This window comes from Corylus avellana, chromosome 5 (genome assembly GCF_965113065.1).
Source record: "Corylus avellana chromosome 5, dhCorAvel1.hap1.2, whole genome shotgun sequence".
Taxonomy (NCBI): Eukaryota; Viridiplantae; Streptophyta; class Magnoliopsida; order Fagales; family Betulaceae; genus Corylus; species Corylus avellana.
In genome coordinates, this window is record NC_142494.1 from 31162079 (window position 1) to 31292552 (window position 130474).

Consider the following 130474-nt stretch of genomic DNA (forward strand, 5'->3'; position numbering starts at 1 on the left):
AAACATGGATAATCCTGTCATTTTCTGAATACATTCCCACATGATTTGTCGATTAAATTGATGAGTGGCCTATATTCGAGCACTACCTTATAAGTTTTATGTTTGTTCTTGTAGTGGAATTATGATGGCCAGGAGATTACCAATTTAACGCCCTCATCAATTGAGTGATGTAAATCACACACACATAGGTGCCTACCTCAGCAATAATTATTCACCTCTTGTTAGGGTTAGGCACTTACATGTATATATATTATCATTTGATCCTTGGAACATTTTAAGGCATTGAAAATGGGTTTTCCTCTTTAAGATAATGGGTATCTTTTTCATAGGAGAAATTTGAGGGACTTTTTGTCACTTTCTTGAGCTGTAATTGGTACCATTAAACTAAGGAGTTACTTTACTTTGATAACTGTATTTTAATCTCTATCTCTCTCTACATGATTAACACATAAGTTTCTTTATTCAAAAACATATATGCTTTAGGTTAAAGTTATCCTCCAATCTAATTTATTAAATTGAAATATGTAGTTAGCTAAATTATGTGATAATTAAAGACAGATGTCAATTTAATAGACTAAATTGGAAGAAAAAAGTATCCTATACTTAATTCAATTTCAAACTTTACAAAGACCTTCAAAACTTAAAAAAAAAAAAAAAAAAAAGTAAAAAAGTAAAAAAAAGTTTGATACAACACTTTTATATTTCATATCTTTTGCGCTCACAACCTATCTAATCTTAAACCTCATTCTTAATGATAGATGAAATATTATGGATTTGAATTCATGTTCAATACATAAATCATTAGGAAGATGAGAATAACCCTAACTATATGAGGCATGATTCGTTAAAGTTAATGCCAAATACCACATCCGATCAAAGCACTATTCAACAATAGGAAGACACTTGGCATGACCTATAAAGAGGAAATATAGCCTATGACGTAAAAGCTACTATAAGAGGTATTAGATGATTCCATTCATTCGATCATCGTACACAATAATCTTCGAAGTTTTACCATATTTCTTTCTAGATAAATTATTGACTTAAACATCGAAATATTCTTACATCGCCAGGTGTGACGAGGTCATTGGTGTCTATTGCTTCCCATTGCAGGTTTCATTGACTTAAGGTACGGTGTCCCATGATCAATTGATTCTTGAAAGTAATTAATTTATAGGACAAAAGTTATTTTCTAGTTTGTGTAGCTGAAGGTAGCAAAAAAGCATGGGCTAATCATACGATCCTATACAATAGATACAAAAACACTTAACATTGAAAGTGGGATTCAGTAGATGGCCCATAAACTGTCCTAAAATCTAGTATTCAGGCATCGGGGGCCCCATATCTTGTGATTGCTGATCCCATTATTACTTTTCTTTCTTTAATTTTGTGTTTGTGTTTTTTAATATATCTGAAGGATGGGGCAAGAGTGGGATAGAAGCAACTCTCACTACCCACTCATGGGTTGCCATGTGTCGACAGGCCAATAGTCTACGTGGACACTTGAGTCCCTTGCAAGAGATGGCATCATACATTGTTGTTGCAATAATAGCATGCAAGAGAGAGAGAGAGAGTCCATGGAATGTGGGAATTGGTATACATGAGTGTTTCTGAGGAGGTGAAATTGGCAGTTAAAGTTGCTTTCATCTCAAACTAGTCAAAACCCACGACAGTGAAAAAGGAAATGTGGTGAGACAGAGAGAGAGACAGCGTGAGAGAGAGAGAGAGAGAGAGTAAAACAACTAATGAACTAAACGCAAGCGTTAAATATTGACAATTGGGAGGACATTGGGATTTTAATATTTTATGGGTTTTGTCTTCTCATTCCTTGCCAAAAACAGTGAAAACTCATGAAAGTGTAGGACTTTTCAGGTCACCTTCTTCAATCAAAGAGGACCCCTTTTTCTTTTTTATTTTTATTTTTTGCTTTTTATTTTTTTTCTTTTCTTATTTTGCCCTGTTCATGGATCCCAAGGGCTCAACAACAAAGCAGCCCCAAGAAGTACCCAACTTCTTGAGCCTCCCACAGCCACATCAACAACAACAACCGAACATGGGTGAGAACAAGCCTGCTGAAATCAAAGATTTTCAGATTGTGATTGCTGACAAAGAAGATGGAAAGAAGCAGTTGGCCCCCAAGAGAAGCTCAAACAAGGACAGACACACCAAAGTTGAAGGCAGGGGAAGGAGGATAAGGATGCCTGCCCTCTGTGCAGCAAGGATTTTCCAATTGACCAGAGAATTGGGCCACAAATCTGATGGGGAAACCATACAGTGGCTTTTACAGCAGGCTGAGCCGTCGATAATAGCCGCCACCGGCACGGGGACCATACCGGCTTCAGCTTTAGCCGCGGCAGGGGGCTCTGTTTCACAGCAGGGGGCCTCTCTTTCAGCTGGATTGCACCAAAAGATTGATGATTTAGGGGGGTCCAGTATTGGGTCAGGGAGTAGGACCAGCTGGGCAATGGTAGGTGGGAACTTAGGCAGACCCACCCATGTGGCCACAGGGCTATGGCCCCCGGTCAGTGGGTTTGGGTTCCAGTCATCATCTGGTCCATCAACAACAAATTTGGGCAGTGAGAGTTCAAATTACCTGCAAAAAATTGGCTTTCCCGGGTTTGACTTGCCAGCTTCCAATATGGGTCCTATGAGTTTCACCTCTATATTGGGTGGGAGTAACCAGCAGTTGCCTGGATTGGAGCTTGGCTTGTCTCAGGATGGTCATATTGGGGTTTTGAACCCACAAGCCTTGAGCCAGATTTATCAGCAGATGGGTCAGGCTAGAGTGCACCAGCAACAGCAACAGCACCAGCACCAGCACCAACCGCCTGCTAAGGATGATTCTCAAGGGTCAGGACAGTAGGTTTGGGCATTGGGGACAATTAAAGTCTACAAATTTGGAGAGGACTATGAAAGAAGTAGCATTGTTCAGAGGCTGAGTTCTTTGGTAATGGTTTTTATATTGTATAATTTGGAAAAAGACAAAAAGAGTGAGAAAAGAGATACTGAGAGAATTCAAATAGGGACTGGATTTGGTTTGCCCCTTCTTTTTGTCCTCTGCACCACCCCAAGTCTCCAAAAACAGGTGCTTCTGGGTTTTAATGGTTTGTTTGATGAATATTTTCTGTATATACCATAGAGGTGTTAATTGTTGTAAGTGTTGATTTTGGTGTAAAATTTGCAGGTGGAATTGTGCACAACCAAATTGCTTGGGTTTGGGATTAACTTCTTGTTTAATTCGGAGGTGTGTCGTTTATAGTGTAAGGCATCTTTGATTATTTTCTTCTTCTTTAGGTCTGGATGGAGTGGTGATCAGTTTGTTTGTTACATTAGAAGTTTTATAGTCATACTTGTCCAATTTCTTCTTAGATCTAGTAAGGGATTTTAATTATCTAATAGATTCTTATGGTTTGCACAGAAAGGGCCAATTACATTCATTTTACTTGCTACCTTGTGTTGTGTGTTATTGTTTCCTATTCAGAAATATACAGCTTTGGACCAATCTCACTTTCTTTATAAAGATATTTTGGTTGCTTCTTTTCTCTGGAAAATTTCCTCTCGAGATCCTTTTTCATCTCTTCTTTATTCAAAATTTCATGTTTTGGAATATGTCAAGGATTGATATTAAATATTGCTGTATCCTTTTCTTCTCTCTTTGTTGTTCCCTACACTCTAAATTCTAGTTTTGATTTAGGTATGTCTTGAGGCAAGATAGTTCTTTTAATTACTTCAGTTAAGTCTTAAGATAAAAACCGTTAACATTGAATGATGGTGTCCTCTTACGTCATTGCAACTGAGATGTTCTCCATTACTTTAATACTATAATCAACCTCAAATTTTGTTGATGGGCCTTGATCTTGACTCTTGCCTTATTAGTGTTTGTGATAGCCAATGTTGCCGCAGTTTTGCCTCATTAAGTGTCCAAGCACCTTTTGGTCCTCGGAGATGAACTGCTAGATACCCTAATACTCTCTTGCAATACCTGATATTGCAAGCGCATCTCATCAAATACAAATGTTTGTTAATATCATACCCCTATTCTCCATTCATGTTGCCTTGGCACATGTCACAAGATCCAATGCTCAAGTTTATATTGGAGTTTAGCATTTTGAATTCTAAAAGTCCAAGGTTGATGAATAAGCTCATATTAGATTATATTTAAAGGCGTATAATGGGCACTTAGTAGAAAGATCATTTATCTTGTATCTGACACCCACACTTGTAGGATCAAGTGGAAGCAATTTCTTTGTAGTAACTTGGACTATCTTCATCATGTTATATGGAGTCTCTGGCAAGTGTTTTTTTAAGTATCATTAGAAGGAATGATCAAATTGTTTCTAGTTTAGATATTTCTTCTAAGTTTAGAATTTTGAATTGAAATCTGTTTGATTTTCTTAAATTTCATCACTTTATGTGTGCTTCATCATTATGCCTTTCTCTTTTTCTTATTTCTAATAAGAAAAGCTCTCTTCCTTCATTATATTTGTCTCCCCTTCTGGTATCACAATGTCCTATCAACAAGGTAAATGTCGATATAAGCACTTCCCTAGGTTAAATATATTCTCCGTCTTATTGAGATTCTCCGCTCTTTATAGCTGATAAATATCTTTTTCTCTTCAGCTGTGCTCTTTGCCACCTTAGGTTCTTAGTTTTTCTAACCGGTCTGAAGATTCATTGACATATATGAAAACAGTTTTAATGTATAAATCATCTTTTTCTAGAAATCATTAATACTATCTGGGTGGAAATCATTCTCACTAGAAAATTTCTGCAAGTTTTGCTTCAAAGAGATTGGACAAGGGGGAAATTTGTAACAACAATTGAGAATTTGGAGAAAATTATTGTAGGAAAGCAGCCAAAAAAGAAAAAAGAAAAAAAGAAAGCCACATTGCCAGATTATAGTTAGAGAGAAAAAGAGAGAGAATTGGCAGGTGTTTTCTGAACAAAATGTTTTCACAAAAGTGTTATTATGAAGTTCACGTGTGAAGTAAAACAGGTAATTTGATGTTGTAGAGTTGACATGCAAGCTTCAATTCTACTCTTTGTTGATTCTGTCCTCTCAGCCAATGCTGTAGTCAGCAATGATGTCTCTGTTCTCATAGTTTTTCTCAGTGGAGTCTCTTTCTGCTTCTTTTTCTCCTCCATTCAGCGACCTTTGCTATAATTGTGTTAGCACCTATAGTTGAATATTATGATACGGACATCTGCTTTACCAAGAGAGATTACCCTTGGTGTCACTCTCACTTTGACTTTATAGCTCCACTACTATTATCAAAGGGTCCAAAACCCTCTGCTTAATGAAAGGTGCAAATGTACTTCTGTCCAATTCGAACCCACATAAATTCCATGAGAAAAAGCAGATATTTTTCCCTAAACATTTACATATTCAAAAAACCTTTCATGCTTTACAGCCTTTCTTCTTTTTCATATTCCATAACATTCCCAACCCAACACCCAAACAATGATTTAGGACAAAATTTCAGTTTCATATCTGATTGCTTGGAAAACAAACTTACATGTGGAGGATGTCCACATGGCAGTAGATAGTTAATCAAGAGTTTTGGCTTACCTCCGGTGAAAAAATCACTAGAAATCCTCCGGTAAGAAAATAGACGATCAAGATTGCCTCCAGTGAAAAATAACCCTAGTTCTCTCTCAATCTTGCAATCTTGACCGTTTATTTTTTCGCTGAAAGTAGACCAAACTTGATAATCAAAACTAACACATTTCTTACCTTGAAAGCTCCATTGCAGTAGAAATCATTTGGTCATGGTTGAGCTAAATTTGAATGTTTCTCTTATAAAAGACATGGACCGCACGGTTTCTCTCTCCTCTCACATATAACCTTGAGGAAGCCATCACTTTCAGTTTAGTTTTCTTCTCAATCAAACACAATGGTCTGCTTTGAACCCCCACTTTGTGTTGGCTTAACTGGTAGAAATTTCAAAGCCCCATCGCTTCTCATGACACCTACAGCTTATTCAACATTATTAGGTCCGGCAATGAAATTATTATTCAACATTATCAGCATCACCATTAGCTATGTATCTGTTTCATTTTCACCTGTAATTATTTCACTTTCAGTTTAGGGCTTGTTTGGTTGAATCTTTTTTCTTCTTCTTCTTTTTTTCGGTCTTGCCTGATTGGGTTATGCGGGACCCAACTCGTGCTTGGTTTAAATGTGCATTTGCTCCTATGTATAATGATGTCTCCAAGCCAGACATGGTCCTCTCTTTTTAGGTGAACACCATAAATGTACAAAGGACCTACTGTTGAAATACAGGAAACATCTGAGATGATGGCCCGTGGGTTGGTATAGCAGGTAATTGTGAGATATATTCCATATGAAATCTACTTGTTCGGGTAAGTGGTTTGGAAAGTTCAAAATTTATTTGGACGGCCAGATCTTATATGAATTTTCTAATACTTACTGTGGTAAATAATTGTTGGAGGCCTTCTATAGGGTAGGTGGGGCCCCCATCTGCAATTCGGGCAGCAGAGAGATTTTTGGGGATTCCAATTTTCTATCCATGTTTTCACACATTTGTAATTGCTATGAAAAATATAAGTGACACGTGGCAGCATATGTTTGGACAATGGGACACCAATAATCAAGATCATGTAATAATATTCTTGGCTGTTGATCCCTGTGATACTTCCAAATGGGAAAGAACATACCATGGAATATCACAAGGCACCCTTTTTCCATTAAATTACAATGTGGCATCCAATACTTGAAAGGGCGGGCATATTCGTGCATGTGGAAAGGACAATGAGTGGGTCATTGTCCCTTGCCCTTCTGGCGCGGACATTAATTTCAACGGAGCACATAGAGTGGAAGTAAGCATTTTCAATCAAGGCCACACACACACGACACGCTTGGAATATGGGAGGAGAGAGAGAGAGAGAGAGAGAGGGGGACGGTCTTTGGGTGAGCCTACAATCTAGCCTCAGCGTTCATGGCATTATAAAACCAACATCAACTTGTAATGATAAATGGCACACGCTAAAAAAGTGAGAAGAAAAAGTAATATCATCAACAAATTTAGTGACCTCAATAAATGCCTATATGCAATTATCCCACATGGAATAATTCAGGCCAGGTGTGAGAGTCACGTAACATCGAGCGTGATTTTTTTTTTGGCCAAAATGCATGTTAATAGACACATGATACTTTTAGAGATTAAGTTTGAGAAAATTTATGTTAATCTTTTTACACTCATTCTGTGTAAGTTAAGATACCTCCAGTTCGTTTTAATTAGATAATATGTAGTTAGTCATATTGGAAGGGTGTTTTTGTCCTATCAAAAAGAGAAAAGACAAAAATACTCTTCTAATATAATTAATTGAATATTATTTAGGAGAGAATCCTATTCCCATTCGTGTATACTCGATATTATGAAAGTACTTGATTCGCTTATCTCATAATGCTTCCATTAATGTCACACAAGTCATTTCAACAATCACCAATTACAATGACTATCTTCCAAAACATGCTGGTTTTTATTCATGAGGTAATCAATAACCAATTTTGAATCTCCTGCTACACAAATAAAAACTCATCTTTATAAAAAAAAAATAATAATAAATAATAAATAAATAAAAGACTTGTAATATCTATCATCTTTACATAAATGAAAATCGGTTTTCTTTTGTAGAAAACACACATGCTCCATAACCACACAAAGAAGCTATTATAGGGAGAACAAACACAGGGAATGAGAGTTGGAAAGCACTAATTTTGCTCATCTTATTTTCCAAGGCCCATCTCAAGCCTGCAGGCATCGAACCTGCAGCGCTGTTGAATCTTAATTTGTGCCCATGCTTGTTCTAATGCCGCCTGATGAGCCTTTCAAGCCCAATGATTTGGGCCAATTGTTAGTACTTTAGGCAGTTGCCCGATCACCCACTCGGACAAGTAAATCATATATGGACTATCTTACATATGTTGCCCAAATTACTAGAGATCTCAATCCGAATAATATACTTTTAACTTCAATACCTAACCTCATGGTCAGGATTTTCCTTAGTTGACATAAATTATTTTCTTGTTATCTTACACTCCCTCTCACTTTGAATAGGATTCTTTCGGTTTAAAATAAAATAGATAATATCTATAAGTTTTTAAAATTTTAAAATTAATATATCTAAATGTATATATAAAGTTTCATATATAATGGCCACTTTCTATAAGATTTATCTCATTTATTAGTTTTTACTTTTTAGGGTGTGGTCTCTTAATTTGCCAGCCCAGCCCATTTGCTTATTTATTCGCTCGCAAGCTTGTTTACAAGCCCAGTTGATAAAGCCTAAACAAGTTGAGTCTAACGTGAGCTGGCCTCAAGCAAATTAGCCCAACACAAGAAGATCCTTATAAGATGGCAACCCAATTTCTTAAACTATATATAAACCGTAGGTTTGTTTCATTTCTCAATATATAAATTGTTTGGGCTATTTGATTTTTTTTTTTCCTTTAATTTTCATATATAACCAAATAAAACATGTTAATTTCCATTTTTTACGAAATAAAATAGTTCACCACTTTTATATACATATTTTTAAAATGGTCACAATCAAACATAAAAGGCAGTATATATATATATAATAAAACAATTTAAATCCACACTAGTGTGAATTTCTTTCCATTTTGACAGGAGCAAACAAAGCCCAGTGGGATTTGAGCCCAAGACCCAAGTAACTAATAACCCTAGAACCAGCGACATCTAGGGTTTCATTATAAAAGGCATCATCTTGCCTTCCCTTGGGGCTTTACATCGCGGGGGCGAAAGTGCGAGAGACAGAGCGAGAAAATGGTGAAATTCCTGAAGCCAAATAAGGTGGTGATCCTCCTGCAGGGCCGCTATGCGGGGCGCAAGGCGGTGATCGTGAGGGCCTTTGACGAGGGCACGAGGGACCGTCCCTACGGCCACTGTTTGGTGGCGGGGATAAGCAAGTACCCGAGCAAGGTCATACGCAAGGATTCGGCCAAGAAGACGGCCAAGAAGTCCCGCGTGAAAACCTTTGTGAAGCTCGTAAACTACCAGCACCTTATGCCCACACGTTACACCCTCGATGTCGACCTCAAGGATGTCGTCTCCCTCGAGTGCCTCCAGTCCAGGGACAAGAAGGTCACCGCCGCCAAGGATACCAAGAAGAGGTTGGAGGATCGCTTCAAGTCTGGGAAGAACAGGTGGTTCTTTACCAAGCTGAGGTTCTGAGAAGGATCTCTGCCGTTTTAAGATTGTTCTATTTCTGTTTGTTTCGTCTTTTCTTGTATTTCTCTTCGTCTTCTTAACAAGACAGTTGTTATTTTATCAAGTATCCTAGTACTTTCCGTTAGTGGCAATTTTGGGTTTAGTATGAAGTTTTATGAACTGGTGTGAACCCGTTTGGATGAGATACATGATGGATTTATTTTGCTATGTTGAGATTATACTATTTTTATGGGTTTTGTTTGATTTGTTCGCTGTCTAGGTTTGTTTTTTATGCTTTGTTTGAGGGTGTTCTTAATTAGTTGTGCTTTCTTATGTGTTAAGCCTGGCCCGATGATCTGGGTAAAATCGCTGGGACATTTAGCATTTGGGTTTTCTTCTTTTGTTATATTTTGCTTATTATGTTCTGTGTCTCTTCTTTGATTTGGTCATTTAGGAGCTTAATTTAAAGCTCGGTTAATGTCACAAATGATTTTCTGGGTTGTATTATGGTTCTATGAATTTAGGTCTTTGATTGTTTGATGGGGATTGTGTATGGATTGCTCATTTGCGTAGTATGTTTTGAGAGTGGATCTGCTTTTGATAATGTGTTGCGATTGCGGATTTAGTTGATTTTGTGTAAGAAGTGTGCTTATTTATTAACTGAATATTATGGCTGTAAATTGGATTTCTTCTATTAAAATTAGTTTGGGTTTAAATATTTCTTTACATATTTTAGAGTAATTAAAATGGTCCACTTGCATAATGATATCGGTCAGAATTAAACTTTTACAGAAGGTGTTATTATTATAGAAGTGATAGGTTTGGTTGTGTTTCATCAAGATTCGGTGTCCCTAATCTGCTCTATCTAAATAGGCTGACTGTCTGGATCTTAAATCTTAGGTTTGTAGATGGTTCTTTATATATGGCAACGAGAAAGTTATTTTGGTTTTTGAGCTGTTGGGATATTTTATGTTTGCACTTGTGCATTGCTTGCCGCTTTCAACAGTGCCAAGATGTTCTACTCCTGACCCCCATTTCTCTGTTTCCACATCCAACATTGAGTCTGGAATTTTTTCATTAGATGATTCTTTGATGTAGCCATTTGACACTTGACTTTTTTACTGTAGTCGATTATGTATGTGTTTGATTAATTTTGAAAGGTCTCAAGAGGTGAAAACATGGCCTAGGTGATCCAACCTTATCTTGAAATTAGTTGCCATCCTTACCAGTCTGCTCACGCGACCTTGTTTGAACTCTTTCAGATGGTGTTATACGGCACTATGTAACTTGATGGAATCAGAACACTTACAGATATGATAACTTCTGCATGGTAGATAATTTACCTTAAAGAAAAATTCCTACTTTGATCATCTGCCCCCAGTTGTGTATCTTGAGATAGCTTCTTTTTTCTTTTTTGTTCTTTGTACGTTTTGGTTGGCAATGAGATTTTTCACTCACCCTTTACTTCATTACTCTACTTTCTCGATCATAGTAGTAAAGGCCTACCCTTAGAATCAGGGTATACATCATATTGTCGTGTTAACCCTTGTGAAACGTAGAGGGCATCTGTTGATTATGTTCCAGTTGATGGTCAGGCTACTTGCTGCTTATTTATTGCTTTTGCTATTTGATGATCAACCTACGTAGATATTGCTATGGCTATGTTTCAGTTGATGATGTAGGTGTTCAAGGCCCCTTTATATGCTTCAATATCTCATTTTTTTTTGTGGGTTCTATTTATTTGTTGATAAGTCAATTTTCCTTTGAGTAAGTAGGATGAGGTGCTGTTGATTCTCCTATTCCAGAGCTTTAGTTATGACCTTTTCCTGTCGTCTTTTAGTTAATGAAACTTTTGCCGTAGAATGCCTCATGTACTCTTAAATATTAACCGGTGGTGTATGATGATGTTTTTATTAACGCTTAATGTGTAAGCGTTGAGTGATGGATGATGACCTTGTGAGTGTTGTATGATTAGGGTGTTGATGGCCTAAATTGAGCAGGAGTTTGCAATTCGTAGTTGACTCATAATGAAACCATGACATCACAATGAGAGGACAAAAAAGCACACCGTCAATGCAGGATGCGATTGACTACCCCAAAATATGTTGGGGGTGGTCAGACCAGTGACCACCCACTCAAGTCAAAACAGGTTGGAAGTGGTCAGAGCACCCCTCTAGAACAAGCTTTTGGATGAGTCCAGCCACCCTCAGGGTTGGGGGTGGCTAACCATTCCAAAACATGCTTTTGGTGACAGTTCAGCCACCTCCAAGGAATGATTGAACTATCTGTAATCTGTGTGGTCTAGTGGCCAAACCCCTAATATATTTTGGGCCTCATCGACCACACCTAGGGGTGGTGATACTGCCCCTAAAACCATGATTTGGGATGGCCAGTCACTCTAAAAACAATTGGGATTGAGGTCTCAATTGACTGTTTCTTATGTTGCTAATTTTTCAGCATCCGTTTCATAGAGATTTAGACAAGCCCATGGTTGCTTTCAAGCCCAAGTTTGTTCTCCTCCAAGGTCCTTCTGAGGGATCAAATTTTAAATTTCTCTATTCTTTATAAAAAGAGAGTGGAAGAAAGCCTAAGATGCAGTAATGGGTAACCCTTCCCTTTTGGTTGTACTCACTAGGGAAAAAAAAAGAAGAAAAAAAGGCTTGAGACAGTTGTTAATCTAGGAATCCAAAGTCCACAAAGAAAAAAGTTACTGATGCTCTAAAGACTAAGCCAAAGGGCATAGGCATGAACTCAGTAAACGCATAAAGATACATGTGATTTATATTTCAACAGCTAGAAAGTTCTAATTCAATCCGGCCACTAAAGACACTGTGAAGTCTCTATTTACTCTCCATAAATTCTTAGGCATCGGAGATGGAAACGGCCGCCACACCTCCCACTTCATAGCCTTTCATGACTAATCTCTCCTTTTTTCTTAGCAAGACTTTGATTGAACGCTGGTTACTACCTAGAGTGATATGGTCATACTATATTTGGGTTAAGTCAAGTTCTAATTGAAATTGGATCCATAGTAATACTTCACTCTTCCATACTAAAAATTCAATACTTTATATCACATTAATAATTTTTTATTACATTAGGCAAAACTTTTTTTTTATTTTTTGAGAAAATTAGGCAAAATCATTTGACAAACAAGGCCAGAGACACTGAGATATATTTCAAAGAATCCAAACCTAACGAATTCTGTTCCAATTCAAAAAGAAACAAGACACAAAAACTCCCGTGCCTAACCTTATAGTTAGGATCTTTACCTTTTTTTTTTCTTTTTTCTTTTAAAAAAGAAAAAAGAAAAAAAAAAAAGAAAGCAATACAGAAAAGGGAAATGGAAGAGCCAACTATAGTATGGATCTTCTACAGTAGACATAAATTATTGCCTTGTTATCTAACACTCCCTCCCGCTCCCGCTCCTTCGTACCATGTCTGACCATTTCCACTTTGATTGGATGGAAATTATTAGCTTTTCGGGTGTGGTCTCTTCATTTGCCAGCTCATTTTAGGTTGGCTGCTCTTTTTAAAGCAACATTATTAATTTCCAAGTACGTTGACTAAAATCTGCAATTGCAGTCCGAACAATGCCGCTCCTATTAGCTAGGTTTGCCAAGAGAAGGGTCCAGCACCGTAGTTAGAACGACATTGTTTCATCTACAATATCAGCAGCTTATTGCATTCTTCAAGTCAAAACTTGAACCCTCGACCAAAACTTCCTTCTTTTGCCATGCTCCCCACGAAAGCATTTATATTGATGCTTCTAGAAGGGACGATGCGTTTCCCTCACAACTTCAAGCTTTGGATTTTGACATGTTGTTTTGAAGAAATTACAGTGCTAAAATGAGTTAAACGCTACCGTCCAAACGCCGAGCAATCTTCTCCTTTCCGAGAGGATTTGCGTACTCAAAACAGACAGATAAGCTCAAGGTTAATGTAATTTGGTCAATTTCGATCTTAAACTGTGTTTGCGAATTTAATCATTGGATATATTTATATAATAAAAATAAAAGATAATTTGGAATCTTTCAAGCGTTTTGGTATCTTATCCAAGTAATTAATTGACTAACAACAATGAGAAGGAACACTGACCCACCGTTTTGAGAAAATACAAAAGAATCACGCTCCATTTGGATTTGATTTGATAGAATTTTCTGTTCCACAAAACCCACATTATCCAGTAACAATATTAAATTCAGCAAGTTCCTACCCATCCCACAAGGCTTTGATAATCCACACACATGACAGAGTATAGTAATTGGACCCATTTATTGGTTAGTCTCCAAAAGTCCAATTGCCTAACTCAATGCTTGGAATCTTTTGGATTCTCCTTGTTTTAACCTTTTTATTATTAATTTTATTTATTCTAAAACACAAACAAATCAAAGTAACAGTACTAAACGTAAAACCTTTTTTTTTTTTTTTTTTCTCATAATATTGATATACCATACGTCTGTTCAGTCAACCTAGGTCAATAATGTGCACTCAGGGGCTCACAATTTGGCCCGAATTGACCTAACACAAATCGTGCATCCAATTATAAGACCATGAGAGCTAAAATGCCAATGCAACAGTTGCTAATAGAACGCTATGAATCTTAGTCCACGTGTTAGGATATTTTCTCTCTTTTTCTTTTATACAATATCAAGAAGAATTTCAAGAGGAGGAGAGATTTAGATTTAGATCTTCCCTCTTTCCCTTTCACGGTAGCAGTGCTTGGTGTTTTCTATGTAGGCTCTACCAGTCTCCGTTTCTGGTGGATTTCTTTAAATCTAATTTGTAGATCTGATTGTCTTCTTCGGTCAAGGCGTGTCTTTCAAAGGGATGTTTACTATACCGTGCTCCTCCGCTACTACTTGTGGCGTTTTTGTTTTTTGTTTTTTATTTTGTTTGCCCTGGCCTTCGGGTTGAGGATAGATTTGTTGTCCTGACTTCGGGTTGAGGATGGAGTAGATCGATATAGGTGCTCAACTCTCACGGCCGGTTTTTTAGTTTCTAGTGGTTTTTTTTATTTTTGTTTTGTATTTAGGTTACATATGTCCTAGATCTAATCTGCACAAAACAAATATGTTCCTTAAATATAATTGTATATGAGTTAGCAGAAGCTTGAAGTCATTTTTATGACTCTGTAACCTTCGTAACTTTTGGTTATGATTTTCAGAGTTGTATGCTCTGTGATGTAAAAATTTTATGCTCATAAAATTTTATCAATGGAAGTTCCATATTTTTTTTTTTAAAAAAAAAAAAAATTAGAACGCTATGAGTATGACATAAAAAATAATTACCGATGATTTCATCCTAACTCCCACTGAGCATGGAATACGGCATAGTATCACATTACAATCATAACATGCTAGAGTCATAATTTGGTGCAACGCCTACTTAAGCTTGTACCATATCAATGGATAATACCTTACCAAGTTAATATCTTATATTCCATTGGTGGATGCTCCACATAAGAAGATGACGCGCATCCAATCATTTCATGAATCATTACAGACCACCATTATTTTTTTTTTAAAAAAAAATGAGGCGCTTGCTCATTTTCTAAAGAGCAACTCACCCTTCATCAGCAAACCCCGACGAGTCTCCAACTATGGTTAGTTGAGTCCCATCATACAATCAATATGATATCATATAATTGAACGTTCTCTGTGTATTTGGCTACGACTAAAACAACAATACGATAGATTGTAACGTTATACATTTTATTTTCAGTATATAGTATGAAATGATAACATCACAAAGTGAACTTTTTCCTTTCCTAGTAGTTATCATTAATTAATTTTTGGGAAAATTATCAAATCGATTCTTGGGGCTTAAGCTTATATCAAATTATCTTCAAGCTTCTTGTAATCTTGTGATAAGACTTTAACTTAAATAATAATAATAATAAACTGCCATAATTCAGAAGTGCCCCACCATTATTGGGTTGGGTGACAACACCCAACTCTAACTTTTGAAAAAAGAAAAAGAAAAAAAAAAGGTAGATGAGAGGGACATAATTGTATTTTACATTGTTTATGTTATCTATTTGAACAAAAATATTTACAAAAATCTCGATTTAAAAATATTCAAAACATGGATTTTAATTTTATCAAGAGGAAAATTGAGTCTTAATTAATTATAAAAAGCACAAAAACAAAAGGAAAAAAAAAAAAAAGACGAGTGATTCGTGACATAATTTCCAAAACAAAAAATCCCCAATAACGTACACATCTCTTAGAACTCTTTATTAGTAATAAAAAGAATAATTTCATATTATGTTACACGAAAACTAATCAATAATTCTATTTATATAGAGAGTTATATATTAAGAATTAATCAATAGTTCAATATACTAATTAAAAGGACAGCCAATAATGCAGGCACTTCAGAGACGACTTCCAATAATACAACTAGTCAACAAAAAAATATTATATAATTCCACTTTAAAAGTCACTGATAGATTCGATGGGGGAGAAGCAGAAGCAAATTAAGATATCTACACTGTATATATAATATATAATATATATAAAAATAATTTAATAAAACATTCCCCAACTTGTCCCACAGATTGCATGTAATCAAACCTTTTTCATGACTTGTCATATTAGAGCATTTGACACAAACTATAGTACCGCGATTCATTTGATTTTGGGGCCCCTTCAATTTAATTTATTGAAGTCCCTTTTCCATCATATATTCGGATAACTGTTAGGAAAGTCTCTATCTCTCCCTTTCTCTCTTGATTTCGTCGAATACTGAAGTTTATTCACAATCAAAAAAAAAAAAAAAAAATTTAGAAATATAATCTTTTAAAAACGCATGATTTTAAAGACTACAGTATTAAAATATAAATGGAACAGTTGGAAAACCAAGAAGAGAGAGCTTGTGTGTGGTATTCACAAATCTTTTCTTTTATGTTATTGAAAGCTTTTCCACAAACTATGAAAAACAAAACATTGTTGTCACTTAGTGCAGCACACTCAAATTGTTGAATCATTACTTGCTATTTAGTGGAGTAATGCTCAAAACTTTACTCCACTGTGTTCACTTGGGCAGCCATTGATGGGCACCCAGTTGTAGTAACTGGGTTTTCATTTTGTTAAAGAAAAAAGACACTAAATATAAAGAGAATAATCACGGGAAAATATTAGAGTCTTATTCCATATATCGAATCAGAAAGTATTTGCAAATTGACTAATATTAAATTATTAATAGAACCAGGCCATATATATCAGGTTTCCAGGAAGTCTTCCTTCCTTGAGCTACTTGAGCATAAAAATGATAAAATATCTGGGAAAAGTGCATAGTCCCCATCACAGAGAATGAAAGAAGCACATTTCATACGACTTTTTCAACTTGGACCTGTATCTTATTCCAACATTAAGGTTGTAGGACCCATGTCCATCTTTAGGCCGCCATACCAAGTGTGATCCATCTATCTAACCCCTAATGGACGGCTCAGCTTGCTCTAATATCCCATCCTTCACCCTCCAATGAGTATCCCAAAGGCCAAAAGTCCTCCCTTTTATACATTCCCACCGCCAAATTCCCCTCAGCACTTCTTCAAGATAATTCACGATTCCACCCGACACGAATAACAGCTGGATGATGCTCCTTCTCGATGGCAGCCACGTGGCAAACTTATTATTCATGGGATCTGGATAACGTACGTACGAGGGTTGTAGGTTCTGACTGTTTTGAAAATATGCCACAAATGAAAAAAAAATAATAATAATAATACCTTCATCTTCAAGGGGATAAATATTAATTCCTTGCAGTTATTTGTTTTTTTTCAAACAAAAAAAATTTGTACGCAATTGGGAAAGGGTTTTAATGAAGTTCAATTGTTTCCATAAATCAAAAACTTTTTACAATAGTTGTTAGTGATTTGAAGACTTGTTTAGACAAATAATTTTCATCAAACACGATTTTTAAGAGATAGTTCAATTGGTTGTGAATCACACTTAATGAAGCGAAGGTCATTAGTTCAAACCTCTCTTCCCCTTTCTCTTGCATGAACATGTCAAAAAAAATTTTGTCAAACACTTCTCGCAATCACAATAAACAGAATATTCTCGCCAATCCCAATTCTTAAGACTATAAGTCTATATCGCATTTAGGAGAAAATTCACATCATAATCATAAAAATAAATAAATAAAAAGGAATACTGCAACCAATCCCGATTCTTGAGACTACGTCACATTTAGGAGAGAATCCACGTCAGCGAAAAATACATTGACTTTGTGTTATGGTTCTGCGTAGAATTCTTTAAACCTAACCGTCAGCTACCCAACTACTAAAAATGTTTTTTCTATTATCTTTTTTTCTTCTTAAATGTATATATAATTTGAATGACCGATAGTGATATGCTTTCTATCTAGCTAATAATCCATATATCCATCCCTTTCTGACCCATAGAAAAATGTAAATAATATGTTTTATAAGACCACTTTCGTCTTTCTGTGGTAGCTAGAAATTTCAGGGGCAAAAGTTGGTTAATTAAAGATGAGTTTTGCGTCTATCCCAGGTTTTTGTTGTTTGAAAACCTCCACGTATAAAGCTTCTACGTCACTCTTGTAGTTCTCAGCATCCCCCTCCCAATAAAGATAAGGTATATATATGATAATTAAGTAAAGAGGTAATGGGTCATATCACAATCTCAACCCTAGTGGCGTATAGGTTGTCAGCACGCTTAAGCTACATGATTCTCTCTAGAAGGGAAGTCATATTCCTAACAAAAGAGGGTTGGGAGGAACTTTTTTTATTCTTTTTTAGTATCTTAATTCTCTCCACCACCCGAGTGTAATCACACCAACTAATCTTTTAAGATTTTCAAAAAATGTCAAAAGATTACTCCGTTCAAAAGCTCCATAGATATTTTATAATTGTTCTGAAAAAATTCATTGCAAAGAGGATTAACAAGATTTTGACATTCTATCTCGGGATGTCATTATGAATTTATGATAGTAACAGAAGAAAAGCATATGGTTATGCAAAGCATACAAGGTTGCAAGTATTATCTTAAGTCGAGCAATAACTTAACTCAATACACTCTTTAGAGACAAAATAGTTATCGAAAAAGTACAATTTTTTACTTTACTTACTCTTTTTTCATGCAGTCCAACAAATTCTTTATTCTATTATCTATTTTCTTTAAATATTATTTTGTGTGAAAAAGAGTGAAAAAAAAGGAGGAGAGAGAGTAAAAGGAAGAAAGTGAGACAAAAATAATAATAAACAAAATTTATAGTGTGAATAGTAAATAGGTTAATCAGTTTATTTACTATTTATACTATAAAAAAAAATTACAAAATAACTATTCCGAAAAAGAAAAAAGGCTAATAATAGTTAAGTTTGACTATTATAAATGATTTGTCTATTCTTTTGGAGCTGCTCTTACTAATCATACTAGAAAGAAAAACTACAAAATGACAATTCTTCCTAAAAAAAAAAAAAAAAATTAATAATAATTAAATCTGACTAGTATAAAAGATTTGCATATTCCCTTTAAGATGCTCTTATGAGTCTTTTGCCTGAGATATTTGATCAGGCAACAACTCATACTTTGACTTTTCGAGTTTTCGGTAAAATGACTAAGATGATGATGGGTGTTTGTCCCCATATAGATGGGATGATAAAAGCTTTGAAAATTCAAAAGAAAGTAACGGTAAGACGAGTCATTTATGCCGTTAAAGCATATGACAAATTAATAGACTTAAACCCTGTTACTACATGACTCTATCAATGATGAAAAGCTGAGCCATCATTATAGTTTATAAGTAAATTCGTTTGATTTTTTAACCGAAAAAATTCAACGTTGAAATAAGTTTGTACCACATAAACCGGCAGAATGAATTTTAAGGTTAAATATCTTATCCACTTATGTAGTTTAACTTATTTATTTTTTAACCATTAGGATTTATTTTTTATTATAAGAGGTCCATTTGATTTGCCTAAAAATAGAGATGATTATTTCGTCAAAATTTCGTCCACAATTTGACGAAACGCCATGTTAGCACCAATCACGGTTTGACAAGTGTTCATATAATTAATTAATTTTTTTTTTTCAAATTAAAACATTAAAAAATTATATTTAATTAATTTTTTAAAATAAAAATTTGAGAGTGTCAAACCATGATTGATGCTGACGTGGCGTTCTGTCAAATTTTGGATGAAATTTTGATAGAAAGACTATCTCTATTTTTAGGCAAACTAGATGAACCTCTTATTAAATTCTAAAGGTCAAAAAAATAAAAAAGTTAAATAAAAATAAAAAGTGAATAAAGTATTTAACCCTAAATTTTATAAGAGAGTGAGTAAGAGTTCAATTTTAACCATAAAATAAATAAATGATAGAAGTGGTATTTTGGGTAATTGCGAAGAGCAGTTAGCCATATACTTGACGTGAGCAGAAAACGAGTCTCTCACGCTGGACTTGCCGCCAAAATTACAGGCAAAGCCTCCGACCAATAACTGCACCGGACACGTGCATTGCAACGTCACCACCAAACCGTCACGTGCGCTTGAAAACGCTGCGCACCGTACGGACATCCACCGAATGCGGAATACGTTGTATCTTAAAAACAAGTCAAAACGACGCGCGCAGTAGTCTCTCTCTCTCACACACGCACACACACAAGTAACTGTTTCGTCAAAGCCAATAGTAGACCGACACGCCAACAGTAACACCTTTACGTCAACATTTTTGGTAGTGGGCAAAAACTAACGGGCTTAAATTACACATTGAAAGTGAGTTGTATGTCACAGTGTTCGAGGCCCTACTAGTTCTGTACCTTTTTATTTGCCTCTTCCTAATTCTCTCTCTATCTCTCTCTCTCTCTCTGGTTTTTCCTTGGTTGTTGGAGGAGGCATATTCTCATGTGGTTTGTCAACTTTAGTTTGTGTGTGTGATTCATGAAATCTTTCTGCTTTGAAGGTCTTTGTGTTGGTTTGTGGGAATTGAGAAATTTGGAAGAGAAATGGATGATGAATATGCTAAGCTTTTCAGGAGGATGAACCCTCCCAGGTATGTTGGAAAACCTTCTGCTTCTTGTTTTTTTATGAAATTAATTCTCTTTTGGGTGTCTGGGTTAGAGGTGGATGTTGGGTTTTTAAGGTGGTTGTGGCTATGGTTGAAAATTTTGATTAACATGGGAAAAGGGTCTATGAATTCTTTCCCTGGTTTCAAGTTTTAGTGACATAAGGAAGAATTTTACTTTTGAGTTGTGCTAAAGTTATCCTTCTTTGGACTTTGGTTGTGTGATTTTTTGTCTTCTAAAGTTTCGATTTTTTTTTTTTTTTGGAAACAAAAGAAAAAGGTAATTGAAACCTTACATGTTCAAATAAACGTATAAATTGATTTAATTATGTATCTTTCAATCATTTGGAGATAGTTTTTTTTTTTTTTTTTTTTCACCAATCGGACAGTGCCTCTGATTCTTTTCCTGCTTTACTAAGTGAGCTTTATGTGTTTTCATTAAGAATTTAAGCCATTTTGGTTTAATTTTTCTTTTGGTACGGTAATGGTTTTTTGGCTCTTCTTTCATTGCTAATTCTAGAGAGATTTCAAGTGTTTGATTTGTAATGATTATGAATCACTACTAAAAATACAAATTTTGGCTAATCCATATGATTCTCCTGTTCTTTGAGGTGTGTGTGTGAGAGATTGAGAGGGGAGGAAGTGGCTACTGCTTCATCTGATTTGCCTCTTCTTCTTGCAGAGTTGTGATCGATAACAATGCTTGTGAGGATGCCACTGTTATCCAGGTAAGGCTTGTCCTCTTTCTTTTTAGGCTTCCAAAATTTGGTTGAACTAGAGAAATTCCTCTGATTTTTCTAATATTGTGAAGCAAATGATATGTTAAGAAATTACGTCTGGGCTTAAAAAGTGGGTGTTAACTAATCCTGTAATTTCTCTGGTCCTGCCAAGTACACTGGACTAAGAATTGAAATTTCTTTTTCAGGTTGACAGTGTAAACAGACATGGGATTCTCCTAGAAGTTGTCCAAGTTCTTACGGATGTGAACCTTGTAATAACAAAAGCATACATCTCATCTGATGCTGGATGGTTCATGGATGGTATTGGATTCTAGGTCAACTTTCAAAATTTAATAGAATTTAGAGCTTCTCGCTGTTTCTCATCTTTGCCTGTTTTTCAATGATTTTTCAGTGTTTAACGTGATCGACCACGATGGGAACAAAATCAGAGATAAGGAAGTCATTGATTATATTCAAAGGGTAGGAACTACCATACTAGCACTGCTCATCTTGGATGTTCTTTTCAATTATCTATTTGGTTAAGATTAGAATAGAAAACATTTTCGTTTTATGTTTTCTATCATTTATGTTTTTTAACTCAATATGTAAATGCTGTAAACTAAATTATTGAAAAAGATCTTCATCTCTCATGTTCAATTTGCAGAGAATTGAAAGTAATGCCAGTTTCGCTCCATCATTGAGAGGGTCTGTCGGGGTAATGCCCTCTGAAGAGCATACTTCAATAGAACTCAGTGGTACTGACCGGCCTGGCTTATTGTCTGAAGTTTGTGCGGTTCTCGCAGACCTTCACTGTACTGTGGTGAATGCTGAGATATGGACACACAATGCAAGGGCTGCAGCTGTAGTTCATGTTCAAGATGATTCCACTGGGTGTGCAATCAAAGATCCAAAACGTCTCTTAACAATTAAGGAATTGCTTTGCAATGTCCTTAAAGGAAGCGATGACTTGAAAACAGCAAATATGACACTTTCACCCCCTGGAGTTACTAATAGGGGGAGAAGATTACATCAGATTATGTTTGCCGACAGGGACTATGAAAGAGTTGGAGGAGCTGGACTACGGGGAGTAGGAGACAAGAGCTCAAGACCTCATGTAACAGTGGTCGATTGCATCCAGAAAGATTACACTGTAATTACTATGAGGTCAAAAGATCGGCCAAACCTGTTATTTGACATCATTTGCACTTTAACTGACATGCAGTATGTAGTCTTTCATGGAGTGGTCCACACGGGGAAGATGGAAGCTTATCAGGTAAGATAAGTTCCACTAAAAGCTGATATTATGGAATATAGTTGACCCTGGTGGTTGTTTGGTCCGTTATGTATTGGTCAACAAAGAGATTGACTAGTGAAGTCTTTCTGATTTGCAAAGTCATTAAAGCTTAGTTAGATTTTATGAACTTTAATTTATGTGAACCGTGTGTCCTCTCTCACATGGAGTAGAATGCACAGATTGTGTTGGACACTATTTAATTTGCTCAAGTCTTGCATTTAGGGTTAGGGATACGGTTTCTTGATATTATCTTTGTGTTTCAATCTAAATAGAATATTCCTGTTTCTGTAGGAGTTTTATATTCGACATGTTGATGGGCTCCCTATAAGTTCGGAAGCAGAGCGAGAACGCGTTATACAGTGTCTTGAAGCAGCCATCGAAAGGCGGGCATCGGAGGTTTAGTAGACTTCTAATATACAAGAAAATTCAATGGATTCTGGCATTCTTATAATAATATGCTAAGATGTGTTGCTTGGTCATGCAGGGATTGGAGCTTGAATTGTGCACAGAAGACCGGGTTGGACTCCTCTCAGATATCACCAGGATATTCCGGGAGAACAGTTTGTGCATTAAAAGAGCAGAAATTTCGACCAAAGGTGGAAAGGCCAAAGACAATTTCTATGTCACAGATGTCACAGGTAACCCTGTTGATCCCAAGATTATCGATTCAATTCGGGGGCAGATAGGCCACACAATACTGAAGGTGAAACATAATTCAAGTACTTCACCCACGGCTCCTCAAGAATCCACAATGGGATTCCTCTTTGGGAATTTGTTTAAAGCTCGAACTTTCCAAAATTTCAAATTGGTCAGATCCTGCTCTTAGTATCTTCCTGTATATTCTCAGAGGTAGAAACTGTACAGACATCAGAATGTTGCAACTCCCATGAAATGTATAGGGGATATACAACAATGTATGTAGGAACCCTCCCCTCTTGGAGGGCTGTGATATATGCTGATACCCTACAAAAGAAACCCCTAAACCGCATTATACTGTCAATAGTATTGTTGGGGTTTGTATGATCGTATGTCCAGTAGGTCTTGTACAGTTGATATTACATGGGTTGTACAAAGTGCTATATAGATCACTGAGCTCAATGGAAAAGTTGTGTAAATATTTGTATATAGTGTGCTTGTTGGTAGTATTGTGTTGTGTTGAATGGATCCTGTGGTAGTGTCAAGTGTAAGGTTGGATAATGCAAAATCTGTCAAATGGGGAACTTCGTATGATTGGTGCTAACGTGAAATTTAACAATTTCTGTAAAAAAAAAATTATACAACAGAGCTAATTGCAAATTGGTGCAATTATATGGCCTAATTATCCATTTATCCCTTAATATTATGCACTACAGATCTTCCAAACACTCTTAATCCATTTGGGGCAAAGCCTATGAAAAGAGTTGACTTGTAACTTGAAGTGTAAATGTAAAATATTTGTTTTTTCTCACAATTTCATACTGTATGGGACAAATGTATGCATTTTGATTAGGGATGTATTTGTGATTACAATTCTATCATATAATGTCTTTTTTATTCCATTGAAAATCAATATTTATACAAAATAGATGCCTATGGCCTCCCCTTTATGTCCTGCCCTAATGCTATCGATAGATCAAATTATTCATGGATTAAATTTCACTTGACTTTCACTACTTCATTACATATGTTCAGGATATAAAGGACCATGTATCAAAAAAAAAAAAAAATCTGATTTGTGTATTCAAGTGATAATCTCTAAATAATCAATTTAAATCGTAGTTGGGGAAGTTTAATAAAATTGTGTTGTGTTTTGTATTTTGAAAGGATTTTGTGTTTTATTTTTTTAAAATTATTTTGGTGTTTTATTTTTTTGATCAATATGTTTTGAGAAAAGTGCGTTTGTGCATGGAAGAGTTTCTGAAAAGTATTAACACGTATGGGGCATTTGAGGCTCGTCGGTTTCTCTCTGTCATGAAATCTAGTGCAACAGAGTTAGCATCTCGAATAAGCCGAGCTCTGATCTCCGCCTCGAACCACACGAAGCCAACTCGGGCATGGACTCCTTCACTCGAGCAGACTCTCCACGGACTCGGTTGCCGCGACTCGCTCACCCCACCACTCGTCGCCCAAGTCATCGACCCGTTCCTCCTCACCCACCACTCACTCGCTCTCGGATTCTTCAACTGGGCCTCTCAGCAACCCGGGTTCTCCCATACCTCTCTCACCTACCAATCAGTCCTCAAGTCTCTCTCACTTTATCGCCAGTTCAGTGCCATTGACAACCTCCTGAAGCAAGTAAGAGCCCAGAAGATTAGTCTAAGTTCTTCGGTTTATCGTTGCCTGATTGCTTCAGCGATCATAGGAAAGAAAACCCACAACGCATTTTTGGTATTTAGTGAAGTTAGCTCAGTGATTCAAGAAATTGGGCCTGAAGTATGTAACTCTCTTTTGGCTGCTCTTGCTTCTGATGGCTATTTAGAATATGCTGAACAGGTGTTTGAGAAAATGGTTCTTAGAGGTGTTTCTTTGAGCACTCTTGGGTTTGGTGTGTTTATATGGAGGTTTAGTAGAAATGGTGAGGTGGATAGAGTTTTAAGCCTGTTGGGTGAGGTCAGGAGAGGTAAGTCAGAGATTAATGGGTCGATTATAGTGGTTTTGATTGTTCATGGGCTTTGTCAGGCGTCAAGGGTTTCGGAGGCTTACTATGTATTGGATGAGCTGAGGAGTAGGGGCTGCAAACCTGATTTCATGGCGTATAGGATTGTCACGGAAGGGTTTCGAGCAATGGGGAGTGCGGTTGATATAGAGAAGGTTTTGAAGAAGAAGAGAAAGCTTGGTGTAGCTCCCAGGACTAGTGATTACAGAGAGTTCATATTTGCTCTGGTTTCGGAGAGACGGATATGGGAAGCAAAAGAATTGGGTGAAGTGATAGTTGGTGGGAATTTCCCAATTGAGGATGATGTGCTTAATGTGTTGACAGGATCAGTTTCAGCCATTGATCCTGGTTCCGCAATCATGTTTTTTAAGTTCATGGTTGGAAGAGAGAGATTTCCTACACTTTTGACTTTGAGCAATTTGAGTAGGAATCTGTGTAAGCATGGGAAGACTGAGGAACTGTTGGAAGTTTTCCGCGTTCTGTCTTTTCATGACTACTTTAAAGATTTAGAGAGCTACAATATGATGATCTCATTCCTGTGCAAGGCTGGGAGAGTTAAAGAAGCCTATGGGGTTCTTCAGGAGATGAAGAAGAATGGATTGGGACCAGATGTCTCTTCTTATAACTCTCTCATGGAAGGGTGCTGCAGGGAAGATCTGCTGCGTCCTGCTAAAAGACTCTGGGATGAGATGTTTGCAAATGGGTGTGGCGGGAATTTAAAAACGTACAACATTCTCATTCAGAAGTTCTCAGAAATAGGTCAAGTTGAGGAGGCTCAGAGGCTCTTTTACCACATGTTGGAGAAAGGAGTGTTACCCGATGGTTCAACTTACACGTCCCTCTTAGGAGGGCTCAGTCAAGAAAAAAAATTAGAAGCTGCCTTTGAAGTCTTCAACAAGTCTGTTAAACAGGACGTGGTTCTTGCACAAACCATATTGAGCACATTCATTCTATTCTTATGCAGAGGGGGTAAATTCTTTATCATAAAAACATGTATTGGACAAAATCAGATGGTAAAGCTGTTTTTTTTATTAAAAAAAAAAAATCATAGTCATCCATGTTAGGAAGGGAGTATTAAAGTATTGACTAAATAATTAAATTTACATTTTTTTTATCAGATTAATCGATTGAAATAAGTGATGATTTAACAACCCAAAAAAAGCTGCTTTTTTTTTTTCATCAACAATTTTTTTTTTTAGTTAGTATGCAAGTTTGTATTTTTCTGGCCAAAAAAAAAAAAAAAAACAGAAACTTAGATTGTTGGTTCTATGCAATGTCATATATATTTGAAATTCATTAGCTGTGTTTGTGTTCCATGCAGGTCAGTTTGTAGCTGCTTCTAAGTTGCTCTGTGATCTCACCTGTGATATAGGTCATTCAAACTCCCATGTAATTTTGCTAAAATGTCTAGCTGATGCTAGAGAGTATCCAGCTGCTATTGAGCACATAAAACAGGTTGGAAAAGCCTCACCTTCAATGTTGCAAGATATATTTAGTGAACTTTTGGTGTCCCTTTCTTCTTCTTCAAAACCAGAGCCAATTTCGCAGCTGCTTCAAGCAATGCAGGAAATGTCTGGTTTCCAGAAATGATGATACTAGCTTGGAAGAGTATGGGCAACAGATTACTCTCCTAATGTTATGCTAGCAGATTTGTGCCACACTATAGAATTCGGAATGCGTGGAGAGTGTCTAAGAAGTATAAATGTGAACAGACGTACCTTGTAAAATACGAAAATCCCATTTATAGATGGACACTACGCATTTGTCCTCTGCATCTGCATATCTTCTGCATCTGCATATCTTCTGCATCATCCTCTCAATCTGATTCTCATTGCCGTCATTTAGTACATTTGTTTGTTGTTGTGCCACCTTTCCATCCATCACCACCTCCTCAACTTACATGACCCCATGGTTTCCTGTTGTCAGGAATGGAGCTAGAAATTATTATAGACAGGGGCCAGGGGCTAAAAAATTTTGCTCCGAGGAGCCAGTATATAATTATTATTTTTTTTTTAACCTTAAAATTTTATTTTTTTTAGGAATTGAGGGGGGCCATGGCCTATGCCCGTCCCCCTCCCCCCGTCTTTCTCACCACCTTGTTGCCAAACATCTTCTCATGGCTCCTGATAAAATTTTCCTTTCTCAAGGAATCGAATTATTGTCAAGTTGGTCTTTCGGTCTGCTTGTGGGGATGAGAAGGGGGTTCTCCTGGATTCAAGGCAGCCAGGAGGTTAGTGGAGGTTGGGGAAGTTTGTTGAAATGTTTCTAAACACATAGTGAGAAGAAGTTCATTTAGCAATTTGTTGTGCTCTAAAATTGGCGCATCTAAAAATTTTAGAGGTTGTTGTGTCGTATAGAAGCTCATTGAAGCCACAGTTTTAGAGGTTCTTTAGGGTCCTAACGACCTAAGCCCACGTGATTGGCGTGGGGTTTGATTGTGTTTTTTTTTTTTTTTTTTTTTTGTTGTCTTTTATTTTGTTCTTTCGGTTTTTTTGGAATTTTTTTTTAAAAAAAGAAAAAAAAGAAAAAGAAAAGTGTTCTTATGAATTGAAGAAAATGTCACATACAAACAAAAGATGTAGAAATAGCTAGGGACGTTCCTAAAATTTCATCCAAGAAAGGTTGAAAATAATAGCCTCGGAACATTCTATCACAAGGTCTATTGCAAATTTGCAATTAGTTTTCCTTCAATCGGCCACGTGTTTTTTTATCCTATACAACATGGAAGGGGGATATCCAAGCTGAAATCTAAAAAGCAAGCAATCCTCAAAGGACAATTCTATAACACTTCTTTGACCTTATGAACTTCGGGCTAATTGTCGGATGGTTGAAGTTTTATTGATATATCAAAACTGAATTGAAAAATGATACAAAACACACTTGAATGTTCGCCAAACAAAATACTTCAAAAAAAAAAAAAAATGAACATTTTTATATCTAATGGGGTAGGTGTTTTGTCATAAAAATTAGATGCAACAGCAGGCAATGAAATAACTCTTCATTTCAAGTGAAATGATAAGAATCCTTGTCATTGAACTACTACGCTTGGCTAAAACATAACACGGCAAGATTATTAGAAAATGGTAATATGATCCCAAAACAATACTAACTTATAATTATATGCTAATGCTTTTCTAATAAGAGTTCCACTCAAATGGCTTCTCTCCTCCAAAAGAACAAAATGGAGGGTGAGACCCATTCACACCACAATAAGCGTCTTCACCTCCAATCCACCTACCTAACAAGAGACTTAAAATATAGGATAAGTTTTTCATAGGATGCTTCTTATACCAAAACGAAAGCGGCATGCATTAATGTCTAACCCAAAAGCTATTACAGCACGGCAGCTTAAGTTCAAACACCAACATTAGCTGTTCCTCAATTTATATTAAAGCTGCCTCTAAAGATGCAAAACCTCTGCAGTTGATGAGAATAAACTTGAACCAACAAAAATGTCAAAAAATACGAGGCTCGTACAATCATATCTAAGTAACAAGAAACGGAGAATCATGGCCTCCTAAGACATTCTCTGAGCAGCTTCCTTGGCAAGAACTCTCTCCTTGGCCTTAGTTTTAGCCTGGGACTTGGACCCCATGATTCCACCACCCCACTTTTTCCTGTACTCGTCGTATTTGTCATTGAAGTTGGCCTGGAATAGCAAAAAGGGAAAAGTTAAATTAAACCATCCAAAAACAGCTTCAATATTCACACAAAATATACAAGACATGTAGTTCTGCATCACCTTGATAGCCTCTAAGATCTTGCTAAACTCCAACTTATCTTCGTTCTTGACAGTGGTCAAGCACAACACTGACGCAGTTTTCTTGTGGACAACCTGTCAAAAAGCATACCAACTTAGTACTCAGCTCACAAATCTAATTTTACGGGAAAATTATTTAGAGAACACAAGATAACAAGCTCAATTACCGCCCCCAAGCGAGCTTTCCCTTTCACAATGCAGTATGGGATTTCCATCTTCCTGCACAATGCCGGAAGCCACACAACCAACTCTATTGGGTCCACATCATGTGCAATGACCACCAGCTGAGCTTTGTTCTGCAAGGAAAATGCATTTCAAAAAATTGTTATAAGAATACCGTCCACTAGCAGAAAGGAGTGTTGATAAAAGAATGCTTCGGCATGAAAAAGTAGAAGACCTGCTCAATGAGGTAAGTGACATGGTTGAGACCATATTTTACAACAATGGGCTTCTTTGCTTCAACAGGTTTTCCCTCAGACTCAGCCTGAGCTCTTTTCAGGAGACGCTCTTTCTTTGCAGCCCTGTCCTCGGGCCTGTACTTGAGAAGCATCTTGAACAAGTTTGTTGCTGTAAAGGAGTTTCAAAGGTCACTACGAAGTTAAATATATTCATACAACCCAAAGACAACAAATAAAATCCGTTGCATTTCTATTAAATTAAGCAAAATCCAAGGTTATTATTTCATATACCACAGCAAGAGATACAAACATAAAAAGACATGTCCAATTTAAAATCCATATGCATAGCAATCTAACACATGCCAGTAAAACAAAAACAAGCATTGGCAATGGGTCAGGTCAAGGAGCTATCAGAATTCATATACTCCTATTAGGCCAACTAACGAGAGGTCTTGAGCCTTCTATCTTGATCAAGACACCACAGAACCCCAAAATGCAAAACTTAAGACATCCACACTACACAGCCTATAATCGACGGAAAGTCAACCACGAGTATCAGCACTAAATGATAAAGAAACAAATGCCTTGATTAATAATGCTATGCATTGCTTAAACCTAATGTCACTTTAAGAAACACAAACTTTCCGGGCAGAAAAACAAAATGGAAGATTATGTCCAGGTGTTCAATATGCTACACATTGGTTCTCCATGCTCACGCAACAAGAGGAAATCAAATAGTAACACAAGTATACATTTGTGTGTGTATACATACACATATCACCGGAAGCAAGCCGACAACATTAGGATACAGAAAATCTCGCATAATTACGTGTATTAAACAAATCATAATAAAAAATTGAAAAGCAATAATACAAATAGGCATCGCTTAGAATAGAATAACCGCTTCGCAGACAAAGAAAATAGCATCTAAATATCTAAATCTCAAAGGTAAATGCAAATAGTTGAGTTACCGAGATTCTTGTCAAGTGTCTTGGTAAACTGATTGAGAGCGGGTGGGACCTTGAGCCGCTGCCTGAGGATCCTCTTCTTCCTCTGGATCTGAACGGTCTTGGGCCACTTCACGAACCGGGTCAGATCCCTCTTCGGCGGCAACGCACCTCCGATCCCGAACTGCTTCGGGCGCTTCTCGAACAACGGGTTCGTCACCTTCTCCTATAACAAGCAAACTCAAAAATTAAAACCTAAAACACAGAAAATAATAGATGAATCTGAAAATGATAGTTTATATACCGGCTTCTTCTTCGCTGCTACTACTGGTGCCTTTCCACCTTTCTTTGGACCCTTGAGGTTTACAAAATGAAAATGGAATCAGAATTACATTGAAGAAAATGAGAGAGAGAGAGAGAGAGAGAGAGAGAGAGGCTGACCATTTTGAGAGGACGTGATGGAGAGCTCCTCTGGTTCAACTCTGGAGTCTGCGAACGGCACAGCAAAACCCTAGAGAAGTTGGGTTTTATATATGTGTTGAATAGGGAGGTATCTCAAAACGAGTCGTCTAGGGTTTTCAGCATAAAGCTTTTCCGCCAGTTTGGGCTGTGGGCTTGTGTTGAACCCGAACCCAATATGGTAAACTTTTTTGGTTTTTTTTTTTTTTTTTCGGGGGCTTTGGGCATTTGTTTTTGTTAAAAAGCATATATATTCCATTCAAACTTTCAGAGTAATATCTCATCGTGAATATCTCTCAAAATTACCAAAAAAATTATTAATTTATCTCCAATAACAAAAATATCTTTAATATAAATTTTAAACAAACCCTTAACCAAATAAAGGTAGCTCAAGAGTAATATGATGTCATAGTATTGTCACATCAACTATTAAACTTTGTCACGTCAGCATACATTATTTTTGTACAGAAACATGCAAGATTTAATTAGATTTAATTTAGAAGTGAGGGATAGGTTTTTTTTTTCTTATTCTATAATTGACACATAGGACATGATTGTTATTTTTAGATAAACGAGTTATATAGTTTTATATAAACCAAATATTATATGATTCTTAGATTTTGTAAATGACTCCTAATTTTCAAATCAGCTTGTAAGATTTACTTTTGGTGAGCAACACTTGGGATTTATTGGCTTGGGGGAAGGCAAAATATTGACTAGTTATTGAAAAAAGGGGCAATTCTTGTGTGGGACGAGTAATGCTATAAGTCTCTCTTGTATTCTTAATTTTTTATTGTGTTTTCTTAAAAGATTAGGTGGCTTTTAAAATCATAATTTAATCAAAATTAAATAGTGATCAATTACAAACCCAAATACCAAATGATAATTTAAAAAGCTATGTTATTTATTGAGTTATATAATATGAATACAAGAGAAATTTATAGCATTACTCGTATGAAACTAATTTTGATAAATGATATAAACATGAGTTTAAAATTTTCTTTACTACTAACTTTATAATAGATAATTCTAGTCACTAGTGCTACCTTTAGTATTTTTCTCATTGTGGAGAAGGTAATGACTTAATACATAGCAAACTCCATAATGTGACAAGCAATGTGTACAAGGCTCGGGAACAAATTTACCGTAGTATGGTTGACCTATGATTAATAGCAATTTTGGCTTCATGTAAGCAAGTTGTAGTCTACAATTCGAATTGAGGACAAGTTTTTGGGAATAACTCGTCCTTGTGAGATCGCGGCCCTTTGTACCAATTATTATAGCACATGTGTTGGCAAGGGTATATGAGGCACGATAACTTGATATCATCCTCACCTTCTTCTAAAGGCTTAAGGTTCAAAACTCAATGGTTGCAACTACCAGGGACATAATCAAAACTTAATTTATAGTTTTATACCAAAACGTAGTATAAAAAAGAGCTCAAATGAATAACCAAACACAAAATTATAACTTAGAAACTTTGACATATTTACTCGGTACTTAAAAAATAAAAAATAAAAAAAGAATATAGGAAAAATGACAAATAACTCTCTCAAACTATCTCTATTCCGATAATTTTAAGATTGTTTTTTTAAAAAAAATCATGAATTGTAGTTTTGTCATTAATTCATGCAAAATAAAAAAAAAAAAAGTTGAAATCACAAAAAGATAAAAATAAAAAGTTGTACAAAATAAATAAAAAATGAAAAACCGTTTATTGAGTCTGCCGGCAAAACTCGAGTAAAAGTCAATGTGGCGGTTCTGGTCGCCACAACAACTTAACAAGTCGCCGTAACAAGAGCTTGCCTAACGTCTATTTGATCTGTCCTCATGAGTTTTTTATATCTTTCGATTTAATAATCCGAATAGTTGGTGCTGCAAATGGTTTTATAGACTTCTCTGCAACGGAAAACAGACTCAACACTGTTTCTTCTCTGCATTTGCACGCAACTCTGGTTGAAGAAATGAGGTGTTAGACGAGGAAAGCAGCTCCGACTCTCCAATATGGACAACAGAAACGTCGTCGTCTGCGACAATGGCACAGGGGTACCTCTCTCTCTCTCTCTCTCTCTCAATTTTTTCGTTTCTTAATTAGCGTCTTAAGCCTAATCCTTCATTTTTTTTCTCGATCCACCGAATTATACACATTGCTGCACGTGCGTCGAGCACTTGAAATAATTTGGATTGTAATTGATAGAGGAGAATTTGAAATCAGTACGCGATTAGCTCAGGACTAATGAGTATTTCCAGTATGAGTTTGTACTGGAATTCTGTGTGTTGTTAGGGTTAGGATCTTCTAGATTAACTCCATGGTGGAGTTCTGAAAATTCTATCCGCTTTCTTGTTCAATTAAATTGTTCAGATTTTACCGTCTCAGCATTTACCATTCTGGAGAATCCAGAGTATGTTCGATAATAGTCTTAAAAAGTGTTTTTCGATCTTTGTTTGAAAAAGTGTTTTGATGTAATATAAAGGTGAAAAGTGTTTTTTTGGTGAGATTCACATTTGAAAAATGTTTTGTGCTTTGAATTGTTTCGAGAAAAGTGTGTTTTTGGTTTTGAAATGAGGCACATTGACAGTTTTTTTTTTTGATAAGTAGAGACTTTAATTAAGTTATATACTTAGATGGCTAATTTTGAACTATTTAATTTAACTGATGGCTTGGATTTTAATAACTCAATTACGGAGTTATTAAAAATGTATAGGATCTTGATCCGTTTTGCTATATCTTGTCATTATGACTCTCATTTATTTTTGAATGGCCTGCTTCTCAATGATGTGTGTGTGTACAATTTTGTGGAACTCGAGGAAAATTCCATTCCCGTGCAATGATATAACACAATGACAAAGTTATAAATTGATTTGGCTACCATTTGTTAGTTCTTTTTTTGTGAAACTAGTTACTTGATGCAGTATGTCAAGTGTGGCTTTGCTGGCGAGAATTTCCCTACCTCCGTATTCCCCTGTGTGGTGGGGCGGCCTATGCTTCGGTATGAAGAATCACTCGTGGAACAAGAGATAACGGTAACTTTGTTTCTTACTTAGGAAAAGAATTGCATTTCTGTTTTTAGAGAGCACGGAGGATTTGTTATGCAAACATTTTTTCTGAAGCTATTATTTATGAAAATCTACAAATCTTCTTCTCATCTGCTTGTTTCTTGTTGTTATAAATGGTTTGCTTAGCTATATATGTCCACAAACGTACATTTCATTCTAATGTTTACTACTACTATCAAATAGTTAAACGAAAATGTTTCTACATCTCTCGTTGCTATTTGTTTACTGTTTTTGACATGGATGCAAATCTATGTCTTGTGTTAAGGGGTTAGTATTCTCATTTATGATTGTGTTATATTCATGTTCTCTGCACATGCTCTGTTGTTGTTAAGTACATGGCATTTTTAATTTATGGGTTATGCTTAATTCTTAGTTATGAGAGGCTGTTCTTTTTTTCATTTAGGATATTGTTGTTGGAGGTGCTTGCGCAGACTTGCGGCATCAACTGGATATATCTTATCCTGTCAATAACGGTATTGTGCAAAACTGGGAAGATATGGGTCATGTTTGGGACCACACATTTTTCAGTGAATTGAAAGTAAGTTTCAAGAGGTTCTGATTGCTGTGGCAATCTATGGTGTATGGGTGATTTGTTCTTTTATGATACACTCTCACCAGATCATTACTGAGTTTGTTCCAATATCTATCAACAGATTGATCCAACAGAATGTAAGATTTTACTTACAGACCCACCGCTAAATCCTTCAAAGAACCGTGAAAAAATGGTTTGTGAATCTTTTATTTTCAAAAATTATTTTCTTTGGTAAACTTATCTCTATCATGGTTAATATTCTGAATCAAAATATTGGCATTTCATTATTGGCGCTTGACTTGATTTGCAGGTTGAGACCATGTTTGAGAAATACAACTTTGCTGGTGTCTTCATCCAAATCCAAGCTGTTTTAACATTGTATGCTCAAGGTGCTTATAAAGATGATTGAAGGTTAAAAGTATCTATATTTGTTAATTTCCCCTTCTTCTTAACGTCCTTGGAGAAAATAAACAGCAAATCCCACCATGATGACTTTGTCATGTTTTTGCTAGAAACACTCCGTGTTAATGCTACTATTACCACTCATTTTATACGTACTCTTCCCACCATTTTTTAGCCATGTGCTTCAGCATTTCCTTGACTTCCTCTCAGGTTTGCTGACAGGATTAGTTATTGACTCTGGTGATGGTGTCACACATGTGGTAAATTCAAGAACCTCTTTTACATTAAATCATGGCCAACTTTTTATGCGTACTCCTCCATCACTTTATACTCTTTAAGTAGCTGTTTTCACTAAAGACTCAGTATATGGTCCTGTGAGGGGCTAGATATATATTACTAACTATATTTTGCGTTATTTTAAATATTGGATCAGTAGTTGGCACTAAAAATCCAGGACTTGGTTTAAAGAAGACAGTAGTTATGCATACTCTTCCCAGTATATTACTATATACCATATCTTTGAAGGTTTATTTTGTAGTATTTCACCTGATTTCTGTCCAGGTTCCGGTTGTTGATGGTTACTCTTTCCCTCATCTTACAAAGCGAATGAATGTAGCTGGCCGACATATAACAGCATATCTGGTTGATTTGCTGTCACGTAGAGGGTGAGGACCAATTCTTTATTGGCTTTATTAGTAAGGTCAATATAATTAACACTGATTTTTGTTCCTCAATTCAAACTTTCATTTTAATAGGAAAATACAACTTTCTTTGCTGAAGGTATGCAATGAATAGGACAGCGGATTTTGAGACTGTTAGGCAAATTAAAGAGAAGCTCTGCTATATAAGGTGAAGAAACAAACTCGTGCTATATTCTGATTTGGTCAAACATGATGCATTGCCATGTAAAGTTATATCTGTTTTTCTTACAGTTACGATTACAAGAGAGAATATCAACTGGGGCTTGAAACCACCATCCTTGTTAAGAATTATACTGTGAGTTCATTTTCTTAGTTTCTACTAGATCTCCATATGGTCATTTCTATATAAATGTTCAAAGATGCAATTCCTCTTGGCATGACTTGACTGAAGAAGCATAATTAGGGGTATCCCCAAGCTGCACATCCTTCATCTCCTTATTTATATATATCATTATATGTGTTTCTCTCTGAATATGATACCAGCTACTTTTCTATTTATATATTCAATGTGAAATTAACTTATGACGTTATATTCATCAGCTGCCAGATGGAAGGGTCATTAAAGTTGGTACTGAACGTTTCCAGGCTCCTGAGGCTCTTTTCACTCCAGTAAGCCTGTACTTTCTTTTGACTTTTGTTTTCCATGTCTCCAAGTTTTTCTGTGCCATAAATATCTAATCTAAGAACTGGTGGTTTATAACATGAAAATTGTCAGATGTTATGCAGCTGATTGGTAGGTCCTGATTATGTACTTTGTAAATTGTTGTCAACTGAATTGTAATGTGATATTTGATCTACTTTGAATGTTAATAATCTCTTTTAGAGCAGTTCTCATTTTGTCAGTACGTTTAGCTCCTACTGTACTGGTTTTTCAGCTTTTCCTGGTATTACATGGTAGGACTATGAGGCAATGCAGTTGTAGCAATTTTTTAATCGGTCAAAGTTCACAGGTGCTTCCTTCTTGCAGGAACTGATCGATGTCGAAGGTGATGGGATGGCGGATATGGTATTTCGCTGCATTCAGGAAATGGATATTGACAATCGAATGATGGTACTAATATTATTTCTGAGACAATCTTTTTACATGTTTCTAACTTAAAAGCATTGATCATATCTTTGATTGGTATGATGAGGATTAAAAGTTATGTGTTCTAAGTGAAACTTCTATGCTGTAAGGTTGATATAAGATATTTGTATTTGAAGGAAGCTCGCTCTTCTCACATCAAACTTGTACTTACTGGGTTTGCTATTTTTTGTTCTTCCTTATTATTTTTTATTTTTTATTTTTTATTTTAAATAAATTATTTATAAGTTTCCAAAAGTTTTCATTTCTTTCTGGCTTTCTTCTAATAAGTTTGCACATGTGGGTGATATCATACCTGGAGCAGCCACCAATTGGTGCATTTGGCCACATACTATGGCTTAGACATATTCATGCATTTTAATTTGGTTCCTTTCACCAATTGGTTGCCTTTGAAATAGATATATATCACTCTCCCACCTTTTCTTGGAGGCGACAATTCCCACTTTAAATACCATTCCATCTCCTGTACGTGCTTTGGCATTGCTTGTGTTTTCTGATCCAGAAACCACAATTTAGATTCTCTATAGCTGCATATAAATATGTTAGCCAAGATATTGATCACCTAATGGTTAGGATATTCGCCTGAGCTTTTTCTAAGATAGAAATTGAAGAATTCAGATTGATGATTGAATCTACTGCAGCTTCAGGGGCTGGTTGTGGTAAACTTAGGGGCATACCATTGCCATATATACTCTTTATTTTGCTTTGAATGTGAACTCCCTGTCATGTGGTTCTGAATTGTCGTCAAATTATCTTTTGCAGCTTTACCAGCACATAGTCTTAAGCGGAGGGAGCACCATGTATCCAGGATTACCTAGCCGGTAATACCGTAAACCCCTTTTGAATTGAATCAGATTATGGACCTACTTTCTTCTTCTATAGTGTTTTTTCCTTGCCCATTATGTTCCGCATGGGTATCTTAGTTTCTGTTATATTAAGATTTCATGTTAGATTCCTGTCTTACACTCCAGAAGATATTTTCATTTCTGTTGGACCATGGTTAAGATTGGTCCCGTTGCTTATATATTGACGATGTATTGACGTACATACTTGTTGAAGTTTTGTAAGGACCAATTGCCTATCATTCAATCTTAAAATATCAGAGAAGTCAATTTTCTGCAACATGTGATTCAAAGATGCCTGAAAAATTCAGTTGGTGACTTCCAATTTGATGATACTAATACATAGTATGTTGTATGAATATCAATCTACCATCACTGTTACATATAGAACAATGTGTTCCTGGTTTTTCTCGAAGTCTGAGTATGGGAATTCATGAAGATTTCGTAATCTGGGGCTTAGTATGTCCTTTCTTATCCCATGAACACATCATTTGGCATGACTGTGCTTTTGTTGTAGTTTCTTCTTAGAAGTAAATATTGTTGAAGTTCTGATTTTAATTTTCTTTCAGTTTGGAGAAAGAAATACTGGATCGTTATCTCGATGTCGTTCTAAAGGGGAACAAAGATGGGTTGAAGGTAAATTCTGAGTTGTGTGTGTCGTAGATTACAAGGAGAAACAAACATATACTCCTTTTATTCTTTTTGGTTAGATAACAATTGAATTTTCTTCCTATGGCTGGCTATTAGAGGGGGCTTATATACGGAGGATAGGTTGCTAAGTTGGGGTATGGTGGGGGATATGAAGTGCTTATTTTGTCACTATACTATTGAAAGTAGGGAACATTTATTTTTTGAGTGTGATTGGAGTAAAAGGTTATGGAGAGAAGTGATGCTTAAAAGTTTGGTTAGTCCTATTTGGCTGGATTGGGATGAGGTGGTGAGGGAAGGCATGAAGGCATGGAAGGGGAAAAATTTGCAATGCACTGTGTGTAAATTGGCTCTTGGGGCAACTGTGTATCACATATGGAAGCACCAGAATAGTATTAAATTTTGCAATAGGGTGAATTCTGAGGAGCAAATATTACATCTTATTTGTTGGGAGATTAGTACAAGAATCATGGGGAAGAGCAAAGGAAAGTTCGAGAATACTATTGAAAATATCAAGATTTGTGAGAATTGGAGCATTCCTTTGAGTCTCTTTGTTCAAAATGAGTAATGAAGCTCTTTTTTTTCTTTGATGGGTGGTGGTTTGTTTTAGCTTGTGAATTTTTTTTTTCTTTTGTAGGAGACCATTTGTAATTGTTTGATTGGGGTGGGGTGTTTCATTGTTTGGTATAAAGAACTGAGTTTCAGCTTTCTTGTTGGTGTGCATGGAGTTTGTGTTTTAAATGAAATTTTTATTCATCCAATTTTTTATTTTTTATTTATTATATAAGTAATCGCCTGATATATAGTCATCTATCGGGAAATACATTTCCCTCATACTCAACGGTGGAACTAGTGATCAAACTTAGGGGAGCCAGTAATAGTGTAAGGGGGTGTTTTACTTACATGAATTTCTTGCTCATCGAGTGCTCGCAGTTATGTGTCATATTTCTGTAGACCTTCTTCACTTGGTTCTTCAAATTTTAAAAGCTTTCATGTTATCCTTCCCTATACAAAAATCAGGTGGCTTATAGGAGAACGCAATGATTAGAAAGAATACCACCAAGTGTGGTTTACTGCAATGATGGATCAAGTTTAATCTTTTTATATTCTTGAACTTCACTTTATCTGTTCTAAATATTGTTACGGTGAACAGAAACTGCGATTGCGGATTGAGGATCCACCACGAAGAAAGCATATGGTGTATTTAGGAGGTGCAGTCCTTGCAGGAATTATGAAGGTACACGCCATCTCTCTCTCTCTCTCTCTCTCTCTACCTTTATCATCATCATGTCAGACACGCAATTTGTATGATCTCTTATATCTCACTTTGCTGGCTGGTAAAGTGAACTCATCTGAGAAAAGTTGAATGTGGTGGTTACACATGCAGGATGCACCCGAGTTTTGGATTAGCAGGGAAGATTATCAAGAAGAAGGAGTTGCTTGTTTAAGCAAGTGTGGCCAGGCATGATTTTGTGAGGTCACTTTGCCACCCCCTTTGCTATTTTAGTAGTCGGGAGAGTGTCATATTACAGGCATGAGCATGAGAGCTGGGACATGGTTTTTTTTTTTGGTAATTGGGCTTGATCAAACTATAAGTGCGATACAATTTTTCTATGTATCCCGAGTAATGCTATTTCTCACCCTCCTATCCTCCTCTTATCCTTTCAATCTCATGTCGCGTGGTCTCCCCAATATTTGGTATATATTGTGGGGTTACGCCACGTTGAATTATTGAACCTTGACTATACAACTCAGCTATATTTCAGTAAAATATTCTAGGTGTTGAGACTTGCTTAACGAGGGGGAAAAGAAATCATTCTATTTTTATAAATTTTACTTTCCATCCACTATTTCGAACAAGTGTGTGTCAGGTTTTAGCTTACTTATTAGAGTCTCGTGTGCGTGTCAGAATTATTTGGCCATAGTAACACAGAATTTCACCTACCAACTTGACTTGGTTAAACTGTAATTTTAAAGACCGAACTTCAATTTTATCAAATACATAACTGTGTTTTTAAAATTCTTTTTTTTTTTTTTTTTTCTTCGATCAGTACATCTTGAAACTACTAAAAACCAAACACACTTTTAACTGTTCTCTACCCATTACTTTTCCGAGCACAAATGCGGCCCAAACTTATATGAGCTTAGTATAAGTTTCATATTATCCATCGTTTTCTTTTTATTTGAGCCATATTATCCATATTATGGTAATTGGAAGTTGCTTTTAGCATAATAATATCCGTCCAAAAAATAAAGTTAAAAATAAAGGTAATCGTTCATTATATTTATATCGTGAAGATCTTTATCTACAGTGAACATAAGTCGTTCATTTGCTACAGTGAACATAAGTCGTTCATTTATGCCTAAAAAATATATATATAGAGAGAGAGAGAGAGAGAGAGATTAGGCTATACAAGTTTCGGATTGGTTTAATATTTAAAAATAATAAATAAAGTTCACCCACTCAAGTTTGGATTTGTTGATCTAAAAGTAGTTTAATGAGGAGAGCGGAAATGAATTTGGTCCACGAAAACTTGTCTTCTTTGCTCAAGTTGCTTACCTGACCTTTTGTTTTGAAATTTAAAAAAAAAAAAAAAAAAAGAGAGAATACAAAACGTAAGCCTGTAACTAACCCTATAGAGGCAGCATATATTATTTTATTTTGCAATTTTTTTTTTTCTTAAAAAAAAAGGGTATATACTTATTGTCTTTTAAGAGCTTGTTTGAGATTGTGTTTGAGGGGCCTAAAAGTACTTTTAACACTCAAAAAGTTTGTTTGAAAAAAAAAAGTACTCGTTTGGTAAAATTAATTAAATGTGCTTTTAAGGGTGCAAAAAACCTAAAAATAATCAAAACGCATTTTTGGCAAAAGTTTAAAAATGAAGCTTTTGTTCAAAAGCTCTTTTTGACTTAAAAGCTCGATCTCTCAAACGTAATCCCAAATAAGCTCCAAGTCTGAAGTCTCTTCTTGTTTTTTTTTTTTTTTTTTTTTTTTTCTTGAATTAAACCATAACGAAGAAGCTGATATAATAACAGCTATCATGGATCTCCCATTTAACATAGTATTTGATTTCCATTGAAAGTTGAAACCATGTCCAGTTTCTCTCTTCTTCTCCTTCTTGTTTGGTGTGAAATCATGTTTTAATTGTAGTGAAGCTCAGAACAGATAGTGGAGGTTTCAGCTTTCCCATGAGTTTAGTTTTCTTTATTGTGCTTTGACTTTGTTTGGAATCTTCTAACTTCTAAGCAACCTCGCAAGTTATTGCTGTTGGAAACTCGGTATTGACTCAGTAAAAAAGCAACCTAAACACGTAACATGACACAGATGATGATTCATTCATTCGGTTACTAACCTAAACCATACAACGATGTTAATTAAAACTATAATCAATAATTAAATTTATCATTGTTTTATAAGTTTAAGCTTTTAGAATAAAGATTCACTTTTTAAGTAAAAATTTAAACTCAAGCGTGAGAAAGTGTTATAAGATAAATTAAATGATTAAATTATTCTATTCTTTTCAGTTTTATTTTTTAAAGTAAGTAATGATTTAATATAATATTAGAAAAAAATTCCTAATTCAAACTCAAGCTTATGAGTTAATAAACGGTCACCGAGAAAGACCAAACATAATAAATATAGGAATCAAGTAAGCAGATTTGGGATGCCAACCCCCACCAAATAAGCCCCCACTCCTCTGTCTCTCTGATCTCTGACTACAGATTTCCTTCGTCTGGTATGTTAGGTCCAATTGCTAGTGGCCTACCCCACCCACATCACAAAAACTTAGACTGCAGATAGAAGACCACGTCTACGAAATAAAGATTTGTGTAATTCAATAACGTCTGCCAAAGCGTTGCTGGCATGCACCAATACTGCGCAACCACCCGTCCCTTTCACCCATCTTGTTTAATTTCTTAACGAAATGACACAATTATTGAACTGGGTCGATCACTTTCCATATATATCTTCTGATCCCAGTGGCCAATGAAAGAAAGAAAGAAAGAAAGAAACTCAGCTTATAAATTGTGTTCCTGAATTATCATTTTTTGGTAACTGGGTTTTCTTTTACTGAGTTGTGAGCACACCCTTTCTGTTTAGCTGACAGCTTGTACACATGGTTTGTTTTCACATAATCAATTATATTTTGTACTCTTCCTTTTGCTTCTTTTCCTACTAATTAATCTTGATATTCTAATTTGACTCAGGTTGTGGAGCTTGAAGTATCTGCTGCTACAATGGGGAGCTCTAATGGCGATGTTCTTCAACTTAGTGTGAAGCAAGGAGAGCCAACATTGGTTCCTCCTGCAGAGGAAACAGAGAAGGGCCTGTATTTCCTCTCAAACCTTGATCAGAACATTGCAGTGATCGTTCGTACTATTTATTCCTTCAAGTCAGAGGAAATGGGAAATGAGAAGGCCGGGGAAGTGATTAAGAATGCCTTGAAAAGGGTTCTTGTCCACTATTACCCGCTTGCTGGGCGGCTGACCATCAGCTCAGAGGGTAAGCTCATTGTGGCTTGCACTGGAGAGGGGGCTATTTTTGTGGAGGCTGAAGCAAACTGTACAATGAAAGAGATAGGAGACACAACAAAGCCCGACCCTGAGACTCTCGGGAAGTTGGTTTATGACATTCCTGGTGCAAAGAACATTTTAGAGATGCCTCCCCTTGTGGCTCAGGTATGTAAATATTTCTTAAAACTAGTAGTAAATTTTATTTATTTGTAGTTGTAGCCTTTATTTTTTGATGATCATTCTTGTTAGTCAATATAGAGAAGACCTAGGATATATATTTCTTCACGAGCCCATGCGAATTTCACACGTTGAGTCTCATTAATTAAGGGAGAGTTTAACGCTCTTGGTCTTCGAGAGCTAAAGGGTATGCTTTTTGGATGGTGATTTTTGTGGGATGATTGTAAGGTTCTAATTCTAGCCATCTTAATTCCAGGTGACTAAGTTCAAGTGTGGAGGATTTGTTCTTGGGCTGTGCATGAATCATTGTATGTTCGATGGCATTGGTGCTATGGAGTTTGTGAACTCGTGGGGTGAAACAGCAAGAGGCTTGCCGCTAGCTGTGCCTCCATTCCTAGACAGAAGCACACTTGCAGCCCGCAGCCCACCTAAGATAGAGCATCTGCACCAAGAATTTGCTGAGATAGAACACAAGCTTAAACACAGCACCAGTACTACAGACATCTGCAGCAATGAAATGCTCTACAAGTCGTTCTGTTTTGACCCTGACAAACTAGACCAGCTAAAGATGAAAGCCACGGAAAATGGGGTTCATGACAAGTGCACTACATTTGAAGCCCTCTCTGCGTTTGTGTGGAAAGCTAGAACTGAAGCACTTGAGTTTTTACCTGATCAACAGACAAAGCTCCTGTTTGCTGTTGATGGAAGGCCTAAATTCAACCCACCACTGCCAAAAGGGTACTTTGGAAATGGGATTGTGTTGACGAATTCAATATGCCAAGCAGGTGAGCTCCTGGAGAAGCCATTATCATTTGCGGTGGGGCTTGTTAAGGATGCAATTAAGATGGTTACAGACGAGTATATGAGATCGGCCATAGATTACTTCGAGGTGACAAGAGCAAGGCCATCTTTGGCTTCCACCCTTTTGATCACCACTTGGTCGAGGCTATCTTTCCACACCACAGACTTCGGATGGGGAGAGCCTGTTCTGTCAGGGCCAGTGGCATTGCCTGAGAAGGAAGTGGTTTTGTTCTCTTCCATTGGGAAAGAGAGGAAGAGCATAAATGTGCTTCTGGGTTTGCCAGCCCCTGCCATGAAGATCTTCCAAGAACTCATGCAGATATAGACGTTAATGCTCGATCGATCTAGTACTCCTCCAAGAATATTATGTGTGTTACTGTGGGAGCTGGGAACAAAAGCAAATTAGCAAATTGAGATATTATACATATATGCATCTCTATATTAAGAGCACCATTATTACAAACAGTACTATTTAGTATCTATCTAGCACAAAATTTCTTTTATTTTTGAGTGTGTACTTCTGAATGTTGAGCTAATTGGTTTCAATCAGCTTGTTAATAAACTTTATTTTCCATTTTATTTTATTATTAATAACATTTTGTTTTCAGTATTACCAATCTGGCAATTTCAGTTTCGTATAAGTTGCATGCCAAAAATTTAAATTCCGATTCTAATGGCATTCTGCTCATGAATAATGTCATTTTGTTTCATGTATTTATATTTTATATTAACTTCTGCTCATAAATCCTTAAGTTTTTCTCCGATTTCAAATAAGTAATTAATAATATGTTATATTAGGCTAATCAATTAGTACCGCATCAGACATGTTTAACATGTCTTGTAACCATAGTACATGCCACGTGGCACCGTTGTTTTAAAATTACAAATATACCTTAAATAAAAATTACAAATTATATTTTTGAACGGCACGTTAAAACCGCTGAAGTTAAATAGTGCCGTTTGGTTACAAAACCCTATCGTTTGCAAGGGTCTCCATTCTGGAAGAACAAGAAAGGCCAAAATATAAGAAACAAAGCAAGAGAAGAAACCCAAAAAAATAAAAATAAAATAAAGGTCGTAGCTGACTCAAACATCGTCGTTTTGATTGAGGCAACTATTCGAGTCTTTGAGAACAGGGGCACTGAGTTGGGTAATTGACTGAGAGTGGTAATCGAAGCGAAGAGGCTGAAAATGGCTACAAACCCAGCTCAGAGTTTCTGTACATAATGCTCAATAACGGTAATCTACGGTCACTTTTGTTTACTGTTTTTCCTCTTGCATATGGAGAAATTTTAGCGTTTTCTTAAAGGGTTCATTTGATAAATAATTTTGTTTTGATTTTGGTAGCAAAAAGTGATTGATGTGAAAAAAGTAAAAATATTTTTTTAAAAAAAAAAAATGAAAAAGTAAGAATGTTTGATATAGAAAAATGAAAAAAATTTTGTTTTGTAGTGATTTTTTTTATTTGAATAGTAATAAAAAAATGATTGATATGATATAAAAAGTAATAAAATATTAAAAAAATGAAAAAGTGAGATGAATAGTATAATGCCAAAATCATGAAAAAACGTTTATCAAACAAAGCCACTTGTGTTGACCAAATTTGGCCAGGTGTTTCCTACTCGATTTTTCACACTGATTTTACGTTTTGGGATCCTTTTCCATTTGACATCTCTAAATGGCGCAAAACGAGTTTTCTCATCCTATTCAAGTTACATTGGATGGCACAAACTATACTATTAGGGCCAATCGATGCGCATTTTTCTCAAAGGCCGCAAGCTCGGGCTTTATGTGACTGGCGTTCTCAAAAAGCCCACTAAAGGTCTTACTGAATCAGATGAAGCATTTTTCACTGGCCTTATTGATTGGGATAGCAATCATCATCAAATCGTTATGTGGTTGTGTAACACCACCATTCCATCTATCTCAGCGATGCTTGGCAAGTTTGATGATTCTAAGTCTGCTTGGGATATGCTTGCCTCCCGCTACTCATTTACTGATGGTTTTCGAGAGTACCAACTTATGTTTGATCTCTACCATCTGAAGCAGGAATCAGGACAAACTATCAATGACTTCTTTGCTCGCATGCAATTCTTATGGGATCAGCTTTCTCTTTCAGACCCAGTTTGGAAGGATCCTGAAGATGCTCAACTATATGCTTCACGCATGGATCAACATCGACTTTATCAATTTCTGATGGCTCTGTGTGATGATTTTGAGTCTATACACGGGCAACTTTTGCATCACTCTCCTCTTCCTTCCTTGAACAAGGCTGTCTTTGAACTTGTTCGAGAGGAGACTCGACTACAGGAGCTTAATCATACAGAATTGGCTTCCTCATACTCTGGTTCTTTGTCTTCATAACCAAAGCTCTCTGACAAGTCAGCTCCTCATTGCCTTCCTTCTAAGACTTGCGACAAAAACTATTGTCGCTACTATAGACGCTCAAGACAGACTATTGAAAATTGCAGCCGCCGCCCCCAAATTTAATGTGCCCGTTGTAGCAATTGCCAATATTGAGAGTGTTCCATTTCCAATGGCTAACCTTGGCGAGTTCCCAACATCGACTTTCACCCTATCTACAGTTGGCTTAGAGGCAATATTCAATCAAGTTCTGCCACGTTTTGGTAATACACCCAAACTTCTTGTTCTTGAAGTTTTCATGTGCCATAACTATCCTTTAACCTCGTTTCTGTTGGCCAACTATATGAACTTGATTATAGACTTCTCTTTGTCTAATTTGGACGAGCCAAACACTTGGGACTAGGCATAGAGTTCGGCAAATGTTTGAGCTTTCATCCTTACACCTTCCCACCTCCAAAGTTTCTGCTGGTGTCTCTTCACCACCACCATCCACGGTCCTTTGCCACTCATTTCTTGGTCATGCATCTGCATCTTGGGGTACAATTATTAGCTTTTAAAGGTTTGTTAGGTTTAGTATTCACTAGTTCTAGCTCTTTTGATTGTGTTTCTTGTCAACTTGAGTAACAACTGACTTGCCATTTAATAATAGTGAGTTTGTTGCATATGCTTATTTTGATTTAATTCATTCTAGTGTTTGGGGACATTCTCCTATTTCAAGTATGAGTGACCCATGTTATTTTGTAATTTTTGTTGATGATTTTTCCCGTTACGTCTGGGTTTTCTTAATGAAATCAGGTTATAAATTATTAGATATTTATCACACTTTTTCCAAAATGATTGAGGCCCGGTTTTCAAAATGCATCAAAGTTTTTCATTATGAGAAATGCTTCGGAATATACTTAACAAGCATTTCAAGACATACCCAAACACTATGGCATTGTTCCTCACTTGTCATGTCCAGGTACCTAAAAAAAACAATTGTGAGGATTAGTTTTTTTAGAGTGATGGAGCAGATATGGCTAAGATTAGTCATTATGATAATGCATCTCATAGTTCTTGTGGTTTTGAATGGGAGCCATGGTGTTTGAGGATGATGTATGCACTTCGGAACAGGATTATTGATCCAACCAATTCTTTAAGACTTCGTCAATTTGAGGGTGCCATGTTCCTTGCACGCTGAGTGAGTTTGCATACTTCTGAAATTATTCAAGCTGCTTAAATTTTCCTTCATAATGTCAGTGACCAGAGAAAACTCAATACACAATTCATACATTGTAACAAGGACCTAATCTTATAAACATTGGCAAGTGAAGTTTCTTCTTGCACCCAAACTATACACATATTTTCTGCAAACATAGTATAGCCAAACAACCAGACAAATAAGACAGTAAAGAAAATGAAAGACTAATCTCTCAGTGATGGGCTGCCAGGAGAAAAGGTATCCAAGGTATTGGGTATCCTGGATTCTGTGTACATGGGGAATGTAAAAGAGCCATGATGGTGCTAGTAGGACAGTAGGATGTATTTTGAAGGCAAAGATTGTTTACATAGGGAAGGAACCATGTCGTGGAAGCATGGTGGAAAGAGCTTGAGAAGCCATCTATTTATTATCCACATAAGGTGACATCTATCTTGGATGGTCTAAAATTCAATGCGCTTAGGCTGTAGATACAGAGATTGGCTTGTCTTGATTTTATTGCTATTTGATCTGATGTGGTCTTGTAACCAGGAATATTGCATGAAGAAGATGAAATCCGTATTAAGCTTGCCTGGCAGGAAGACACGATTTCAGAATCTTCTGCACATGTAATTCCATCAACCGATGGTATTTCCAACTTGTAAACTCCATACTTATTTGTAGTTCTGTTCACCGACAATGATATCTGTTCTATGGTTTTCAGGGAGATGGCTTTGAACATGCAATCTATTGTAACTTCTGCACCTGGTAAGACAGAGCACCATGAAAATATATGAACTTCATATCTTTACAAATGAACAACACATAATATATCCAATCAAACTTGAAATTAGTTTTTCTCACCTGGTAAGAAGTAGCTGTGTCTGGAGAAGCTGTTATTGGCGCAGATGTCACAATAAACAAAACCCATCACAATGATCTGGGAGTTATTTTTTGCTGGCTCAACTCCCGCATATAGGGAATTAATAAACAAAGATGAAACGACAAAGAGAATCATCGGATTCATGGCTAACTTTGGAGATAAAGAGTATGGCTTAAACATTGGCTAGCTTCTTTAGGATTAGTTGTTTTGCTAGCTGTGAATAGCCTTCAAAGCATTATCACATAGTAGAAGATGAATTTGTTTGTGTGGATAATGAGCGGCAGTTGTTGGTGGAGATCCAACTGTAAGCAAAAAGTGGTGGAAATTTATCCTTTTCACAAGAAACAAAGTCATGTGAATGTTCTTTGGCAAGATATGGACTTGATGTGTAGGAGAGAGAAGACAGTAGATTCTTTTTTGGGCAAGAATAGCTCCCTTAATTAAACTGAGAGGTGGTGGTGCTTGATTTGAAGTTCTCAGCTCCACAAGAAAATTGCTGTTTACACTAACGTATTGTCTATTGCAGTTGGCTCTCACCAAGGCGCGTGCTAAAAAGGACATTTGGCAGTACAAATCGTTAGGTACTGAGCTCATTTATATGATGCCCATGTTCAGTTTAAGTTCAGCTTTAGTGTATCCACTTTCCACTTGTTCAGTGACTTTACTGCATAATTTGTGCATCTGAATGTGGGTTGTAATTGTATGGATGGATGAGGTTTTTATTTTTTATTTTCTTTGTTGGGGTGGGATTTGATGGACAAGGTATTGAAGGGAAAAGTTGTTGACATGATTGAGAGAAAATGGGGTTCATGTAGTTCATGTGAATCTTCAAAGTTGAAGTGCAGCTTATGCCCTGTTTGGAAATTGTAATAAGATGGGTGGAAGAGTTTTATTCTATATACTAATCATGTTTACTGACTAATTTCCGACATTTATAACTAATGAATACTGTTAAGAGTGGCTCGAGGTGGTATGAACTTGTAGCACCTATTTTTGCAGATCATTTTTTAATTATTTGGGGATAAATTTTTGGAGAAGGGAATTTTTGCCACATAAAAGATCCAAGACCACTCTAGTACTAAGGACATATGTCAGTTTAATGGACTGGGTAAGAGGAATTTTCTCCAAAAAAAACTTTGTCAGAAATTCCTTTTGAGTTTGTGAAATTGGCCCAAGGATTTAGAGAGAATTTTATGTTAAAATGTTAATTAAAAAAAAAATGTTATTTAGTAGACTGGCATACAATTGGGATGATGTGGTAGCGAAAATTACCTTTGAATTAACGAAGGCTTTGTAAGAAGAAAAAAAAAATCAATGGTTAATATTCTACTAAATATCATTACCCGTAAAGGGTGGCTCGGGCTACTTCCTCTGGGATTAAATTTCATAAGGATCAAAAGATATGGTTCAATTTTTGTTATTATGATACAGAATAAGAGAAAAGCCTGTAGATTTTCTATTAAAAGTGGTTTATCCTAGTCCTTCATTGTGAATTTTAAGTCTTTGGGCTAACTATCTGGTATAAATATCATTCCAGGCCCATGAGATGTTCTAGAACGTGGGCTGAACTCAAACAAGCCCAATTAACGTTGAGCGGTTTTCTTTGGTTTAGGATTCTTTTACTGAAAATTTGGATATTACTAAATTTAAAATGTTGATTTTTTTATCTTCATCAGTTTCTAAATTCTACGTAATCCTCTGTTTATCTGCCGAGAAGAAAGGACGATGAAGGAAAACAAACTCTAAAAGCCAGACAAGAAGCATAGGGTGGTTTGTTATTGCTCCGCCATCCCCAAGATTTCAGTTGTTGCAGTTCCTCCTTCAGCGCCCCATTCCCAGATCACGCCACCCCCATTCCCGAGCTACCTGTACTGGGAATAATCCCTAATTCTCTTCCCCAATCTTACTGTTCCTTCATAACAAATACTCCATCTCCATGGACGGACACCTAGGCTTGGCGACGAAGCAATTGCATCGATGGTAGACTCCTAGATCAATTTCAATTGATGAATCACCAACTGATTATGTATCCCCACATACATCTTATTCTCGTCCTTCTTTTCCCCTATTTTGGATGAATAATTTCTTTTCTACTCGTTATTACAACTTCGTCGTGCTTTTGGAGGAGTCGGACAATGAATGGACGCACACGAAGTGGTATACCGTTAATATTCGTGCGGATAGTTCTAACAAGGAGGTCTACCTAAGATAATTTTATACTGGGTCACTCGCGTAGCTAATGAGATAAGGTTGCTCGCGTATGATTTAGACTTGGATATGTGGCTCAAAGAGAGTGTTAAGGGTCTAGGAATTTTGTTGAATCCTGTTACACGCTGCCTTGTCTTTTCCATTTTCTCTTCTCCATTTAGAGAAGCAGATGTTCTGCCTCTTGCACCGGATGGTGATCTTCACTGCGTTGCAATTGGTATTTCTCATATGCCGGGGAAAATAAATTGTGCATATCGCTTGCATGGGAACGAATATATAAGATTGATTGCTCCAATGAAATATCATATTGCCTTTTACTGTAAGTTTTCATTGAAAATTATGGTTTATTACCTTGTTTTGTTGTCTTGTTGCATGCCTGAAATCAAGCAAGCAAAGCAGAGCTACGAGGAGCAAATTAAAGCTTTTTAATTGATTATAGTCTAAATTAGGTATTTACTTTACTGAGTAGATGATCACATTTTCTTCTTGACTAGGATCGTGAGAGCATGCATGCTCAAAAAATATTTTATATTATGTAGTATTTTGATTGTTGGTATCTTATCTTTCTGTAATTTTCCTCTAAAGCATATCATAATGAGTTGAGGTATATATATATATATGTGTGTGTGTATCCTGCTCAAATCCCTCAAACAATATCGGAGGATTTCCAGCAAACGATGGCAAGTGAATCTTGAACCAACTCGGAATCATGGCCAGGTCATCTTATGCTGGTCTGTTCAATCCTAATTCCTAATGATGGATTTCTTTTTTTTTTTTTTTTTTTTTTGAAACAGCTAATGATGGATTTCTTTGCACATAAAGAGCTAATAAAAGTACCCTTCTTCCATCCGACCATTTGTTATAGCTACATATATTTTCTTACACATATCTATCTTATGAATTTTAACTCTTCGGCCGGTATAAATATCTTTCCAGGCCCATCTGTGCTTCCAGAACGTGAGACTATAAAGAACGCGGGCCGCCCTCAAACAAGCCCAATTAACCTTGCTTTAGTATGAGTCTTAGATCTGAGATCTGGAGTGTGGTGGTTTGGGTCCTTGAGAGATTTGGTCTCAGGCCCACTCCCACTAGGTGAGAAAAAATAAAAATACAAATGTTTAGATTAGATTTTTATTTTTTTTATTTTCTGGTGCTCACTGCATTTGACGTTTCAATTGACCCTTTGAAAAGATTAGGTATTCGGGATTGATTTACCTTAAAAATGGTTGACATTAGGTGATTGGAGTTTTGTACTTAAAATATATACATGTAGTACTGCATTGACCTGGCCATGGATGTTTGCATTTAACCGATAAAAATAGTAAAGGTCGACCAAGTAGCACATGGTAGGTAGCGTTGGACGTAGCTTTTGCTTTACATAGCTCCTTGTTCGCCAGGGATCGTGGATTCAATGCTGTTTACTATAGCTGCATAATATAATGGCTTTGACGAACATGATGCTCGTCCAAACACGACTTGTCAAAATATGTGACAAGATTATATATCGAATTTCCAACATGAGTAATATATTAAGCAAATTAATTATTTGTACAAACTTCTTACCTTTGAAAATCGGCTTACAAGAAGATCGGGGGTCCAATAGTTTATACAAACGCGATTAAGAAACTATTGATCCAACATCTCTTTTCTTTTCTCACTAATGAAACTTTGAAATAATCTCCAATAATATTGTCACTTGAAAACATATAGTTAATTGCAGCAGTAATACTGTACACCTAGTGTACGTCCAGTGGACTGCACAAGAGAACGAATGATACAAAGTAAAAAATGATAGAAGTTGTACATAGGAATATCCAAGAACACATGCATTATCATATATATAAAAGTATTAGTCATAATTAATGTTTTATAAAATTGTTTATATAATCCAATTATACCACCTAGTTAGTCAACACTAATGTGGGATTTAGCATATCTTCACCAGGGCCCCTCAAGGTTCTCTCTACAACTATGCCCTTGGGGCCGGCCCCTTGGTTCCGTCCTTCCTGAAATGCTCTCACAAGCATATATATATATATATATATATATATAAAGATATGTAACCATTCATAATTTATATAATCTAGGGTGTTACACTAATTCTTGCTGAAAATTACAACAAATAATGAAAAAAATTTAGAAATGAAAATAAAATTTACGCTAGTATTTTAGGTGGCTTGCTGGAGAGCTAAAGATAGTTTTACGATTATCTACCAAGATGTGCATTGGCCGGGTTAATGGCCCATCCCAATGAACAATGATCCTTGTTGACACAATGACTGCACGTCAACCACTGGTGGGAGGCTGCAAACAAAGCAAATAGTGAAAGAGGTTCATTGTAGGTTCGACAGAACTACCTTCGATAATTAAGTCAGAATGGATAGGTAAGAAGGAAAGCAAATTGACAGAGTAAGGGTGTAAGAAATGATTGTATACCTGATGAGGGTATTACCCTTCTTATACAGTTTGGTTATTCCCGCCTTTCCTTGTTAGGGTTTTGAGGGTTTTTAGCTAGAATTCCATTAAGGGAATCAAATTAGGTTGCTGATTAGGTCACGTAATAAGGTTCTAAATATTCCATTATGTGAATATTATGGGACATTTCTGACCTGAGAAAGCCGTTATCCAATCTAGCTAAAGAGGGAGATTGGTTGCGGGGCGTTCTATTAAGATGCAGGTGCATCGTAATCTTGGGCTTTGTATTGGCCTTGAGTCTGACTGTCGGGCCCCTTCTTGATCTTGGTTCATTATGATAGCCCATCAGCTTTCTGGAAGATTAAGACCCCGTTGGGCTGACCCAAGGGTGTCAGTTACACCAATCTTAATTATTATAGGCTTTTCAACGTATGTTTTTTTGCTAGGTAGCTAGGAAGTCCTGAGCATTTTAGTGTTTATAACTTATAAGGAGAGCTACGTATAATGTAGTTGAATCCGTACGTGGTTTGAAGCTATATAGATTAAACGATAAAAACGTGGATATACCAAATCTGCAGGATTGGTGTAAGCCCTGACAAATGAAAGAAGAGAAGAAGAAAGTTAATTTAGAACAATCACATTTGGAGTTCCGCACAAATATATAGAAATGTTCCCATGTTTTGAAGCAAGATTTATTTGATTAATTAATGGGGATGCTGTGGCACGAAAGCTTGACTTGGTGATGAATATATATACAAAGGACATGCATGCTTGCAAGGTGATTGTAAATATGAAATAAGAGAGAGAGAGAGAGAAAGAGAGAGAGAGAGAGAGAGTTTTGGAAGGAAATGCCGCCTAAGAGGGATAATGGTTGTGGACAAGCACTGCATTCCTTTGGCAAATCCAAGGCCCAGGCGGCGCCACCGACGCCACATCCGACGACTTTGCCTATGTCCATTTTTTGTCCTTTTTCTTCTTCACTTTGACTTCCTCACCTCCTTCTACTCTTATCTATCTTTACCTCTCTCTCATCCTAGCTCTCTGATCTTCTATTTCTGATTTTGCGCACTACTTTTTATTAAATTCCCACACAAATTTTCCCACATTTGTCAAATTGACTGTTTGTGTAGGAGTACTTCAATTAGTTCATGTATATTAGCAAATTGGCCTGCTTGTTGATACTTTTGCCATTGTATTTCTAGGGCTAGCTCGATCGCTTCATAGTCTGATGACAATTATAATGCTTAAAAAGCAGAAGGGGAAGACAAAAGGACGACAGAAAATGCTGGTTGATTATCATGTTTCATGATAAATATGAACACATTTTCGCGTAAGAGTTGGTGAGTGCATGAGAAAGAGTGGCATATATATATTGGGTTTTTTATTTTTTATTTTTAATGTAATATGAGTGGAATATGTTTGGAATTTTTGAATATTTTGGACGATGACCAACAAATGTATCAATTAAAATAAAATATTATGTTGAAGGCAAAAATACATTAGTGTACACACGGGGGCCTAATTGATAAAGAAGACACAAATACTAAGGATGTTGGGATTCAATTACAATGCTATTGTTAGAAAAGAAATGTTAAGGGTACTAATGAGTAAGTTCCACATCATCTTAATATTTATCTAGCAACAAATTTGTTTTAAAATGCCTTTAATTTTTTAGTTTTGTTCCACTTCAAACTCCAAATGCTAGTTTCACTCCTGACCATGTGGCAATGTATACACCATTAAATTTATAAATATAATCTGAACCCATTAATTATTCCAAAACTTGGGTTAACTTGTTCTGCATTTTACATATATAATTCGACCACATATATACAAGATAATTATAAGTATGTGTTTAAGTTCGCATAATGCTATAAGGAATGCCTATGATATATTGAGATTTTCAACAAATTATAAGAGAGTTCATGTGAATCCTATATATTCAAATAAATGTCATATCAACTTTCATATTTATAAATAGGAAAAAGGCAGCAAGGGATTGAATATTGGGTGGGTCTTCTTGTTGATGTAAAATTAACAGTATTTCGGTGATTTTTGTCAATAATTATTGTTAAGGTCCTCTTCACAATAGCCTCGAAATTGGGCCCCTTTAATCCTTTTTACATTATGAAAATCCCTATTATATTCCCCTAGATTTTCTGTCCTCCATCATTTTCCCTTAATCAACGACCTTTCCCAGCTTCACAACTAATAAAGTAATGATAATATAAATTATAACTTCCTTGTTCTCAGATGGGCCGGCCCAAGGACAGTGGGTCCCAACCTAGTAGATTCTCATGTAGGGCAGGCACAGGGGCTTCCCGAACTGTTGAAGATGACAAAAATCACACCTCTAAAAAACCAGCTACACAAGAATAAGACAAGAAATGGAGGTGATCACAAACCTCCAATCACAATGCAAATGAATTGGGGCTTTGTCCTTACTATCTTCTCTTTCTGAATCCTTACGGAGAAAGAGACAAATCCCACCAAATAAGAAGGTGAAAAACAGAGGCTCTGCTCTTTCCTTTATACCACCAATACTACTTCAAACAGAGTATTTCATTTCTCTCTGTTTCAAAGAGCTGAATATTATAGATAGAGGGCTTGTTTGGGATTCTGGGTATTGAGCCAAAAAAAAAAATGATTAATTCCCTTTGTGGAAGTGTGGGAACCCTCAAGAGTGAAAACTCATGCACAAAACCCCCACCAACTTCTCCAAACGAGTCAGTCTCAGAATCTAAGAAAACTACTACTACATGTAATTCAACAGCTCCTTCATCCTCTGATTTGGAACAAAATAGCCTAACCCGAACAAGCCTAAACTTACCCAACCTTAAATTTTAGTTAGATATCGGAGACGTTGAAGTCCCATCGCCGACAAGTTCTCTGTGGGAGTCTTTCTTTTCCGATCAGTTGGATGGAGATTATATGATTTCGTCACCGGTGAGGAATTATCCATCCCCACAAGCATCAGCTTACACTTACAATTACAACTATGCCCAGGCAATGCAGGGGCAAAGCACTCTCTCAGGTTCCTCTCCTCCACGGTTCTCCTCGAACCAGATTGGTCCTTTTACCAGCACGCAGAAAGGAAAAGGATTAAGCCCGCTTCACAGGGTCTTTAACTCGCCAAACAACCAGTATATGAAGCCTGAGAACCTTTCAGTGCTGTCATCTATTGAGGAGTTTTTGGATGATTATGGAAGACATGAATATGAATATCCGGCGACGGCGACAAAGCTGTCCGGTTTCGGAAGTTCGTCGCACTATGATATGCCAATCATGGTTCCGGCAGTGGACGGCTTGACGATGAACAATTCTTCAACGTTTTGCGGTTCTGTTCATGAAACATCGAGTACTCCGGGAGGATCTCAAGCTGCCCCAGAGAGGGATATTTATGATCAAATGGGCATCATGCCAAGTGCACCATGTCACAACAGTTGCAACAAGAGCGCCTGCAAGAGAAGCAACTACTGCAGAAGCAGCCACAGCAAAAAACACCAGATCAACAACAACACCACAACCTTAACCATAGCTTGATGGTGCCAGCTCTTCCTGTTGGCTCTGAGCAGGTGATCAATATAATATCTATTCGAATCTTCACTTACCCACACGCACCATGTTTTTATATTTTTACAATCATACCCTTAAAACTTAAAAAGTTACAAAAATTGAGTATTTTGGTGTCATCTGTTACTAAATATATCATAATGGAAGTGTGATATTGTAAAATTTTTAAACATAAAACTTCACTTTTTAAACTTTTAAGAGCATGATTGCAAAAGTACATAGAAAACATCCGGGTTAAATGAAATTTTTCCTTAATTTGAGCTGGTGAATATAATATCTATTCGCTCAGCTAATGAAACGTCACTTACTCGCATGCTCCATGTTTTTGCATTTTTGCAATCGAATCCTTAAAACTTAAAAGTTACAATTTCAGATTCTCCCGCTGTTAAAAAAATGAACAGCTTCCCATGGGTTTAACCATTTAACAAAAATTGAGTAATAAAATTTTTAAACATAAAATATCACTTTTTAAACTTTAGGGCATCATTACAAAAGTATACGGAAACATTCGGGATAAGTGAAATTTTTCCTTAATTTGATCTTTAAATATTGTAGCATGCACGTGAATTATAAAGCTTTGATTCATTGAAAGGAGGATCAGAAGAGAGAGATTCAAAGTCGTTTGCTATATATTCCTTGATTGGATAATTTTGGCATACATAGTTGTTTAATTTGGCTCCATATATATATGGACTTTTCAGGGGATCACCAGTACTTAAGAAAGTTACTTTGTTTCCAATCTTAAAACTCCATGATCGATATCTGTTTCATGCACGTACAGGAACACGATAGTGGGCTCCAGCTAGTGCACCTCCTTCTAGCATGCGCTGAAGCAGTTGACAAAGAAGACTACATGTTGGCAAGGAGATACCTCCACCATCTCAACCGCGTCGTCACCCCTCTCGGCGACTCCATGCAACGTGTAGCCTCCTGCTTCACCGAAGCCCTCAGCGCAAGGCTAGCCGCCACGCTTACCAGCACCGCCAAACCCACTAGAATTAATCCTTTCCCACCAAACTCTCTAGAAGTCCTCAAGATCTACCAAATCGTCTACCAAGCTTGCCCTTACATAAAGTTCGCTCACTTCACAGCCAATCAGGCTATATTTGAGGCCTTCGAAGCCGAAGAGCGTGTCCATGTTATAGATTTGGATATTCTCCATGGCTACCAGTGGCCGGCTTTCATGCAATTAAGCCCTGGCGGCACGCCCTGGTGAGGTTCCGTTTCTCCGGATAACCGGCGTCGGGAGCTCCATAGAGTCGGTGAGAGAGACCGGTAGGTGTTTGACAGAGTTAGCTCACACCCTTCACATTCCCTTCGAATTCCACCCGGTGGGGGAGCAACTAGAAGACCTTAAACCCCACATGTTTAACCGAAGAGTTGGTGAGGCTCTAGCAGTGAATTCTGTGAACCGTCTCCATCGCGTGCCTGGAAATTGTCTTGGGAATTTACTAGCAATGATCCGAGACCAGGCTCCCAACATCGTAACCCTAGTGGAACAAGAGGCAAGCCACAATGGTCCATATTTTCTGGGAAGGTTTCTTGAGGCACTGCACTATTACTCAGCCATCTTCGACTCGTTGGCCGCCACGTTTCCGGCGGACTCGGCGCAGAGGGCCAAGGTGGAGCAGTACATATTCGCGCCGGAGATTCGCAACATAGTGGCGTATGAGGGGGCGGAGAGGATAGAGAGGCATGAGAGGTTGGACAAGTGGAGGAAGATAATGGAAGGGAAAGGGTTCGAGGGGGTGCCGCTGAGTGCCAACGCGGTGACTCAGTCCAAGATATTGCTGGGTTTGTATTCGTGTGATGGGTATAGGTTGACGGAGGATTCGGGGTGCTTGCTTTTGGGGTGGCAAGATAGGCCACTTATTGCAGCTTCTGCATGGCGATGTTGATCATCATCTTTTTGCTTTTACGTGCATGTAATTTTTGGGCCTTTTGTTTGATGTTAAGAGTACTTCTTATGTCATTAATTTGTCCATGCAAAAGAGAGAGAAGAAAAATACCAAAGAAATGGGGGAGAAAAATCGAGGAGGAAAAGAAGGGTACGTACGTAGACAATGACCTTAGGGATTGCGTCGATATTATATTTATTTATTTACCTAATATTTCTGTTGAATAATTATTTTATTGCACAGAGGCTCCATCAGAGCGATTCCCGTCCAAGTAGATGTCGTTACCCATGGACTTTAGGCTTATTATTGGTGGTAAGTTATCCAAAGGAATCTTTATCCTTTATTTTCTCAAGTGTCTTTTAGATTCTTCTGTGAATGTGAATGCTTTTTTTCTTTGCTATTTATTATCCGCCGCACCTGAAAGTGAAATTTCTGGGCCCAAGATATACCAAAGTTTCAGGCTCAAATTTTAGAAAGAAAAACTATATCCAAAAGAGAAACACTATAAGCTACTATTCCGTGGAGCTAATATATATGTAAAATAAAATATAATTTCTAACATTATTCTGTCCAAAATCAAGAATGAAAGATTTACTTTTTGCAAATAAGTACTACTAAGTGATTTTCAGTTATAAGAGTAATACTATATATCATATTTTTATCTTACAATACTGGTATGACTATCTCAACCAACTCTTGAATTTTTTTTTTTTTTTTTCACAAGAATTGATTAAAAGATTAGGTGAGACTATTATGCCAATATTGCAAGACAATTATGAAATAAAAATATGAAAATACTAAAAATCACATTTTACAATGTTAATGTGATAGTGCCAACCAACTCTTGATTTTTTTTATTTTGTAAGAAGAACTTATCCAAAAATTGGTTAGAACTTGTTAGCATTATAAAATAATTGTAAAATAAAAATATAATTTCTAACATTACTCTTGATAAAATGATTAAGCAAAAAATCTGCCAATTTAATTAGTAAATCATGACTAATTTGTAGCTACACACTCTTAATCATTTCACCAATAATAAATGCTGTGGTACCCAAGCATTTTATTGGCAAAAGTTCAAGTACCCAATCATCTTAACTTCATTCGATTTTTTAATTCTGGCCAAACTTCGTGCCCCTCTTGGAGCCACACTTTCTAGACATTTCTTTCACTCTGACATTTGTGGGCCAAACATGCTAACGGATGGTAGGACCAAAAAGGGAGCAGGCTGCAAAATCAGGGGCATCCTTTGGTGAAACACATCAAGGCTTTTATATATGTTAATTGAATAATATGTAATACAGAAGCTACCGAAATACATCAAACACCCATTTTTATAAAATGCAAATACATCATCACCGACAGGCACTGCTACACAAGAATGCCTTCCAACAAACATGTAACAATGAGGGATGGGACCGTCACAAATTATTGTCTTTCCAGCGGCTACTCTTCTTCGTGGCCTAGGAGGTCCCAAGATCCCCAAGGCAGCCTCACAAGCTTAACGCTTACAATATGGAACACGAACAAATATTTTTCCTTGGGGCCTCATCAACCTTCTTTTCTGTTCAGACAAACAGACAAACAACTTTCAGCAGCATATAGATAGAAAATACAAATAGTCTCCTCAATTTTTCTAACTTGCATTCATACAATATGCAGATTAGGATTTAATTGAATATCCAACTTAATGCTCGTAGAAATGTACTCACCACATAAATCACAGAGCGGGTACTTATACTCATCACCAATAGTTAGTTAACTACAATGCATATTTACAACTTTGATGTGGACAACTAATGAAGACAAAATACAGGAATAATCCAAAAAAGAGGGCACCTCAAAACTCCCGGAAACTCCAGGAATCATTTTGGTGCATATTTATACGGAGGAAAAAGTTAAGAAAGAAAAAAACGAATTCATTATTTTACAGGTTAAAAAAAATGGCTTATACGCTTAAGGCCCACAACTAAAAAACCATTTTTTGATAAGTGAAACATATCCTTTCAGTAGCCAAATTCTCAGTATTAATAATACTAGCAAAATAGCACGAAGCACAAACACAGGAACTTATAGAACATGCATATATGAATAAAACTACCTGTCTTTGCTTTTGCTAAAGATGGCTGTACAACAGCATGCATGGTGATAACCCCTCTTGGAAGCTCACCAAAAGGTACTCTACACTGGCCAACAGTCTTGTTGTTTTCCAATACTTTCCCAGCATTTATCAGTTTTATGTCATTTGCTCCCTTCGGCACAATTTTCTTATCTAAGACAAACCAGAACATAAAGTCCAGTGTTAAAAATCGAAAAACAGAATTCCAAGAAAAAAAAGCAAAATAAAGGGGAGAGGAAGAATGAAGAACAAGTTGGTACTCAAACTATCATGTGCTGTCAAAATGCCCTTATGTTACTTTCATGCTTAACAATATGACAATACAAAGCCAAAGAAAGTAAAAACAGAAACTGGTCCACAGAAGGGAACCAATCACGGCCTTTAATTAACTGAAGACCATTACAAATTGATACAATGAGCAAATATAGGCATAAACACAATGTGGCAGGAAAATCGCCAACATACATTTAGAAAGATAGTTTGATTAAGAAAGGAAAAGAGGAAGAGGGTGGGGTGGGGCGGAAATGAAGAAGCGCAGAATTGGACCATATGCAACTACTTCAATATGTGACTTGCAAAAGTCGGGATAAAAAATTTACAAGCGATCAAGGCATGACACATTGTCAGGTTAATTGCTAATTTTTTCCTCGTCACTATTCTGCTCGCCATTGTTACTTAAAATATCATCCATTTGAAACAAGAGCAATGCTTACTACGCAATATTTTAAATCCAAAAAGAACTGTGGCTAGAACTGTATTCACATCCAAAGTGAGCCAGACCCATGACACAGGTGTCCAATGGTATGCACATGATTTCAACAGTGCAATAACATGTCCTAAACCTCACCCTTACTGGTCAGCTTTCCTTAACAAGACATGCCACATCTGGTGCTTATACCATAAAACTTGACATTGCAGCCAACCCCTCATACTGATTCTCTAGTTTTTTTTTAATAAGTAGAATACTACATATTGATTCTAATTGGGATTTACCTAGCATTGCTCACTGCAACTAGTAAAATGGAAAGGATAGCTTAATTTGAAGAACCATGCTCAGGATTATCAAATTAGAAGTTATATAGTATAGTAAGTGCCCTAACTTCTTTTGGACTTTAAACTACCGAGTCACCAGAATTAACATTTTATTTTGCTTAACTGCATAAAATATACATATGCTAGAAAAGAGGAGCAAACCTAGGTGGCAAGGATATATAATTAAACAGTGCCACAGTCCCAAAACAGCCTTGAGGCCACTACAAGATTCTTCAAATATGGCCTATATGAATGCTTGAGGTGACAAAATATGTAACACACTTCACCGATGCAATTAATGTTTAAGGATGACAAAGAGTAATGCCATATCAAGTAAGATGTAATGCAGTCATATCCTATGCATGGTAATTGACAGAAACAGAGGACTAACATTTAGTAGTTAATGAGTCCAACTAATGAAGTTTACAGGACAGAAAGAAAGATGACCAAACAGTTGCAGACACTATCTGTCAGATTAAAATATGATAACCAATACAAATCTGAACTCCGAGATTATGTACACGATTCTGAGCCAAAACACATATATTGAAATATTCCATCCAGTAGTGGGTATCAAATATGCTGCATGTCCAACTAAAATGCTTACATACCCAGAATGCAAACAGCGTGACAGCTTAGGCACCTAATGCTCTTTCACCTAGGCATCCCCAAGACACAGAAAAACATGGTTTGGCCTCAATTGCCTGCCAAACAACCACATAGATGACTATTCCGAATTAGCATAGTCATCAAACTTAAGCAGGGCTCACATGCTATATAGGTCTGCCAATTTATTTTAAAAAAATGTACTCAAGTTATTAATCTTGAATTCTTGATCCCTATCAAGTAAAACATGCAACAAATTTATATCAAAAAAGGTTTTGAGAGCTTTTAAATTTTTTTTGATAAGATATGTCATACTCATATGAAAGCAAGAGAGATGAGCATGAACGGCAATCAGATGGGCAGGAGGAACCTAAATGGCATCAAATAAAACCTTAAAGTAAAAATGCCCTTAAAAGCTAAATATGTTTGAGCATCAAAATCATTTGAAAAGAAAGACTTAATGATGACTGATGCACAAGAATCTATCTTGAGGGCAATATAGCCCATTAACCTAATTTGTCTCATAAGAAGCACTACCATTCAACTACAATCAATCTTTGGGGACCCACTGAAACGCACCACAAATAGAAATGTGTTATAATCTCCCTCCACATAACATGGAAGGCACATTAGGAATCTGATGCTTCAGATACGTGTATCTTGAAGTGCCTGTTAGTAATATCTATTTCAAGAAACTAGTCAGCAACAAAAATTAGCCCCTGAAGGCCATGCCACATCACTAAAAAAATCCACATAAAGCTAATACATAAAACAACAGCTAAATTTATAGTCATGTGAACCTGCCAGAAACAATAAACCAAAGAAGCCCACGCACACATAAACGCAGATCAAAACTTTCAATAAGCATATTTCCACAAATGACAACCAAATGAACTTGTATCCCCCAAAGTACTATATATTAGAAATACAAACAATTACAATTAAAACAGAAACATCCAGAACCAATTGTTCAAACTAATTGCAAAGCACACAACATCGAACTCTCTGACCTTTTGGCCAGTCAGCCACGATTCTCTCCTTGACCATCGCAACGGTTGAGGCCGGCGAGTAGCGGAAGGGGCCAATATCTGATCCATCGTAGATTCGGAACTTGAGCTCAACCAGGTCCTCCTCCGGCATTTGAGCTCTTTAACCAATTAAATGCCAACGTTTCAAATCACCACCCTCTCTACACAAACCAGCGCCCAATCCGCCGCAAGAATCCCCTACAGGCCTGCACCCAAATCATACAAGTAAATTCCCTGTTTGGCTCATCGGAAGATGCAGGAAAGCATTAGAAAAAGAAAGTTCTAATCTCAAATACGCATTATTAGAACTTCAAAAACAAAAACAAAAACAAGAACAAAAAACATAATATTATCCATTCAAAGATTAAATACAGCCAATTCGCTCAGCAGAGTTCAGTACAGTACTCAATTATTCAAAAAAGAGGAAAAAAGAAATGAACAGTCCAAACTTTCTGGACATTTCTTCTCTTGAATTTTCCCGGCAACCAAACAGAACAATTGACAAACAAGCATAATTGTGCAAGTGGATGAAACCGATACAATCACTGACAATTATTGGATTAACCATGAATACAAAAACAACATATATATATATATATATATATATATATATATATATATATAGAAGTACCTGGAATGAGATTAAACAATCGCTAGCTTTGCTTTCTTTAGGGTTTACGAGAGAGACCTGAGAGATTCGAGGAGGCCAGGTTGATTCCGAAGATAGATAGGGAAACCCTAGACCCGATCTTGACGCTTGAGCTTCTTTGGTTTCTTAATAGGAGTTAAATTTGGTGTAATTCTATTTGCCTAATTTTTCTCTGCCTTTTTATTCTTCTTTGGGGCTTCCTTTTTGCCTTTCCCCTTGGCCGAGTCGAGAGAAAAGAGAGTGAGATTTGGACATCAATTCTTGTCAGTAAATTGTGTACTTTGCTCCGTATAGTAAACTTCTTTCGTTTTAATCTTTAAGGAGGATTGCTATAATTACTCTCCAGTTCTAAAAATAACAATTGAAATTACATCTACCATTTAATGGCTACGTCATTGTGGAGGGATACTTGACAAGTAATTTTTTTTTTTTTTTATTACAAAAAAAAAAATTCACATTTTTTAATGTTATCAATTTTACTACATCATAGTACAATCTCACATGACAGTAATAATATTACATTGGCTACACAATCTTAATGTGTTAATAATTTATTTATATTCTTTTATAAATTTAATAGATTAATTATTAGATTTGCGAAATTCAACTTTGAATTTATGTAAAATCTAGATAAGTCTACAAATTTAATAATTAATTTATAAAATAAAACAAAAAAAATATTGACACCAATCATTTTTCATCTTAACCCTCTGATCCACGTTAGCGCAAAAAAAATCATCTAATAAATCACAACATTCATGAATAAGATAATGTCTATTGGTCATTGACGAAGCCTTTATTAAAAAATAAAATCTAAAATTGGTGACACTGTTACATCAATTCAATAAAATAAGTTAGATATTAAAATTACTCGACATTATACATTCCTTTTAAGATGGTTGGACCACTTAATTTGAATAGGGTGTTTTTAATATAATATTCATGCATAAATTACTCAAAAATTAAACATCCATCCATATACCAATCTTTGACACTTGGTTTATGAGAATTGTGATAAGACGGTGGCGGCCGCGTGGGAAAAAAGGAGAGAATTGCTCCTTCCTAGCTGTTCCATATTGACCAACAGTCAAACTGGGAGGATTTAACGCGTCGGCGAGACAACCGGACCGTGACTAATGCTCACGCTAATTTAGCTGCGCGTGGGAATTGTTGAGCGCGGTGGCTACCATAATCCATATACGATAGTCGGTACTTGGTACCGGTGCCTCACGTCCTTATTGGTAATTTTATATATTTATTTCTTCTAAGCTAATACGTAAGTCCTGTCCTTAGTGAAGATCTATTTCCAATTTCTTAATGGATTTGGTGACGGTTGTGAACTCTACAAAAGGCTAATTTTATGTTTTTTTTTTTTTCTTAATTTAAAAATAATTAGAATACTATCACTTTTACTATACATAATAATTTATAATTTACGAAATAATTAATAATAAATGATTGACAAGTAAGTACGAATAAATTATTATTATTTTTTTGGATGACTACAAACAAATTATATTGATAATTCAATTTTTTTTATTAATCATTACATTCATTATCGACTTAAGGATGGTATGATGAAACCAGAATTTTTATGAAGAGAGATCAAAGTAATTTTAAGCCTAAAATAACATATATATTTATCGTGCTCTTTTTACTCGAAAAGAAAAGAAGAAGAAGCTAAATTGTATTAAAATGTTTATATATATATATATATATATATATATATAAATTGTCAAATCTCTCAATCTTATCAATTCAAGAAATATAGAAAATATAGAATCTTTTAATGAAGAGCATGGCCCAAATAAAGGTGTCTACCATTAAAGAGGGAAAAAAAAAAAAGTTCGTGTACAAGAAAATACAAGAAGTGGAATCAACTTTGGAAGGAAAGAAGTATATGGAACTATGGAAGCACCCAAGTCCATCACTATATCCCAAAAAAAAAAAGAAGCAATAGAATATTTTTTTCTGAGTGAAGGGTATGGCCCAATTGCCCAAATAATAATAAAGAGAAAAGAATCCACCAATGACGATAATATGTGATTGAGTAGAAGGAATCAACTTGAAAAGGAAGGAAACTAAAGGAAGATGGGAGGAGTTGGAAGTATGGATGACTGACTTCATCAAATCCTCCTCAAAAGAATGCAAACCTTGAAAATGACTATTTTTAATTAATTAAATAATCACACCTTAACAAATTAGTAGACATGCAAGAATTAAATGCATTCAGATATAACAAAAAATACTGATTGGCTTCCACGTTAGAACCATGATGAAAAAAAAAAAGGGTGTAATTTTTACCTAATTCAGTTAAAATCTCTAACTCGTTGAGGTTGGATTGCAGATTTGAGAAGATTACCAACTCCAACAGATGTTCATGGACATACAATTGAAAATCAAATCATGACAATAATAAATTAACAAACTTGACGTGTTTGACATGAATTATTCTCTTTTTTTAAAAAAAAATTTTTTATTTTAAGACTGTCAGATTTTCAACTAGTCTATCATATATAAAAGAGATATGTTAGAATCTAATAAAAATTTCATATTTTGCTCATAAAAATCTATGTGGTAAGATGTCATATCATTTTTTTTTTTTTTTTTTTGTCTTTTTCCCTCCACCAAAAATATGATGTAGCATCTTGCCACATGAACTTTTATGAGCAAAATGTGGAATTTTGATTAGATTATAGCATTTCTCTATGTAAAAAGGCATTTTAAAAACCGATAATAGAGGGGGTTAAATCCAATTTTACTCAAAAAATTATTTGGGTTTTCAAAACTGCCACGTGTCCTAAAAATTAAAAATTAAAAAAAAAAATAAAGCTAAAAAAAATTGAAAATTGAAAATTGAAAATTCCATGGGGTGCCCAGCCACCCTAATTTGGCCATTGGGGGTGGCTAAGCCACCTCAAGGTCGGTTTGGCTGAGCAACTCCCAATGACCAAAAAGGAGTAGCTGAAACCACCCCTAATGGCAAATAAAAATAAAAAGTACTTAACCCTAAAAAAATAACGATCATGTTGCCATGTAAGCAAATAGCGACATCATATCTTATAAAATTGACAAAATTAAGCATTTAATAAATATTCAAAACCCATATAGTAAAATTGGATTTTGCATAAAATTGTATAAAGAATAGGCCCCCACGAGAATACACATCTGCACTATACTGAAATTTGGTCTGTCTGGAAACTTTGATGGATCCCAATTGAACCGAAACATGTTCCATACAATGTAAGCGAACGACAAATTAAGGCCCAGCCCATGTGGCCCATTTGCTTGTGAACAATGGAATCTCGTAAAAGCTACAACAATGACATAAATTTATTTTAAATTTCGTTTGGAGAAATTTATTTTGACTGTCTATAAAATTATCGTGTGCGGTGTTTTTTAGCAAATGAGAGGATAATTATATAATTTTTTAATTAGCAAGTGAAATCACTTTTTCTTTTTTTTTTTTTTTTAATAAAACTATATAAAAAACAACATATATCAATTCAATTTGAAGGAAATTTCCGTCCACTTTCAAAGGATGCCATTCGATTGCTAAGCATGATTATGATAAAAGATTTATCCTTAAAATACAATTTTCACATGCATTTTAAAATATATATCAACTTGGTAGATTGAATTGAATAAATTTTCGAATGACAACTTTGTTGTAAATAATATTATGTCAAAAAGGGTAGGTCTGCAATCAAAGGATAGCAGGCAGAACCTTATTTTCAATAATTCAAGCTCTTTTTTAAGAAAGTGGGTTGCTGGAGCATCAATATCAGAAACTAATCCAAGAAAAGGTGGTCTCAAACATCGTTGGTCCAATTGAAACCAAATGCCAAAGGACAACATAAACTGAAGATTCCAACCCTATCCTTGAGAATTGCACGTTGATAAAAGGTAATCCGAACCAAGAGATATCCTTTATTTATTAAAAAAAGGAAAAAGAAAAAAGAAAATCCGAATCTCGTATTTGAATCTCAATTTATACTCTCGTAAATATTAGTGCTACTGTCATGCATGGAACTATCAATAAGACAACACTCTTTTCAATATTCCACACATGGGGGGCTATAATCTTATAGAACTTTTTAACTTAAAAAAAAAAAAAAAAAATCCCCACTTGATGATTTATTTGAAAGAAAATTCCAATGGATTTATTATTCTTGTTCTCAGTACAAATTTAAGATTTACTGATGTGAAAACACAATTAAAGTTTTACGGCCCATTCTTTGAAAAACGAAACCCAAAAGAAGTGGCCCAAAACATCCCTTTGGGCTTTGGGCCTATACCTACCACGATGGACAATTTTTGTTTTTTGTTTTTTTTGTTTTTTTTCATAAATTGAGTTGGAATTTATTTTTATTTTTTATTTTTTTTTTAAAAAAAAACGTTAGAGAATTTTTTTTCAATTCATTCTATTCAAATGATAATGATTTAAAATGTACATATTTATTGCATGTATGTTTTTTAAAAATATATATAAAAATTACATGTTTTATTATAAATACATATAAAAATTAAAAATCACTTGCAAGTATGACCCATTTTTATTAAATAAAACCTTTATGAAAAAATTATTATAAAGTTTTGAATAAATTATTATTAAATTTTAGATATGATATAACAATAATCTTCGATCTGAGCTCATAAAGTGTGTTTAGGCATTTAAGAGCGGAGGTGGAGAGCAGTGGAAGTGTGGAACTGTGGAAGTGCACTCAGCATTCCTCAAAACAAAATGGCCACATGGGCCCTCTCTTTCTTTCTCTTACGTGGATGCCTACTAAAGAGTGGGACCCGGCGTACGGACTGCAATATCAATCACTTCAAACAAAGGCCATCCGTGCAGAGCTAGGCCACTAGATCACCATCACCGTTGCACAGTCAAAGTCAATCATGGACGGTTCCCTGAGAACTGGGTCCCCTGCCAAATGTGGGGCTCTCAGGCCCACTTCATCGGCATGGCGAGGTTTCGGGCGCAAAACCAGAAGCCATTTTGGTAAAAGCTGAAGAACAAAAACGCTTTTATAGGTAAAAGCAAAAGCGTGGAAGCCCACTGTTTGTTTTTCACTGGGGTTAAGTTGATTAACCTCACCCTTTTTGGACAAGGGCAGAACGACAGCTTTTGCCAAAACACAACACCGTTCTTATCGTGGGGTCCGTTTCTAACTGTTAGTCCGTTTCTAACTGTTTAAAGCGTTAACGATATATCTTCCAGCTCAACTAATCCTAAAAAAGAAACCCATTTTCTTATAGAAAAGAGTTAATCTTGTTCTTCAGCGTAAACACTTTAGAGACCTTTTTAATTTTTTTTTTGTTCTTAGTCGTCATTCAAACCACAAAATAAATTCGTTGTAAAGATAATCCGTTATAATTGGAATTGCAAATAGAAGAAAACATAGACAAGATTGAAGATTCGCGAAGTTTAAAGAAGAAAGAAGTAAAAGTTCAACCATTTTTTCTTCCTTTTCTTTATCTATACAGAGGAGGGAGCACAAAGCTTAGCAAACCAACAAAACCCAAACTGTTAAAAAGAAAGAAAAAAGAAAAACGACAAGCAAGTTACAAGGAGTAGAGTAGAAACTACAACATTAGTCAATAGTGTCCAAAAAAGAGGAGCTAAGACTCACAAACACCACTCCTCTTCCTCTGCCGTTGTTTTGTGCTATGTAAATCAACACCATATTTCGATCTCCTTCCTTTTTTTTTCTGGAAATATTGAAAGAAAGAGAAGAGATGAGAGATCAGAGCCAGAGAGCACCAGCCTCTTTGAGAAGAGGCACCAGAGTGCCATTGATATGAGAGGCCATGACTCTGTCCATTGCCCCAACTAGCTTCCCGCCGATGAAGACGACCGGAACTGCGGAGGAGCTTCCCAAGAGCCTCATTAGAGCCTTCTCCATGTCTTTGCCTCTGGGGTCCTCGTCCAGCTCGTACACAGTTGGGTTGACGCCCATCCCACAGAAGAGCCGCTTTATGGCATGGCACATGCAGCACGTGCTCATGCTGAAGATCACCACCGCGTTCTCCGACGCCATCCTCTCTATGCGCTCGAGCGGGTCACCCATGGTGGTGCTCCTTGTGGGCATATAAGAGCCCCAAGCCTCTGTCTGGTAATGCATTTTTCTATCAAAGAAGATGAGAAGGTAATCGGTACAAAGAATGAAGAAGCTAGCAATGAGTGAGTGAGTGAGTGAGTGAGCAAGCGAGTTCTGAGGAATGATGGAAGCTAGCTAGGAAGGGTTGGTATTTATAGAAGTGAGCTCGGGAGAAGAGAGTCCAAGATAGGGAGGGTGAGGAGGATTAAGGTAAATTATTATTATAAATTAATTTGTTTTCCATTGGAAGGTCAGTTTTGTAAATAAAAAAAAGTTGGTCTTTTGTAGTCGTCAGCGCATGCACGCAAGACACAGAGAGAGAGAGAGAGAGAAGCACTTTTTAATCATATATACTGAACTTTCAATGTGGTGATAAAAATAGTAAATTCTTCAACACCTTTAGATGGAAATAATTGCCACATGTTACATATATATAAGCCTTGAGATGGCCATCAACATTTTATTTCTAATGGTTTTACTGATCCTTTTCCTTTTTGACTAATTATTATTTATTTTTATTTTTACAAATTTAAAAATAAATAATAATTTAATTCAAATAAAATAAAAGAGGGAAGAAGAAGAGGATGAAGAAGAGATTAAATTAAAGAATGGGAAGAGACAGGGAGCAGAGGCTTTTTCAGAAGGGAGTGGTTGGTTAATAGACGGCTGTTTCCGTCCTTGTTGTCGGCCCTACAATTACATGATCAAAAAAAGGATTGAACGTGGCCATCACGAACCTTTGTTCCTTTTTGGGACGCGACCTTCATGCGCATTTTCAGCCTCATCCCCTTGGACGCTTTACCCGTACCTAAATACATATAGGCGAGCCTCTCCTACATAATGCTACAATATATATAGGGAGAATTGAAAAATATATTAAAAAACCAAATTAAAGTTTCTTTGACTATTTTTTATTATTATTACTTTCTGTTTTTAAAATATAAGAATATTAATAATTTTTTACATTATTAACATAAATTTAATATAAAATTAATGAGTTAAAGGTGATAAATTTAACCTGTTTAATTAAATGAATCGAGTTATAATATTTGACCTATATAATTTTATATTTCTGTATCGACACAATTTGAATTTGATAAATAAACACGACTTATCATCCTTATTATTATATATCGAGAAACAATTCAAAATACAAAAATAATTTTTATATTTATATTACGTCACAATATGTTTCGATTAACAAATATATATATACCCCTTACTTTTTTCAATAAAAAAAAATCTCTGACTTGTACGATCAAGTGGCAAAGATTGAATCGAATATGGAAGTGATTCGATGCCTCGGATGTAGGCAAACTTATTAAGATTGATGAATATTCTGAAAGTTGTTGATTTTATATTATTATATATGCCTCGTAATATTTTGGATTCGGGCGGTTTCTTTTTCCTCTAATGGGCATATTTTTATGTAATTAGTGCTTAAATATTGTGGTAATCATAAAATAATATTATCTAATGAGCATCAAGGACGTTAATTAAAAATAATTTATATATATATATATGTTCATCCATATTAACTCGATCGCGCGCCACCTTCTTTTTCTGCAGATTTGAGTCCATCACTTAAGAGATGCTGATAATCTTTTATTCTTCAGAATTCTCAGTAGATATTCTCCAGAGATATCCAGTGAGATCAATAATCTTTTAGCCATGTGGATTATATTTCTCTTGGGGGTTGGGAATCTAGGCTTTTCTGGATAATTTCCAGTGAGATCAAGCTGACATGCATACCAAAACTTCCATGTTGATTAAAAACACTACGAAAGTGCTTAGTTTTTTTTTTTCTTTTCTTCCTGTGACTCTGTAGGGCTGAAATCATTCATATCTTACGTTAGAACAATTTTTCTGGTGTCGAACACAAATTAATTTGCTCTTGCAGAAAAGAAATTAAGAGAGATTATCAATGGAGCATGTTGGGAGTACTGAAGAGAATAACTTCGATGTTTAAGTTGTAGTTTTTGAGAAAGATGAATAAATTGCAAACCAGTAGAAATAAAAAATCCCTTTTATCGGCCTCTAGGTTGCATTTTATAATAGCTTCTTCTTTGCAATTGTAATTTTATCGGCCTTGCATTAGGCGCTCTCATTCATACTTTGGCCCTCTCAGATGAAAAATTGTAATTTTGTCCACGCCTAGAATACAAGATGCGGATTATGGCCAAGGTGGCACCTACGTGATGGAATGGATCATCTGCAATGCCCGTTCAATACTACAAGCTAGGATAACAAATGAGTCTAACATTTGAATTAGATGGGCTTGATATCTTGGTCATGTGGGCTCGCGGCTCATAATCCACATCTTGTATTCTAGGCATGGATAAAATTACAATTTTTCATCTGAAATGACCAAAGTATGAATGAGAGCTCCTATCGCAAGGCAAATTTTTGTGTAAAAGATTTGCTTTGTGCTTATATATATATATATATATATATAAAAGTATTCTAACATAAGTAATTCTAACATCCTCCTCCCATAATAGAGGGTACGTTTTACATAACATCCTCCTCCCATAATAGAGGGTACGTTTTACATAACATCCTCCTCCCATAATAGAGGGTACGTTTTACAAAGCCCTCTTTTTGTGCCAAAAAGCCTAAAAAGGTTTTATAGCCAGAATTTGTATGTAGCTAGGTTTAGCTGTACTGGTACTTTACCCAAACTTCAGAGATCATGTGGTCAAAAGTAATCTAACGGTTTGAACACTATTACACATACACAACAACTAAACAACTAAACAAAAAAAAAAAAACAACTAAACAAATCTTCAATATCCAAGCAAGGACATTATCAGACGGTGGGGGTTTGAGAATGTATTTGTCTTCTTGGGAAGCCAATCACTGGAGAGAATTAGATTTCAAACTCTTCACTTGTAAAATTTGTATTTTAGTGAGGCATTCAACGGCTACCATAGTCCTGCTTGCATGACGCCATCAAATCTTCAGCTTTTATGGGTCGTCCCAACTTGTTTAATTCTGTTTTCTTTCACCATTCATTATAAAACAAATTCGAAACAAATATATATGTTAAGTTAAAGCAAATTTCAGTTCTTATATATGTATAAAAGAAAAAATTCAAAACCACAGGCTCCGTCCCTGCATGAATGGATATAATAGAGCATAAGCATGAATGATTAATTAGTTATAATTAGTTGATTCTTTCACTTGTATTGGATCAAGGCATATTGGCATGGATTGCTTGGCCATGAAATGATGTAATCTAGACACAAGAACGTACACCTCGAGCTCTGAGACTCTACTCACCTTCTATAACGTTACCCTAACCTAGCTAGCAGATAGACCAGGAATTTTTTATTTTTTATTTGTATGAATAAATGGATCGGGAAATTACTATTTCTCAGTGGTTTTGCTAAAGAAGACAAATACAAATTAAGTCACGAAGAAATTAAAGAGAAAGAGGTTTCAATAATATTCATTCTAAAATAAGTTTTTGGTCGCAGTGGAAAATCATTGAGTTTTAAGCACGTGTTAATGGGATATATTTAGGGTACGTAAGTGATAATGGTGTTGGGGAAGGTAAAGGCACACAGGAACATGTCTCCCCGCAAAAAGCCAGTAACGCTGTAGTGGTGTGCTCACGATAACCATTAAAACGATATGCCCATACATGCAATGTCGGTAATTTGTTTAATATATATATATACATATATAATCACTTTATTCTAGCTTTACATGTAGCATGGAATTTAATAATGATAATTTTAAGGATTCGGGTTGAGTCGGGCCAGTTTAATTGGAATTAGGTTACAACTGTTTATGTTTATTATTATTGCCTAATATGAGATTTATCAACTAATACTCACATTTATAAATGAAGCCGGCCTTAAAATTACTTTTATATTTATATATCATTAAAATAATTTTTTAAAAAACACAATCTAAAAAGCATCTACAAACGAAATGTATTTCGTTTCAAGATTTATATAATTAAAGAACAAATAAGAATAATTATAAGTTAAAACCACAAAAAAAAAAAAAAAGGGATACCATAAGAACCTTAACCATATATATAGTCCACTTTAGATTTGCTTTCTCAAACTTTTGAAAGGTCCCCTACCATGAAGAAGAAACTTTCTGATAATTTAGGTCAGCAACTCTTAGCTGGGGAGGTGTGGGGTTGTCCTTTGGTCTCCCACTTTGACCCTTTTTTCTGTTGGGCATGCCCTTAAGTTACCCTTTCTCCCTCTCTCTCTCTCTGTTTCTCTCTATCTCTCTGTGTGTGTGTAAGACATGGAAGGTGGTGATGATTTTTCTTAACAAAGTCTGACGCAACACACCTTTTGAAAGTGAGACCAGCCATAGCTTTATCAACACCCCATCCATGTTGGGCCGTTAAAGCAAACGACAAGACGGCTTTTCTCAGCCTTTGCTACTCACATTTGCAGCAAAACCAGCTGACGTTTACCTCAAAGTTGACTGCTTTTGCTTTTCTTTCTTTTTCTTAACCTAAGCCTCCTCCTCTTTGTCGCATTCACTTTCAACACCAGCTAGTAACACTTTCATGGTTTCATTAAGGGGGCTTCAATTCCCAGGCCCATGTTCCACTTCTTTTTTTTTCTTTTTTTTTTTTCCTCTTTTTTTTTGGGAATTTGAACTGTGTTGGGAGAAAAAAAAAACCAAAAAACTGAGTTGGAAGTGTATCGGTATTGGGATCTGCCGGTGCTTTTGTCTCACATTGTGTTCCGACACTGTCGTATAGGGAATGTCTGTCTGCTTTTCTTTGGTTCCTGTTTGGATGCCAGAATTACTAATCCTCATTTGGGAAGAAATTGACCTAATAGCATACTTGCTGCTGCCCATTAACATGTGATGCCATTGCCACCAACTAATTTGCATATAATGAAAAGAATCAGTCAACACACAAGGGTCGTTGCTAATGATCATCGCCGTGTGTCGATTATTGATAAGCTAAATGGTCACCGCTAATGAGCTTAAGACTCGATAAGTTTCTCGGTGATTGGAATATTAATGAGATTTACCTGTTCAAACAGATGGATAAACAGTTCAAAATTTGCTAAAACAAATATATTAAGACAAAGTAGGCGAAACTGATATATTTAGTGAAGGTTTTATTGCTTCCCTAAACTAGGTACATTATTGTCTCCAACCAGTAATCTAGTATTAAGGAATGGTCCCAAGCAACTCCTTAAAATGAAGTTACAATCCCAAGACCATGGGAACTCACTCTGAGTGTAGTTTGACTGCAAATAGGAGGAGGGCATTGGTGGTCAAAGAGCCATCAAGGCCTTTGTGCTGAGGATTTTGAAGGAGTAGACAGTGGACAAAGGTCTGCACCCATTTCCACTAAAATGTTCTTTTCTTTGCCCTTTTGCTCGAACTGTCCAACCAACCTACATGTCTGTTTAAAGCCCCATTGACACGTCACACACACGTGATTGTTTCATCACCACCGACCTCTTGTCGCTGTGCTTAATTTTTAAAGGAAAAAACAAAAACAAAAATACTATATTAGTTTCTAGGGTTAGGCTTTTAATCAAATTTAAATGGATCAAATTTTAAGTTTTAATTCGTCCTCAAGTCAGTCTCTCCGTTCCCACTTTCTTAAACAGATTCTCCCAATCTGAAGTGCCTAGGTAAAAGAGCATAAATAAGCTCAAATTGAGAGAGATAATTATATTAATTCTTGAGTAGTCATTTAAAAAACATAAAAATAAAAATAACTTAAACACGTTAGCCAGTGTGATAAATGTGTGAAGAGTAGCATTGTTCTAAATTCTCATGCACGTCACATAAAGTAATGCTACTATTCACATTAATTATAATGTAATGTGTTTTAATTTTTTTTTTAAGTGACTCGCATAAAGTTACTTTAAAAATTAGGTCAAATTAGTCGATATAAAATAAGTTTAATAAATAAATGTAAAAAATAACGTTACTCTCCAAAGGGTAGCTTAATCGGCAGTGGACCACGCCTCATGAAGCAAGATCACTAGATTGAATCTCCCATCTCCCTTCTCTTGCGTGGACATGTCAAAAATAACATTACTACAGTTATCAAGAGAGCAACTTCCGCCTCATCACTTCCAAGTGTAGAAAATGTGAAAATGCCTAAATATATATGTATGAAAAAATTTCAAAACCAGGAGCCATACCCCCATAGTTGCCCCTGGATGCAGTGATTATGCCATTATGGAGCGTTTCAGAGAATGCATTTTAATTTAAGTAAATCCTAGAGTCTCTACTTTAGTGCAGAATTTGTCTCTGGGGGTATTTTTTTTTCTTTTTTTTTTTTTTTAATACTAATTCTCACCTTGCCCAAAAAAGTATAACCCGCAATGGGTCAAACGCAAGAACCATAGAAACCGAGATGATATGGCTAAATCTTCATACTGGATCAGATTGGCTGGTTGAATGGGAGCCAGTAATGGCAGGCTACCCAACATCAAACAGCTCAAGACTTTTTCTCGGTAATAAAATCCACCAGCATAGATAATAACCCTAGTCAATAAAATTAAATTCATTTCCTCAATTCAGTAATCCATTGAAACTCTTTCTAACTCCATAAACTATAGCAATTGAAAATATAGGTTACAAGCAGTCACTATGTGCAACTCTAATTAGGTGTAAGAATCAAAAACACATCACCAAGAATTCAGGCGCAGGGCGACAGAAGCTACATAAAATTTGTGAATACAAGATGACCACAGCAAAAACTTCTTCATTCCACGCACCACTACAACTGAGAATTCTATTGTCGAGAAATTGGTGCCATTGGCATGGATGATGATTGGCTGTAGACATTACCATCAGGACCCTGAAAACCCTGGTAAGAATTTGTAGGAGGTGTTGTAAAGGGAGATATCCCGTTTATTGGAGCCCCAATTGTCTGATAACCAGGCATTGAAGGTGGGTGCTGTTGGGCCATGCCATAGCTGTATGGTACACTACTTATTGATCCAGCAGTCTGCATGAACTGGGGCACCTGGTATTGGATTTGTGGCATAGGTGGTAGCGGTGGTAGTGGCGGAGGAGATGATGAGGGCGGAGGTGGTGCCTCATTTGGAGTAAATTGTTGGCTGGTGGTAGACATATTGTGTTGGATAGAGTCAGGATGAGGGAAAGGAGGAACTGGTGGTTGTTGAAGATTTTGAGATGGTACGTACGAAGATTGGTCATTTTCAAGCTTAGGCCTCTTTTCGGAAGGGTAATCAGTAGAGGATTCTTTCACTGGATTGCCCATGACGCCCTCTGATGCAAGGGAGGATAGGACATACGAGAGCATCTGGACTGAAGACGTTGATGCGGTTAGCTTTGCTGCCACTGCAGCAGCAGCAGACTTGCGTGGGTCATCCTCAATGTGGCCAGATTTTTCAGGAAAGGAAACCTGCCGTGTGTACATTACTGGAGCTGATTGTTCCCTATCCCCCGATAAAAAGCTGTGAGGTGCTACGGGGGTTTGGGCTTCCTTCGGACTCTGCTCAGCTAGTGACTGAACTTTGTCTCTACTTAGCAACTGTTGGCAGATATAACCTGCCTGTTGTGACTGGGACTGCGCAGCCTGGAAAACAACACATAGGAAGAGGAAAGCATGCATATGCTTAGAATCTGTACAACCCATATACCAGAAAATTAGAAGGAAATCATGTTAAAGCACAATAAGAAGAGAATTTGGTCACAATTAAGAGACTTCAAATTGTGTTCCTTTGTTGTCTTGGTGACCTTTTTAAACAACACCCCCATCCCCCCCCCCCCCCCCCAAAGAAAAACCCTGAAAAATAAACTAATCCGAACCAACACGCTAAACGCTCGGTATCAATAGCAAAATAATAATTAATAGATCACATTACATAGAAGTTCAGCCATCTACTTCAACTAAATACATATGAAAAAGAGAGTACTTACAGTTTAACATTCCACATGTTCAATTTGTTAAAAAGCATAAGAAAAGATATGCAGAAAGCTAACCATTACTCCTACCAGTAGGGTTTATAAGAGTGACAAACCTGAAGTTGGTTTTGGACTTGACCCAGCTTGAATTCCTGATAATAAAACCATGTCAGCTTTATTTTCAACTAATCTCAGTATTCCATGCAATACTATGCAACTATGGAGGGTTGGAAGTGGTGAGAATTTTAAATGAAAATAAGGCTCAGAGACCAGATAGATTTTCTATGGCTTTTATCCAAAAGCGTTAAAAGTGTTAAAAGAGGACATCATGGCAATTCTCAAAGGGTTTCATGGCAGAGGGAAGTTTGAGAAGAGTTTCAAAGTTACTTTTGTGTCTATTATTCCGAAGAAAGCTGGGGCAGTGGAATCAAGAATTTCTTTAGCTTAGTGGGTAGTGTACACAAAATTATCTCTATGGTCTTGGCGAATAGGTTAAAATTGGTATTGGGAAAGATTGTCTCAAGTTTTCGGAATGCATTTATTAGAGGTAGACAAATTATGGATTGCCTAGTTTTTATTATACCTGTTGAAGAGAGGTGGCTTTGGGAAGAGATGGCGAGTTTGGATAGGATATCATATATTTATGAGTGGTTTTCCATTCTCATCAATGGGTTTCCATCTGGTTTCTTTAGTAGTTCATGTGGATTACGACAAGGAGACCTATTATCTCCTTTATTAATTGTGGTTGTTATTGAGGTATTAAGTTTGATGATTTCTGCTGCTGTGGACAATGGGCTCTTCTCTCAATTTTCGGTGGGAGCGAGCAATCTTGAGGAGATGCTAATGTCACATTTATTGTTTGCAGATGATACTTTGATCTTTGGTGACTGGTGAGCCTAATTGTGAACAACGTCGTAACCTATGATGTCTATTCTTATGTTTTGAAGCGGTGTCGGGTTGAAGATAAACTTATCCAAGTCAAAGGTTGTTCCCGTAGGCAATGTAGGTGATGTTAAAGGGTTGGCTACCATTCTTGGGTGTAAAGTGGCTTTGTTAACGATGAAGTATTTATGTACTTCTTATGGGAGCTCCTTACAAGGTTTCTACCATTTGGAATGGTATTACTGAGAAGATGGAACATCGGTTGGCAGGTTGGAAGAGGCTTTATCTATCAAAGGGAAGCGGAATAGTCCAATATTTCAAAGGGTTTGGGGGTGAAAATTTTGATTCAGCTTAATCGAGCCCTTTTGGGTAAATGGTTGTGGTGGTATGGTACAAAGGAGGCTCCGTAGAGATTGGTGGTGGACATGAAATATGATAGTTTGAGGGGGAGGTAGGTGATCTAAGTAAGTTGCAAGGCCATATAGTGTGAAAAAGTATGAGGGGGTGGGAAGGTTTTCCTAAATTTGTGAGGTATGTGGTGTGAGATGGATCTACGGTGCGGTTTTGGCATGATTTATGGTATGGGGAGTAGCTTTTGAAATTCTCTTTTCCAGAATTATTCACTATTGCTCGTTGTAAGGATGCATGGGTGGCAGATCATATTCAATTTCAGAATGGGAACATTCATTAAAATATATTCTTTACAAGACCCGTAAAGGATTGAGGTGAAAATGGTCCATGATTTCTTTGAGGAGTTGTATTCCCAAAGAGTAAGGCAAGGAGGTGAGGATAAATTGTGTTGGATTCCTTCATAAAGGAAATTGTTTGAGGTGAGGTCTTATTGGAAACTCTTAACTTTAGATAATTTATGAAAGAGGCATGTTATTGTAGGGAATTGATGTTGTATGTGTAAGAAAAGTGAGGAGTCTATTAATCATCTCCTTCTTCATTGTGAGGTTGCAAAGGAATTATGGAGCTTGCTTTTCAATTGTTTGGGGATGAAAGGGTTATGCTCGAAGGTTGAGATTTGTTGGTGAGTTGAGGTGGACAATTGGGACATCTAAATGTTTTGGAACTATGGAGGTTGTCTAGTTTATGTTTAATGTGGTATATTTGACGAGAAAGGAATGCAAGGAGCTTTGAAGATCATGAGATGACAATGTTGAGCTGAAGATGTTATTCCAACTCCTTTATACATGGATAGTAGCATTTATTAGATTTCTTGTTTATAATTTCTCTTTGTTTTTGGAGTTTTATTCTACGTTTTTTTTTTTTTTATACATTAGGGGTTCTCTTGTATAATTCACATGTACTAGAGTTGCACCATTCTATGCTTTTAATGAATTTAAATTACTTATATATAAAAAATATGGAGTAGTCTGGCCAACCAACCTGCTCCTGGAGAGCTTCTCTTAAATGAGAGACAAGACTTGTTCTGGATGACTCAACTGCCATTAGTTGTTCAATACAGTCCCTCAATACAGCATGCTGCCCCTGCAGCTCCTCCACAAATGCAGATCCATGGAATTTCCCTATTAAAACAAACAGTTCAGAGAAAAGAAAGATCCAGGAAGATGTGAACAACAAAAGTCCCAATGACAGGAATCATGGACAACCAATAAAATATACTGCAGACTTTATTTATACATTTTGATCCGGATTTTAGATTGGGTTGGTTCTGGATATGAATATCAGACAATTTATACTACAAAGTTTGGTTTAATCAATTGGGTGTCTATGTATTTGATACATAAGTATTTTCTATCTTTTTAATATGTCAGACAATGACAGTAGTTAATATTGAGATCCAAGATTCCAAAAATCCGGGTCAGTTTTATAAACTGTCTGAAATATGTACATATAGCAAATTGATTACAGGTAGTCCTAAATCTTTCTTTTGACCGCATGAATCCAGGTGGAAATCTATCCTAATCATATTGATACAAGAAGCACAAATCGCAACTCGTCAATTACTAGTCAAATGGAGTCACTTCAAGATTTTCTTCCAACAAAAAAACTAATGATGATGGCAGCACCCAAAAAAATCTTCATCTAGTTAAAATAAAAATCTGTTTCTTAAATTGTAAAATGTGAAAAGAACATCATACTACTGTAGCCATAAGAAACTTCAACCAAAACTCCAGCTAACATCTACACTTACTAATCCAGCAATACCATGACAAAATTTTGCAAGGCAGTGACATTTAGCAAATTTTCAACATTTCTAGAAAAACATTTTGACTCATGGAAAAACTTATCATGGCCCAGCTGTGCTGATTTAACACGATTAATTTTTAAATTTAGAACAGATGTAAAACAAGCTTCAACTTATGTTTGTGATCATGCATCAATAAAAGGTGGTAAAGATACATATAAATGGCATGAAGAAAAAATAAACATCCTAAGTTTATTATGAACAGAATAGAATAAGAAAATTAAATGTAATATATTAATTACAATCAAATGAAAAGAAAAGAAAAGCAGTAAAACATGTGTACACATGTAGACATGCTTACACATAGATCACAACAAATGCATCGATTGAAAGTTTAGGAAATGATTTATGAAGATACATATGAAGGGAATACCTGAATTGATATCACTACCAATTTCCTTATCTACTTTCTCAAGACTGCTAATAGCATTCCTACATTTGCTCAATATATTGTCTTCATCCAACTGGCCACCATAAACGACATGATAATCTGAAACTATTTTTTCCAATGTATTTCCAGCAGGTGGTCTCTGTTAAAAGAATGGAAAGTGATCTAGAAATAGTCTACAATTTGTATATAATAATTCAATATCCATAGAAATATATAGAAAGATCAGAAAATTCGAAGTACCAGTTTGACGTTCAAATTCTTTCCATTTTTATTACTATTTTCCAGGTGCCTACCCGCAAGCTCTTCCTTAAGAATTTGCCCCCGAGAACCAAAAACTTTTCTTTCCTCCCATATACCAATCTGCATGAGAAAGAAATTAGAAATGCACTCCAAGCTAATTTCCCAATAAAAAAATTCAAGCATCTGGTACTTCTACAACAGAGGAAATTATCAAATAAATACATTGAATAAAAGAAAAAACCATGCATTACAGTAGTTTAAAATAATACGAGTCATAAAATTTAGAAATGCACTAACAGTCCTGGAGCAAAAGCATAACCATAGAGAGCCCTATCAAGTACAAACTTTATCATTCATTCTAGTTCAATCCGACATAAATTTACCATAAAACTTTCATCTTTGATGTCAGACTTGGTTGAAGATATAGTGAATTTCCAATACATATATACAAAACTCAAATAACAAAAACAAAGACAGGTTATTGCCTTAAACAAAACAAAAATATGAGTTCTCATCAGATTGAAAACCCAAAATCCACTCTTGCCCCATTCTAGACAATGTGTGACAGGGAAGTTCGAACATAGAATGCTTGTCCTTCAATACATATCTTAGAAGACTCCAATATCCCGATAGACTTAACAAGGACATATCTGCATATTTTTTCAATTTGCCATACTGCTCAAATAACTTCACTGCCTACAAATCTTAACTATAGCACACATATCTACTTAGCAACATCATCTAGTAGATTCACAGTGTCTCAATGAAAAAGTGCCGGCAGCTTAAAGAAATGTAAATGTACTGGATGCTATCAAAGAAAATGACTACTTGTAAAGAACACGAGCAGATCATTCAGTCAAATCAAGCCCCTTGTTGACCACAAAAGGGAACAATGGTCTACACACTATCAGAAATCATGAATAGTGGACATAAAAACCACTTTGGATGGAGAACATCCAATCAATAGGCTTGCTGAAAACAACTTTAAGGGCATATATGGAATGTAGAATAGACCCCTATAATGGAATGGCTATTCCTATTGAATAGCTATTCTTTTGCTTTGTTGCATACCATTCCCAGGAATAGCTATTCCCCTCAAGAAGGAGAGGAATAGCTATTCCTTGAGTAATTGAATGGGTTTTCAAAAACAACCTTTTTTTTAATGCAAACCTAATTTTTTTTAAAAAAAAAAACACACACACACACGCACAAAACACTCGATGAGTGGCTGGCCACCCTAGCAAAAGCACGAGGGTGATCGCCCCTCCCCGAGGGGATCCGAGGGTGGCTGCAACCACCCCATAGCTCGGGGGTGGTCGCGGCCACCCTTGATGCTCATCAAGGATGGTCAAGACACCCCATGGTTCTGCCATGGTGGCTGACCACCCTTGGGGTAGTAATATCTTGGGTATTTTAGTAACTTTGATACAATTCCAATGGAAGTACATGCGTTGTCACCAAACATGGAATAAGAATAGCTATTCCATTCCACCTTTTTTCATTCATAGTAAAAGCTATTTCTTTTCCTAATGAAATAACCATTCCGCGTGACCAGATTGTGTGCTGTTGTTAGTCATAACATGTTCAACAACATTTCAAGCAGACTATATTATGCATGGTGAGCATCTTTTATAAGGTGCAGTTATCAACAAAACAAAAGGCTCAAAGTACAGTATCAACTGAACACTTGGAAATTAGACATACCAGTCGGAGTGCAGCATTCCTTCCAAACTCATCCCCGCTTTCGATCGCATCACGAAGAGCATCTGGAAGAACCTTCCAAAATTCACCAACAAACTCTGAACCCTTTCGCCTACTATTCTGCAATATGTCATTTGCAAGATATAGAAAGGCCAATCTCTGCTCGCGTGGAGAACAATGAAACTGACGATCCCATGTTTCGACCACTTGTTTTGCTTTATTCATATGGAATATACACCAATGTGATAAAGCTTAATTGCATTAAGGATAGCAAACTCAGTAACAGCCTCAAATTGCTGGAGGAACCGAATGAAATTTCTCAAACAAGACTAGCATCTATTATTTCATTTTACCAGAGGGAAAAACAAAGTAGAACAATCTGCAATCTTATTGAAGGAGTGGCATGAGCAAATTACAATATCCAACTGAGCTATCAATCGTCTTGGAGACTCCTTACAAGGAACATTAACCAATCTAGCTACACCTTTATTTTAGAGTAGTGAGTAAGTAAACACAAGGGTTACCATTTGACTACAAATCAAACTTTATGAATAGAGGCTAAACATATAAGTGAAAACATCTGAAAATCCTCTTAAACAAGAGAGAACCAACAACAAACAGCCAAGAGAAACATCATCCACATCTATATAATGTCATCAAAAGGATACTCTCTATACTTGCTTGTGAATTGTTGAGCTTCGCTAGCTTTTCCATTAAAATCTGTGGATTGAATGTACTGCCCATTGATGCGACAATAGTTTTCCCAACTAACGAGCACAAGGCAGACCTCTAAAACTGAAGCAACCTTCATGGGAGAAAAAGAGAAGAAAAACAACAATCAAAATAGATTCACCACCCAGCAAGATAACTTAAAGCACAGCACAGAACATCAAAGATATAGAAATATTATTTGATTAATATCCAAGTAACCCTTCCTATCAAAACCAAAATCCGGCCAAGTTTTCCAATCAAACAAAAAAGACACAGTTTCTTCATTAATCGTAAGGAGGTGAACCATCAAAAAGTATCTTCCTACATGGGGTACAAGAGATATCACTAATCATTGTTGGACAAGAAGCCAAGGAGTCCTTGTGTTTGCAGATACGCATGAGACACATACAAAGTTTCTGGTGGACACATATTTATGAAAAGTACCCAAGATTAAAGGATAAAAAAAGTACTCAGAATAAAAATGTAGAAATGAAGAACATTCCAAATGTGAGGAAAGCATGCTAAATAGGAGTAACCAGGGTGATCCTCCCAGCTGCAAATCCAATTGACAAGATTTGCACAAAGTATATCCAAAGGGCACATGTTTGCATGTCTATGAATTCATACATATGGTGAAGAGAGTGAATTTTTACCAAACAAGGCTTGATATTTGCAATTTAAAGCACCATAAAGTTTACTGTTAAGCATATTCTTGGTTTCAACCTATAAGCTAAAGGGTCAAACATCTGTTTGACTAGATATTGAATGTGCATAACTATTACTTCATCAACACCATGTCACAACAACATAAAATAAACTTTCGCCACAACATTCACTTCTAATAACTGAGCCGCAAATCCTCTGTAGCAAATATGATTCTAAGTAATACCCATCCGGAAAGGGATATTGAAGAAGAATAAGCATACTACAAATAAAAAATTAAAAAAAAATTTAAAAAAAATTTTAAAAAGTGAAAAATATACTTAATTCCCCTCAAACTGATACCACTTTTGCAAAGACACCACAAAACTACCATGTGATAGTTGACCCCTTAAACTACCACTTCGTTGCAAAATAGCCCCTCCATTAGTAGTTGGCGTTAAAATGGAAAGCAAATAGCGCATATTCTAGACTTGAAATGTCCTAATTGTTCCAATTTTGGAGAAAAAAATAGAAAAGAAAAACAAAGAAGAGGAACTGAGGGGTGGTTGACCACCCCTTGAAGGATTTTAGGCATGGCAAAACACCCCTCAAGGCTTTGGGTGTGGCCAACCATCTTTTGGAGGCTTTTGAGGGTGGCCAACGTTGAAGGGGTGTTTGGCCACCCTCCCAGCCTTATGGAGGTGGTCAACCATCCTTAAAACAAGGAGTGGTAGCTCAACTTTTAGGGGTGGTCAGACACCCCCAAACGCCATCAAACGGTGGTCAACCACCCCTCAAGCCCCTCTCTTTTGCATTCTTTTTCTCCAAAATGGAGACGATTTGGGTGTTTCAAATGTAAAATATGAACATGTACATCACGTATGCCATTTTATTGCCAACATCTAATGGATGGGATGAATAACGAAATGGTAGTTTGAGGGGACCAAGCGTCACAAAATGGTAATTTGAGGATGTTTTTGCAAATGTTAGTTTGAGGCAATCTGGGAATTTCATGTCCAAAATACACCATTTTTCCGTCCTTTTAACGCTAACAGATAACGCAAGTCAAGTGTTACAAATTGTAGTTGGTGGTGGTGCCTTTGCAAAAGAGGTGTCAGTCAGAGGAGTAGGTATACTTTCCCTAAGAAAAAAGTTAAACAAAGTTCCGGTGACACCAAGCTAAACAGCCAGAGTATGATGTCTTTTTAGCAGCAATAATGTTACGGTGGCAGAAACTACATCAATTCTGACCAAACAAAAAAAAAAAAACATGCGATTATGCAAACGAATTCGAAATTCTTCGTATTCTTTGCCAATTTTGTCACACATTGAGACTTGCTCATGGCACACAAAAGCGACTACACATCACTCTCTTCATAAGGTTTCTATCTTCGGATTTCAGTCACATATGAAGCAATTCACAAGGGAAATTATAAAAATGATAATATAAATAAAAAACAATAATAATATCCTTCTAAATAAAGCAAAAGTAATCTAAACCCTAAAAAATTGTTTCTATCCTGAACATACTGTTCTTAACCTATGAAGCATTTACTGCGAATACTACTAAAAAATTACTCAAACAAATGAAAAGATAAAGAAAGGTACAAACGCTTGAGTTACATTAAAGCACAATAATTAAAGGGAAATTACACGAGACTAAAGCCCTATGGCAAAGCAAGACAGAGAGTTTAGACAAAAGCATTTAGAAGCCCTAGAGCTTTTATTGTACCAGTCGAGAAGAATGCAGGTGAGGCACGGGATAGAATCAGCGGCGGGCGAGAATACCGTGGTCGAACTCTTCTTCCATGGAAAAGGGATTTGGATGGGATTAGTGGTTTTTTTGGTAGGGTTTTGAGGAAAAATAATTTGATTCTGTGCTTTGTTGTTCGGTGGAGACGGGGTTACTGTACGAATTGGAGTTCTGAGAACCGAAGAAGAAACCCAGACAAAGAGAGAGACCTATGGCTATGTGTTTTGTGTTCGGCGTAGCTTAGACTACTGACTTCAACGTGTGAACAAAAATTGTGAAATTACCCCTGGTTTCAGGGATTTCGTCCAGTGAACCTGACACAAAATCTAGAGCAGCCTCTTTCAGGCACACGAGCTACCAGGCAATATAGCGTTACGACACCGTTTTGTGGCTTGTAAATTAATTATGATCGCAAGTTTTTACATGACCCGTAAATCCAGGATAAACCCAACTTAAAATTAATAAATTATAATTTATTTATGAGTCTAACTCATTTAATTAAAGTAATTAAGTTAAAGTTTACATATAGTCTTATAATCATGTAATTGTTATTAAATTTAGGTTATAAATTCATCCAACTCATTTTAACTCGTTTATTAAATAAATCAAATTCATATAAACTTGACTTGATTTGTGCAAATACACTGTGGAATATGAATAAGTGAGTTCATATGGTAATTAGGAATCATATATATTGAAATTCACTGTCAATCCATGAAAAAAAAATGTAGGAGTAAGGTCCACGGGCAATCATTATATTATTTATTTCTTTGATAATTAGTGGAAATCATTTGTCTCATATGACCCATATGATAATACATTAAATTCTTCTTGTATCCAAAATTTGATTTTGGGTTGAATCATTAGCAGAAATATCGTTAATCATTAAAATTTGAAGAGGACCAAAATCAAACGTAATGTCCAATTACTGATAATTATATGACAAAAGTATTTTTTTTTTTTAAATAAAAAAAAAAAATTTCTGTCACCGTGCAGTAATTAGAAGTAAAACAAAAATTCCGAGAGTTTGGACTGCCGATCCAGCCTTAAGTTGGGCCCTTTGGGCTAAGAATATCATCACGGGCCTCAAGTTTTTCAGAGCTCAGGAGAAATATAGGCTCACAAGAACCAGCCCAATTACAAATGGAGGTGGTTTCTTTTTCTTTTTTCCTTTTCTTTTATTTTTTTGTTGTGGCAAGCAAATGGAGGTGGTTTATACTTTCTATATAGTTTCTACTTTTTAATATAAGGACAAAGTTATCTTTTAAACTTAGCCTGAGAAAAAAATTTCAAATTAATCTATTAAATTGATATTTGTGTGTAGAGCATATAATCATTATATGCATTTTTATATGATTAATTTCTCAAGTGTACTTTTAAAAATACATGTGAAGTTTAAAGAAAACGTTTTTTTCCAATATAATTTGGGTGTGCATTTTTTTTTATTTTTTTGGTTGGCCAACTTGGGTATGTGTTTTGCCGTTTTGATTATAGAGATCGAATATAGGTATCTTTGTCAAAGTGTTTTGAGATAATTTTTTTTTAGTGACAATGTGTTATGATATGAGATATACACAAATGTGAATTAGCTAGCTGCGAGGAAAATATAATAGACAGATTACAATCATAATCAACAAGTTGTTCATTAAGAAAATGCAGATTGTATAAAACCATAGCATTAAGAAAATGCACAAAAAAAATTAAAAAATTACATGAATTAAAAAAAAAAAAGTGTCAATTCATTCATGCATGCACGTGGTTATACGTTATAACTATGGTCTCCTCCTGGGCGTGGGATTCCCATCAAATAGCTCATCAATGCTAGTCTCTATGTCTTCCGGCTGGTACTTCACATACTTCTCTGTCTGTCTCCCAGTGTGAAAATATTGCGAAAACCTCCCCAAGAAGGACCGGTATGCCGGTATCACGACCGCCGATATCGAGACCCTTAGCTCCGATTGAAGCTGCTCGTCACTCACCACCCACGTGCTCTGCGTCTTGTGGATCTCGTCGAACATTTGGTTGAAGCTCTTGAACCGCTCCTTCAAAACCGGCCTCACCACCTTCCCGTTCACGTTCAACCCCTCGTTGCTCAAGCACCCCACAAGCTTACTCCACGTCTCCCTTTGGTAGTTCTTGTGGTACTGCCTTAAATCTGACGATCGCTTGCGGGACCACGTGTCGCCCATCAGGTCGTGGATTTCCGTGGACCCTTTGATCTTCTGTAAGATGTACCGCCCATTGTTCATCATGAAGATGTTGCTCAACCCAACGTCCTTGTAAATCTTCGCTTTGGTTTCCAGATTGGAGTCCAGCAATTCCATCACTCTCATCAACTGCAACGAAAACGGTGTCTGGGGTTCGCTTTCGTTATGATCATCAAAACTCTGCGTTTCATCGCGCGATGGCCTGCTCGTCGAGTCCGCTCGTTCGAGCCTAGAGTGCTCTCTGAAGACTTGCTCCAAGGTGTCCTTGTACTCGCAAGCGTACTTTAGGTAGTTCATCGTGTACCGAGTTAAGGGGTGTACCGCACCGCCCGGTACCGGGGTTTTCCCCGTATCGGCCTTTATCGAATTCTCTAGATCGGTGAACATGAGTATCGCCGCCTCGCCGAGCCGGCACCGAGCAGTGGTTGCCTCGTTCTTGAGCTCGTTTCCACACTCGTTCTTGAACAAGCCCTCCATGGCCGGAACAACATCGCGTAACGTCTCGTACATGTCGAGGAACTTGAAGAGCTTCTCGGCTGAGCGCTGCTTCGTCATCGCGACGGCCTCGACGAAGTTCAGGAGTTGGATAAGAACGCCGCGAGTGAGGTTGCTAAAGAGGCTGTCGGAGAGTGAGGGATGGTTGGAGAAGACCGATTCTGCGAGGGCCTTCTCGCCGGAGAAGTACACTGTGGTGCATTTCTTGAAGGCCTCGGTCCAAATGGCGATCTCTCGCTCCAGCGCCTCCCAATGCATTTTGTGGATGTCGTCGATGCTATGGTTCTCAAACCCTAACTTTTGCAAGCTTTCTTCGAACGCGTTACTTCTCGCCACCGCGTAGACTTGGCAGCACTCGGATTCGTATCCACCAAATATCATCTCCTTCGCTACATTGTTCAAGCTCGATACGACGTCGTCAGAGTACCCTGGAAAATCGGCCTCGTGATCCCCAATGGATTCAGATAATTCTGTTTGTACGTGATGATCTTGCTTCCCTTTTGCATCGGACTCACCGATCCGAGAATCTTCTAGAAGCAACCGGAATTCCTCCTCCAAAAAAGATATCGCTCGCTCGTGACTGCCTCCAATGCGATTGATCAAAAGAGAAGGATGAGACTCCTCCGGTTTCAAATCACGGAGCCATTTTGTCAGCTTCGATAGTCGGCTCACAGCCGCGAGAAAGGAAGAGTCCACCTCGGGCTTTGAGAGCTTCGCTTCGACGAGATCTGAGAACTTCTCAAGCAACTCGTGAGGGATATCTACTGGAATGACGTCATTTTCCTTGTCATCATCATCTTTCTTAGTGCTAAGAGACGAGAGAAACTTGTCAATACAATCGGAAACATTCTCGAGGTCGCAATGAGGATCCGGGACGACCTCCGATTGATTCTGTTCTTCTTCGTTCTTCTTGCCCTCTGCTCCGTCGACGTCCTCTCTGATCTTCTCTCCCAGTGCCTCCGTATTAGATGTTGGTTTTGTGTCGGTGCCCTCTTTGCGTCCAAAACTATCGGACTTTTTGGGCTGGTTCAACTCCATTGTTGTGGATTACTTACTCGCTCGCTGTGATATGAATCGTTTTAGGAAAAGGAAAAAGAAGAGGGCTTGAAGAAGAGAGATGCGAAGACGGAGGAGAATTATCCGTTTATTTTTATTTTCATTTTTTAATTGTTTTTGCAGGAATTTTGAAACGGTCGTCGTAGGCAATGGGTGTGAGTGAGATATACGAGGGAATGTACGGACATACATGTAAGTTGGAAATGGGATGCGACATGCGAGGGTGAGCAGTACAATTGGTTGGATGAGGATCCACGACAATTTTTAAAAAAATTGCCATCCCAATTTTAATAATCTAAGCCGTCTGTTAGCTGAATGGCTTGAAACATGCCAAGTGTACAAACATTTATAGATTTCAAAACTAGAACTTAGCCCCTTTGTTCGGAGAAAAAGATTTGCTTACATGATCTCTCTCTCTCTTTCATTTTCTCCACTGCAAAACAACGGAGCCATGATACAATCAATCGCAGAGGTAAGACAACTTTTCTCTCTATTTTTTTGATATGATATTTAAACAGTCCGGGGAGGATAGAGAGGAAATGGAGGGGGTAGATGTGTCTCTTTCAATTCCATCTTGTTTACTAAAACAAACATTATCCTATTTTGTTTTGTTTTATTTCTTATATTTTATATTTAATTATAAAATATTGTTCAATAATAATTTTGAGCTTAAAATGTTATCTTAATGCAGGTAATTCTTTCTCATAGGAGTTGGTAGAGAGTTATAAAAAAATAAAAAAACGACAAACATTGGTATACGTTGATTTGCATTGGAGGTGTTTGAATTGTGATTTTTTCCAGACCAAATTTGTGAGACACATAAAGCAAGAAGGAAATAGTGGAAAGACACTCGTGAATGCTTATTCTCTTTGATTTGTTACAAATATTGGAATATATAATAGATGCTTAATTTATCTTGTGTCATGTTATTAAAATCAAATTCTTAATTAAATTATATTCAATTATTTATTTATTTTTTTTTTCTTTTCGTGAGCACTTTATTGTTTTATCTTCCGATTAGGAGAATTGATTTTTTTACCTAGTTGCGTTAATTACGTTTCAAGAATACGTAATAGAATGCTAGCTAGGTGGATCCTTAAAGCCTTAGTGTTTTCCGATTAATTTTCTCCAACTTCAATTTATTTAGTTTAGTTCAATAATTTAATTTGAATTTATGTTTCATTCTATTGCTATATTTTTTAGTGGAAAAAAAACAAATTTATCAGTTTATTTTTTCTGTACTATAATAGAAATTTTAGTTTACCATTCTCTATGAATCAATTTCGTATTTATTGATAATTGATTGAGAAATGCTCAAGTGCATTCTCCTAACCATCCACTCACCATCTATGTGTCTTAATTTTATTTTTTTGAAAACATCAAGATGCTTAGGACACATAGATGGTGAGTGGATGGTTAGGAGAATGCACTGGAGCATTTCTTTAATTGATTAGTTACGACAGCTTACACTTGAGTTTGTATTCTTTTTGGCGCACCATGCTTTTAAATATAAAAACCACATAGAGAGAGAAAATCGAAAAGGCTTGTTATGCAATGGAGAGAATGGAGAAAGAGAGAGAACAAAAGAACGAGAGAGATGCAGGAGACAATTAGGCGAGCGATTTTTGCCTTAAACAATGAGATTGAGATCTCTTCAGATTTATTAAAATATGAAGAAATCCAAATCCAAAAGCAAAGGAGTCTGGGTTCAAATTTTGAAATTAAAATTTGTATACACGTTGCATGATTTAGGCTGTTCATGTAAGGACCAATTTGGATTGTCAAAATTGGGGATCGGCAATTTCAATGTCTGTTGATTAGTGCGTTCATTTGGAATTGTTGACCGTTGAACGACATCTCGAGACGTCGTTTCATGCTTCCCACAACTTGGAGCCTGTTTGGCGGGGAATAAAGGGTTGGAAGGAGCGTTCTCATTCCGCCACATTTGTGGCGGAAGATGGTTCTTAATTAGGAGATGGCTTTGAGATCAATAAAATTTGGTTTTGGAGCTTAGTCATCAATTCGAGTTTCAAATTATTATTTTATTTCAAAATATTAAATTGATAACAAAAAATTTAATTTAAATTTAATTAATATTATTGATATTCTTTTACTCTTTAAATAAGATACAATAATTCAAATGAGAAATAAATTATCTAGTCAAATTAAATAATACTCTTAACACAAAGGCTGTTACACCACTTACATTTTCTTCATTTTTTCAAGATATTCGCTCAGGTTTTTCACAATCTTTTAGGTCTTAGAACATTAATAATAGGCTCTTTATATTTAATTTTTTCCTACAAATCTAACAAAACTCATTAATTTTTTTGCTCTCATCTCTCATGGTTGGTTTAAAATTAATAAAAAATAATATTTAACTAAAGCATAGAAAAATATAAATAATTTAATGTTTGATTCATTTTAAAAGTAATTATTTAAATTAGAATATAAATTTTTCTTCTCAAATTTAATTTTTATTTGAGTAGCACATTATGAATGGCTGAATGCCGACTTAGGAGTATCTTATTGTATTTCACCGTTTGGCCTTTTAAGTGTAGAATGGGTTTGGGTTTTAATTGAAATGGGTCGGATACGAATAAAATCAGTTTACGCGTTCGAATCCGGCCCAAGCAGGATGTGATGTCACTCAGATACGGTCACAGGGGTTGTCGGCAAACCCATCGAAATCTTCGAACGCGTTATTCCTTTTATATCCTTCGCTCGAAATGCCTATCAGATCTAATCAACTTAGCAAGAAGAGCTCAGCTCAAGCGCTCAAAGGCTCAAGAACCACGAGAAAGAGCAAAGGAGAAAAATGAGGTATTATTGTTTCAGAAGGAGACGAGTGTCCGTACGATCATGCCTGATTGTGTGTGCGATATGCATTGGCACTGGGCTACTGATGCTTGCTCTGAGACCGGTTGATGATCCTACAATGGACGTTGATTTTCCCTTGGTTTCTCGGAGTAGCGTCGTTGCCTTTGCGCCGGAGAATGGGAATTGGGGTCAGAGTAGCGAGGGAAAGAGAGGACAAGGAGGAGAGTCGGAGAGGAAGTGTGCGACGGTGGAGGAGATGGGAGAGGTGTTTAAAGGAGGATTCCAGAAGGAAAGTCTCCGAGTGAGAAGAATTATTGAGGATCATTTCGCTCTAAATGGTATCTAACTTTTGGCTTTTTTTTTTTTTTTTTTTGGTACTGTTTTTCTTTGCTATATCTTGAGCAGGATTTTCGAGATGTTTGGTTTCCGATAAAAATGCATGGAGTCTTGCAGGAATGTTAACATGTTTTACGGTTCATGTTGCCACAATAAGTCAAGGAAAAATTAAGGATCATCTAGAGTTAGTAAGTGTTTGAAGTGGCAAAATCTGAATCATTCCATTAGAAAATAATGATTACTAGAATTGTAAGAATTTTACTGTGGAGTTATCCTTCCTGCTACAAGCAACAAGTTATGATGCTGTGAGGGATTAAGGTTGGAGGGTGTGCCATAAAGAGTTATAAACGGGGGAGCAACTTAGATTTCCTCCATACTTTTTATGAGGAATTCGAGCTATGATCTCGAAATTAAGTTAATCACCTCATATAGAGATTATAGGCATTTTTTAACTCTTGTTTTGAAATTTCAATATTGAATGCTTCTGTTTTACCTGTGGGTATCATCAGGCCTCTGGATTTTTCGTAATCTATCATGTAAATGTAATCCAATTCATGATGCGAATTTCTCTTTAGATTCCATTAGCCTACCAGATTCATGTCTTTAGTCTCCCTCTACGGGTACTTCATTCTGCGTAATGATCTCATTAGAAGTATGCAAGGAAGAGTTTTGGGGTGAAAATTCAACCAAGGTCTCGACTACACATTGATTTCTATGCTTCTGTAGAAGAAATTTGATTTGCAACTTGATATAATGCATATCTTCTGCTGGAACAGAACCCTTTTTAGGCATGTTGATAAATTTATTCTTCAGGCGATCTATATGCTTCACAAGTAATTGTGGTTCCTTCTTCAATTTTCTCAAGTTTGATACAAAATTACTTTGCATTCATCTAATAGGAATAAATTGGCAATCCAATAATTGTTCTTAAATGTTCTTATTTTTCATTGAATTCACTATTATCTGCATGTGTAATGGTTCAAGAGGCATGCATTTCTATATTCAAAACTGGTGCTTCCATGAAAACCACTTGTGATATTCAGAAGGTTGCATTGTTTACTTTATCTCAGGTGCATCAAGAGTCCGAGGTCTTCCTCCAGATCAGTTCTGCAGACATGGTTTTGTGATGGGGAAATCATCTGAGGCAGGTTTTGGGAACGAAATGTACAAGGTCCTAACTGGCGCGACATTGAGTATAATGTTGAACCGGTCCCTAATCATTGGGCAAACCAGGCATATTGGTCTTTTCTCAAGCCTTTCTTTTTTGTATTACATAGTTTATTATTGTTACTATTCTCCCTGGTTACAACTTGAATTATCAGAAAAGCTAGTGCTATGGTCTATACTCTTATCATTGCTATTATACAGTGTCTGGCTTCAAGTGTAATACCACAAGTTATGCAATTATAGGCACCATAAATGCTTTTACTTGCAGATTTTAATACGCTCACTGGGATAGCGTATTCCAACAGAAGCTAATGCAATCTGCCTTGGATATGTTTTACTATATACTGTCCACTTTCTGGGGTTTGTCTTTTTCTTTTTTTCCTTGAGACCGCAATTAGAACAGCGTATTCGAGTCCAGGTCTGATGTGGAGATAGATTATATGCAATTGTGGTCATGTTAGTGCATTTCATTGATCCTATTATTACTATGCTTCTGTCTTCAGGGGAAAATATCCTTTTGGGGATTACATTTCTTACTCCAACCTCACCTTTACCTTGAAAGAAGTCAAGCATCTGTGGAGACACAATGGTTGTGAAAGGAAGTATAGAAAGCGTCTGATTATGAGGACTGATGATTTTGAGAAGCCATCTGAAACAAATGTCCTGTGCAGCAATTGGAGGGAATGGAAACAGCCTATCATTTGGTAAGTGAGAAATTTTTTGCTATTGATCCGTCACTCATGGTCATCTATCATCACATGATCATTAACCTCAGTGTTGTAGGTTCCAAGGTACCACAGATGCCACCGCAGCTCAATTTTTCTTGAAGAACATACACCCTGAGATGAGAAATGCTGCTTCTAACTTATTTGGACAACCAGAATCTCTCCAATCTCGGCCTAATGTGTTTGGGGAGCTGATGAGAGCTCTCATATCTCCTACAAAAGATGTTGAGGAAGCAGTCAATTGGGTTATTGGTGGTGGGATGGATCCTCATATCTCCTTGCACATGCGGATGCTTACAAATAGGTATTGCAACTTACAGTCAATTCCTTGACTGGGGATATTCTTAAAAGATTTAGCCCCTGATCCATGGGTCAGGTGATAAGGGGGCGGGTTGGGGTTAGGGTAAGTCTTAGGTTCGGATCTTATGATGTGTATGTATGTGCACGTGTATATATATATGCTTGATAATTAATGACCGAGGTACTGAACTAGAGTTCGTAGTTATCCAATAATGATTTCATTGTAGTGCAATTAAATATCACAGGGTACAACATAGAGCTTAGCAGAAGAATCGAAACCCTTACTAGAAGGAATAGTTCCAGAAACAGGTGACCAAATTTGCTTGATGATTACACTGGAGAATTCATCAAGTGTAATTATGATTGAACAACCATATGTAAAATGTTTCAGGAAAGCACACAGACATGCACTCAAACTCTGAATCTACATACTTAAAATGCTATAGAATGTCTAATGTGCTCAAAGGGTAGGACTTTAACTGATTTTTGATTGAGGCTCTTGCTTCCTATATTTCAGGTCGGTAAGAGCTATGTGGGCAGCATTGAGTTGCATCAGAAAAGCCATTCGCTTGCGACACCTTACGTCAAGACCAAAGGTGGTTTTAGTGTCGGATAGCCCATCTCTTGTAAAAGCTATCACGCCAGATTTAAGTGAATTTGCAGAGGTAATTTAGTCCCTGCACCAGATAACAAAACTAAACACATCACCCTTGACATGAATTTATGCCATCCCATTCCCTTCAAACTTCTTTTTCCTTCAATAATCCATGCCCCTTAAATCTCCACAGGAATTTTCACTCAAATATATTATTCTCACTTTATCCACCTCTCCAAGTAAAGATTTATTTATTTACATTTACTTGTACCTAGTTTGGTTTAACCTTTAAACCAAAGATTGGTTACACAATGCAAATGTCTAATACGTGGACTTGGATCTAATTCATCTGTTCTTTTCACAGGTGCTTCATTTTGATTTTGAGCTTTTCAAAGGAAATATATCTAATGACTATAATGGATTGCATAATCTAGATTTTAGAGTGAAGGATTGGGGCCCTGCACCTAGATGGGTTGCATTTGTGGACTTCTTTCTTGCTTCACGTGCCAAGTATGCTGTTGTATCTGGGGCTCACAGGCGTGTTGGGACAACCTATGCTCAGTTAATAGCGGCACTGGCCGCAGCACATAGTCTTGGTACTTCTTAGCCCTTCATTCATCGTTCTTTTTTTATATGTTCATAATCAACTGGATCTTATCTTTTTGCTCAAGTATTTAAACAGTCATCACTATCTTCCAGGGGATAATTCCACGGGTCCAAGTTTTTCATTCTTAAGCAGTTTCCAAAGTAATTTGTTAACAGAAGGTTTAAGGCTTCAGGTTGGGTGGGGACATGTATGGAACCGGTTTGCTGGTCCGTTGAGTTGTCGTCACCAGCCCGGTCAATGTGCCGCCACACCGCTTCTACCTCCAGCTTGGTGGGATGGAATCTGGCAGTCCCCCATTCCACGGGATATTCGTAGGTTGGCTGCATATGGTGTCCAATTGTCTGGTTTTGGAACAATTGATGAAGATTATCTTCAGTCTTTCTGTAAGTCGAGAAAAGCTGTCGTGAGAACTGTACCATTCTTATTGTAATTGTTGGAGTTTCAACTTTTTATTCATTTTTGTTTAACCTCGGTCATCATGCTGAAGAGAAATATATGTACTTCTCCACTTTCCTCTTGCCAATGTAGCTCAATAGCAAGTTTTTTGAGGAGCTAATTTGTTGTCAAGATCTCTCTGTATATACCGAGATTATGAGCCTAAATTTTTGCCATTGCCTCCAACCACCCTAGTCAAACCCTATCTTAATTGTGTTTTAGAAAGATAAATGCTATATAATGCTCAAGTAATTTACCTTACTCATGACAGACAATCTCCTTAGCACAAAATATAATAATAATAATAATAATAATAAATAGACAGATAATCTCCAAGTATCAAAGTTGGCAAAAAGACCTTGATGGTGTTAAATTAGACGGAAAAACAAACTAGTGACACATTTCAATTTTAATGTGAAATGACAAAAATGGAGTTTAGAAATTAAATTTACTTAAATACCTTCAAAGTTAAAAAGAAAAAAAATACAACCTAATCCCATGCTTGTTCGGGGAGGTGGCCGAGCCACTCTCTAATATGTTTGGGGTGAATCAACCGATGTGATTCGGGGTGACACGCTTAGGGGTGAGTTGGCCACCCTTATGTAATTTTGGGGTGGTTGATCTAATCCTCGGAGATTATTGAACCACTTCCAAGTACTTGGGATTGTTTGACTACCCTTATTAATTGGTTTTTAGAGTAAAATTTGTTTTTGTATAATTTATCATGAATAACATTTACGTTATTTTGGTAAAAATGAGCATACGCATGTAACGCATGTCACATGCTAATTTTTCTGTCAAATTTAATGCACTTGATGAACAAAAGAGTTTATTTGTCAATAATTGGTAAATAAGAGAAATTATCTGTCATGAATAACAATTATAAAGTAAAGTGTAAATAAGTGATAGATAAGGACATTAATTAATAAATATAAATTTCTCTTATATTTTTTACCATAGAAATGAAACAATATCACTAATCCTGTTGTACCTTGCACAAGGAAATTAAGGAATCATCCCATTATTACCGAAATCTATATATGGCAAAACATGCCATATGTTCATATTTGACATCAATATCCCAAGAATAACTATTTCTTTTAGATACCAAGTTGACAAAAAAAGAAATAGTGGTACGCTAATGTCATAAAAGTCAGGTTGTTTGTATAAGACAACTTTGACATTCCATTAAACGTCGTGCATTTGTTTCGTGTGTATATATAGCCATATAGGAGATGCCTACACACGTTATCCAACTGATGCCCCGCGAAAACTCTTTTGTCGTTGTTCTTCTCTGTAAAACGTACCCAGTGTGATTGTTGTGAGTGTTCTCGTTTTGATTTGATGGTGTATGAAAAATGTTGTTGGATTTCTTTGTCTGAATTAAAACGTTTTTGGTGTTGTTAGGGAGAGAGAATCAATGGGTTATTTCGGTTGTTTCGGGGTGAGGAAGAAAGGGAAGGAATTAAAGGTGAAGGACGAGGAGGTCAGAAGCGTTGAGGACAATCGGAAGCCTGCAGGAAAAATTCCTGCATCATCTTCTGGTGAGTTTGTATTAATTAATATGCAAACTAACTTTCTTATGGGTTACGTTGATATGGTTCGTTGGTATTTTGCTTTTGATTTTTTGATGGGTTTCTTGAGGTTTACCATGCACGTTCATTTTCTTCAGATTTTTGTTAACATATTTCCCAATCTTATGTATATTTGTTGGGCTGTTTATAATTAAGGGCGACGATTAATTGACATCACTTGGATTCTAATGTATTGAGCCAAGTCTGGAGAATATAGCTCTAATGGTTTTTTGATGTTAGATTTTATAGTAAAATCCATGGTACTAATTAAGCATTCTATGATACATAAATGGGGCTCTTGTTGGTTGAGTATATATAATGTCTGAGTTCTTTGGTATCATTGTTGTGTTTTTGTAGTCCATATCACAATCCTCTTTGTTCTCTAAACCATTTAAGAACCCTTAGATAAAATATCAGAAATGTGGAAAACTCACTAAAATTTACCTTTTTTTGAAGGGTAAATCCTTTTGAGTTGGGTTCTTGAGGATCATGACGCTTTTACTTGAGTTGTTTAGGGATGAGTAGTATTAGAACAAGGGATCAACAGCAACTTTATCCTAGAGATAGTGGTTATTTAACTCAATGTGTATGACCGAGATGGATGAGCAGCGTGTTAGAATATAGATTAAATAAAATTCATTCCTTCATATTAGCTTAAGCTTTTGAGATATCATATTAAATTACTACTTATTCCAAAAGCTTAAGTTGATAGGAATGGATGAACTTAATCATTTAATTTATATTCTAATAGAGTACTCTGGAGAATGCACTTATACAATCTTAGAAAAACACAGCTTTGAGAAAGGCACGACAGATTTTACTTGATTTTGAATGGACCCAGTCATGTCAGCCAATAGCATTTCACTTTACAAAGAGAAAGGGACAATCCTCATTAATAAATTAAGACCATGTATTCTTTGTCATTGCTTGGACCAAAAATGATCTGTTTGTTGAATGGTATACACTTGGGAAGTGGGCATCTTGTATTCCCTGTACGAAATGGGACAAATCTTTGGAAAGGTCACTATGCTTTACCATCTTCTGTCAAGATTTTAAGCATCTGTATTAGCCTAACAGTGTAGAGAAATGTGACACCTTGTCCTATCATCGAGATCAGACTAAAACTACTGGGATTTTTAGGTCTGAATTTGGCATTGTGAGCATTTTATCTTTTGGTTGGAATACATGATTTGAACAATGACATGACTGCAAAACCATGTGTTTTTACTTCCACAATTCTTACTTTTTCAAAAGTCTTAATTTGTGGTTTTGTGGTTTGTGATGCACGGATGTTGCTCATATATTTGTCGAGGCTGTGTTTGGTTCTTCTGTTAACCGGAAACCTCTTTCATTTTCCCAAACAATCCCTTTGCTTGAAACAGTAATCTATAAGTTGCTTCATATTTCTATCTCATTTATTTTTCTTTACTTTACTGCAGTCCGCATATGTGTTCACCCTTGACAAAAACTCTTGACAAATCAGTTGATATGATTCTCCATAGATGTAGTAGGCTGATTGAACACCTTCGTTGATTTCAATATGCTCTGATTTCTTTCTTGCCGCTGGGCTATCTCATATGTTTTGGAAATCTAAGTGAAATCCTCACTTGAGAGCTACGCTATTTTGAATGATAAATGTTAGGGGTATTAACTTTTTTACTAATAGAAGCTTGCTAAACTGGTGTGTAGCCTATTCATTGGTACTCGTTACATTTCTTTTAATTAATTATTTTATTTTTATCCAAAGAATGAACTACACATTAGTTTAGTAAGTCTCTCTTAGTAAAAGAGTTAATACTCCTAGCATTTCTCATTTTGAATACGTTCATAGATGAATTGTGGATGAAAGCTATTCACTTATTTGATTTGTTTAGAATCATGATTTGTTCGTTAGAGAACTTTGCATAATTTACTGAATTTGAAAGGCTTAGAACTCGTGTATAGTCAAATTGACATGATAAAGTTCTTCCCTGTATTTTTAGATATACTTTCTGCCTGTGTATGGAAATTGTAGAAGTTAATGTACTTGTTCAAAATTCAACATAGAATCAAGACTAGGATCATCATGCCCAAAAGACAAGTCAAATAATCCTGGCCAGTCTCCGACATTCACCTATCGAGAGCTTGCGACCGCAACGAATAACTTTAGGGATGAAAGCTTCATTGGACAGGGTGGATTTGGGGATGTGTACAAGGGAAAGTTAGAAAGGAATGGTCAGGTAACTCTCTTGGTGGATGACATGCTTCTTGTTCTGGACCTCAATTCTCTTACAAGAGTAGTGGTTTATATGTTCATCTAATTTATTGTTTATTTTGACATGAAGAATCTGTTGTTTGCAGCTTGTAGCTATTAAGAAACTTGACCATTCAGGTCTCCAAGGGGACTCGGAGTTTCTAGTGGAGGTTCTCATGCTCTCTCTTATGCGTCATCCTAACCTCGTCACTTTGTATGGTTACTGTGCTGAAGGGAACCAGCGTCTTCTTGTATATGAATATATGCCCTTAGGATCCTTGGAAGATCACCTCCATGGTAATATATTAGATGCCTCTGAGGTTTTATGACCCAATTTTTAGTTTCTTATATCTTCAAAACCAGATCATTACATTTACCCCATAAAAGCTCAGATCATTAGTATTATATTAAAATCCCCAAAAAAAGTTTGAGACAAATTTTCTTATGATTGGTTTAATTTTCAAAAAAAAAAAGGAAGAACACGAATTTCTCATCTAAAATACAAAATTGAAAATAAATGGATTGGCAATGAATCTGTGCAGTCATTCCTGCATACTTCTCTTACAATATAAGATGATTTATCATTTTTCTGTATAAAAGATGCCTGATCAGATTGAAGTTCAAACTCAGTTGGAAAGTTGTATCCTTAGACTTTCTGATGATTCAAGAACTTGGGCCTCCCTCAACTCAGGGTTGGGATTGAGATCTAGCCTAGGCTACATTTGTAATGCAATAACACAAGCTGTCAATTTTGCTCCTGAGAAATGTTAGTCTTGTTTCATTGTCCTGAGTAGAGAGAGTACAGGGGAAAAAGAATAATACATTCTGAAACTACTTCAAACCAATGTAATTCAAATTTACATGCATATGTGTGATAAGGTTGTTGATTAACAATACTTATATTCTAGTGAATGTATGTGATCCCATGATTGCTCTGCAGATCTTCCTCCAGAAAAGGAGCCTTTAGACTGGAACACAAGGATGATGATAGCTGCTGGTGCAGCCAAAGGACTGGAATTTCTGCACCATCAAGCAGACCCTCCTGTTATATTCAGGGACTTGAAATCATCCAACATATTATTGGGTGAGGGATTCCACCCAAAACTTTCTGACTTTGGGCTTGCAAAATTTGGTCCAAGTGGTGATAAGTCGCATGTCTCCACCAGGGTTATGGGCACCCAAGGTTACTGTGCCCCTGAATATGCTACAAGTGGAAAATTGACAATGAAATCTGACATCTACAGTTTCGGGGTCGTTTTGTTGGAGCTGATTACTGGACGTAAAGCACTGGATGACGGCCATGGTCATGATAGACATCTTGTTGAATGGGTAATTCACTTAATCTCAATCTAGGTTTCTATCAATTTGCTGAAAGGATTACAATATTTTTTTAGATTGTCAAAGGAAAATGTCAATTTCACATTTTGCTCAGAGTATTTTGTCTGTAGAGTCAGCATAACGAGATGTACACACCAGAGGAAGTAATTACCTTCTCTAGTAATCTCCCATAGCAATTGCTAATTCCAACTAATTAGTAATCTCTGGATGAATATGATTAGTACTGTGGAGGTTTGCATGTTGGCATGTTTATCTACATGGTCTTAAAGGATCTATTCATTTTGTCAGTTAGACGTGAACAAAGTTTTTCTTCAAATTAGGCCGAGAGAAATTCCTCTGACTCATTAGTTAATCTGAGTGTATTCTCATTCCTTGTGTTTGTAGGCACGTCCTTCATTGAAAGACCGTACGAAAGTTGTGCAATTAGCAGATCCAGTGCTGAGAGGTCAGTTCTCAGAATCTGTCTTGAAGAAGGCTGTAGATGTGGCAATCTTGTGCCTCCAAGAAAACGCCAATAATCGGCCTTCAATGCAGGATGTGGTGGCTGCTATGAACTACCTTGCGTCCTGCAGGTATTGCCCCAATAGGGCTAACAAGGTTGCCATTAAGCCCACTGAAGATAACTCACCAAATGAAACAAAGATGTTAGACAGAGACCAAGCTGTTGCAGAGGCCAAAATGTGGGGAGAGAGTTGGAGAGAAAAGCAACGACAAAGCACACATACTGCTGCTGCTGATGGCTTATATACACATAGTTGACTATTTACTGAGTATACAGGAATTATGCCATTGGAATCTGGAGAATAAATAGAATATATATATATATATATATATAAAATTAAGTGCAAAAGAATACAGGGTTGATACCATAGGTTAGTTTGAAGGAGATTGTATTTGTAGGGGATAAGAAAGGTTGATAGGTCCAGCATGGCAGAGGTGCATGATCACGTCGTTGATGAACTGATGCTCCTTTAGCCAATATATACTAGAAACTACATTTTTATTTTACGAACAATGTTAATTTAATAGTTCCAACAAACCCTTTGATCAGTTCTTTTTTTTTTAAATAAATAAATAATTCAAAGGTTGATTAAAATTGACACATCAACATCGGAATAAAAATATAATTTCTAGCATTTATCTGTATCTCCCTTTCTTTGTTTCCCTTTTTGCTTTTGGTAAGTGCAATATATCTCTTTCATTGGATTGATTGTCAACTCATCTAATGAAATGCTTAATTTGATCTCTTATAAAGGTAGTGCCACGGAACAAATTTGGAGCCGACAATAAAATTCCATTTTAAAATGGACAAAGTGCAATTACATCCAAGTTTGGGCTAGACAAAATTTTTCTAATTCAATTTATTAAATTGACATATGTCATTCTCAAATATATTGTTAAAAAGACATATGAGAATCAAATATTCTAATAATCATAATAAAAATGACAAATGCTGGTTTAATAGGTTGTATTGAAAAAAATTGTAGTGTCCCAACATACCATATTACGGACTTACTAAAAATTCTTCAAAGTATCAATCTCTCAAACATAACTAGGGCTTTTAAAATACGCTCCGTTTTTAGTCTCTAATTATTTTAGATACAAATGTCAACAACTTTTTTTTTTTTTTTTTTTGTACCAATGTCAATAACTTCAATTGGAAGGCAAAATGCTTCTGCAACCTAGATTCATGTGCATTGCCCGTTTATGAATGTTTGTCTGCCACATGATTTTTTTTTTTTTTTTCTCCAGACTGCCACTTATGATTTTATTCCTTTTTAACAGCCACTTGTGATTTAAAACTAGTATAATCCTCCACTTGGGACCTTTGCTTGAGTATGTCAAAGGTGGTGAGCTTGCAAGGATCAAATAGACAAATTGCTTCAAGGCTACGCTTCATCTTCCCTTCAAGGATCCATGCGAATGCGTAATAGCCTGGTGCCTAGCGATGGCGTTGAGGCTTGGGTACTGGTAAGTTATATAAATATAAATATTCGAGCTGCTTCTCAAACACGGCTCCGTTGTCGTCCAGCGGTTAGGATATCTGGCTTTCACCCAGGAGACCCGGGTTCGATTCCCGGCAACGGAACCTTTTTGGATTTTTTTTATTTTTTTTATTTTTTTGAGACCTTGAAAACACAAAGTGCCAGTTGCACGAAATATAAAACACACACACACACATCCAAGAGCAAAAATAGTTTCCAGATAAGCAAATACGATCAACGTTTTAGGCAAAATCAGCGACGATATGTTGTTCAAACTTCAATTGTAGTTAAAGAAACAACATGTCAAACTTTGACCCTGCGCACACTATGACTGGTTAGGATTCTTTTGCTCATCTAAATTACCTAATTTATTAGGTGGAGCAGTTTTTATAGAAAGCAAGCCCACTTTATCACTTTTTCTTTTTACAATTGGGAAAAGCCTAGGCCCACGTGCTCCCAACAATTTTTTTTTTTTATCTTTTATAAAAAAAATAACCAAATATATTAGTCAGCCTCCAATACTAGAGAAGACCAAATCAACCCAATTATACAACTTACTTATGTTCTTAGAGCATATAATGTAAAAATACATATAAAAAATCACATGTTATTAAGATAGCTCAGTTGGTCAAATTTATCCGCCAAAGATAAAAAGAAAAAAAAAAGTATATGTTAATCAGCAGGTGCATCCATTATTGACATTGAGGGCGTCATCAATATGGGTGTTTAATTTAAGGGCAGAATAAGCATTTGACTTTATTGGCAGTTGGTAAATATGGGTATTTAATTTACTAAAATAATTGGTTTAATGATTTCATCAAATGACTTTGGGTCCAACTGCCTATAATATCAATGAAATAAGAAAATTCAACAAGTGCATGAAACTTGCACTAAACAACATATAATACTAAAATTTATTATATAAAAACCCACCAACATCATACGTAACAGGTTACGTACAGCTTTTCATTTCTTTGTTCAACTCTATCCGGCTAATGTCTTCAATTTTATAACAAAGTCCATGAAATCCCAATCCAATTTAATCACCAAGAGCATGTAAGCGTATAATAAACTACAATACAATGAAGTTTATTTCAACCTCTGCATCCCATGCCATTCTCTGGTATGCAGTTTTCCAAAAAATAAAAAAATAAAAATTTTAAATTGAGTTGGATAAAATTGTTTTAATTTAGTCTATTATAGTGACATTCGTCCTTAAAATATGCAATTCTCACGTGTATTTTTGTAAAAAAAAAAAAATAATAATAACCAGAAGACATTCTCACATACATTTGTCCTTAAAATCAAATGTTCTGTTAATTCTATTAATTTGAGAATTACCTTATTTAAAGACATATGTCAATTTAATAAAGTAAACCGAAGAAATCTTCAAAGAATTTGTCTCTTGTGTGATGTCCCAACATTTAGGACTAGGCTATAACTTTGGGAAAAATCAAATTTAGTCCCTAGTTTTTTAGATTTTGACAACTAGATTCTTGGGTATTTCCATGATTTTAAATAGGTTCTTTCCTCAACTTAATGTCTAATTAATTAAGGGTATGTTATGTCAAACCAATAAATTAATACCACTTGTCTCCAAAAAATTAATACCCTTCTCTTGTGTAGACATGTCAAAATAAATAAATAAATAAATTAATTAATTAATACCATTTGCCTCTCGTTTGACACATCAGGTAACTACAGCAAGTGCCACGTAACACATATATTGAGTACATAACATGTCAAACAAAAATCACATAATATTAATTGATTGGTTTGATATAACATTATATTAAATAATTATACCGTAAATCGACCGAAGACCCAATTTAAAACAATAAAAAAACTGAAAAACTTAATTGTCCAAATTAAAAATTTAAAGACTAAATTAAAATAGAATATAAAAACCTAAATAATAAATTTGATTTATTTTCAGCTCACTTAATTGTAGGCCTTCCATGTATAATATCCCAATATTTAAATGCTTGGGTGGATGGATAAAAATAAAGTTGGAATGATTGAAAAGGTCCATTTGGAACAGCGAGAGAGTTGGGGCCATCATCATCACCGTTCACCACATTCACCATCACATTCTTTGCTGGGCCAAAAAGAAAGGCAGTCAAGTCCCACCCACCGTAACCGGTCTATCTCACTCACCCCCCAATCTCACCCCGCCACGTCACCCCCACCATGCTGTAAAGCCCGAACGCACTCTCACCGTCACAGAATCCCTCTCCCCCCTCTCTCTATCTCTGTGTGTGTTTGCCAAACCCTCATGAGCTGTCGGCGAGTCTCCAAAACTAGCCGGTGAGCTCGCCGGAAATCTGATGTGGCCATGTCCCCGAGCCCCGAATCATAGAAGCGAGTGAGCGATTGAGCTTTTTGACCCTCTTTTTGGCTTAGAGGATCTTAAGCTGAGACACCAAAAGAGAGAGAGAGAGAGAGATATACGGTATGTACGTGGTGCCTCCGCCTCAGCGTCCCGATCCGGGGTCCGGATCCACTGATTTACGGGTCTACCAAGCTTGGAAAGGCAGCAATGTAAGTTTCGTTTCTCTAATTTCCTTTGGAAATTAGCTTATTGTTTCTTAATGTATATTTCTCTGTTTATTGTTATCATTATTCTCTAATTTTGATATAAATAAAAATCTGATTGATGTTATTGTTCAATAACATTGGTTTTTTTCTCTCTTTTTCTTTTTTAAAAAATCTTTGATTAATTAGGAATCTGATTGAGTTTTTCTCCAGTATTACCTAATATGACTACTACATTTTTACCCATCTGAGCATAGAGGGCTATGATTTGGTGGGTTTGTTTTGGTAAACTAAGTGCTGATTTGGGTAGTGTTTGGATAAAGGTTTAGGAAGAAAGCGATAGCCTTGTCTTCAAAAAGAAGGAAAGTCAAGAAGAACAGAAAGAAAGAGATCATGACATGTGGGTTTGATTGATTTTGAAAATGTTTTTAGTTGCGGACTAGAATGAGATGCCTTTGCTTGTCTCAGTTTCAAATAAGAGCTCCAATTTGGCCACACGAGTAAAATTCAACTCATAATGCTTGACGCACGGTTGCTACAACTGTAGACAAGCCATTTAAATGGATAATAAGCAAATAGAGTGATTCTCTTTTAGAAAGCATATCGCTATGGATCCAAGCTGCCTGAGGTGAGGCTCCGGCTGTGCCTTTGAAATTATTGGGCATCTGTCATCTCTTTAAGAAGGGTCTTGTTGTGAAGCGATTGTGTAAGGCAGATAAACCTACTCGTGTTTTGTTTAGTCTATTGGTAAATACCTGTAGGCAATTTTGGGTTAATTGTTTTCCTACCAGTACTGATTCGAGGACAATGCAAATAAGTTGGTAGCAATTTTAGTGGAGAAGGAAGATATCCTCTATTCATGATCCTCGCCATGAGTTAGTTTATTCAAACCATCTCAATTGACTCCTTTGCAATTATATAAATTTGCTTGCCCAATAAATTAAACCCAATAATTTCTACTATGTTCTTGAGTAGTGTCTCTAATCAGTCTTCAACAACATTAACTTTTTAGAGCCCTTGTCTCTTAGTTGGTATTTTGTCTTAAATTTTAGTAGCATAGGTAGCCTTAGATGCTGAAAACAAACAATACATCTTTATTGTCAAGAGTTTCCTCCTTAACTTGATTGGATTATCTACTCAGCATAATGCTTTATATGATTTAAACACTTCAGCTTCAAATGCTATTTATATGAAAAGGTCTTTGAGGGCTGTTTTAGACTGCATCCTTCTCTTTCTCTCTCTCTCTCTCTCCTCCTCCGGGTTCTTTCTTTTTTTTGTGGGGGGGGGGGGGGGGGGGTGAGGATTGGCTGGGGTGCTGTTGATATTTCTAGTTTAGAGGTCTGAAACTGCATTTTGACTATGAAGAAAAAATTCTATGCTCCTGCTGAGGTGCTTATCATTTTCATTTCTCTTTTACAGATATTTTTCCTTCAGGGAATGTTCATATTTGGGCCAGATGTAAGATCTCTTGGATTGACCATATTCCTTATTGTTGCTCCTGTAGCAGTTTTCTGCGTCTTTGTTGCCAGAAAACTGTTGGATGACTTTTCTCATCATTTGGGAACATCAGTAATGGTTGTTGCTGTTGTCTTCACAGTATATGTGAGCTCTCTCTCTCTCTCTCTCTCACACACACACACACACACACACACAGAATTTGTTACTTTCTTTTACATTTTTTACTATCCCCAAAATTGTCAATGTTTGACGAATGTCGTAAGACCTGTTTTCTTTAAAATTCTTCTCACTCATAAGGTAGACTTCAATTTTCTATGAAATCAATAGCCTCAGTAATGTTATATTGTATGTTCTTTCCCCTTTTTAGCAACACTTTATCAGTTCACATACCTATAGAATGTGGTGTAGCAACCTTGATTAAGTCAGGATACAGAAAAGTCTTAAACCACGAGGGTTTTACCAAGACACAAAATAAATCAGCTCATTACAATCTCCAATTTTTTTTTAGAAAGTTCTACATGTTAAACACTGAGCTTTTTTGGCATTTTGCTCATCCAGTATCATGAGTGAGATATGATACACTGAGTTCTCAGTACAATTCCTGTAAGCCCTTCTGTCTTTCTAGGACCAGCCTTTCTTGGGGCCTACAGCTGCCATTTTGGTAAACTGCCCTTGGCAAATCCCACCAACCAAGCACCTGTAGCATATTTAATGAGGCCTCCACATCTGTCCCAAGAGAGGAGAGAAAGAAGGGAGTGGATGATTATATGGCTTGTTTTGGACACATAAAAACTGATGTTCCAAAAGCCATCAATTTGTTTGTTTTTTGCTTGGACTGGCCCATACAGAAATTCATAGAAAAGTTAAGTGTGGACAATTTGTTGGAATCAGAACTATTTGGCCTGCCGAGAGCTGACCCGAACAAGAATATGCAGAGCAATGTTTTAGGGGAGGGAGTGTCAAAAATATGTAGGTTCTAAGTGATGGACAAAATATGCCGCCTCTAGTTATGAAAACTAGAGAGAAGCATGTTGAGTGGTGTAGGAGGGCAATTGAAGTGAGATATTTTTATGGTGGTAACGGTTCAGAATTTTTGCAGGTAGTAGAACCTCATGGATTTCTGTAGTCAAGCTTTTTTCTTTAATGCACGTGCCTCAAAGCCATTGATTTATTACTGCCTGTGCCTGTGTGTGTTTGCGTGTAAGAGTGGATTGATTAATCTGTATGTGTGGATAATGACAGCACTGCTGTGCATGCCATATTATTGTTTTATTGTATTGCCACAAATATCCTAGGAGGAACCATTGACATAAATAAGTAGATACTTAGATATATGAATAAATCAATGTACTTTGAGGCAGTAATTGGCCAAATCTTCTGCACAGAAAATGTCCACAGATGGGTTCCTTGTCACAAAAGAGAAAGCCTCTAATTATTTTGTTCGATCTTTGGGTTGGGTCTTTGTGTGGACAAGTTTTTATATTTCCCAAGCTTTAACACTATTTGCATTTTGTCGTACTGACGTATAAGCTGATTAGCATGCTTTGTTTTTCAGGTTTTAATTCTTCTTCTGCTAACCTCTGGAAGAGATCCGGGTATAATTCCGCGCAATGCGCATCCTCCAGAGCCAGAAAGCTTTGATGGGAGTGTAGAAGTTGGGGCTGGCCAAACTCCTCAGTTACGCTTGCCTCGCATTAAGGAAGTGGAGGTTAATGGGATCTCTGTAAAGATTAAATACTGTGATACCTGCATGCTTTATAGACCTCCTCGGTGCTCACACTGTTCAATTTGCAATAACTGCGTAGAGCGATTTGATCACCACTGCCCCTGGGTTGGGCAGTGTATTGGGCTGGTAAGTGAGCCTGTCTCTGGAGTCATCTTTTATGGTAGTCATTTCCGAAAATCTGTTATATGTTTACTATGTAGTTCTTTTCTTTTCTTCATTTTGTTTTCTCCTTTTTTCGGTGGAGGCTGTAGAAGTAAAAAAGAAAAGGAAAGGAAAAATACTAATAAAAAAGAAGAAGTGGCATTGGTAAAGCACAGCATATCATGGATCATGGGTGGTTAGTCTTCAGTATTAGTTTGGAAGATAGATGGTTGTACTTTTGTATTTTTCCAGTCATGAAATTTCTCTTCGTATAAAGGGAAATAGTTAGTCTTAGTAAGATGAGTTTCAGTTTTGCTTAATCTTGGGGGACCTTGCAGAGAAAACACTAGATCTCAATGCAGGAACCACCTCAATGTGGTAGCTGAGAAGAGTTGGATCTTGTTGGATTACCAGTCTGAACTAAAGATAGTCATAACTGAAAAATCGATGAAATATCAGTATAGTTAAAATTCGAACTTTAATTGTGATGTTAACTGATTCATATTTCTGGTTATAAGCTGAATGGGTGATGTCCAATCCTTCGATTCTGGATAGTGTATCTGAAAACTCTCAATTCTGGTTGCAGCGAAATTACCGGTTCTTCTTCATGTTTGTCTTCTCAACTACCCTTCTTTGTATATATGTCTTTGCCTTCTGCTGGGTCTACATAAGGAAGATCATGGGAGAAGATCAGACGACAATTTGGAAAGCAATGATCAAAACACCTGCCTCCATTGTGCTAATAGTTTACACGTTCATATCCATGTGGTTTGTTGGTGGCCTTACTGCCTTTCATTTATATCTCATCAGCACAAATCAGGTAAGAGACCCACATCATCTTTACGTCACAACCCTATACTGTAGAATCGTATGGGCATGCATTAAACTTACTTCCTTCATTGGTAACATTACAAATTTCTATTTATCTGTGTTGCTTTTGCAGACTACTTATGAAAATTTCAGATATCGATATGATCGGCGAGCTAATCCTTATAACAAAGGAGTGGTGGAAAACTTCAAGGAAATATTTTGCACCAGCATTTCCCCCTCCAAGAACAATTTCAGGGCAAAGGTGCCAAGGGAACCTGGGTTACCTGCTAGGACAGTGGGTGGGGGTTTTATGAGTCCAAACATGGGGAAAGCTGTGGAGGACATAGAAATGGGCAGGAAAACGGTATGGGGAGACATGGGTCCCGGGGCAGATCATTGTGAAGGGCAACTTAACAACAATGATCGCATGAACATAAAGGATGGCGAATTAGGTGAAATTTCTCCAGATGTAAGGACTACGGTAGAGGACACAGGGGATCGTGCTGGTGCTGGAATGCATCCTAGGCGATCCAGTTGGGGAAGGAAAAGTGGAAGCTGGGAAATGTCACCTGAAGTTCTTGCTTTGGCCGCTAGAGTTGGGGAGCCAAACCGTGTTGGTGGGAGCAGCAGCGGCAACTTGACAACTGAGAACAACCGGCATTCATAGCCAATGTGTGATGGATAACTGGACTCAGGGAATTGAAATTGGAATTTGATTTGGTTGGTTGGTTGCTGTAGAGTGGGTCAATTAAGGTTTTCACGATCGGTCACTCAACTCTCCACATTAAGATTATGTGCAAAATGGAGTAACTTCGATTTGGCAGTGGGGGGTTTTCAGTGTTGGTTTGGCCTTTGTGCGTTTAGGAAGGAAATGGTGTGTTGTTGTATGAGTGAGCTTTACGTCAGTCATGATTTTGTACTAAAGTTTGTGGAATTAGTTAGCGTCTAATCGTATTGCTTTTGTGGAATTGGTGTCAACTATCTGCCTTACTCCCTCCCACTCTCTTTCTAGGGGTCTTCTATTATACTTTGATTCCTAATTAGACTGCGATTGCGGTCCATTAGCGTCGATAGTTAACAGGTAGGTCAGGCCGATCTTTCCAAAAGATCTTTACCCAACCTGCTATGCTATAATTATTAATTATAATAGTGGGTGGCTTGATTCTTGCATAGATCGGGATTGGTTGCAATTTTTTCTGCCTCAATTGTAATTGTGACTTGTGAGAGGCGCTTTTTGGGACTTACTTGTCTCGGCAAATGTTTAGACAACTCGAAACCATGTGGGCTTAATCGGGAGCGTCTTTCAATTACTTGCCCAATTGCAGGGACTTGGTCTTTTTTTTGCATTATTTGGAGTTTATAGGACGAAAGTGGCTACTTTCGTATTTTCATTTTTCTCTACTTCTTGTAAACCAAGATTATATGCATTCTATCTCATGGCTAGAATGTAAATAACCATCTAATTATTTATTCTTAAAAAATTTGTACAAAAAAAATTATTTCCCGGGTTATGTACGTTGGAAGGAAACGGATTAAGTATTTATTTAGTGTATTTAGGAGGATAAATTTGCTTCAAAAATTTGCCCCTAAAAAAATAAAGACAATATTACTTTTCTAAGTGCATTAAATAAAAATGATATAAAATGAAAATGAAAATGATCCTTTTCCATGTCAGAAGGTCTAATTTGGCTTTGGTTGTATTTGAGGAAGGCCTTGGCCTTGCTTGTCTAATTTTGCCTTTACCCAACCACGTGGTCTCCATGTGGGGGCAATAGTTTCTAAAAGAATTTATAATAGTAATAATAATTAATAAAGAGGAATTAATTACAATGTGGACCACACTTGGCGTGTCTAGACTTAGCTCAGCCGCCAATTTAATGCGTTTTCGGATCACATGTTTTCCACAAGTCAAAGTTCTTTATATCCGCCCCCACATATTGTATAAGTAGATGTTTGAAATCTTTTCTAAATATATAATTGTTTTTTTTCTTAATATATATATATATATATATATATATATATATATATATAACAATTTTCTCTTGTTTAGCATCATGCTTTTAAAGTAAAAAATATGAACTGCAGAATACATTGTAGGTTTTATTTCCGGATTAAACACAAATTTGATCACGTGGTTTCGGTTTAAAAAAAATATCAATCTGATTTTCACCTTTATCAAAATAATCCTTATATCCATCTATTGAAATGATTTTTTTTTTTTTTAATCACCTAGACGGATAAAAGCATTGACATGTACATTATTATCATTTCAGCATACTTTTTAAATTCTCAAGACTAGACTCTTGATCAAATAAGAGTAGTCGAGTTACTCTCAAATGGTTACGGATGATTGTGGCCACCCCCATTTGACGATACGGGGTGGTGATGGCCCCATTTTTTTTATAGAAAAAATTAAATAGTATTAATTAGGCATATAAAATAAATATCACATTTTGATAGGATTTTACGAGAATTACGATTAATTTTATGAATAGAATATAAATAAAAGTATAATCTACTCCCTGTGATAATTTTTGAAACCGAAGAATTTATTTGAATTTGGGTTAAACCACATTTACCCAAAAATAAAAAATAAAAAAAATTTCTATCCTTAATATTTCTTTTTGTCCGTTGGGGGTGGATAAGTTTCTCTAGTGGGTTGCTGAGAATAATAGAAGATAATGAGTCAGAATATACTTTCCAGTCATTTGCTAATCCAATTTCAACACGATATCGAAGCCCATATGATCTCTGGTTCTCATGGCCCACCACCCAATAGTGATTTTGGAATATCTGGAAGTCAAACTGAGGGAGGTAACTGTATAGTCAACGCAATGCCTGCACTGCTAGGGTCAAGGACCATTGGACCATTGGACCAAGGTGAAAGGTGATGTTGCATTGCAATTTGCAAAATAAAAAACTCTCAGGCTCTCATTGTCATAATTTATGTTCAAGGATTGTAGGGAGTGTTATGTAAATCTGATATAATCTAGAATGGTGCCAAAATGTCATAACTACCCTTTCTAATGAGAGGAGCTGGTTTTGGCTCTTCATTGCTAGAAAACTGTGCTGTATTGGGAAAATGTTTGAATTGAATTAAAAACTGTCATGGAATCAATCCACTGGGTAAAAACTCAGAAAGAGAAAAGAAAAGAGTGAGCTTTTAGCTCAGAGCTCCAAATTTGACATTTTTTTTTTCACTTCACTCAGATATTTCTTCCTCATAGATGACATAGGTATTACTCTAATGCTTTGTCCTGAAAGACCAGAGTTTCATGCCAATGAAGGTGTGAGAAAACAGGTGAAGTAGGTGGGTTCCTTGATTTTTGTCTTAGTTTTCAGTGGTTTTGTTCATGTCATTCACACTCTTTCTTTAGGTTGGTATCTTCTGCTTCACAAATCAGTTGCTAAGCTATTTTAGTATTTGTTTTGGCCTTTTGGGGGTGAATGGTTTTTTCTCTAAAATAATAGTCTTCCTTGTGTTCTTTTTTCCCCATCCATTTTAGGATGATGGGGGATTGAAGGGATTGATGTGGATTTGATTGGGTTGCTGTGGAATGGTTTTTCATGGCAGATATGTATAAGAATCAGCTGCAGGAACTTGCACAGAGAAGCTGTTTCAACCTGCCATCTTATGCCTGTATCAGAGAAGGACCTGATCATGCTCCAAGATTCAAAGCTTCTGTGAATTTCAACGGTGAGATCTTTGAAAGCCCAAGCTATTGCACCACATTAAGACAGGCAGAGCATGCAGCTGCTGAAGTAGCTCTCAATGTCCTGTCCACCAGAGGCCCTGCAAGGTCTCTAACTGCAAGAGTTCTTGTAAGTTCCTCTGAAAAAAATTCCTCTAATTAATGTGATTAGTTTTCTTGAATGGTTGGAAACATATAATACATCATCTTTAGTTTTCCTCATTTGATTTCCTCTCTTGTGAAACACAATAAAAGGATGAAACTGGTGTTTACAAGAACCTCCTTCAAGAAACTGCTCATAGAGCTGGACTGAGCCTTCCTGTATATACCACTGTAAGATCAGGTCCTGGCCATGTCCCAATTTTCACTTGTACTGTAGAGCTTGCCGGCATGAATTTCACTGGTGAGCCAGCCAAGACAAAGAAGCAAGCTGAGAAGAATGCTGCAATTGCAGCTTGGTCTTCCCTTAAAAAATGTAAACTCTGATTTCATTTTTTTTAAAAAAAAAAAATTCTTTCCCATACTACATGTATGATGATCAATGTACATTTCTATGCAGTGCCAAACTTGGGTTCATTGACAAATAAAGAAGCAGACACTACTGAAGAACAGGATCAGACAGCCGTGGCAAGGGTTCTTTCAAATTTTAGGCCCAAAGATGAATGCAAACAAGTAAGGAGGAGGGATCAGAGCCAAGCGAAAAGAAGAATGGTGAGGACTCATAGTCATAGAGACATTAGTTGTGGTTCTTCGTCATCATCCACATCTAGTAATCATATACAGCAGCATCATCAGCAATGGAGGCTTATGGATCTGTTTATGGACTTTGTCCCAGAAGGTGGTCCATCCAAAAAACAAAACAGCTTTGTGTCTCTCCTGCCTCCTCTCCCACCAAGAACAGCTTCAAAGATGTTACCACCAACTTCACCTAATAGGCCTATTCCAGTTAAAGTCAGAGGTAGATCACAAATTATAACACCTCCATTGGAAGACCATCAAAAGGATGAGGAAGAGTGGCTTGGTGGGAAAAAGGAATGTCCAAGCAATTCAAGTTCCATATTCAGGCAATTTCCTTTGTCCAACAATGGGAATGTTGCAGCTTCATCACTGCTTGATAGAACCAGGCGTTTCGGTTCTCAAGATTCATCTCAATTCCATGGTCACAGAATCGCCCCAGCCGTTCAAATCAGATCAGTGATCCCAGTATGTGCAGCACCACCACCACCACCAGTGAAAGAAACTTCACCATCACCATCACCATCACCAGCTTTAACTGCTTCAATGTCCACCCATACAGGAGAAAAGGTCTCATCAGCTACCCAACTCAGTTCTGAGTTCAACAAGCTACAGTTATGAGTTAATGAGGTAAAAACAACCTGCGGTTACCATTTTCTGCCACTTTTACTCGATGGGTTGGGTTGTTCTCTGAACTTTTGCTATTGGCCCTTGAGACGGGGTCTATGGTAAAATTTTGTAAAAGATAATATAATATAATTTTCATCTTGACATGTATTTACTATTCACAGATACCCACACAGACACAGTGAACACAGAGAGCGAGAGAGAGAGAGAGAGGGGGAGCGTAATAAATGAGATCTGGGGGAGTGGGTTGCAGAAGATAAGAGGGGGAGAGAAAAAGTGAGTGTAGAGTTGGGGGGCAGATGGGGGTAGCAATGAAGGCAATCTGTAGAGGGCGAACAGACAATTTCAGCGATAAAGGCTAGTAATTAAGTTGCCCCAGAAATATTTAATGGCTCTGTCTTCACCATTAATGCTCCCCTTCTGCTTCCTCCACACACAAGTGACACAACAACACACAGAGAGAGAGGGAGAGAGATTCTCTTCCTCATCTTATTCCTCTCATTTATTATCCTCTCCTTTTATTGGTTTTTTTCTTCTAGCCTTTTCTTCTCTCTCTCTCTCTAGCTGTTATTCTTTCTATATTAAACTGTGACTGTACATAGGGAATAGTAAAAAATGCTTGGATTTTTCTGAGATTTTGAAAGAAAAGTAGCCGTTATGGTAAGGGCTAGCGTGGAAAACCATGTTCTGCAATACTAGCTGTCCAATGGGTATGTTAGCCATAGTCCATTTTAAGAATGTGGACCGCTAAGCCCACCGATAAACCCTCGTAAGTAGCCCCCAAGAGAGGGGATCAAAAGTCAAGACGACATTGGTGTATATAATGTTAAGTGACGAATATATTGTTATGTTATTTTTAAATTTTTAAATAATGTGTATCATGTATACGGTTAAATGCAATAAAATAAATTATTTATCATGAAAATAACGAGGATCCTTGTCCGGCTAGCTATAAATAAAGGAGATAGAATGATTAGGATATAACTCCGGTTCATTTTTTTTTAGTTGTTTTCTGTCTGCGCTAAGTGCCGGAAAATATTTTTTGTTAAAATTATTTTATATTGAAACAAACGGAGCTTGAGCTTAAGATAATGACCAAATTTGAGGTTTGGGCCAGCCTTGAGATAGAATGATTAGGAGAAAACTCGGTTCATTTTTTTTAGTGGTTTTCTGTCTGCGCTAAATGCCAGAAAATATTTTCTGTTAAAATTATTTTATATCGAAACAAACGGAGCTTAAGATAATGGCCAAATTTGAGGTTTGGGCCAGCCTTGTTCTAGAATGAACTACAAAACCAACTAGAGATTACCAAGGTTCTCAAAGATTGGGCCTCTTATACAACTAACAAGTACCCAGCTTGTTAGCCCACTTGGTTGCCACCTTAGCCCAGTATTGTTACTTTCACTTTTCACGAGCCCATGTGCTGAAACGGCCCACTTTCAATGAGATTCTGCCACGTAGCCCTGCGTTTAACCCTTTCTCGAACTAACTTGGCGGTGGGTGCTTTTATAAATTTGACTCCTCTTCCCCAAGTCGCCTTCAGCAATTTCACTCGCGCTGTAAGCCCTTCTCACCCTCTTATTCCCACGAAAAGCTCTTCTTCTCTTCGCTAATTCTTTGTAGGTTAATATGATTGAATGATTTTTATAGGTTTGGGCCAGCCTTGTTCTAGAATGAACTACAAAACCAACTAGAGAATTGCCAAGGTTCTCAAAGGTTGGGCCTCTAATACAACTAACAAGTACCCAGTTTCGTTACTCTCACTTTGCACGAGCCCATGTGCTGAAACGGCCCACTTCCGCAATCAGCTAATGAAATGCTGCCACGTAGCCCTGTGTTCAACCCTTTCTTCTCCTAGCAGGATTAGGGTTATTAATCCTATTCCTATTGAGATTAGGATTATTTTCTACTCTATAAAAAGCAATGTAAGTGCCTTTATAGGCCAGACATTCAATAACAATTTCAATCAATTGCTACAAGCAAATTGTGGAGGCTAAACCCCTCGAAGAGGTCATATTTTTCTTTTATTTTTCTTTGGTTGTTCTCTGATATTAATCGATAAGATCTACGGTTCTTACCATCCTCCATGGAAGAAGACATCTCAAAGAAAAACAAGAAAAGATCATCCACGGACGGACATCTCAGCGCGGCAGTGGCAGCGACGCTATTGCCTCCATGGCGGACTCGATCATCTATTTATGAATCATTAACTCAGTATCCGTCACCATATGTATATAATCTTCATGCTAGTCTTTTTTCTCCTTCTTCTTACGACATCGTTTTCTGTGTGCACAACGAGACGCGGCATTGGAATTGGTATTCCATTACAATTGATGCCGACGGCGGTCCCAACAAGGCCTACCAAAAACCGCTCATTCCTTTTTGGAAAGGAACAATTCCGGCGTGCGGTAGCGCAGCAGCTCTAGGCTCCCATATATACTGTTTTGGTGGGACAAGCAAGCCCCATAAGGGGATTCGGGACGTCTACAAATTACGGGTTACTCCCCGTATCGCTAAGGAATGGGTCCCTGTTTCTCCTATGATATCTCCAAGATATTGCATGGAAGCTTCGGTTATTGGCGGTAAGATTTATGTTAGTGATTCTTTTTCTCATCATGAAAAAAGTTCTCCTCATTTGGGTGAGGTTTTTGACCCTACGAATGAAAAATGGGAAGGTGTCCCTAACCCTCCAATTTATCCTTCAAAGTATGAAAATCGTATAATTATGTATGCGGCTCTTAAGAATCCAGACAGGATTATTGTGGCTTACAGTGTTCATAATGATGAGTCTTGTGCTATCTTCTATGCGTATAATGTACAACATAAATATTGGAGAAAGCTTACGCCTACTAAGCGCAAGCTCCACCCTATGTGTCATGACATGACCGAAGATTATTGGCTAAAAAATTGTGTAAGTGTTAATAATACTTTATACTTGATTGAACATGGCATGAAAGTGAAAGATGATTTACTATTTATTGCATACAATTTGGATTTGGATATGTGGCTGGAAGGGTGTCTAAATGGTTTCGGAAGATTTTTTTTCCAAGACTATTCAGTGTGGAACGACGAACGTGGCCGTCGTCCTGACTTCATCCATATTGAGAAGCAGAGGTTCTGCCTTTTACAACGTTCAGATGATTATGGTTATCTTCGCTATCTTCTAATTGATATTTCTCCTATGCTCGATGAGAAGACTTTGGGAATATCAGTTGTGTGGGATCACGAATTTGAGATGGAATCAGAAAGATTCTCTCGGTTATCATTTTCCTTTGTACGGTAAGATTTTTTTCGTTTTCTCATTTGATTTGAAATATTGAAAAATTAAAATGCCCCCTTCCCCTTTAGGCGAGTCTCATGGGAATTTAAGAAGGAAATATATGTGTCAGATTTTTGTGTAAAGTGCTAATGGGAATTAAACTTGCAGGCCTAATAAGGAAGTGCGGTTTTGTGATGAGGGCAAAGAGAGTTATGACAATAGACTTGCACGAGAAGGTCGCTACAAATTAAGAAATTGAAGAATATTAGAGTTAATGACAAAGAATATTAGAGTTATCTGTTCTTCTTTTTGTGAGATTGGGACAAGTGTTTCAACTTATGAATGTTTTGGAGATCTATTAGAATTTTTGTTTTTGTTTTCATGAGTAAATTGTAAAAACGTCATATATGTTTGAACTCAATTCTAATGATGAAGAAAATGTTTGATGAATTATCCAAGCAGGGAGGGTATGCATGTCCAGGGATTATAACATCTAAAGGCATATTAATTAATTGTTGAATATATGGTCTATTGCTCCAGGCCAGGAGGAATGAGATGGTAGCTGGTAGTTGAACTCACATGAGGATGAGGTTCCGTACTACCAGCACTTGCCTGTGTTGCCTAATGTTTAGGCTTCAAGTATTCATAGGTTAGAGAATTAATTCTCCTAGTAGGAAAATATAAGAATTAAGTAGCTAGTAATAAAATGTAAAATAAATTTAGGAAAGGCCAGTTAATACTTCGAATACAATATATAACATGTCACCAGAGAGATTAATCAATATATTCGGGTCTATATCTTGTTGTAATGTCATTTATAATTGCATTACCAAGATTTTGGCTAATCGGTTAATTAAGGGGCCGGATGTATGGGATTATTGATTCTCATCAGAATTGCAAAACCTTCCTTCAGATGAGTAAGGGTTCTAAAGGAAGTCTCTGCCAATTAGACTTGTAAGTCTGATGATAATTATTATTTTTATATCACATCAATCACTTCTTATTACTATTTAAACAAAAAACCCACAACAAAACTCTTTACCAAACGAGCTTAGATATTTGTTTCAACATAAACTCTTTAACATTTATTGAGAAAACAAAGTTAATGATAGTTTAACCAGCTTGTATGCACTACAACTTGTAGCTTGTTGTTTACAATTTTTTACACAGTCCGCGAACTTAACACAACTCAACATGAAATTAACATGTCAGGATTTTGTATAATCGGGTCCGAATTGAAACATTTGATAAATCACTTAATCTATGGGTGATGTGTAAACCTGTATAAATTATTATTATTATTATTATTTTTAATTCATAAATTCAGGTCTTTCCCTAGCTGGCTACATTAAGTTTTTCAAGGAATCTACATCAGGATTCGATCTGTTCAATGAGAGGGTAAATAATCTTGTCTAATAATCTGACATTTTTCTTTGAATAATTTTAAATATCACTCCATGTCTCTTTTGTTTCTTCCCAAAATTAATCATTAGATCAAAATAAATTAGTAATCTATCATAAATTCAATAGTAATTTTAAAAGTTACATCAGTTTTAAGATGACACAAGAAAAATAGGAGGTGACATGTATCGTTACTCTTTTTCTTTAGAACATTTGATTCACATACATTTAACAGTTTAATAGACTTTAACAGCAACCGAAATTTTTTTATTTTTTTTTTATTTTTTGTTATTTCTATTCAATGTGGAGGAAAAGAGAATTACAAGAAAATAAAATACAAAGGCAACAGAGCCTTCTTAAGTACAGTTGAGAATGTACTAAATAAATGACTCAACCTATCAAATGAATTGATACCGTCAATGAAGGTGGTTAAATATGGCAACGTTCTATAAACGGGACAAAACCTATGAGGTTACCAACACGGGCCAGCCATCAATAATCAGTAAAAAAAACCTAACCCAACTATCGGTAGTAGTCGACAAAGAAATGAAAAACTCTATAAAAAATAGAAAAAGAGGCTCGTATAGCTAAAAAACGAAATACGTACAAAGAATAGAAAAATACAAGAAAAAAAAAAAAAAAAAAAAAAAAAGAACGGATTTGAGAGCCTTGTGAAAACAACAACTGTTTCTTTAGCTTGAGTGCAGTTTCGTTGGTGAAATTCAGCGAACGCATATACAGCAGCATGTCGAGTCGTTATATGCGGCAACACGAAATTAATTTGAGATGGATGGTACCTTCATGACTCAAGCAGAATGTAAAATGGGCCAAAGCCCACTAATCCAACTAAGCTTAGTACTAGTATTTTCTCCTTCCACCGACATAATTAGCCCTTCACTCCCACAAAACTCACGCCCAACTCTGAAACAATCATAATTTTTGCAAACCTTTTCTTCTCTTCAGTCTTCACCGCCGCTTCTTCTAAAATCTTACCGATCCCTTCTTCACTATTGAGTCTATTCACAAATACTCGTGGACGAATTCATCCCAAAAAACAAGACAGATGATGAAATCCTCCACGGAAGAAGGCATCTCAAAGAAAGAGAATAAAAAATCCTCCACGGACGTACATCTCAGCGCGGCCGTGGCCGCGGCGACGCCATTGCCTCCATGGCGGACTCGATCATCTATTTATGAATCATCAACTCAGTATCCGTCACCATATGTATATAATCTTCATGCTAGTCTTTTTTCTCCTTCTTCCTACGACATCGTTTTCTGTGTGCACAACTACAATCGTATCGAGACGCGGCTTTGGAATTGGTATTCCATTACTATTGATGCCGACGGCGGTCCCAACAAGGCCTACCAAAAACCGCTCATTCCTTTTTGGAAAGGAACAATTCCGGTGTGCGGTAGCGTAGCAGCTCTAGGCTCCCATATATACTGTTTTGGTGGGACAAGCCCGACTGATTATTACTCGCGAATGGGGATTCGGGACGTCTTCAAATTACGGGTTACTCCCCGTATCGCTAAGGAATGGGTCCCTGTTTCTCCTATGATATCTCCAAGATATAGCATGGAAGCTTCGGTTATTGGCGGTAAGCTTTATGTTAGTAATTCTTTTTCTTATCATGAAAAAAGTTTTCCTCCTTGGGGTGAGGTTTTTGACCCTACGAATGAAAAATGGGAAGGTGTCCCTAACCCTCCAATTTATCCTTCAAAGTCTCGAAATCGTATTATTATTTCTGCGGCTCTTGAGAATCCGGACAGGATTATTGTGGCTTACAGAGTTCATAATGATGAGTCTTATGTTATCTTTTATGAGTATAATGTGCAACATAAACATTGGAGAAAGCTTAAGCCTGCTCAGCGCAAACTACACCCTGAGTTTCTCGAGCAACAAGATTATCCAGAAGAAAATTGTGTAAGTGTTAATAATACTTTATATTGGATTGAACATGGCATGGAAGTGAAAGATGATTTACGATTTATTGCATACGATTTGGATTTGGATATATGGCTAGAAGGGTGTCTAAATGGTTTCGGAAGATTTTTTTTCCAAGACTATTCACTGTGGAACGACGAACGTGGCCATCGTCCTCAGTTCATTCATCTTGAGAAACAGAAGTTCTGCCTTTTACAACGTTCAAAAGAGTATGGTTATCTTCGCTATCTTCTAATCGAGATTTCTCATATGCCCGATAAGAAGACTTTGGGTATATCAGTTGTGTGGGACCACAAATTTGAGATGGAACCAACTCAACCAAGGCTATTCTCTCAGTTATTATTTTGCTTTGTACGGTAAGTTTTTTTTTTTTTTTTTTCATTTGATTTGAAATATTGAAAAATGAAAATGCCCCCTTCCCCTTTAGGCGTTAGCGAGTCTGATGGGAAGAAGGAAATATATGTGTCAGATTTTTGTGTAAAGTGCTAATGGGTATTATTAAACTTGCAGGCCTAATAAGGAAGTGCGGTTTTTTGATGAGCCCAGAGAAAGTTATGATTGATGAGCGCAAAGAGATCGAGTTATGACAATAGATTTGCATGATGTTGTTATGCAGGCACTTTATTGGGAGAAGACCAAGATCGTTACATTAATGTCCAAGCTAGGCTGTTAAAAGAATATGTTATCGATCTATTCCTGTTTTTGTGAGATTGGGAAAAAGTGTTATGAATATTTTGCAGATCCTATTGCAAAAAGTTAATTTATTTTTTGCTTCATCATGAGCCAATTGCATGAAAAAACATTAAGATCGAGGTTTAAAAACTATGCATGCATGTTCATTTTTCTTTGACTATGTATTTGATTTGCAGTTTTTTGAAGTGGTTAATCCTATATATTGCTAAATCAAAGCCAAACACCTCAAGTTAAACTAAACTTGCATGCAATTACGCTATAAAACTGCTATATAACCATGGCTATTACACAAGCTTTCATTTAACTATATATTTACTCTCATTATTATTATTAATTGAGAGAAAAGATCGATAATAGGCCTAAACAACTCTTTCAACCTGTTGATGTTACTGCAGTCCCTACATATTTCAACCTGTTGGTACGTAATAGGCCTAAACAACTATTCTAAGAAAATTATGATGGTTTGGACTCATACGTGTAACTGCATGCAATTTTTTTTTATAAATTTATGTAAATAATAATAAAAAAAAAGTAATAAAATTTGACGGATCGACAAATTTAATTGTTTAGTAATAGATGTAATATTCCATATAAATGCTATTAGATTGTCATGTTAATTTATAAGAAACTTGTAATAAAAGTTGTAACGTCCCTAATTAACAACACTAACTTGAATTTTAAAAATTATGGCCTGAAATCACACTTACATCTTTGAAAACAAATATTTGTAGAAATAGCACAAGATGCTTTTTGCTTTAGTGAAATATGTTTGGGAATCTGGGGTGCTTTATACTATATAGTGACACTTTGCTAACTAGTCACCTCGATCCCAATACTATTTGTCTTCAATGATATTATTCCTCACACTTTATTCCTTCCTTTCTTTCTCATTCAATTCTCTCTTCTTTCTACCCTAGAGTTAGAATCTTTTGTACCATCAATATTTTTGTTCGGTATCTTCTTTTAAATTCTAGAATTAGTCTGAAACATACAAATCTTGTCTTCCTTGAGCCGTAATTCCTTTATTCCTTCATTCCTTAATGCTTGTCGACACATTAAGGCTCCGTTTGTTAAAGGCTTTTGGGGTTTTAGTGGTTTACGACTGTAACAAAAATTGATTGATGTGAAAAAAAGTAAAAATGTTTGGTATTAAAAAATGAAATTTTTTTGTTTTATAGTGACTTTTTTATTTGAATAATAATAATAAAAACGATTGATGTGATGTAAGTAAGAATGTTGAGAAAATGAAAAAATTAGATAAATAGTGTTAGGCCACCATCAAGTTCACCGACAAAGACTAATCTTTTTTATAGCCTCAAGTGAGTGGGGATTCCTATATTCTTGAAATATTTTCATCCAATTTCGTAAAATTCAAGTAAGAGAGGAGATGCAGGGTCAAGGTGTTCGTCCTGGGCAATTGAACCCTGTATTTCGAGTTGCACTTAAAACCTGAACCTCGATACCCCTCTTTGCTCATTCCTTGTCCAAATTCCCTAAAATTCGGCAAGAAACTAGATCTTTGACATTTAGAAGCAAAACCAATGCAAATCAATTGGATAGAATCATACATGCAACACAAGGAAAAAGAGATGAAGGGATACAAACAAAGAAACTTGTTATATCACTTATTGCAATGGTGAGTAGCACGATCTGTATGCATTAAAAACCTTAATAGCTAGTTTACTGTCTTAAGCAATATATTGTCTTTTTGCCAAGGAAAAAAAAAAGAAAAAAAGAAAAGAAAAAAGAAATAGAAGCAATATTATTATTTGTATTTTTTATAGCCAATTGCCAGCCCTGCATAGTCACGTCTTACGTCTGCACGCATTATTATCCTTTAAATATATATATTATTGGCTTCCCAGAAAACAAGATAAACATTGTGGGTGGATCCAACTGTTCCTTGTTGAGTGAAATGTGGACAAAGCCCAAACACACGCGGTTCTGATCCACTCCCAAATAGAAAAATCTTATTCGTTTACCATATCTTATTATTTTAGTCAAAACATCCCATCCGTCTACATGAGTCCACCGTGGCTACACATCATCTCCGCCCACCAAGGCCAATCATTTTTGTCTTTGGCTAATCCCACTTAAATTTAGATCGGGATTTTGCTAATATTTTAAACAATAATAGTGAGAAATATCATATGAAATTCCGCCAGATGAGAGGCTGGGCAATCCAAAAGTTATTGGGGCAAGCCAATTTTATATAAGCTTTATTATAATCTCAGTCCCTCAAATCCTATGAAATGACAAAGGTGGTCCTCAAACTAGAGAATTCTAGAGAATTCCATGTGATTAATGCCAAGTATTGAGTCTTAATTGGACTAATATTTTTAAGAATTCTTAATGTAAATTTCCTAAATTCATATAAATATAAATTGATGAAGTATATTTTCGTATTGTTGGACCGAACGATGAGCTAAGTCATTGAAAAACATTATCCCCAAGATTGTGGAGCATCCTATTCTTAGGTAAGCATTCAAAGAAAATATAATGAGAAGAATGTTGAGTGAAAGAGACCGACACTTGTTTTTTTGGTTTCGGGAAGACGAGGTTTCCTTTTTAATATCACTTTTTTAGCTTAATTTGTATAAATTAAATATAAAACAGTTTGTCTCTTAAAAATAGTCTCATATATTGCCTAATTGTTGGATTCATGGCAACTTAAATTCATATTAAAAATTAAAGTGTCAAAATTTCAATTATTTAATTTAAAATCAATACCTGAGATTTAAGAAAATTTAAGTAATAAATACCCCATAAATTTTTAAAAAATCCTGATCAGCGAGCTGGTCATGTAGTTCAATTTTAGGCGAATAAGGAAACCTTAAAAAGGCGCGTTACGAATAACGTGGCTTCGACCAACTTCTTTTGTAATAAAAATCAAAATGGACAACGACGTTAACTCGGTTAAGACGAGGAATATCCGAGGCATATGACGCTGCTAGAAGGAATATCCTGAGAGGAGATCCGGTCGCCTTTTAAAATTCCATCTGCCTCCCCCCTACCATAAATACCCCTTCTCCGATCTTCACCCTCCAACAATCTCTAAAATTCCTTCTCTGTCCTAGCTTTCTCTCTCTCTCTCTCTAACCAAAATGGCTCTCAAAGCTGTCCATGTCTCCGACGTCCCAAACCTCGACCAGGTCACGGAGAATGCCTCCGTCTCTCTCTACTCCACTCGCTTCTCCAAAGGTAAACACAAACGTGATTGTTGCATATATCAGGATAACACCGGAATATTCTTTTATTATTTATATTGGTAAAATCGGAATCATGCAACATTTTACGTCCAATCCTGACCGTAGGATGGCTTGATGTGTAGGTGTGGATTTGGGGAGGGGTGCGTACAGAGTACCGAAGTTTCTGGTGATAGGGCACAGAGGGCATGGGATGAACGTGTTACAGTCGTCGGATCGGAGAATGAGAGCTATCAAAGAGAACTCGATTGCCTCCTTCAACGCCGCCTCCGCTTTCCCTATTGATTTCGTCGAATTCGACGTCCAGGTCAGATTTCTCTTTCTTTAGCTTTCGCTGTTTCTATTTCTATTTCTATTTTTCTGCTGGATGTTTTTTCCAGCAGAAAATTTTTATCGGAATTTTAGCGCACGTTGTTGTGTCGAGCGTGGCGTTGTACGGTCGCCGCGTAAGCGGGTAGCTCTGTTTTTACTTCCCTGGGATACAACACGTGGAAACATGTTCGCTTGTTTTTTTTTTTTTTTTTTTTTTTTTTTTAAGTGTGCATTAGACTAATTTTGATGCAACGACGTCGCATTGACTAAAAGTCTAAACCTTGCGATCATGTTACATCGATTAGGACAATAGTTCAATTCTCAAGTATTCCCTATGAGGTTGGACATGCATTAAAGCCCATCATGCATTAAGGCCCGAGTTTGACTTTTACGGTGGAAATTTTTTAGCTTATTAGTGTTAGCCGATGCCCGGATAAGGCGGGTCTTAAGTTATGGCTCGATTGGTTTTGAGGGAGCACTTGTAGTTCCCACCGTTTAGGCCTTTTTTAAGTGGCGCTATGCAGGTTGGTGCTATTTGGGTCACGCCTAAGTATGATAGATACAACTGACCTCTCCTTCAAACCTTTTTTAAATTAAAAAAAAAAAAAAAAAAAAAAAAAAAAAGTGTTACATTGAGTGGTAAAAAAATGTGACAAAGATTTATGTAATTAGTATGAATTTATAAACATAACCAATTCAAGTGAAATTCTAAAATTTAATCTCGATTATATAATATATTATCTTCATTTCATCTAAAAATATTATTAAATTTGTAAATCTAATCTCCATTATCTAATAATAGATCATCTATATTAAATCTAAAATGGCAAGGATTTAGTATTGATAGGATAATATTTCAATCGTTTAATCCCAAGTGTAACGCGTGAAACTCGAATACCAGTTTTTATATCTCTTAATCAACGATTTCATTTCTTCTGCAGATGGGTGTTTTTGCGTGTTTTTTTTCTTTTTCCAATTCATAAAAAAAAAAAAAAAAAAAAGTATGGAGGTGAGTAAGGCATAAGGGTACAGACAGCAAAGTAAAGGAAAAAATGTGGTGGTTTTTGTAGGTGACAAAAGATGGCTGCCCTGTCATTTTCCACGACGACCTTATTCTCTCGCAAGATAATGTAAGTTTCTCTATCCCGTCCTATTTTAACATTTCTATAATTAGTATTAAGAGTTCATTTTCGGTGTTCATTTGGTTCAGCTGTTTCAGAATCTTTGTATTTGTTAATTTTAGAGTTAATAATAGTCTTTGTATTTGGTTTTGGCAATTGGGATTTCAGGGTGGTGTTGTGTATGAGAGAAGGGTGACAGAGCTGTCTCTCTCAGAATTCCTTAGCTACGGTCCCCAAAGGGAACCGGGCAAGGAGGGAAATGCTCTGCTTAGGAAAAACAAAGATGGGAAAATTGTGAAGTGGGATGTTGAGACGGATGATTCTTTGTGTACCCTTCAAGAAGCTTTCCAGCAAGTGGAACCCTCTTTGGGCTTCAATATTGAGTTGAAATTCGACGACCACGTCGTCTACCAGCAAGATTATCTCACCCATGTTCTCCAAGCCATCTTTCAGGTACGAAGTTGACTTTTTTGGAGGATTTGCTTCATTCCCTTTTGTTGTTGCAGAGTGTTAATGGTGTTTGTGAATTGTATGGGACAGGTGGTGTTTGAGTATGCTAAAGACAGAGCCATTGTGTTCTCAAGCTTCCAGCCGGATGCGGCAATGCTCGTTAGAAAACTGCAGAATACCTACCCTGTGAGCACTCTTTATTGCTTATTCCTTGTATATTTGTGTTTTTCATTGGATCACAGACAAGTGAAGTTATCTCCTAATGATTGTTGTTTCGATGATATACCAGGTCTTCTTTTTGACAAATGGGGGTACTGAGATTTACTACGATGTTAGGAGGAACTCCTTGGAGGAGGCCATGAAGCTGTGCTTGGAGGGTGGTTTGCAAGGAATTGTGTCGGAGGTGAAGGGGGTTTTTGGAAATCCGGGGGCGGTGGCCAAAATCAAGGAGGCGAAGCTTTCGCTCCTCACATACGGCAAGTTGAAGTAAGTTGTTTTTGGGTCCACAAGTATCTTCAATTCTTTATGAAAACTCTTGGCATCATTTGAATTCTTTCGTGAAAAATGAAAATTCAGCTATTTCCAAAACAGCATGCCGTGTCCATTCACTTTGATTTGGTCGTTGCTTTGGCATTACAATTAAGCAGCCTAGTTTGATTCAGAAACTTAATTGGTTCCTTTCACTTTTCACTTCCTCAGAAAAGGCGGCTGCGTTTTCAAAAACGTGTTTTCAAAAACAGCTTTTTGAAATCGCTACACCGGCAAACGAGTACTAAATTTTAGACTGACTTAGAGACGCTATTGTTTGTTGCAGTAACGTGGCTGAAGCAGTTTATGTGCAACATCTAATGGGAATCGATGGAGTGATAGTTGATTTGGTTAAAGAGATCACAGAAGCAGTCTCCGATATGATAAAGCCGGCAGATGAAGAGGAAAGTGGGGATGGGAAGCCGCAGTTGGCAGCGAAGCCTCAGTTCTCGCAGCTGGAGCTTGCATTTCTTTTGAAGCTCATTCCACAGTTAATACAGCTCTAATGCAAAGGATGCTCTTACACAGAGCCATATTTACACAACAATAATTTTTGGGGAATTTTCCCTCTTTTTATATCGCTAGCTATAACTCTTTAGGCGTGGAGGTCACCACATTACATTTTCATTCTTGTATATATTAATTGTTGCTTATTATACCATTTTTGGTCCATCTGTACTTCTAACAAAGTTTATCACAGTTTCAGCAGCTTGTATTATACACCACTTTGTACCTTGGATTTGAGTTTGGAGTTTGAACCAAGGGTTGGCGATTTTTGATATGGCTCGTGAATCCAACACTAATTCAATACAAAATTAACATGTTAGGATTTTATATAGTTGGGTTCGGATCAATTTTGGTTTCTCAAATTAACGTGTTTGATAAATGGGTCAATTCCAAATCAACTTTCTTAATCCACGAGTGATTTGCGTAATTCTTATATATATATAAATTAGAATATAAAACCCTAAAACGCTAAAATTCATATTAATTTGTTTTATTTAAAATTCATAAATTCAAGTCTACATCACTAGTATCCGGCTCAACAATGCATATATGGTAATAATAATAATAATATCTAATATTTTTCTCTTTATTCTTTTGGAAATAGGAAAAATAGAAAAATAAATAATATTTAAATAAAAAAGTAAAAGCTGATAGATAAAATATTGAGTCGGGATGTAGGTTCTTTTCAAAGTTAATAGCTAAAATAAAAAAAATGAATCATTTAACTAAAATTTAGCTAAACATTTGTTGAGGCAAATGTGAATGCTGAAGTTCAATTTTTCTCGGCTTCACTATATGAAGTCTTTTCCGGCTTCATCCGGCTTCACTATATGCGTTTGGATTTTGTCTAAACTTGATCACAGATATCACAAAAACCAGTAAAACCAGTTTTGAAATAGAAGTGATATGTTTCTTATTTCAGTAGTAGCTAAACTTTTACTATTGATTTAGTAGTTTCTTAACCTTTAGTGCAGTTTCGTTTTCTGCAACACATACAATTAATTTGAGATGGATGGTACAACAATAATCTTGTGACTACAATAATTGACTGTCCGAAAGCAAACTTGAAAGGTGTCTCGTGATTTCAACATTTTGCTAAATAGGAGAAAATATCAAATTAAAAACTAAATAAATATCCAACCCTATTTATCTCTGTAGGTACTGACAATTTCAACTCTTATTTTTGTGTTAGGATTGAGATTCGCTGTAATACATTTTATTTGGGTTATTCATTTTTTTTTTATTAGGGTTGTTCATTTTGAATAAATGGTTTAGATTGTAAAAGTAATTAAAATAGAAACAAAAAATGAAGTTGTTGTGTAGCCAATTTGGGTTAGTCAATAGGGTGATTCGGCCACCTCGATAGCTGATCTGCTCACCCCAACAATCGTTTTTTTGTCACAATCTGAATCCTTCATTTAAAATAAACAGCACCCCAAATCAAATATTTTATATTCGCCGAATCTCAATCAATGCTACTAATAGCTTCAATGTTCTGCACTCCAAGAGTTCTATATCCAACTTTTCTTTATTTTCAAACAAACATACATTGTCGTTACTTGCTAATTAACTTCAATAACTATCTCATACACCCTAATGTAAATTAATTTTTATCAAACATGTCAACTTTTGTTTGACACGACTTTTTAAGTATTAAAAGTACTTTTTAAACTTTTTAACACATCTTAAACAAGCTTTAAAACTTTTTGCGAATCGTTACATAAATTCAAATGAAAATTTTTCCTAACACCTCCCCGCGGGCCGTGAGCACAAGCA

At 36.4% G+C, this 130474-nt stretch overlaps 18 protein-coding genes, 1 long non-coding RNA gene, 1 other non-coding gene and 1 pseudogene across 24 annotated transcripts; 15 read left to right on the forward strand and 6 right to left on the reverse strand.

Moving 5' to 3' along the window:
- Positions 1-1784: 1784 nt before the first annotated feature.
- Positions 1785-3665, forward strand: TCP20 (TEOSINTE BRANCHED 1, cycloidea, PCF (TCP)-domain family protein 20). Its single transcript, XM_059593772.2, has 2 exons — positions 1785-3085; positions 3185-3665. The coding sequence occupies exon 1, from the start codon at positions 1964-1966 to the stop codon at positions 2861-2863; it is 900 nt and encodes a 299-aa protein (XP_059449755.1). The 5' UTR covers positions 1785-1963; the 3' UTR covers positions 2864-3085; positions 3185-3665.
- A 5084-nt stretch (positions 3666-8749) lies between these two features.
- LOC132181283 (large ribosomal subunit protein eL27) lies at positions 8750-9458 on the forward strand. The gene has a single exon (XM_059594430.2). The coding sequence runs from the start codon at positions 8811-8813 to the stop codon at positions 9216-9218; it is 408 nt and encodes a 135-aa protein (XP_059450413.1). The 5' UTR covers positions 8750-8810; the 3' UTR covers positions 9219-9458.
- Positions 9459-19977: 10519 nt separating this feature from the next.
- On the forward strand, positions 19978-23367 carry ACR6 (ACT domain repeat 6). The gene is made up of 7 exons (XM_059593767.2): positions 19978-20215; positions 20910-20955; positions 21153-21267; positions 21359-21426; positions 21611-22219; positions 22532-22636; positions 22725-23367. The coding sequence occupies exons 1-7, from the start codon at positions 20169-20171 to the stop codon at positions 23064-23066; spliced, it is 1332 nt and encodes a 443-aa protein (XP_059449750.1). The 5' UTR covers positions 19978-20168; the 3' UTR covers positions 23067-23367.
- A 777-nt stretch (positions 23368-24144) lies between these two features.
- LOC132181508 (Tetratricopeptide repeat (TPR)-like superfamily protein) lies at positions 24145-26634 on the forward strand. Its single transcript, XM_059594759.2, has 2 exons — positions 24145-25844; positions 26197-26634. Exons 1-2 carry the CDS (start codon positions 24191-24193, stop codon positions 26463-26465), a joined length of 1923 nt encoding a protein of 640 aa, XP_059450742.2. The 5' UTR covers positions 24145-24190; the 3' UTR covers positions 26466-26634.
- Positions 26635-28133: 1499 nt separating this feature from the next.
- On the reverse strand, positions 28134-30529 carry LOC132182944 (large ribosomal subunit protein eL8y). The gene is made up of 7 exons (XM_059596315.2): positions 30422-30529; positions 30285-30335; positions 30005-30206; positions 29033-29202; positions 28803-28931; positions 28618-28710; positions 28134-28524 (listed from the first exon to the last, which is right to left on the reverse strand). The coding sequence occupies exons 1-7, from the start codon at positions 30422-30424 to the stop codon at positions 28393-28395; spliced, it is 780 nt and encodes a 259-aa protein (XP_059452298.1). The 5' UTR covers positions 30425-30529; the 3' UTR covers positions 28134-28392.
- Positions 30530-32287: 1758 nt separating this feature from the next.
- On the forward strand, positions 32288-39502 carry ARP2 (actin related protein 2). The gene is made up of 15 exons (XM_059596727.2): positions 32288-32485; positions 33353-33463; positions 33900-34034; positions 34150-34221; positions 34339-34417; positions 34641-34690; positions 34992-35095; positions 35211-35279; positions 35363-35426; positions 35672-35740; positions 36099-36182; positions 36978-37036; positions 37627-37693; positions 38859-38942; positions 39093-39502. Exons 1-15 carry the CDS (start codon positions 32444-32446, stop codon positions 39171-39173), a joined length of 1170 nt encoding a protein of 389 aa, XP_059452710.1. The 5' UTR covers positions 32288-32443; the 3' UTR covers positions 39174-39502.
- A 2216-nt stretch (positions 39503-41718) lies between these two features.
- On the forward strand, positions 41719-43782 carry LOC132181941 (omega-hydroxypalmitate O-feruloyl transferase). The gene is made up of 3 exons (XM_059595164.2): positions 41719-41826; positions 41915-42385; positions 42654-43782. The coding sequence occupies exons 1-3, from the start codon at positions 41824-41826 to the stop codon at positions 43521-43523; spliced, it is 1344 nt and encodes a 447-aa protein (XP_059451147.1). The 5' UTR covers positions 41719-41823; the 3' UTR covers positions 43524-43782.
- A 1168-nt stretch (positions 43783-44950) lies between these two features.
- LOC148586046 (uncharacterized) lies at positions 44951-45562 on the forward strand. The gene has a single exon (XM_088516878.1). The coding sequence runs from the start codon at positions 44951-44953 to the stop codon at positions 45560-45562; it is 612 nt and encodes a 203-aa protein (XP_088373004.1).
- Positions 45563-45944: 382 nt separating this feature from the next.
- Positions 45945-48153, reverse strand: LOC132183327 (Pollen Ole e 1 allergen and extensin family protein). Its single transcript, XM_059596739.2, has 2 exons — positions 47604-48153; positions 45945-47504 (listed from the first exon to the last, which is right to left on the reverse strand). The coding sequence occupies exons 1-2, from the start codon at positions 47800-47802 to the stop codon at positions 47170-47172; spliced, it is 534 nt and encodes a 177-aa protein (XP_059452722.1). The 5' UTR covers positions 47803-48153; the 3' UTR covers positions 45945-47169.
- Positions 47278-48544, forward strand: LOC132183328 (uncharacterized). Its single transcript, XR_009440397.2, has 3 exons — positions 47278-47368; positions 47464-47507; positions 48149-48544. It is a non-coding gene; the product is annotated as an uncharacterized LOC132183328 (long non-coding RNA).
- A 6344-nt stretch (positions 48545-54888) lies between these two features.
- On the forward strand, positions 54889-57716 carry LOC132180490 (GRAS family protein RAM1-like; annotated as a pseudogene).
- A 1264-nt stretch (positions 57717-58980) lies between these two features.
- MUB4 (membrane-anchored ubiquitin-fold protein 4 precursor) lies at positions 58981-63387 on the reverse strand. Of its 2 annotated transcripts, none has more exons than XM_059596294.2 (4): positions 63190-63387; positions 62484-62707; positions 59818-59988; positions 58981-59280 (listed from the first exon to the last, which is right to left on the reverse strand). In XM_059596294.2, exons 2-4 carry the CDS (start codon positions 62611-62613, stop codon positions 59225-59227), a joined length of 357 nt encoding a protein of 118 aa, XP_059452277.1. In that variant the 5' UTR covers positions 62614-62707; positions 63190-63387; the 3' UTR covers positions 58981-59224. The 2 variants fall into 2 exon arrangements, with proteins under 2 accessions (XP_059452277.1, XP_059452276.1); XM_059596293.2 differs by having other exon boundaries at positions 63133-63387.
- A 5174-nt stretch (positions 63388-68561) lies between these two features.
- On the reverse strand, positions 68562-69416 carry LOC132182668 (glutaredoxin-C1-like). Its single transcript, XM_059595975.2, has one exon. It carries the CDS (start codon positions 69276-69278, stop codon positions 68901-68903), a length of 378 nt encoding a protein of 125 aa, XP_059451958.1. The 5' UTR covers positions 69279-69416; the 3' UTR covers positions 68562-68900.
- Positions 69417-75740: 6324 nt separating this feature from the next.
- LOC132182462 (ENTH/VHS family protein) lies at positions 75741-85996 on the reverse strand. Its single transcript, XM_059595714.2, has 8 exons — positions 85656-85996; positions 83239-83375; positions 82574-82821; positions 80870-80989; positions 80612-80768; positions 79416-79555; positions 77258-77293; positions 75741-76812 (listed from the first exon to the last, which is right to left on the reverse strand). Exons 2-8 carry the CDS (start codon positions 83312-83314, stop codon positions 76003-76005), a joined length of 1587 nt encoding a protein of 528 aa, XP_059451697.1. The 5' UTR covers positions 83315-83375; positions 85656-85996; the 3' UTR covers positions 75741-76002.
- A 1452-nt stretch (positions 85997-87448) lies between these two features.
- Positions 87449-89416, reverse strand: LOC132182251 (exocyst complex component EXO70C2). Its single transcript, XM_059595437.2, has one exon. It carries the CDS (start codon positions 89414-89416, stop codon positions 87449-87451), a length of 1968 nt encoding a protein of 655 aa, XP_059451420.2.
- Positions 89417-92182: 2766 nt separating this feature from the next.
- Positions 92183-96551, forward strand: LOC132181130 (uncharacterized). Its single transcript, XM_059594213.2, has 7 exons — positions 92183-92592; positions 93661-93823; positions 94261-94461; positions 94541-94786; positions 95300-95447; positions 95742-95973; positions 96077-96551. Exons 1-7 carry the CDS (start codon positions 92253-92255, stop codon positions 96412-96414), a joined length of 1668 nt encoding a protein of 555 aa, XP_059450196.1. The 5' UTR covers positions 92183-92252; the 3' UTR covers positions 96415-96551.
- Positions 96552-97839: 1288 nt separating this feature from the next.
- On the forward strand, positions 97840-102323 carry CDG1 (Protein kinase superfamily protein). The gene is made up of 5 exons (XM_088516880.1): positions 97840-97963; positions 100040-100212; positions 100334-100523; positions 101167-101555; positions 101949-102323. The coding sequence occupies exons 1-5, from the start codon at positions 97840-97842 to the stop codon at positions 102321-102323; spliced, it is 1251 nt and encodes a 416-aa protein (XP_088373006.1).
- A 1258-nt stretch (positions 102324-103581) lies between these two features.
- On the forward strand, positions 103582-103653 carry TRNAE-UUC (transfer RNA glutamic acid (anticodon UUC)). The gene has a single exon. It is a non-coding gene; the product is annotated as a tRNA-Glu (tRNA).
- Positions 103654-105627: 1974 nt separating this feature from the next.
- On the forward strand, positions 105628-111197 carry LOC132181245 (DHHC-type zinc finger family protein). The gene is made up of 5 exons (XM_059594373.2): positions 105628-106090; positions 107504-107686; positions 109098-109394; positions 109996-110229; positions 110353-111197. The coding sequence occupies exons 1-5, from the start codon at positions 106004-106006 to the stop codon at positions 110884-110886; spliced, it is 1335 nt and encodes a 444-aa protein (XP_059450356.2). The 5' UTR covers positions 105628-106003; the 3' UTR covers positions 110887-111197.
- A 1996-nt stretch (positions 111198-113193) lies between these two features.
- DRB3 (dsRNA-binding protein 3) lies at positions 113194-115423 on the forward strand. Of its 4 annotated transcripts, none has more exons than XM_059594269.2 (4): positions 113194-113529; positions 113726-114041; positions 114167-114386; positions 114471-115423. In XM_059594269.2, the coding sequence occupies exons 2-4, from the start codon at positions 113787-113789 to the stop codon at positions 115265-115267; spliced, it is 1272 nt and encodes a 423-aa protein (XP_059450252.2). In that variant the 5' UTR covers positions 113194-113529; positions 113726-113786; the 3' UTR covers positions 115268-115423. The 4 variants fall into 4 exon arrangements, with proteins under 4 accessions (XP_059450252.2, XP_059450253.2, XP_059450255.2 ...); XM_059594270.2 differs by having other exon boundaries at positions 113194-113520; XM_059594272.2 differs by having other exon boundaries at positions 113194-113520; positions 113794-114041.
- A 10214-nt stretch (positions 115424-125637) lies between these two features.
- Positions 125638-128958, forward strand: LOC132181530 (glycerophosphodiester phosphodiesterase GDPD1, chloroplastic). The gene is made up of 7 exons (XM_059594787.2): positions 125638-125775; positions 125906-126087; positions 127163-127222; positions 127382-127666; positions 127754-127849; positions 127953-128149; positions 128478-128958. Exons 1-7 carry the CDS (start codon positions 125679-125681, stop codon positions 128695-128697), a joined length of 1137 nt encoding a protein of 378 aa, XP_059450770.2. The 5' UTR covers positions 125638-125678; the 3' UTR covers positions 128698-128958.
- Positions 128959-130474: the final 1516 nt, after the last annotated feature.

Coding starts and splice junctions, on each gene's coding strand:
- TCP20 (XM_059593772.2), top strand. CDS start 1,964: ATGGATCCCAAGGGCTCAACAACAAAGCAGCCCCAAGAAGTACCCAAC.
- LOC132181283 (XM_059594430.2), top strand. CDS start 8,811: ATGGTGAAATTCCTGAAGCCAAATAAGGTGGTGATCCTCCTGCAGGGC.
- ACR6 (XM_059593767.2), top strand. CDS start 20,169: ATGGATGATGAATATGCTAAGCTTTTCAGGAGGATGAACCCTCCCAG. Junction 21,427..21,610: donor TCATTGATTATATTCAAAGG/GTAGGAACTACC, acceptor TTCAATTTGCAG/AGAATTGAAAGTAATGCCAG. Junction 22,220..22,531: donor GGAAGATGGAAGCTTATCAG/GTAAGATAAGTT, acceptor CTGTTTCTGTAG/GAGTTTTATATTCGACATGT.
- LOC132181508 (XM_059594759.2), top strand. CDS start 24,191: ATGAAATCTAGTGCAACAGAGTTAGCATCTCGAATAAGCCGAGCTCTG. Junction 25,845..26,196: donor TCTATTCTTATGCAGAGGGG/GTAAATTCTTTA, acceptor TGTTCCATGCAG/GTCAGTTTGTAGCTGCTTCT.
- LOC132182944 (XM_059596315.2), bottom strand. Junction 29,203..30,004: donor GACACTTGACAAGAATCTCG/GTAACTCAACTA, acceptor ACTCCTTTACAG/CAACAAACTTGTTCAAGATG. Junction 28,932..29,032: donor TCACTTACCTCATTGAGCAG/GTCTTCTACTTT, acceptor TTTTCCTTGCAG/AACAAAGCTCAGCTGGTGGT.
- ARP2 (XM_059596727.2), top strand. CDS start 32,444: ATGGACAACAGAAACGTCGTCGTCTGCGACAATGGCACAGGG. Junction 36,183..36,977: donor ATATTGACAATCGAATGATG/GTACTAATATTA, acceptor TATCTTTTGCAG/CTTTACCAGCACATAGTCTT. Junction 38,943..39,092: donor TCCTTGCAGGAATTATGAAG/GTACACGCCATC, acceptor TTACACATGCAG/GATGCACCCGAGTTTTGGAT.
- LOC132181941 (XM_059595164.2), top strand. Junction 42,386..42,653: donor TGCCTCCCCTTGTGGCTCAG/GTATGTAAATAT, acceptor TCTTAATTCCAG/GTGACTAAGTTCAAGTGTGG.
- LOC148586046 (XM_088516878.1), top strand. CDS start 44,951: ATGCGCATTTTTCTCAAAGGCCGCAAGCTCGGGCTTTATGTGACTGGC.
- LOC132183327 (XM_059596739.2), bottom strand. CDS start 47,802: ATGTTTAAGCCATACTCTTTATCTCCAAAGTTAGCCATGAATCCGATG. Junction 47,505..47,603: donor ACACAGCTACTTCTTACCAG/GTGAGAAAAACT, acceptor CTGTCTTACCAG/GTGCAGAAGTTACAATAGAT.
- MUB4 (XM_059596294.2), bottom strand. CDS start 62,613: ATGCCGGAGGAGGACCTGGTTGAGCTCAAGTTCCGAATCTACGATGGA. Junction 59,989..62,483: donor CGTGGCTGACTGGCCAAAAG/GTCAGAGAGTTC, acceptor GGTTTGTCTTAG/ATAAGAAAATTGTGCCGAAG. Junction 59,281..59,817: donor TTTAGCAAAAGCAAAGACAG/GTAGTTTTATTC, acceptor TTGTCTGAACAG/AAAAGAAGGTTGATGAGGCC.
- LOC132182668 (XM_059595975.2), bottom strand. CDS start 69,278: ATGCATTACCAGACAGAGGCTTGGGGCTCTTATATGCCCACAAGGAGC.
- LOC132182462 (XM_059595714.2), bottom strand. CDS start 83,314: ATGGGCAGTACATTCAATCCACAGATTTTAATGGAAAAGCTAGCGAAG. Junction 80,990..82,573: donor GGAATGCTGCACTCCGACTG/GTATGTCTAATT, acceptor TTTCTCATGCAG/ATTGGTATATGGGAGGAAAG. Junction 76,813..77,257: donor AAGTCCAAAACCAACTTCAG/GTTTGTCACTCT, acceptor GTTGTTTTCCAG/GCTGCGCAGTCCCAGTCACA.
- LOC132182251 (XM_059595437.2), bottom strand. CDS start 89,416: ATGGAGTTGAACCAGCCCAAAAAGTCCGATAGTTTTGGACGCAAAGAG.
- LOC132181130 (XM_059594213.2), top strand. CDS start 92,253: ATGAGGTATTATTGTTTCAGAAGGAGACGAGTGTCCGTACGATCATGC. Junction 95,448..95,741: donor ATTTAAGTGAATTTGCAGAG/GTAATTTAGTCC, acceptor TTCTTTTCACAG/GTGCTTCATTTTGATTTTGA. Junction 95,974..96,076: donor GGCCGCAGCACATAGTCTTG/GTACTTCTTAGC, acceptor ACTATCTTCCAG/GGGATAATTCCACGGGTCCA.
- CDG1 (XM_088516880.1), top strand. CDS start 97,840: ATGGGTTATTTCGGTTGTTTCGGGGTGAGGAAGAAAGGGAAGGAATTA. Junction 100,213..100,333: donor AGTTAGAAAGGAATGGTCAG/GTAACTCTCTTG, acceptor TGTTGTTTGCAG/CTTGTAGCTATTAAGAAACT. Junction 100,524..101,166: donor CTTGGAAGATCACCTCCATG/GTAATATATTAG, acceptor ATTGCTCTGCAG/ATCTTCCTCCAGAAAAGGAG.
- LOC132181245 (XM_059594373.2), top strand. CDS start 106,004: ATGTACGTGGTGCCTCCGCCTCAGCGTCCCGATCCGGGGTCCGGATCC. Junction 107,687..109,097: donor CTGTTGTCTTCACAGTATAT/GTGAGCTCTCTC, acceptor TTTGTTTTTCAG/GTTTTAATTCTTCTTCTGCT. Junction 109,395..109,995: donor TTGGGCAGTGTATTGGGCTG/GTAAGTGAGCCT, acceptor TTCTGGTTGCAG/CGAAATTACCGGTTCTTCTT.
- DRB3 (XM_059594269.2), top strand. CDS start 113,787: ATGGCAGATATGTATAAGAATCAGCTGCAGGAACTTGCACAGAGAAGC. Junction 114,042..114,166: donor CTCTAACTGCAAGAGTTCTT/GTAAGTTCCTCT, acceptor ACACAATAAAAG/GATGAAACTGGTGTTTACAA. Junction 114,387..114,470: donor TTGGTCTTCCCTTAAAAAAT/GTAAACTCTGAT, acceptor ATTTCTATGCAG/TGCCAAACTTGGGTTCATTG.
- LOC132181530 (XM_059594787.2), top strand. CDS start 125,679: ATGGCTCTCAAAGCTGTCCATGTCTCCGACGTCCCAAACCTCGACCAG. Junction 127,667..127,753: donor TTCTCCAAGCCATCTTTCAG/GTACGAAGTTGA, acceptor TGTATGGGACAG/GTGGTGTTTGAGTATGCTAA. Junction 128,150..128,477: donor CTCACATACGGCAAGTTGAA/GTAAGTTGTTTT, acceptor TGTTTGTTGCAG/TAACGTGGCTGAAGCAGTTT.